We start from the raw sequence: 131,684 nt of genomic DNA, 5'->3' as shown, positions 1-131,684 counted from the left end.
TAGTAGTAGTTGTTGAATTAGTAGAAGCTGCAGTAGAAGCAGTTGCAACAGCAGCAGTAGCAGCAGTAGCAGCAGAAGTAGCAGCAGTAGTAGCAGTAGTAGAAGTAGTAGTAGTAGTAGTAGTAGTAGTAGTAGTAGTAGTAGTAGTAGTAGTAGAAGAAGAAGTAGTAGTAGTAGTAGTAGTAGTAGTAGTAGTAGTAGTAGTAGTAGTAGTAGTAGTAGTAGTAGTAGTAGTAGTAGTAGTAGTAGTAGCAATAGCAGTGTTGTAGCAGTACCAGCACCACCAGCAGTAGCGGTAGCGGTAGTTGTTGTATTATTATTATTATTAGTAGTAGTAGTATTAGTAGTAGTGATAGTAGAAGCGGTAGTGGTAGTGAGACTGGTAGTAGTGGTAGTGGTAGTGAGACTGGTAGTAGTGGAAGTGGGACTGGTAGTAGTGGTTATAGTATTTGGAATAGTAGTAATAGTAGAAGTAATAGTAGCAGTAGCAGTAGCAGCAGCAGTAGCAGCTATAGCAGCAGCAGTAGCAGCAGTAGCAGCAGTGGCAGCAGTAGCAGCTGTAGCAGCATCAGTAGCAGCAGTAGCCGCAGTAGAAGCAGTAGCAGCAGTAGAAGCAGTCAGTAGAAGAAGTAGTAGTAGTAGTAGCTGCAGTAGCATCAGTAGCAGTAGTAGCAGTGGTAGCAGCAGCAGCAGAAATCGGAGTAATAGCAGTAGTAGGAGCAGAAGCAGGAGTAGCAGCAGTAGCAGTAGTAGCAGTAGTAGCAGTAGAAGCAGCAGAAGTAGTAGTAGTAGCAGTAGTAGCAGTAGAAGTAGAAGTAGTAGTAGAAGTAGTAGTAGTAGTAGCAGTAGTAGTAATAGTAGTAGTAGTAGTAGTAATGGTAGTAGCGGTAGTGGTAGTGGGACTGGTTATAGTGGTAGTGGTAGTGGGACTGGTAGTAGTGGTAGTAGTATTTGTAGTAGTAGAAGTTGTAGAAGTAATAGTAGCAGTAGCATTGCAGTAGCAGCTCCAGCGCCACCAGCATTGACAGTAGACGTAGTTGTTGTAGTAGTAGTAGCTGCAGCAGTAATAATAGCACTACTAGAGTAGTAGTCAAAATTCAGTCATTGGTGCGTGATTGTTGCGAGTACGGTCGTTTGGGTTCACGCCAATTTACACCCACTTGTTAGTGTTCAAGTCACATTAAGATGTTTATTCGGCTGAAATTACATGCAATAAACACATGTTTTCTTCTGGTTCTAAGGTCAGGATGGAGGCCCATATTTTTGTTATTTTGTTATTTTTTATATGCTATTATCTATAATAGAGACAAGGAGTTTAATTTCGTTTGCCGTAAAACTATACCATATTTACTGTAAACTAGGGTCGACTACGATCGCTCATTTTAGTCTGGAAACGGAAGTTGTAATACGCATGTTTGGTAGGGTAAGTGATGGAATGCGCTTTAGTTTGGATGGGTTATTTAAGAATACAGTATACTAACTATTTTGAGTATACTCTCTCAAAACAAGAACATCATACAATACCAAATTACATGGAAATACAAGAAAATATCGACGATTTTCGTGCACACTATCGAGTAACAAGACATTTGTTTGATATATTGCTTGAAATGACAGTGCTGTTTAGTATAGCTTCTGTGGCTAGTGCTGCTACAGCTGCTACTGCTGCTGCTGTTGCTACTGCTGCTACTGCTGCTACTACTACTACTACTTCTACTACTACTACTACTACTACTACTGCTACTACTACTACTACTACTACTACTACTACTACTACTACTACTGCTACTACTGCTACTACTACTACTACTACTACTACTACTACTACTACTACTACTACTACTACTACTACTACTACTACTACTACTACTACTACTATTACTACTACTACTACTACTACTACTACTACTTTTACAACTACTACTACTACTACTCATAATAATAATAATTAAAATAATCATAATAATACCAATAATAATAATAATAATAATAATAATAATAATAATAATAATAATAATAATAATAATTATAATAATAATAATACTGCTACTGCTGCTTCTGATGCTGCTACTACTGCTGCTGCTACTGCTGCTACTGCTGCTGCCGCTACTGCTGCTACTGCTGCTGCTGCTACAGCTTCTACTGCTACTACTACTATTACAACAACTACAACTACTGCTACTGTTGGTGTTGCTGCAACTGCTACTACACTGCTACTGCTACTATTACTACTCCTGATTCTGCTACTACTATAACTACCACTACCACCAGTCCCACTACCACTACCACTTCTACCAATCTCACTAACACTACCGCTACTTCTACTACTACTTCTATAACTTTTACTACTACTTCTACTACTACTTCTATAACTTTTACTACTACTACTACTACTACTACTACTACTACTACTACTACTACTACTACTACTACTACTACTACTACTACTACTACTACTACTACTACTACTACTACTACTGCTTCTCCTAATACTGCTACTGCCGCTACTGCTGCTACTGCTACTGCTTGTACTTAAGCTACAACTACTACTGCAACAACTACTACTACTGCTACTGCTGCTGCCGCTACTGCTGCTACTGATGCTGCTGCTACTGATGCTGCTGCTACTGCTGCTTCTGCTTCTACTGCAGCTACTACTACTACTACTACGACTACTAATACTGCTACTGCTGCTGCTACTGCCGCTACTGCTGCTACTGCTACTGCTTGTACTGCAGCTACTTCTACAACAACTACTACTACTGCTACTGCTGCTGCTGCTACTGCTGCTTCTTATACTACTACTACTACTACAACTTCTAATACTGCTACCGCTGCTGCTACTGCCGCTTCTGCTGATACTGCTACTGCTGTTGCTGCTACTGCTGCTTCTGCAGCTACTACTACTACTACAACTACTACTACAGCTGCTGCGGGTGGTGCTGGTACTGCTACTACACTGCTACTGCTACTAGTACTACTCCTGATTCTGCTACTACTACAACTACTATCACAACAACACCAGTCCCACTACCACAACCACTACTACCAGTCTCACTACCACTACCGCTACTACTACTACTACTACAACTACTACTACTACTACTACTACTACTACTACTACTACTACTACTACTACTACTACTACTACTACTGCTGCTATTAGTACTACTACTTCTACTACTACTACTACTACTACTTCTACTACTACTACTACTACTACTACTACTACTACTTCTACTACTACTACTTCTACTACTACTACTACTACTACTACTACTACTACTACTACTACTACTACTACTTCTACTACTACTACTTCTACTACTTCTACTACTACTACTACTACTGCTACCACTGCTGCTGCTGCTTCTGCTACTGCTACTGCTAGTCCTGCTGCCGCTACTGCTGCTACTGCAACTACTACTACTACTATAACTACTACTACTACTACTACTACTACTACTACTACTACTTCTACTTCTACTACTCCTTCTACCACTGCTACTGCTACTACTGCTACTACTACTACTACTACTACTACTGCAGCTACTTTTGCTACTACTGCTACTGCTGCTACTCCTTCTTCTGCTGCTACTGCTGATACTTCTGCTACTACTGCTACTGCTACTACTGTTGCTACTGCTGCTATTGCTGTTGCTGCTACTGCTTCTGCTGCTACTGCTGCTACTGAAGCTGCTGCTACTGCTTCTACTACTACTATTACTACAACTACTAATTATGTTACTACTGCGACTGCTGCTACTGCTGCTAATACTGCTGCAGCTGCTGCTGCTACTGCTGCTGCTTCTGTTGCTGCTGCTGCTGTTATTGCTGCTACTAGATGCCGCAATTTAACTTTAGCTGAACAAGTTACTATAACACCTTGCTTGCAGATGAAAAAATTACTCCCACACCGGTCGACTTACGACACTTGCGCGATATTGGCTCGATATATCGTATTGAGCGTCGAGAGAATGTCGTGCGTCGAGAGAATGTCGTGTGTCGACCCAGTGAAATTTAGGTCGACAGGCGACATTTTTGCAATATATCATATTGATTGACGACTGATTTGTCGTGCGTCGAGAGAATGACGAGAGAATTTCGAGTGTCGCGCTCGAAGGTTGACACACGACATTCTCGCGACATTCAAGCGACATTCTCTCGACGCTCAATACGACGCGCAACAAATTAGTCGACAGTCAAGATTTTCTGCTAATATTTTTTTCTAAAACCCAGCGCGATATGCGACACTCAAATATTGATTGTCGCATGATTGTCGCGCGTCGTATTGAGCGTCGAGAGAATGTCGTGTGTCGACCCCTAGGGGTTTTTAGGTCGACAAGCGACACTTGCGCGATATTGGCTCGATATATCGTATTGAGCGTCGAGAGAATGTCGTGTAATTTTTAGGTCGACAGGCGACATTTTCGCGATATATCATATTGAATGTCGCGCGTCGTATCGTGCGTCGAGAGGATGTCGAGAGAATGTCGTGTGGCGCGCTCGAAGGTCGGCACACGACATTCTCGCTACATTCAAGCGACATTCTCTCGACGCTCAATACGACGCGCGACAATTCAGTCGACAGTCAAAATTTTCTGCGATTTTTTTTCTAAAACCCAGCGCGATATGCGACACTCAAATATTGATTGTCGCGCGTCGTATTGGGCGCCGAGAGAATGTCGCTTGAATGTCTTGTGTCGACCTCGAAGGTCGACACGCGACACTCAACTTGGCCCTATCCGGATTCCGTAGTTTTCGGAGTTTCTACCTTAACGCTTGCAGATATTGACCAGATTTTGTGTATGTGACACATTTATGTGACCTACATGACTTACAGATAAATTTCGAGTACCGTTCTCTTTCATCGATTTTTGACGAAGTCAAGGGCCTTGGACTTTACAATTTTTTTCTAAAATAACAAATTGCAGCGGGTTTCAAAAAGACATCTCTTGTTCGTATTTGTTATATATTTTTCAATATTATTATTTAATGAAAATGACCCCACACAGACATGCATTTCTGTTTTCAATTTGTGCTAAATTATACATCTGCTGTATATTATGTTACATGCTTTAACATAATTGTGCTATTCTTCTTTACCTCTCGTAACTCCCGTTTTATCGTTTGTGGCCAACAATATATTACAACTCGAATCAACCCCGTTATCATTCCAACTGCCTTACACTTATCAAGAACATTATTACAAAAAACAATCTGCTTATATGTTCTTTTCAGCGAGAATTATTTCAAAGTCACTTCACTAAATAATTAACATCTTTTCAAAGTCAGATGTCACAACTTATTTCACATCATAACACAAACATGCGCATAACTTGGGTGAGTTTTTCCAGTATATTTTTTTTGTTTTTGCACCTACAATCTCAAAAAATAATAATGCACGATTGAGATTGACAAACATCCGAACATTTTTTTTGTCATTGAGGCAGGGTTTCTTCACGGCGCGGCCCAAGTCAGATTTTTTGTTTACCATTATAAAGAATCTTGAATTCACGTTCCTCCTTTATGACCATATTTATAAATTTTCTGCAGCACATTATCTTATACCTTATTATTTAAGGTAGCGCACCCCTAATGGGCACATATCCAAATATATTCTAATTAATTATTTTCTTAATCAGCATCATTTCACTGAACTACATGCAAATTTGTAGGTAGGCTTTCCGTGCTTTTTAAAAAAAATATACCTTTTTTTTTCAAAACCACCCCCACGCTCGGCTTTAACCAGTTTATTTTCACCCCTGAGGTATATAAAAGTTCCATAATTCATTCAAATTTATGCATATATACCTTTTTTTTTCAAAACCACCCCCACGCTCGGCTTTTAGCCAGTTTATTTTCACCCCTGAGGTATATAAAAGTTCCATAATTCATTCAAACTTCCAAATATGGGCATGCCAGTTGGTGTGTACAGATGCAGTAAAGGTGTTTAAATTTTAAACAAGATGAAATAAGTATTCTTTTACAAACATTTATTGTTTACAAATGTTTATATGTGGAAGAGCGCCATGAAATGTAAGTGATTTCAGTCAAGTAATTAAAAATTGGGTCGGTTAAAAACAAAGTGTCATAAAATTCAAAATAGTATCATTTAAGTTATATTTTAAACTTATTTTTTTATGAACACTATATACAGCAAAAATACAAAGAAATAGACAGATTTACCGTTTACTTTTTTAAATAAAAATAAAAATGCAACATGCATCATTCGTTTTTTCAGCAGTAAATCACACAATTTAGCCATAACGTTGTTTTGATTTTAAAAATTGAAGGGTGTGCAAAAATATTTCAACATATTTAACAAAAAACTGGCTTATATGCTATATTAAATCAAATTACGTTAGAAAAGAAATAAAACGCGTCGCAAAAAGTATGTGACGTCGGCAGGATTCGAACCTACGCGGGAAGATCCCAAACAATTTCAAGCCCATCGCCTTAAACACTCGGCCACGACAACTTCACGTGTAAGCCTAAATTAGATATCAATATGTAAACAGGTAAAAAGGCTCTTCGATCTTTGAAGAAATCGCGAAATCGTACTTTTTAGATGATATTTGGATCAAAGTCAATATTTATTGTGAAAATAATGTATTCTAAACGAATTACGTAAACATATATCAAAATTCGAAGTTTGAAAAACAAAATTGCATCTCTAGGAAATAACCGATCATTGAAGATCGGCAATGATCGTAAAATAAATCGCGGGAAATCATTAGGGGTGCGCTACCTTAATTAAATGCGAAGAAGAAGACGTCGATACTATTCGTAGTATTGCCAATAAACTTGTCCACCAACTCTCTGGCGTGTACATAAAAGTGATGGAGTTGCCCATAAAAAGAAACAATTGACACTCAAAATTCGTGTGTAACGTTAGCCGCTTGTAACGTAAGCCGTTGAAAGCTGTTCTTGTTTTGTTTAAACTTGTTAATTTGTTAAGTACCAAGCACTGTATAAACCGAAAGTTTATTTGTTTTGTTTAGCAATAAAATACGTCAATAAAATCCTATTGTTTCTGTTCAGATTGTCTAGTTTACAATAGTGCCGACTTAACGAACACACTGACAATTTGGACCAGAGCGATGACGACCATAGGACGCAAGGGTCTGCCAGCCGTCACAGCGTACCTCTTGCATTGTCTCCCTTTATGTTTATTTTACTTCTTAGAATAACTATGCGACGTTTAATACGACTTATAAGTGATGTCCCTTTAGCTGAAAACATTTAGATTAACGACGACAATAGAACCGCGTACACCAATTTCTATATTCTGCCAAACGGCTATACATTTAGAAATTGAGCATTGCCTATTCAATTCGAGAAAACAGATATTCAAAACCTCGGTCTTGCAGTTATTTATGAGTGAAATTAATGGGCAAAGCAGACATCTTATTATAGATCTTATCTTATAGTGTTTTGTGCATTTTTATGTTCCCCAGTCTATACTTTTTTTTGTATTGTTTTACCCTGTTTGTTTGTTGGTTTGTTTGCATCAAACTTTAACATTGGCCATAACTTTTGCAATATTGAAGATAGCAACTTGATATTTGGCATGCATGTGTATCTCACGGAACTGCGTTTTTGAGTGGCAAAATGTCAAGGTCATCCTTCAAGGTAAAAGGTCAAAGATATAGGGGTGTGGGGGCATAGTGTTTCACAAACACATCTTGTTCAATGTGTTAATAACTAGTTATTTTATTAAAACATATGCCTACAAACCAAAACAGTGAAGAACATTAAATGAATTGAGAGATATGTCTGTCTTTCAAAGTGTTTATTTATCTCGAAAAAAGGAATATCTTTAAAAAAAGATTTACGCCGTTGTTTGTGGCAGGTGTAGGTGAACGATTAAAAGTAAAATCAATGAGATTAAATATAGCGAATGTTTTTGTCTGCCCAGTTCTTAGCTGCATCACACGCAAATCAATTGCGGGGTGTATTGCGCCAAATTTCGTGGCCTATTTCGCTTTATAAGATATTATTGATCAGATATCTATATTTGCAAAATAGAAAAACACAAGAGAATGAAAATAAATGAAAGCATGCGTTTACACTGACGTCAAAGTGGCATCTTATGACGTCAGTGGTACGACCATATGACGTCCTATAACGACGGGACCAACGTCATTCGGCGGGTCTCGGTGAGCTCTACAAACGTGTCATGTCGCTGGTCTTCCCAGTGACGACATTGACGTTACAGATGACGTCAAAGTTGCAGCTTCTGACGTCAGCGGTACGGCCATACGACGTCCTATAACGATCAAAACAGCGTCATTCGACGGGTCTCGGTGAGCGCTACAAACGTGCCAAATTTCGCGACTATATTCAAACGCGTTTGCGAGCGGCGCCCGTTAAACGCGTACGTGTAAATCTCCATAGTGACGTCATCGGCTGGCATTCCTTATAATGGGAGCCGTTCTGCCGTTGCTGGAGGCAAAGTAGTTGACCGATTGTCATGAAACTTCGCACACTTGTAGGGCTCAATGAGACGAGCATGTCGGAAGTGTCGCCGACCCTCCCAGTGACGTCATTGACGTTAAAATGGACGTCAAAGTGGCATCTTATGACGTCAGTGGCACGTCCATATGACGTCCTATAACGACGGGACCAACGTCATTCGGCGAATCTTGGTGAGCTCTACAAACGTGCCATGTCGCCGGTCTTCAAAGTGACGAAATTGACGTAACAGATGACGTCAAAGTTGCAGCTTCTGACGTCAGCGGCACGGCCATATGACGTCTTATAACGGTCAAAACAGCGTCATTCGACGGGTCTCGGTGAGCGCTACAAACGTGCCAAATTTCGCGACTATATTCAAACGCGTTTGCGAGCGGCGCCCGTTTTACGCGTACGTGTAAACCTCCATAGTGACGTCATCGGCTGGCATTCCTTATAATGGGAGCCGTTCTGCCGTTGCTGGAGGCAAAGTAGTTGACCGATTGTCATGAAACTTGGCACACTTGTAGGGCTCAATGAGACGAGCATGTCGAAAGTGTCGCCGACCCTCCCAGTGACGACATTGACGTTAACACTGACGTCAAAGTGGCATCTTATGACGTCAGTGGCACGTCCATATGACGTCCTATAACGACGGGACCAACGTCATTCGGCGGGTCTCGGTGAGCTCGACAAACGTGCCATGTCGCCGGTCTTCCCAGTGACGACATTGACGTAACAGATGACGTCAAAGTTGCAGCTTCTGACGTCAGCGGCACGGCCATATGACGTCCTATAACGGTCAAAACAGCGTCATTCGACGGGTCTCGGTGAGCGCTACAAACGTGCCAAATTTCGCGACTATATTCAAACGCGTTTGCGAGCGGCGCCAGTTAAACGCGTATGTGTAAACCTCCATAGTGACGTCATCGGCTGGCATTCCTTATAATGGGAGCCGTTCTGCCGTTGCTGGAGGCAAAGTAATTGACCAATTGTCATGAAACTTGGCACACTTGTAGGGCTCAATGAGTCGAGCATGTCGGAAGTGTCGACGACCCTCCCAGTGACGTCATTGATGTTTAAACGGACGTCAAAGTGGCATCTTATGACGTCAGTGACACGTCCATATGACGTCCTATAACGACGGGACCAACGTTTTTCGGCTAGTCTCGGTGAGCTCTACAAACGTGCCATGTCGCCGGTCTTCCCAGTGACGACATTGACGTAACAGATGACGTCAAAGTTGCAGCTTCTGACGTCAGCGGCACGGCCATATGACGTCCTATAACGGTCAAAACAGCGTCATTCGACGGGTCGCGGTGAGCGCTACAAACGTGCCAAATTTCGCGACTATATTCAAACGTGTTTGCGAGCGGCGCCCGTTAAACGCGTACGTGTAAACTTCCATAGTGACGTCATCGGCTGGCATTCCTTATAATGGGAGCCGTTCTGCCGTTGCTGGAGGCAAAGTAGTTGACCGATTGTCATGAAACTTGTCACACTTGTAGGGCTCAATGAGTCGAGCATGTCGGAAGTGTCGACGACCCTCCCAGGGACGTCATTGACGTTTAAACGGACGTCAAAGTGACATCTTATGACGTCAGTGGCACGTCCATATGACGTCCTATAAGGACGGGACCAACGTCATTCGGCGGGTCTCGGTGAGCTCTACAAACGTGCCATGCCGCCGGTCTTTCCATTGACGACATTGACGTAACAGATGACGTCAAAGTTGCAGCTTCTGACGTCAGCGGCACGGCCATATGACGTCCTATAACGGTCAAAACAGCGTCATTGGACGGGTCTCGGTGAGCGCTACAAACATGCCAAATTTCGCGACTATATTCAGACGCGTTTGCGAGCGGCGCCCGTTAGACGCGTACATGTAAACCTCCATAGTGTCGTCATCGGCTGGCATTCCTTATAATGGGAGCCGTTCTGCCGTTGCTGGAGGCAAAGTAGTTGACCGATTGTCATGAAACTTGGCAACTTGTAGGGCTCAATGAGACGAACATGTCGGAAGCGTCGCCGACCCTCCCAGTGACGTCATTGACGTTAACACTGACGTCAAAATGACGTCAGTGGCACGTCCATATGACGTCCTTTAACGACGGGACCAATGTCATTCGGCGGGTCTCGGTGAGCTCTTCAAACGTGCCATGTCGCCGGTCTTCCCAGTGACGACATTGACGTAACAGATGACTTCAAAGTTGCAGCTTCTGACGTCAGCGGCACGGCCATATGACGTCCTATAACGGTCAAAACAGCGTCATTCGACGGGTCTCGGTGAGCGCTATAAACGTGCCAAATTTCGCGACTATATTCAAACGCGTTTGCGAGCGGCGCCCGTTAAACGCATACATGTAAACCTCCATAGCGACGTCATCGGCTGGCATTCCTTATAATGGGAGCCGTTCTGCCGTTGCTGGAGGCAAAGTAGGTGACCGATTGTCATGAAACTTGGCACACTTGTAGGGCTCAATGAGACGAGCATGTCGGAAGTGTCGCCGACCCTCCCAGTGACGCCATTGACGTTTAAAAGGACGTCAACGTGGCATCTTATGACGTCAGTGGCACGCCCATATGACGTCCTATAACGACGGGACCAACGTCATTTGACGGGTCTCGGTGAGCTCTACAAACGTGCCATGTCGCCGGTCTTCCCAGTGACGACATTGACGTAACAGATCACGTCAAAGTTGCAGCTTCTGACGTAAGCGGCACGGCCATATGACGTCCTATAGCGGTCAAAACAGCGTCATTGGACGGGTCTCGGTGAGCGCTACAAACGTGCCAAATTTCGCAACTATATTCAAACGCGTTTGCGATCGGCGCCTGTTAAACGCGTACGTGTAAAACCTAAATAGTGACGTCATCGGCTGGAATTCCTTATGATGGGAACCGTTCTGCCGTTGCTGGAGGAAATATAGTTGACCGATTGTCAGGAAACTTGGCATACTTGTAGGGCTCAATGAGACGAGCATGTCGGAAGTGTCGCCGACCCTCCCAGTGACGTCATTGACGTTTACACTGACGTCAAAGTGGCATCTTATGACGTCAGTGGCACGTCCATATGACGTCTTATAACGACGGGACCAACGTCATTCGGCGGGTCTCGGTGAGCTCTACAAACGTGCCATGTCGCCGGTCTTCCCATTGACGACATTGACGTAACAGATGACGTCAAAGTTGCAGCTTCTGACGTCAGCGGCACGGGCATCTGACGTTCTATAACGGTCAAAACAGCGTCATTCGACGGGTCTCGGTGAGCGCTACAAACCTGCTAAATTTCGCGACTATATTCAAACGCGTTTACGAGCGGCCTCCGTTAAACGCGTACGTGTAAACCTCCAATGTGACGTCATCGGCTGGCATTCCTTATAATGGGAGCCGTTCTGCCGTTGCTGGAGGCAAAGTAGTTGACCGATTGTCATGAAACTTGGCACACTTGTAGGGCTAAATAAGACGAGCATGTCGGAAGTGTCGCCGACCCTCCCAGTGACGTCATTGACGTTTAAACAGACGTCAAAGTGGCATCTTATGACGTCAGTGGCACGTCCATATGACGTCCTATAACGACGGGACTAACGTCATTCGGCGGGTCTCGGTGAGCTCTACAAACGTGTCATGTCGCCGGTCTTCCCAGTGACGACATTGACGTAACAGATGACGTCAAAGTTGCAGCTTCTGACGTCAGCGGCACGGCCATATGACATCCTATAATGGTCAAAACAGCGTCATTCGACGGGTCTCGGTGAGCGCTACAAACGTGCCAAATTTCGCGACAATATTCAAACGCGTTCGCGAGCGGCGCCCGTTAAACGCGTACGTGTTAACCTCCATAGTGACGTCATCGGCTGGCATTCCTTATAATGGGAGCCGTTCTGCCGTAGATTGGTTACCTCCCCTTATCAATCGCTACTCTCTGTATAGGGATCGGTACAAGCTAATTTTACCGGTCCAAAATTGGACCGGTTATTTTTAGAAACATGTCAGGGGAAGTAATCCGTGTACCATTTCCGGTTTATTTTCCCGAACTTTTTGACAGCTGACAGGCAAGAATAAAAGTTTGTTCTAGTCAAATAAGATTCATAATACATATGAAACGTGAGTACTACCTGATACATAATATCCTCGCGTTACTTAAAAGTGGAAATTCTTAATTTGTGAGCATGTGAATCTTTTTATTTGATCTAGTTATCAATGGAATGATATTGAGTTTTAAAAAATAATCCGGGGAATGCTGCGAGCGAACCAATAACATTATAACGTCACGTCACGAACGGCACTACTGATTGGCCTTCGCGTTATCCAATTAAAATCGCAGATACATTAGCCTGTACCTGTTGTATATTATAGTCAACGGAGTCAACAGTTATATTCAACGGGGAACCAGTTAAGTTCTGCAGTTGCTGGAGGCCAAGTAGTTGACCGATTGTCATGAAACTTGGCACACTTGTAAGGTTCAATGAGACGAGCATGTCAGAAGTGTCACCGACCCTCCCAGTGACGTCATTGACGTTTAAACGGACGTCAAAGTGGCAACTTATGACGTCAGTGGCACGTCCATATGACGTCCTAAAACGACGAGACTAACGTCATTCGGCGGGTCTCGGTGAGCTCTACAAACGTGCCATGTCGCCGGTCTTCCCAGTGACGACATTGACGTAACAGATGACGTCAATGTTGCAGATTCTGACGTCAGCGGCACGGTCATATGACGTCCTAAAGCGGTCAAAACAGCGTCATTCAACGGGTCTCGGTGAGCGCTACAAACGTGCCAAATTTCGCGACTATATTAAAACGCGTTTAGGAGCGGCGCCCCGTTAAACGCGTACGTGTAAACCTCCATAGTGACGTCATCGGCTGGCATTCCTTATAATGGAAGCCGTTCTGCCGTTGCTGGAGGCAAAGTAGTTGACCGATTGTCATGAAACTTTGGCACACTTGTAGGGCTCAATAAGACGAGCATGTCGGAAGTGCCGCCGACCATCCAAGTGACGTCATTGACGTTAAAACGGACGTCAAAGTGGCAACTTATGACGTCAGTGGCACGTCCATATGACGTCCTATAACGACGGGACCAACGTCATTCGGCGGGTCTCGGTGAGCTCTACAAACGTGCCGTGTCGCCGGTCTTCCCAGTGACGACATTGACGTAACAGATGACGTCAAAGTTGCAGCTTCTGATGTCAGCGGCACGGCCATATGACGTCCTATAACGGTCAAAACAGCGTCATTGGACGGGTCTCGGTGAGCGTTAAAACGTGCCTAATTTCGCGACTATATTCAAACGCGGTTGCGAGCGGCGCCCGTTAAACGCGTACATGTAAACCTCCATAGTGTCGTCATCGGCTGGCATTCCTTATAATGGGAGCCGTTCTGCCGTTGCTGGAGGCAAAGTAGCTGACCGGTTGTCATGAAACTTGGCACACTTGTAGGGCTCAATGAGACGAGCATGTCGGAATTGTTGCCGACCCTCCCAGTGACGTCTTTGACGTTTAAATGGACGTCAAAATGGCAACTTATGACGTCAGTGGCTCGTCCATATGACGTCCTATACGACGGGACCAACGTCATTCGGCGGGCCTCGGTAAGCTCTACAAACGTGTCATGTCGCCGGTCTTCCCAGTGACGACATTGACGTACCAGATGACGTCAAAGTTGCAGCTTCTGACGTCAGCGACACGGCCATATGACGTCCAATAACGGTCAAAACAGCGTCATTCGACGGGTCTCGGTGAGCGCTACAAACGTGCCAAATTTCGCGACTATATTCAAACGCGTTTGCGAGCGGCGCCCGTTAAACGCGTACGTGTAAACCTCCATAGTGACGTCATCGGCTGGCATTCCTTATAATGGGAGCCGTTCTGCCGTTGCTGGAGGCAAAGTAGTTGACCGATTGTAATGAAACTTGGCACACTCTCAATGAGACGAGCATGTCGGAAGTGTCGCCGACCCTCCCAGTTGTCAAAGATTTTTGATAGTATAGTTGAGCGAACTAACTATAAACTTTGAATGTAAACAAAAGTCCACCAATGTCCCTCGGATAGAAGGAAAGGACTTGAATATTGGGGTCTATGCAAATCACAATACTGCAAAGATGATTACAATATTTATTTATTTATCTATTTAATTTTCATGCTCTAATTTCTATTCTAAAATCATGCACATTTAAAAACAGATAAGAAATTTCAGTTTAGATTATCCTTGATGATCGAATGTCAAATGTTAAAAACAAATGTTCTTGCTGTGCTCCGCTGTGTACGTCATAAATATATTCAGTTCTCAGGTCCAGTTCTTTCCAGTTACCCGATGGGAACTACACAGTACACATCACTGCTACACTTTTTGAGGTTAACTATAATATGAATGCTTCCTTCCTGTCAGTGTGTTTCTCTGTATAATTTATTTGTAGTTGTCTTTATGAAACTGATGGCCAATATTCAACTACATGTAGTTCTAGTAAGCATCATGCGTCTTATTAAACTTCTATCTTCTGTCCCATTATCCATCAACTTTCTTCATCGTAATTCTTACACCAACAAAAATGGGATCTACAAGGATATAAGAATATCCATTCAGATCATTATGCTTATGATTAATCCCTTATAACAGCTTTCAATTATACCACATTATACTAGTTATCAAAATCACATTACAATAACATAATATTTCCGTAACATCAAGCACTACACGTTTTACAAAAAAAATAAAAATACATATACAATAATGCATATGTTGGACGAGAAAGATTATTGTTAAATTACATACCCCATTTAGATTTTTTCTTATCCTTCTATATACACAACACTCTAGATGCCTCCACAATGTGGCCGACGATCAGAAATTCTGATGGCCCCTCCTTCCAAACAACAAACGCTCTGGTCTTAAGCCCAGATTCAACTGACTCAGAAACACACAGAAAACTCTCGAACTCTCCCATACACTAACCAGGCTTCCTTGAATAAACAAAAGTATCCCCATACCCCAGAACTGACACTAAATTTCCCATTAGATTTGACCGTATGATTTATGATTTCAGGACTTTCAGTATTCTTGGATGTGTATCCCGCAGCCGGTTTATAGTAACATTTATACTTGCTATTCTAATTAACTATATTAACATTTGCACACACAAAACAAAAAAGACAACCCTATTTCTTTTACACCATTGACGTCATTGACGTTTAAACGGACGTTAAAGTGGCAACTTATGACGTCAGTGGCACGTCCATATGACGTCCTATACGACGGGACCAACGTCATTCGGCGGGTCTCGGTGAGCTCTACAAACGTGCCATGTCGCCGGTCTTCCCAGTGACGACATTGATGTAACAGATGACGTCAAAGTTGAAGCTTCTGACGTCAGCGGCACGGCCATATGACGTTCTATAACGGTCAAAACAGCGTCATTCGACGTGTCTCGGTAAGCGCTACAAACGTGCCAAATTTCGCGACTATATTCAAACGCGTTTGCGAGCGGCGCCCGTTAAACGCGTACGTGTAAACCTCCATAGTGACGTCATCGGCTGGCATTCCTTATAATGGGAGCCGTTCTGCAGTTGCTGGAGGCAAAGTAGTTGACCGAATGTCATGAAACTTGGCACACGTGTAGAGCTCAATGAGACGAGCATGTCAAAAGTGTCGCCGACCCTCCCAGTGACGTCATTGACGTTTAAACGGACGTCAAAGTGGCAACTTATGATGTCAGTGGCACGTCCATATGACGTCCTATAACGACGGGACCAACGTCATTCGGCAGGTCTCAGTGAGCTCTACAAACGTGCCATGTCGCCGGTCTTGCCAGTGACGACATTGACGTAACAGATGACGTCAAAGTTGCAGCTTCTGACGTCAGCGGCACGGCCATATGACGTCCTATAACGGTCAAAACAGCGTCATTCGACGGGTCTCGGTGAGCGCCACAAACGTGCCAAATTTCGCGACTATATTCAAACGCGTTTGCGAGCGGCGCCCGTCAAACGCGTACGTGTAAACCTCCATAGTGACGTCATCGGCTGGCATTCCTTATAATGGGAGCCGTTCTGCCGTTGCTGGAGGCAAAGTAGTTGACCGATTGTCATGAAACTTGGCACACTTGTAGGGCTCAATGAGACGAGCATGTCGGAAGTGTCGCCGACCCTCCCAGTTGTCAAAGATTTTTGATAGTATAGTTGAGCGAACTAACTATAAACTTTGAATGTAAACAAAAGTCCACCAATGTCCCTCAGATAGAAGGAAAGGACTGGAAATTTTGGGGTCTATGCAATTCACAATACTGCAAAGAGGATTGCAAAGTTTATTTATTTATTTATCTATTTAATTTTCATGCTTTAATTTCTATTCTAAAATCATGCACAATTAAAAACAGATAAGAAATTTCAGTTTAGATTATCCTTAATGATCGAATGTCAAATGTTTAAAACAAATCTTATTGCTGTGCTCCGCTGTGTACGTCATAAATATATTCAGTTCTCAGGTCCAGTTCTTTCCAGTTACCCGATGGGAACTACACAGTACACATCACTGCTACACTTTTTGAGGTTTACTATGATATGAATGCTTCCTTCCTGTCAGTGTGTTTCTCTGTATATTTATTTGTAGTTGTCTTTATGAAACTGATGGCCAATATTCAACTACATGTAGTTCTAGTAAGCATCATACGTCTTATTAAACTTCTATCTTCTATCCCATTATCCATCAACTTTCTTCATCGTAATTCTTGCACCAACAAAAATGGGATCTGCAAGGATATAAGAATATCCATTCAGATCATTATGCTTATGATTAATCCCTTATAACAGCTTTCAATTATACAACATTATACTAGTTATCAAAATCACATTGCAATAACATAATATTTCCGTAACATCAAGCACTACAAGTTTTACAAGAAAAACAAAACAATACAGAATGATTACTACAATAATGCATATGTTGGACGAGAAAGATTATTGTTAAATAGCATACCCCATTTTGATTTTTTCTTATCCTTCTATATACACAACACTCTAGATGCCTCCACAATGTGGCCGACGATCAGAAATTCTGATGGCACCTCCTTCCAAACAACAAACGCTCTGGTCTTAAGCCCAAATTCAACTGACTCAGAAACACACAGAAAACTCTCGAACTCTCCCATACACTAACCAGGCTTCCTTGAATAAACAAAAGTATCCCCATACCCCAGAACTGACACTAAATTTCCCATTAGATTTGACCGTATGATTTATAATTTCAGGGCTTTCAGTACTCTTGGATGTGTATCCCGCAGCCGGTTTATAGTAACATGTATACTTGCTATTCTAATTAACTATATTAACATTTGCAAACACAAAACAAAAAAGACAACCCTATTTCTTTGACACCATTGACGACATTGACGTTTAAACGGACGTCAAAGTGGCAACTTATGACGTCAGTGGCACGTCCATATGACGTCCTATACGACGGGACCAACGTCATTCGGCGGGTCTCGGTGAGCTCTACAAACATGCCATGTCGCCGGTCTTCCCAGTGACGACATTGATGTAACAGATGAGGTCAAAGTTGCAGCTTCTGACTTCAGCGGCACGGCCATATGACGTCCTATAACAGCAAAAACAGCGTCATTCGACGTGTCTCGGTAAGCGCTACAAACGTGCAAATTTCGCGAATATATTCAAACGCGTTTGCGAGCGGCGCCCGTTAAACGCGTACGTGTAAACCTCCATAGTGACGTCATTTGCTGGCATTCCTTATAAAGGGAGCCGTTCTGCCGTTGCTGGAGGCAAAGTAGTATTACGACGGGACCAACGTCATTCGGCGGGTCTCGGTAAGGTCTACAAACGTGTTATGTCGCCGGTCTTCCCAATGACGACATTGACGTAACAGATGACGTCATATTTGCAGCTTCTGACGTCAGCGGCACGGCCATATGACGTCCTATAACGGTCAAAACAGCGTCATTAGACGGGTCTCGTTGAGCGCTACAAACGTGCCAAATTTCGCGACTATATTCAAAGGCGTTTGCGAGCGGCGCCCGTTAAACGCGTACGTGTAAACCTCCATAGTGACGTCATCGGCTGGCATTCCTTATAATGGGAGCCGTTCTGCCGTTGCTTGAGGCAAAGTAGTTGACCGATAGTCATGAAACTTGGCACATTTGTAGGGCTCAATGAGTCGAGCATGTCGGAAGTTTCGCCGACCATCCCAGTGACGACATTGACGTTTAAACGGACGCAAAAAGGCAACTTATGACGTCAGTGGCACGTCCATACTATGTGCTCGCAACTAGTTCCATATTGTGTTTCTGTTCATGCATGACTCAAACAATACAATTTAAAACTGATTTTATCTAGTGTCTTTTTCTCTGACCTCACAACAAACAGAATAAATCACACATGTTCAAATTCTCGTCTTGTAAATACATTCGAAAAATAAATTTACGTCTGAAATCATGAAAAATTACGTTATAATATATACCATTAATTGTGTCAATCATGAAGATCGTTCTCACATAATGCAGCCTCGGGATACACTTAATAAACGTAAAAGTTAAATTTCCTCAGAGATTGGCTACTACAAAAACAAAACAAAACAAATTAACCGTGTGTGTTATTGTTTTGTTTTTATCTCAGATACTATGAAATTTATTACAGATGCCAGTGATAATAATACATTTATAATACATAACGAAACAAACAATATTTCTTTTTAATGCAATTACAATTACAACATATTGTTTTTGTCTCACATGCATGTTAGTTAACATGAAAGATCGATTATAAACCAGTGAGCGCAAACCAAACAAAGAACACTCTCGGCAATAACAACTATCAATAGACACACAATCTATCACAGGCCTAAAGTCTCTTAAATCGTTTTGCGATTTTAACAGTTTCTGAAATTGTCGACTACCCTCATTAATGTTTTGTGATTTTTACAGTTTGCTAAATTTTCAACACCTTCATTCATTTCGCTTTTTAGGTCACAACATACCAAAAGATTTCCTGCACAAATTCAATTCAAAAGCAATAACTTTAACAAAAAATAAAGTCAAACTTTTGCGCGTAGACACCCCCATAACCATACATTTTCTTAAAGAGCATTCCAAGCCGCAATGATTTAAACAATAAAAAACATAGGTAATCCAATATGTAAGAAAGAACTCAATTCGAATCAGCGGTCACTGTTTTATGGCCATCTTTTTACCGGCATCTCTCCAGTTGATGATGGTTTCCCGCCAACTGTCAAAGTCTTATGTAGTCTCCAATCTAAAAGCAAAACAGGGAATTTGTAGTATACAACAATGTTTTCCCTACCACATGAACACAGAAATATTCAAAAACAAGAAATATCTTTAAAAAAGATATACGGCGTTGATTGTGGTTGCAGTTAATGAAAGGTAAAGACTTCAATGAATGAGATCAAAGATAGCGAATGTCTTTTTCTGTGCAGTTCTTAGCTGCAGCAAACGCAGTACGGGATGATACGCGGAGTTTTCGAGGCTTATTTTACATTTTTACATATTGCTGGTCATAAACGTATAGATACAAAACAGAAAACCAAAAGAAGAATGGAAGTGAAATTAAAACAAATGAGTCAACCGGTCACACGCGAAGTATCCGTATATATTTTAAATATTTATACGCGCGTTCTTCGAACAAACCTGTTTTAGTGGTTTGTCTGGCGTTGCTATTTGATTCGATTTTGAACAGTATCGAGAATCATTGCGCTCATGCTTAGTTCATTAGTCAATATGATGGCATAACTCTTGTTAAATTAATTAAAAATAATATTTATCATGGTATTGTTGTAAAACACATTAAGAATCTATTATTGACATACCATATGATATCGCTGGATATCTTCATTTAACATCTGTCTGGTCTAAAGAAAATTCCAGTTCACCTAGTTCACGCTATAGCGTCTTTATTATGTAACGATTATTTTCCTGGCCGCGAACTCCGATCAGCACATAGGGTAGAGACGCAGCGATGACCTGTATGTAAACTCTGACATTCACACACAGTGGCCGCAAATTGACCCGATATACCTCGCGAGTTGAAATGCAATGCATTAAAGTGAGTCTTCGCTTCCACTGCTCTCTATACTTTAACATGTTAACATGTTGACAGGAATATGGAAGTTAGTACTAAATATGAGAAAATAGCCTTTAAGTGCAAACGTTCTCGCGCTGAAAATCTTCTTAAAATAAAAGGTGGACGCACAAGCCTTATCTATTAAGCCTTTTTATTAGATATAAAATTGTTTCATGCTGAACACGCAGTAAAACAGTGTTACAAAGACGCGGACATGTTTCCAATGTTCTGGTCGTATTCTCAAATCAGCCAATGCAGTCAATGAAGTGTATTCATCTGTACTTGGCCGCGGGAAGTTTTATTTGAATTTTATTGGACGCTAACAAAGGTCAGGCTAAGGTTAAAAGCTGGCTTAATACAGCACGCCAAATAAAGTCATGGCAAGTGCCCGTACAGAGAATTGTGTCTTCAAATAAATGAAGATTTTGTTTTAAGAGGGTATAGCATTGAACACCAAAAGTATTTAGTGTATTGTAACCTATAAGAGAAATTTATTTTGACTGAAATGTATTTTTCTTTCAAATTATTATCTTCCCATCCATATTGCACCAATATATTAAGTTTGGCTGGATTAGCTGTCCATTTGGCCATTCTGTATCATATTTTCATACGCGGGTGTTTTCAGCCCGAAGAAGGCGATATTAGGCCAGTTAAAGCTTAACTGCCCCTTTAAGATTTAAAGCTGTTGTGTTCAATATCTGCAATAAAATACCAAAACAAACCAAATAGACATGCAAGTGGGGCTAATGTGTGGTGGGGAAAGAATGAATTAGTTAGATATTTTCACTCTAAGCAATTTTGATAATGTCTTTTTTGTGTGTGTTTTTTTAATCATCCCAAAAATGCCAATTTCAAAGCAAAAACAATCCAATTTCATCCAAGACAATAAACTAATTAGTCAAAATGAGAGATCAAAGATACTTTGAAGTGTAGAAATCAATAAGCTTCCAATAACTTGTTATTTCACACAAATAAAAGTGTAAAATCTTGAAAGCGCCTTGTCGATCGGTGCCCATTTATTTACCAGCCGCCAATGAAATATTCCAGCATATAATGTCATGGGTGCCTTTTAACTGCAGCAGATGGTCAATATGCATTGCCAGCTTTCATTTAGAGGTTCAAGACAATACAAATTTTCATATTTTGGACACAAAATAAGTACTTTAGGCTATTTTTATGGTGGCAATCTGGTCCAAATGAGAGTTTGTATCAAAGCGAAAGAATACAATGCTCATTTTCGGGAGGGGGGGGGGGTTTAAGCTGGAAGGAAAAGTTAAATTGAACAAAATACACACATGTAGGCAAGCATTATAAGCTTAGCAATGATGTTCCATGTAGTAACAGGGGTACAAAGGCAGTTCAGATCAAGGCAGTGTCCTGAAAGGGGTTTCTAGTACTTCTTTTGGGGACACAGCTTCCTGCAAAATTCTCAACACAACAAATATCAATGATTCATGTCACCTTTCTATGCAAAGAAAAACGAATAAGGACAATACTGTCATTAAATCACTGAATGAGAGAAGCATGTACCAAATAAAAAACAAAACAAGTTGCTGAAAGTGCCAAATTTTGTCAAAAAAATCCCTCTAAGGTAAATGATGAAGGGGACACTTGCTATAACAATCCTATGTTTAAGTAATGCGCGACACCCTTTTAAGCCGGAACCATGAATATAAGCATATTGTGAGAAAACAATACCAAAAACAAGCTAATTGTAGGGTTACAAGTAGGAAATCAACTCAGCTGTACTGCATACATGCTCAGGAACAAGGATAAATCTGTTAAGTGCCAACTTCAGCTGCCAACAAAGCACGAGCGTTACATGTCAGGACGCGGAACTATCAATACAAACTGCGAGGAGAATTACAAAACGGCAAGGGTGTGAGTGACCGCAAACCTGATTATGACAGTCTTTCACACCTAAAGCATCATACATATGCTTATTTGCTTGTGTACATGATAACAAAATGAAAATATTACCCGTTTTGCCATCAACAACCCTTATCCAGTGGCCCTTTACTTAGTCGCAGACATTCCTCTACCTGAAAAAGTCAAAATAACCAATAGAAAAAGATATAAAAAAATGAAACAAAAACATGCATTTATGTATTTTAAGTGTACTTTTATGAATAATATGAAGTGATAAAGCTTGCTAAATTCATGATTGTACTAAATATGAAGGCTGGCTCAGTTAAGCATCTGCTGCACTGTCCATACTGTAAAAATGCCTGCCATTCCATGTCGGTGAAATGGGGCTCTCTTTGAATGTTCATGCTTTTCGCAAAAGCTTTAGTTGCGTTACTCGATCACGGAGTCCCTGTTGCTGATTTCTAACTTCATGTAACACATTAACGCGACACGGTCAACCAATATGCGGTTGAATTTAAGTCGGAAAGCAATTTAGCCCTTATTCCACTATATAAGGGTGGGGGGTCAACTTGAAAAACAACTATTCCAGGTCAAATAATCTGAATTCATGCATTTAATGCACTTATTTTCTTCCCTTTTGCTAAGAAATGACCAAAAAACTGCTTTCCCAGTCATATTTTGCACTTGCAGATGATATTTCATTTTTTTCATAAGTTAGTTTAGGTCACAACATACCAAAATATTTCCTGCACAAATTCAATGCAAAAACAATAACTTTAACAAAAAATAAAGTCAAACTTTTGCGCGTAGACACCCCCATAACCATACCTTTTCTTAAAGAGCATTCCAAGCCGCAATGATTTAAACAATAAAAAACATAGGTCATCCAATATGTAAGAAAGAACTCAATGCGAATCAGCGGTCACTGTTTTATGGCCATCTTTTTACCGGCATCTCTCCAGTTGATGATGGTTTCCCGCCAACTGTCAAAGTCTTATGTAGTCTCCAACCGAAAAGCAAAACAGGGAATTTGTAGTATACAACAATGTTTTCCCTACCACTTAAACACAGAAATATTCAAAAATAAAGTCATGGCAAGTGCCCGTACAGAGAATTGTGTCTTCAAATAAATGAAGATTTTGTTTTAAGAGGGTATAGCATTGAACACCAAAAGTATTTAGTGTATTGTAACCTTTATCAAGAGAATATACATGTATGAAAATAAGGCTCTTTGTCATAAAAACACGTTTAATGCTTTAACAAATAAAGTTTGAGAATTTGTTATTTTCACAGTAGTATCATATTTTTCACAATTAATTTTTTTTTTTAATCGGCAAATAAGTTACATAATGCTCAAACATAATGCCTTAATAAAGAACAGAACAGAACAGAAAAACTTTACACATTTTTAATCACTGGTTAGCTTATTGCATTCTAGGCATATAAATGGAGTAGTGTTAAAATTGCACGAGTGAACACAGGAAAGCATTATTATATTGTAATGCATATCATGGTGGGAATGCATATATCAAGACAATAAACTCCTATCTTTCTTCTTATTTTGGCTTTGTTTTTTATACATGCTCTTTATATTGAAGATAAACAAGCAAAGGCAAGAATCGCCTTTAAAATACCCAAAACCTAGTTTCAATAGTTACATTCATGTAAGGGGCCGATAGTTAATCAAAAGAGAAAGCGATTTAAAAACCTGTCTTATATAAATCGTTTTATGGAATAGTATTAAGGCATCCGGCCATTACTAATGGAATCAGTTACCCTTTTTATGGGAACGTACGTCTGTATACATGCTCATATTCTGATACTCGCCCAGACAAGAATTGTTTCCGGCATTAAACTATTTTCAATGAGCTTTCGATGAGATGCTCCGCATGATGATACGTTGTCTCGCGCGTAAGAACGAGATTTCAGGACCCTAAGTCAAGGTCACATTTGATGCTCAATGGTTACATAAAGATAGATAAAGATAAAGATTGAAAGCCATAGATCCTGTCTGGAGCTTACTGTTGCCCTGCATTTCTCCAGAAATAACAGAATAAAAGGGTTTTACATGTAAGACGGTGTGTCGCGACAAAGACCCACGCTTTTGGCCTAGGGCGTAGCCCCAAGGCCACAGTAATAATACAAATTTCTGAGCCTATCCGAATTTGCTGGCTGCCAAAATCCAAATTCCCAAGTCTGATTTACCAAATGATTTGTTTTGGTTTGTTTTATTACAGATCACATATCATAAATACAGTTTAATGCTTTAACAAATAAAGTTTGAGAGTTTGTTATTTTCATAGCAATAACATATTTTTCACAATTAAATTTAAAAAAAACAACATAAGTTACATAATGCTCAAATATGAAGCCTTAATAAAGAACAGAACATAACAGAAAAACTTGTCAAATTTTTATCACTGGTTAGCTTATTGCATTCTAGGCATATAAATGGAGTAGTGTTAAAATTGCACGAGTGAACACAGAAAGGATTATTATATTGTAATGAATTGTTATTTTGGCTTTGTTTTTTATAATTTTTCGAAGAATTGTCTGTGAACAACGCTTGCCTAATAAAGTGTGCTGTAACTGTCGAATAATTGCATTTAGATCTTATAAGGTTAAATCTCGCTAATACTTTATGAATTTATGAAGTTAACCATTATCCGTAATTAAATCGCTGTCATCCCGCTCGATTATTAAAATGCGCGCGCAGGACGAGAACCTCGCTCTTTATCTACTTTCAGTTTCAACAGAAACATCCACAGACGATGTGATAAATCCCTGTAACTATTGTTTCACTCATTTAATGGGGTAATCCACAATATATGTTGTAAATTGCATACACATGAATCATTCCTTACCAATTGTTTAACCAGGAACCTCGTTCTCTTCAACAACAGCCAATACACACTATGGGCGCCAGATTTAATTATTGGTTTTTTTATTCTTGAAATCACCATGGTAGACGAAATCAAGTTAAACAATTGGTAAGGAATGATTCATCACATCGTCTGTGGATGTTTCTGTTAAAACTGAAAGTAGATAGCGAAAGAGCGAGGTTCCCGGCCTGCGCGCGCATTTCAATAAGCGAGCGGAGTGACAGCGATTTAATTATGGGTAATGACGCACTTCCGTTGTTATCAAATTTGCGAGTGCCCTACCTTGTCAATATCTATGTACACAGTAGAACTATCTTTTTTTTAAGAAGATTTTTCGGAAGATTTTTATTGATTTAGTATGTGTACGCATTATAATAAACAACAGGTAACTAAAAAAAATATTTAAAAAAAAAATAAATAAATAAAAATTGCCATCGAGCGCCTATGCTTCGTCCCCGCTTTCACAGTACTATGTATATACAGCTGAAATCTCATGCATGTCGTAAGGGTCTTTTTAATGTACATGGTCACTTAATTATGCCTTTATGATGCTTTTGATACATGCTCTTTTTATTGAAGTGAAATCTATGAATGTAAACGTTCATTTGCAAATACCGACCCTTGTAACTTTCATGATTGTTCTAATAATATTCGTTCGTTTCCGCTAGAAATATAACATCTCCGCGTATGATAACGTTTTTAAGAAAATGTTTATTTTGGATGAATTTTTCTGTATATGTGCCAAATTAATCGCATTACTGCTTTTTGCGCATATAAATTAACAACCAATGTGAACGACTTTTATCTATTACATACAGACAGGTACTGCTGTAAATTACGGTCAGTTTGGCTTATATCCGACATTGTAACTTGATTTTACAGTCGATTTGTCAAAACTGTCTGAGAAAAAAAGGCGATATTGTTTATCTCTTGTTCTTTAATCATATGAATGTTCCCGAAGTGTTGAACCTTGACGAAGTAAGCTTTCAATATCACGGGGAGATACAAAAAGGCTCGATAATTATAAATAACTATGTACAAAAACTACTGCAAAACTTTCCCAGGGAAAATCTCTCATAAGAGATTTTTCGTTGATGTTCGTGTATCCATATTAACCTCATACGCGTTACTCTAATAGCACTTGCAACCACGTTAAGCATTTTATTGCACGTGATAAGGCGTATCAGGGTACATACACAACTGTAGTTACCTGATTTTGAGAGTGAATGTCGTAATGTTCAAAGTGCTCTGGATGTAAATGTAAAGCCATTATACGAATCATCATCATTTTTAATAATGAAGATAAACCAGCAAAGGCAAGAATCGCTTTTTAAATACCCAAAACCTAGTTTCAATAGTTACATTCATGTAAGGGGCCGATAGTTAATCACAAGAGAAAGCGATTTAAAAACCTGTCTTATATAAATCGTTTTATGGAATAGTATTAAGGCATCCGGCCATTACTAATGGAATCAGTTACCCTTTTTATGGGAACGTACGTCTGTATACATGCTCATATTCTGATACTCGCCCAGACAAGAATTGTTTCCGGCATTAAACTATTTTCAATGAGCTTTCGATGAGATGCTCCGCATGATGATACGTTGTCTCGCGCGTAAGAACGAGATTTCAGGATCCTAAGTCAATGTCACATTTGATGCTCAATGGTTACATAAAGATAGATAAAGATAAAGATTGAAAACATAGACCCTGTCTGGAGCTTACTGTTGCCCTGCATTTCTTCAGAAATAACAGAATAAAACTGAAAATTTAATTAAGCATTACATGATGATGATACAATATAAACATTCGGAACATTCCACCAAGAAACATTCCAGAAGTCTAAACAGTTGGGACATTCCATCAACAAGAAGTCCAGTGATCATTTTGTTTTAGTAATATCTATATATTCATGTACTATATGTTTTCAAAGACTTCAACTGCATGTTTTAAGGTTTCTCTGTTATATTTAGGACTGTGAAGCCTACCTATAAACATAGAAATTATTAAAAAAAAGGGAGATGTCGTATATTTATATAGACGATGTTAACATTTATACGAATACCTCTATTCGATAGAGTTTTAGCCAGTCTGCCTTCTAAGTCGAGGTTTTTGAGAAGTTCATGTAAACTATGTACGTATTCAAGCGCCAAGTAACGCTGATTGATTAAAACGTCATCAACTGGAATCGAGCAGGTTCGTTGTGATAATATTACATTTACTACAGTGTACAAAGACGTTAGAGGACTACACGATACTGGTGGTGGGAACGATAACCTTTTGTTCAACTCTAAAGATCAAGTAGAGGTGTGTCTATATAGGCGGTGAAGATATACAACAACAACAACAACATGGCCGCAAAAAACTGTTATTGTTGGCGTCAAATCAATCACTTTCAATAGCCTAAAATAGCGTTTTAATACATAATTAACCGATCAGGAAAACAATCCTACTTCTTTTGTAATGTTGATACAAAAGAAAATCCACTTACATTGATAAAGAACGGTGTAGAGATTGTGTAATTTGTCTCACGTAGAACTTTTCGCGCTCGATTTGCGCGCTCGATCTGCGCAGTTAAGTACCATATCCGGTTTCTTCGTCTATTTCCGAAAATGATCTCGAATATTTGTTGTTGTTGTTTTTTCATTTTTTTTCTGGAATGTTTTGTTAACGCAAAATAAAATAACAATATTTTAAAATATGTTTATAAATACCAAATATAATGTCTTCAAAAAATGTTAGAAAAAAATTCTTCTTACTGTCTCTGTAAACACTCGTATCTGTTCGGCCTAGACCGTCAATTGAGAAACTTATTCACGCATGAATATGCAAACAATAAAAACTGTGTCGTAGCCAATGCTTAGCAACACTGTTATGTTATATAGTGATGTTCTGTATTTACAAGGCGGGTTATTGAGATCTGCGAAGAACTAATTTTATTGCGCATGAATTAAGTGGTAAATCAGACTTGGGAATTTCGATTTTGGCAGCCAGCCAATTCGGATAGGCTCAGATATTTGTATTATTACTGTTGCCTTGGGGCTACGCTCTAGGCCAAAAACGTGGGTCGTTTTCGCGACACACCGTCTTACATGTATAATTATAACATAGTACACTCTATTGAAATACGTTTGCTTGTTTAAAGTGTACATTTCCTACATGTTGAAAAAGACCAATATTCAGAAATTAATGGGGTATTGATAAAGACTGATTTCCTTAATAGTGTATAAGGAGTTCTTTATCAACTCAATTAATGAAAGTTGATAGTGACAAATGTTTTGTATAAATACTTCAAGATTTTGTATTAGAGAGAGTCGAGTTTGGTTAGCCGTCACGACTGGACGGAGGTGCTCGGCTCATAGATATTTTACAATGCGAACTATACGATCACAATAATAAAGAATGTTTTAACCATGAATTGGGTTGTCATTCTATCGACTATGTGATAGAAGTTAATTTGGTGCCGTGACCAGGATATTAAAAATTCGTAAAACAGGGATTTTACAGAGAACAGAAAAAATTGCAGAGAGAAAGAGTATAAAACAATATGGCGAATTGTGTGGAAGCGTTGTGTTTTGTTGTTTTCCTCGTGTTCATTAGTAGTTCTAATGGATTTTTGATAAGAGAAAATGTTGTGTATGATAAGACTAATGAAGTTAGTGTAAATAATGGACGCTGGCTAGTTGTTTTTGTGCATGACCTAAAGCCTTATCTATCATTTATTGATAAAGTGAAACAGGACATTACTTTCATAAACGGTATAATGCAAAGTGAACTTTCATTTTATCAACGGTCTAATTTAACAGGATATTGGGAAACAATGAAAAGCTTACAAATAGAATTCAACATGGTCAATGACACATTCAAGAGCATACAAGATAACTTAATCGACTATCGTTCGGTTAAAATATTGAGAGAATCTAGACATAGGCGTTCCTTAATTCCTATCATAGGGCAAGCTATGAGTTTTCTTTTTGGAACCGTATCTGAAGGTGACATAGAAAATATCAATCGTAATGTTGAAATAATAGCTAGTAATCATCAGAAAATAATGCATAATTTAGAAATTGGATTGTCCATTTTAAATCTAACTAGAACTGAAGTTGCACAAAATAGGAGAAACATATGGATTTGGTCAAATATATCATGGAGCTAGATAAGAAAATAGGTGAATTGTCACAGCAATTTGAACAACGATTTTATCGATTAGAACAGTTTTTACATTCATTTTTACAATTTCAGTTAATTGTTGATGAAATTAAGATGATGTGTACTGATGCTTCAATTTATTTAGAAAACTTAAACATCGAACTTAATAGTTTGTCAAAGCATCATTTGTCCATGAATACTTTTTCTCCACAAAACTTACGTGCTATGTTAATGGATGTGAAGTCAAAATTAAGTAATAATTTTCAGTTACCTGAAGATCCTCAGTGGAATATATGGTACTATTATCGATCTTTGGATTGTATTACTTATTTTCAAAATAATAGAATAGAGATAGTGTTAGATATACCGCTTTTAAATACAAAGGAAAGTTTTGACATTTTCAGAGTATATTCTTTTCCTCTTCCTTTAATCCCCATATTGGAAAGCAAAACTAAAGGTTCACAGTTTACTGCTAATTTTCGATTAGAGTCAGAAGCAATTATAGGACACAATATTCGTTGTTATCAGAACATGAATATCAATTGTGTACTAATCAGGAAATTAAACAGTGTTTGATAACAAGCGCCCGGTACAAAACAATTTGGAATAAACATTGCGTCGTGGCTATGTTTGTTAATGAGCAAGATAGAATGAAAGAAAGTTGTACGAAAGTTGTTTCTCAAAATCAAGGGTTACCGGTAGTTCAGTATTGAAATACGTTTGCTTGTTTAAAGTGTACATTTCCTACATGTTGAAAAAGACCAATATTCAGAAATTAATGGGGTATTGATAAAGACTGATTTCCTTAATAGTGTATAAGGAGTTCTTTATCAACTCAATTAATGAAAGTTGATAGTGACAAATGTTTTGTATAAATACTTCAAGATGTTGTATTAGAGAGAGTCGAGTTTGGTTAGCCGTCACGACTGGACGGAGGTGCTCGGCTCATAGATATTTTACAATGCGAACTATACGATCACAATAATAAAGAATGTTTTAACCATGAATTGGGTTGTCATTCTATCGACTATGTGATATAATCCTTTATTTCTTTAAAATGAAGAGAGAAAAAAACATAATAAAATGTATAACACTTGACTAGAGCAATGAAATGTTATGAGTACCTATTGTCTTAGCAACAAATTAAAATGAGAAGTTTCTTAATTATTTGTTATTTATGAAACTAACTATCTTGACAAGTGACTGCCAGGGTTTATTACGCCCATTCACACTACAGATCACTTTGTCATCACAAAATCACTGTATTTTGAGGGTTATTATGCCCAATAACACTACAGATCACTTTGTCATCACAAAATCACTGTATTTTGGTGGCATCTTAACGTTTCAATCGGACCGGGTTGTTGTTCCCTCTGTTGTTGGTACTGGTAATGGAATATCAGCTGGAGGTTGGTGGTTATTTTCTGAATGGCGGTTATCCTCCGGATGAAGATAAGGAACATCTTCTCGGTCGTCCCCATGTGGTGTAAAACACGCCTTTGTTGGACGAAGGTGTGTACGATTGCGGCGATATAATTCCCCATTCTTTTTGATAAGAACAATGTAAGGTATTGGAGATTCACGTTTTTTAACTACTGTCGCCGGTTCCCATTTTGAATTTTCTTTTCGTTTCATGATGATTTGTTGCCCAACTTGTAAATTAACCTGTTCTTTCGAACAGTGTTTATCAAATTGGCTTTTGTTCTTTTTTTGCAGAAAACGTTTTTTCTTTACTATGGTGTTGTTAGTCGTTTTCTGCAAAAGTGGCTTTGTTATTGGTAGTGTCGTTTTCAGTCGTCTACCGAGAAATAGTTGTGCTGACAATTTATCTATTCCTTCTATATTAGTGTCTCTATAGATCATGATGGATCATGATCTAGTACGGTTGTACTCTATAATCTAACAGTTTTTTACAGGTTGGCCAACCTGTCAATACAACATCTTTTAATGCTTTCATGGCGGAATCATTGTGTGTTTCTGTTTTAAATGTGTCAATTTTCTCTTTTACCACAGGCAAATATGATATTAGATTTAACGTTAACTCTTCAGAATTCAAGTCTTCTATTGTTTCATTCAAGAACGCCCTACTTTAGCAATCCGAAATGAACATTTCCGCCCCTGGTTTGTAGACAACCTCAATGTCATATCTTTGTAAAGCCAACAAAATTCTTTGTAAACGCGGTGGAGCTTGATGTAAGTAGTAGGAAAGTAGGGCTTTCGCGGCCATCTTGGACGCCATCTTGGACATCCCAACGTTCTGATTGGTTGAAATGGAGTGAGGTCGGTCTTCTGATTGGGTGATAGGTTTGGCGGCCTTCTTGGCGGTTTACAACCGTCGGTTTTTGGCGGTTTGATATATGATGAGTAAGAATGTTGGCGGTTTGACGCCATCTTGACGGTTTCACTTCCGTCGGTTTTTAGCGGTTTCGTATGAGTGAGAATGTTGGCGGTTTGGCGGCCATCTTGACGGTTTTCGTCGGTTTGAAATATAATACGTGAGCATTTTAGCGGGCGGTTCGAATAATTGCCGCTATATTGACGATTTCACTTGTGTCGGTTTTAAATATGATAAGTGAGCATTTTAGCTGTTTCACTACCATCGGTTTAACATTTCATGAGCGAGCATTTTGGCGGTTTGAATGATTGCCGCTATATTGACGATTTAAGTCGGTTTAAGGTAGGATGGATCCGCCATATTGATGCGTTATAATAAGATCGTTAAGGTACAAGTATGCACGGTTTAATAGTGTTGTTGGATTAAGTGGTTTATCTTTTCATCCATTTGTTTAATGTTTGTGGACGTTTGCGAGTACAAAATGTGCGTGAATTTTCGTATAGAATAATGGCACAGGCACAGTTACTGTTTTCTGAAAATACACTATCTTATTTTAAGCAATATGGTTTTGAAAACATAACCTGGTCCCCGGTGTGTTAAGAAATATGTTGTACACTTGACAATAACTTTACCCTAGTTTTGAAAAAGAGACGATCTCGAGTAAAACTGGTTTTTAAAAAAGGAAAAAACAAGTTAATTTTACCAACGACAATGTTTGAAACGATGTGTAGTTTAAAAGAAAGTGTTGAACTACTGATTTCATTTTTAGAGGGACAGTCACCATGAATGCATTTCAAGAACTCGAGTTCAAATTTGAACACCTCACATTTTATGAAGATAGACTTAAAACATTTGATCTATGGTCACCTCAAATTCAACCGAACAAGTTTCAGTTATCATCAGCTGGCTTTTATTACACAGGTTAAAACGATACAGTAGAATGTTTTTCGTGTGCAGTACGATTACACCAAGGGGGGAAAGAAGATGATCCGTTGGAAGAACACAAACAGCATTCACCAAAATGTTTATTTTTAAAAATAATTGGACGATTAAAAACCAACAAATCAATTGAATCTTCATGGAATCCATGGAAACCATCGGTTCACTCAGACGTGCTTCAAAATGGCGGCGTGCATTTTGGCGGTTGCGTGGTCTGAAAAATTTGAAAACAAAATTCGTAAGATATAAAGCTATATAAAGAAATCCTCAAGTAATGTGTTTCATTCCCACTTCAACAAGTGACAGAAGCACATAGTGAATATGGCCTGTTCATCATCTCAAGATTTTAAGCTAAGTTGTGAAGATGGACATAGTGTTTTATCATTAAACAATGACATGGGGAAAGAAGAGAATAACATGACTGAAGGGATGGAATTTTCATCACCCCCTAAATTAGACATCTCAACTTCAGCGAGTGTCATGATGATGCGTTCCTACTTTGACTTTTTATATGCAAAAGCTTTATGTGAAGTCAAAACAATGACTGTTCGAAAGAATTGCTATGGTTGTCAAATCAATCACCCTTCACAGAGAGAACATGACTGCCTCATGATATGTGATGGTGAGGAGTATCAACTTGAGTTTTATTTCGAGGATATGCTGAAAGAAGTCGATGAAAATGCCATAATACGTTCTTGGGAAGAAATGATGGCCATTTCGAATAATACCCCAGAGATGGTTTTCCTTCACAAACGAGTTATAGAGAGCAAAGACTTTCTAGCCATAATGAAAACGGATCAATGGAAAGCCAAGATGAAAAAAATGGTGCTTACAATTACACAGATAGAAGACAGATTGTTTCGCTGTAGCTGATTTAAAAACACAGTAATTCAACGTTATTATTTAGTCAAGGATTGATCTTCTAGTAGAAATGGAGTGTTCAGATAATATTGATGGGAATGTATCTTTTGTGTATGATGTAAACAATGTAAATATCCAGAACGAACTTTTACAAAAAGCAAAAAACGTGAAGTGTAGAACTGTCATGATGAAAAGGATAACTTTACTTACACTTGTTGCTGCTGGTATTATCCCCGGGTAGGTTCTTCTAGGCCATGATGTCGTTCAATGCACTCCACAGCAATGAAAGCCTTCTGAAATGAACACAACACCATTGGTTTTATTGTATTGAACGGAACAATTTTCGTTAGAAAATAATGTGTTTTTGTCATTTTGTAAAATAAGCAACCAAACATATATAGACATACGACATTTTGCAAACGGAAATGCTACAGATTTGGTGTAACCCTAAATATTTCTCAATGTAATACTTTGAAAAGCTTGTTACCTTAAATTGTTGACGTGTTTTGTAAATGTTTGATATTTTGTAATGTTATTATGTTTATAATATTAACTTTGTATAGTATAAGGGAACATACTATTTTATTTGATTGCTAATGTAAGGGGGAATACTCCTCCAGTCTTGTTGAATGTAGGGGGGACAATTGAGAGAGTTGAAAAGCACATGTTTGTAAACAAAGAAATATCAGAAAACTCATCAGTGTTTTATCACATTTAACAAATAAAATTATGTACTGAACATGTTTTGTAATGAGATCACTATGTGTATAAAATAAATATTTTATATGCATTGAAGTATTCATGTTGTTCATTTTTAAAGTTGTTTTCGAATAGTGCACACTGTCAATGTTTATAAATAAACAAGCAATATTGATTAACCATGGATAAATTACAAAAGGAGCGTATTCTTTCAGAATACTATTTTAATGCTAAGCAACCCGGCAGTTAAGTAGGTGCTGTGAAATTTCAACACATATTGAGAAAAAAAAATACCCAGGAGCGTTTACTTTGAATTTTATCAACAACTGGTTGAATAATCAAGATTCCTATGCGTTGCAAAAACAACCTGTTACTTTAAACCAATGACATCTGCTTGGGAAAGCCCTAAAGGCTTTATTTGGTTTACTTTACGAATGTCAGCAGTATTATTTGAAGCCGAAATAAGTTTGTTAAGTTGTTTTATTCTTTTGTTAAGTCTTTTTTTATGTTCTGCCTCTTAAATATTAGAGATGTAATAAATTGAAAAAATATCAAACGCACTTATTCAATGTTTGACGATCGGTGAGAATATGAATGAAAGAGACGTGATCAAACATATCATGAAGCAATAAAGACAAACAGATGATAGTGTCATTTCAATAAGCATAATTGGTAATTAGCGAGTTAATCCTAAAAATGTGTGACAAAAAAGAAAAAGCCATGTTGTTGATGTTTAGTTAATTTCGAATCAAAATTAATCTACAGCTTAGGCTTATATCTAGTCATCGAGAAGCTATAAAGTAAATGAATTTATGTGATATTCTATTTCAATGGTTTTCATTTTTTAATTGCAATCGGGTTAACTTTATATTTAAATGTGTGTATTGAGATAAATTCTGGGTTAAATGATCAGCATGTCTTTTTTCCATGTAAATTCCAGAACAGAACTTTATTTAACTCAAGTTACAATTGCAATACATGACTATACAGAACAATATAGTCATAGACGCATAATTTTCACATTACATGTTTGGTAAGATCTATTTGGGAAATAACTAACATACATTTTCCTAGGTAATAATTATTAAGGGCATTGGAGACGTGGTGTGTGTCTAGTTGATTATATGACCTGGTAACTGGTCTTTTACCTGGGCGTAATACATTTTAAATGATTAGTAACTTCAAATATTGGAACAGACTATAGGTTATTGACAAGTGCGTGGTAAAGTTAATAACGGGTGTAGTAGACTTGGTCACGTGATTACATCGGGTCAGAGTAACAGGCGTGAAAGTTTTGTTTACAGGTACGATTCACGCTGATTTAACTTTGATCATTTACAAAGCAAGTGAAATAATCTAGTGGTTTTCATCGGATATATCTTAACATCCAAATGCTTGGTAATTATCTCTCCAAAGCGATGTTCCTAGTTTTAATTGTTTACAGGTCCCATTACAATTTTAAAGTTGATTGATATGTTTGTATTAACTTATGAATAATGTTTTGAATTTATTAAATATGAATAATGTTCAGCTAATCGGTAATAAGAAAAATGCATGTACATACTGGATTAAAACATAATTGGTGCAGTATATAAACACGCAAGAGGGAAATGATTTTTGTTTAATGGTTAAAACCTATTTTTATTCAGATATTTACGTTCACATTCATAGTTATTGTTATTAATTTAAAGCTGTGATATCCGATTAGATTTTAAGGTTGTAAGGGAGATAAAATTTCATAAAGTAGAGATGTAACGTTTAAAAGATGTACTGTAATTATTCGACAGTTTCAGTAAGCGATGTTCACAAACAATTCTTTGAAAATTATTAAAACAAAACCAAAATAAGAATAGCGGGTATGAGTTTATTGTTTAGATATACATTCCCACCATGATATGCATTACAATATAAGAATGCTTTCCTGTGTTCAGTCGTGCAATGTTAACACTACTCCGTGTATATACCTAGAATGCAATAAGCTATTCAGTGATTAAAGTGTCAAAAGTTTTTTTCTCTTTATTAAGGCATTATGTTTGAGCATTATGTAACTTATGCGCCAATTATTTTTTTTAGTTTAATTGTGAAAAATATGATATTACTAAAAAATAACGAACGCTAAAACTTTATTTGTTAAAGCATAACACGTGTATTTTATTTATTTTTATTTTTTTTTTATTTTTTTTTTTTTTTTGCACAGTCAATTATTTTCAAACAAGTACATTCTCTTGATAAAAAGCAAAATGAATGAGGGTGATCGAAAATATTTGCAACTGTTAAAATCACAAAACAATTTAAGACACTTAAGGCATGTGTCTTTTGTTTGTTGTGAGGTCATAGAAAAAACTAGATAAAATCAGTTTTAAAATTGTATGAGTCATATACTCATGATATAAATATTACGCGTGAACAGAAACACAATATGAAACTAGTTGCAAGTACATAGTATTAAACTTATCACCAGAAGATGTCTCTGTTAATAAAGGTAGTGAGGAAAATGACAATGTATGCAAATATTCACCACTTAAAATATAACAAGAGAACTGTGAGCACATTATGTTTAGCAAAACATTTAGGAATTGATAAAAACACCATCACGATTAAACAGCAAATGGAACAAACACGTGTGAGATCATATTAAATTTGATAAACAATTATCACATAATTAATATCTAAACAAGTAATTGCTGGTTTTGATAGTTTATATCAAATTAAAATGAAACTATTTTAGATCATTGAAGAAAATAATTACACGAAATAATTACAAGACAAAATTGTATTTGAAATTACTTGAATGAAAAATGTTAAAGCAAAAAGTTTTAATTAAAATTATCAACATTGTTTAATTTAACTCATTAATGCAAAATGGTTTTATGAAAATAATTTTACTAATGAAAATAATTTAAAGAATTTGAATAAAAAACGTAGGTTTATGTATTTAAGAGAAAGTTTTTTAAAATAAGTTTAAGAAATTAATTTACGAGTGAATTTTTTCTAGAAAAGCAGTGTTTTATGAGAAAGTTTTTGAAAATAAGTTAAAGAACAATTTTTTAAGAATTAAGTTGTATAAAAATGTTATTAAAAAATCTTCGTATTAGCAAAACATTTAGGAATTGATATACACACCGCCTCGATAACATAACAAATGGAACAAACACGTGTGAGATAAATATTTGATCAACAATAATCACATGAAGATGAAACTATTTTAGAACATTGAAAAATGTTAAAAGTTAACAGTTTTAATTAAAATCTTCAAAATTTTAAATCATTAAAGCAAAATGGTCTTATAATTTTATGAATTTGGAAAGTTATACACATATGAACATAATTTTTTGAATCTGAGAAGTTATACACATGTTGTTGTTTTTTTTTAAATATAAGAAACTGTTTTTTGAAAATAAGCTTAAGAAATAAATTAGTATGAAAAGTTATTCGGACTTTTTTTTAAATTAGATTAAGAAAATTAAAATAAAATGAGAACACTATGCAATCTTTTTTTGAAAATTTGATTTTGGAAAGTAAAAAAAAGAAAAAAAGTTGAAAGCAAAATATTTTTTTAATGTGAATAATTTAGAAGAATGTTTTTCGAACTAAGTTTAAGAAATTTATTCAAGAGTGAACTTTTTTTTAATGTGAATAATTTAGAATGTTTTTCAAACTAAGTTTAAGAAATTTATTTACAGGTGAACTTTTTTACGTGAATAATTTAGAAGAATGTTTTAGAAACTTAGTTTAAGAAATTTATTTACGAGTGTTTTTATTTTTAGAAAAGCAATATTTTAGGACAAAGTTGAAGAACTTTTTTTAGAATGAAGTTTTATAAAAAACCAAAAAACAAAAAAAAACAAAAAAACTACGAAATAGTTTTAAGAAAAATATTTGTGAAGCAGTTGTTTAAAAAAATATATTTTTGAAGCAGTTGTTTAAAAAACGAAAGTTGTAGAAAATTATTTAGAACATATTGACACTAACAAAAGTTGAAAAGAAAATAGATCAACAATAATCACATGAAGATAAAACTATTTTAGGACATTGAAGAAAATAATTACAAGACAAAATTGTATTTGAAATTACTTGAATGAAAAATGTTAAAGCAAATAGTTTTAATTAAAATCTTCACACAAAAAATTAGCATTACTAATTTATGCAAAATGGTTTAATGAAAATAACTTTTAAATATGAAAATAATTTTAAAAAGTTGAAAGCTAAATAGAAAAAAAAAGTTAAATGGAAAATATTTTTAAGGTGAATGGTTTAGGAAACTTAGTTTAAGAAATTTATTTATGAGTGATTTTATTTATTTATTTTTTTAAGAAAAGCAATGTTTTAGGAAGAAGTTTTATCCAATAAAAAAAAGCCTAAGAAATAGTTTTAAGAAAAATATTTTTGAATCAGTAGTTTAAAAAAACGAAATTTGTAGAAAATTATTTAGAAAATATTTACTTCAACAAAAGTTCAAAAATAGACCTATAATAATCACAAAGATAAAACTATTTTAGGACATTTAAGAAAATAATTACAAGACAAAAGTGTATTTGAAATAACCTGAATGAAAAATGTTAAAGCAAAAAGTTTTATTTAAAAAGTAAGTATAACTTATTAATACAAAATGATTTTATTCTCTACATACTTATATGTCCCTTTGTAAGTGAACACAGAAAGAAGTTTATGAAAGGATACTGCTACTGAAGAACAAATACCCTAAAATTCAAAGAATTGTTGACTACAAGAACCTTAAAGGATTTAAAATCTTATACAAATTCATAAAAATATTATTTCAAACATAAACCCGTTGAATAGTTTAGCTTGGTGCATATGTTTATCGTCTTTTATTTATTTATTTATTATTTATTTTTTTACAATTAAATTTTATAGGACTAATCCACATCCATAAAAATATTACTTTAAACAGTAACACGATGATAAGCTTAATTATGTAGAGAACAAAATATTTTCTTATACAGTCAGTATATTTGGCATTTTGTTTTAATTAATCAATCAATATTTTATAAGATGAATGCATATCTTACATATTAATTGGTATTACTACATCGTAGTAAATGTTGAATCCCTTACTTCATTCACTACACATGTTTAAAATATTGTTTATGCATATTTTTTTCCAATCCGGCAACCATTATCAATACCACAAATTACTTATTTACTCTTAATTGTTGTTAACAAATTGCAATTTATATTTTAAACTTTTCACTAGCCAAATTGTATGCAATGTGCATGTTTGTACCTCAAGTTTAATGTTAACCTTACTTAAATACTCAATGATATATGTTTCTAATCAATGACACTTGAAACTCATCTATACCTTTCACCTTTACAGTTAATAAGACTTCATGTGCCATGTGTACACTTACAAAAATACATGCACAGTATTGTTTGTCATGCAATTTCACTACTGTAGGTCAAATTGACACATTTTTGTACATTATTATATTATACAGCTACTTGCTGAAACAATAACATAAAGTTTTACTTACGAATCACATGGTCACTGACACAAGTCAAACATGGACATGGTTATCTGGCCTGACAGTGACAATGTTGTGAATAAACATCGGTCATTGTAACGTGAACGTGTCATTTCACATTTGATCATCATTTCAATACTCCAATTAATCCCAAATAAAATTACCTTCAACAGACAAGTACAGTGCACACATTTTAAATCTCCACATTACTTAAGTTAATATGCAAACTACTAATGAATCACTCTCCGCGATTATTCCACAGATAAAAGAGTGAAAACACAAATAAAACGCACAGTTCTGACCTAATAACAGGGTTTACACATAGATCAGCGAAGCGCCATAGCTAAAAATAAATTAACCAATCAAATTCAATGGGCTTTAAATAGAGCCAAACGAAAAAAAACAACATAAATATAGTCTGTTTCAGTTACCCAGGTAAACAAACAGGTTATTGAGGCCGAAGGAAATAATGTTTATTTCTTAGGTCAACATCAGCATTCCCCCACTCAATTCAAATGTATTTCCCATATCTTATCTTCATTTCTCTTTCTCTCTTATAATTTCTTAATAATAGTTAACACCATGTCACAATTGTTAATAACTTTTTGTAAAAAATGCATTGCCACTGTATACTCATGTGTCACTGTATTTGTGATTTGAGTTTAATAAACGCCATGTTGTTGTTGTTGTTGTAATAAATTTGAATGCCCTGCAACTTTCATTATTGCCGGATCAAGTGGTAGCGGAAAGTCATTATTTCTTTTGAATGTGTTTAATAATGCGCAATTCATGTTAACGGGGATTCAAAAAAAATCATTTATTGCTATTCGACAGATCAACCCTTATTTGATAATATAAAAAAGCAAATAGAAACAATTGAATTTCATGAGGGTTTACCAAGCAAAGAAGACATGGATGTGTGGTCAATGGAATCTGACTTCAAAATTTTAGTCATTGGTGATTTAGCTCAAAAAGCATCTGAAAGTGTGGATATAGTCAACTTATTCAACATCTACAGTCACCATAGAAATTTTTCTGTATTTTTTCGTGGTTCAGAATCTTTTTACAGGTGGAAAATATTTTCACACTATAAATTTAAATAGCCACTATTTTGTCCTGTCCTAAAATTAGATAAACACGATGTTCATGTTAAATATATAACTTACCCCATGCCACATGGTATTATACGCCTGTATGTGGGGTACTAATTTACTTAATTTTTCTATTTCATCCATACTCAACGAAATAAAAAAAAAATTGTCCGCAATATGGAATACGTAACCCCCTAAAGGGAGATACCCAGATAAAAAAAAAACAAAAAAAAAACGTTTTTACTAAATTTACAGAGCATATTTTACAAATAAGTATGCGCTTAAAAGCTTTAGGTACGATAAGAACCGCAACTCACTCTGCTAGGAACAATTAACTCTGCCTGTCTGCAGCAGACGACAAATGATTCTACTCTAGCAGTGAGTGTATATACCAGTTTGTAAGACGACATTAGCCAGTCTAGTGTTTATCATTGAAATCTGTACATATTGGCTGCTTTCTGGGAAAACGGGGTTTAAAGCACGTCAAATAAGATAAGCCTGTGCACACTGATTAGCCTGTGCAATGCGCACAAGCTAATCAAGGACGATAACAGCAAACAACTTCAATGCTTTAAGCGCTTTGATTATTTGTGAGCGAAGCTCACAAATGATGCATGCCTTTGCTATAATAGGACCCGTAACCCATGACTGCCTGTGTGGATAACTTTAGCAGACAACAAATGCTTAAAGCGTTTGGTTTAACCACATAATCTGCCTGTTCTCACTGGTACACTACTTAGTGTATTTAACAGCTTGTAAGACAACGTTGGTCAGTCTAGTGTTTATCATTGAAATCTATACATATTGGCTGCTTTCAAGGAAAACGGGGCTTAATGTATGTCAAATAAGATTAGTCTGTACACACTGATTAGAAAAAAAACAACAACACACATCTCAACCTGCGTTTTAAGACACCCTCTTTATAAATTTAAATGGGTTGTGGTCTTTTCAACCTGTGATATGAAAAGCTATAACATAATTTTGAAAACTGAGTTGCGTCTAAGATTATACAACAGCGAACACATTCGGATGGGGTGTATAATACATAGTTAAAACCCCTCCCCAACGCCATTGTTTTAAACCACACACGATATTTTTCAACCACTCAACACATGATTTCTACAGGCGGGGATTTACAGTATAGGTTAATTTACATATGGTTGATTGTGCCATGTAATATGAATCACAAGTCTGAATGTAAAGTTAAAGTTCTTTATTTAAGATAAACAAATAATTTCAAAACCAATGTAAATAACACAAAACGAATATTTCCTAAGAGAAGCCAAGGGTAAAATCGTGTGTGTGTGTGTATTTGAGATTTATTTACAGGTCGTCCAGCGTCTTCTCGACTACAGATGTATCGACCTGCCCCTGTGACCCTTCAGGGGAGAAAATAAGGTCATATTATACATCATAACACGATGGCCAATGAGACCTTAATGTGACTAGATGCTTTTTTTTTTTTATTTTTTTAATGCATTATGTAGTGGTTTGCCTTTTATCAAAATGGTTTTTGCAGTATTCCTAGTATCTCTTGATTATCATTATCCTTATTGGCATTAATGTTAATTCCTTATAGTTTGTGTGTGGTTTTTGTGCTCTCCGCCCCAAGAGGTGTTAGTGGGGGTTCGAGCGGGAAACAGAGGGCGCCCCGATTCCAGAGGCGCCCTGGTTCTTTTAAGTGCCCGGTGTACAGCACCGATACACTGCACCCCCGTTTAACGTCCCTCGCGGAGGACTTAAGGGTAAAATCTTTCTGTTTGATTGTGTATTTATAGTACCCGTTCCGTACTCAATTACTTCGTAGTGACTCTCGCCTGTCAGGGCGGTTCGCCGCTCTTGGATAGATGACATATTACCCCGACGGATTTTATGCCTCCTTTACGCGCGGGTTTCCAATTGAATAGACATCCCCAATTTGTTATCTACACCTAGAATACATCTCGGGAAGCCGCCTCTCCCTGACTAATGTATGTTTAATTGTTTCTGTGCATTTAACGTGTCACGATACTTTTAGGTATTATGTAGAAGAGACCTAATTGTGTTATGACACGTTAATTACTTTGTTTTCGTTTGGTATCTTAATTACTTATCGGCTTTATTAAGTTATAGAGTTGTTATTTATGATTTTGTATATTTCTTGCTTCTGTATTCAGATTATAAAATTATTAATCCTAATATATTTTTCTAAAGTTACGTCACATACCTCATTTTCATCAAAGAAAGATTTTATATTTTATAATTTAAAATCTTTAGAAATATCAAACCCTGAATGACAAGGTATCAGTACAAAAAATTTATGTTATGATGGAAAAAATATTAGATTTTCGATGACAAAATCAATTTACAATAAAGAAATAATAGATGCCAGAGTATGACAAATTTAGTATGGTATGTAACAACATAATAAAAAGCATAATTAACAGCACCATGAGCAATGACACAATTTTCCATGGTAACGTATCAATTTTTAAAAAGTAAACGCTGGCGTCATGATGTAAAAGTGGGGTGACGGTAGGTATGGGACCCCTCGCCGGTGATGAATCGTCTGGTCGCGCGATCGCTTCCTGTGGGGTCGAAAGGTTCGTTTATCTGCAAAAGAAGAAAAAAGAATAAATGTAAAATAAAATGAAACAGTATTGACCTTAACTATGACAGAATATGAGAATTTCATATCATCTACTCAATGTAGGATCATCACAAAGATATTTTCCGTGTAAAATAGGATGAACAATATTGAGATTTTCATGACAAAATATGATACTTTTATATTATAAACACAACATCCAGCTATTTTCCCGCATATCGTCAATGCGATAATACAACGTAGACTACTTTTCATGACAAATATGATAATTTTATATTATATACATAACATCATGCTATTTTCTCTATGATAATTTTATATTATACACACATATATCATTCTATTTTCTCGCATATTGTCAATGTAATAATGTTACGTAGACTATAAATGTGCAGCCTATCATTTCCTTGTAGAGTAATCAATGCATTATCATAATCAAGGTTGTTTTTTTTTATTTTTATTTTTTTTATGGGATTTTTATTCATTTTATTAACTACAAGTTCAGATGAGGAGTTCATCTTCCCAGTTTTGAGGCTCACGTGGAGGACTTGCGGGTCGCGGTATCGGTCTGGGCTCCGTTTTTTGACAAAATTTACATGTTTGGGTGTTTTCTTTGAAAATATACGAATCACCACAACTGGCGTGACAACCAGATCGACAACAATCATTAAGATGATATGTGCCCCATAGCTTGTTCCAACAAATGTGACATGTAAAGAGATGACCACTGGGAAGATGTTCAAAATGTAACGACATAGATAAATCCAAAAAATCCAATGCTTTGTCATTCATACCTACGAATTCGGTGATTGGTAAACGTCGCCAAACTTGTGGGAAAGAATTTGAATGGGTCAAACGAAGATAAGCTGTTTGAGCTATGTATGAGTCGATGCCAAAAACGTCTATGATGGATAGACAAAGTTTATAATTTAGAATGTCATCATAGCGGATGAAATGGTCAAGCATTTGATCAACAAGTACGGGAATGTGGAAATAATCGATGCAAAAAAGTAGGTTAGTAAGGGAGATTTTGTTAGAGAATATCATATATGAGAATACAGAAATTTCCTCATTGTCGCGTACTTTGTCTAATTCATTGAAGGTTTCGAAGAAGAATGCAATTTCGCGTAGATCTTGTTTACTCGAAAGGGGTAATTTAATTTGTATGTCTTGGATTGCCGGGGGATGAAATCTAAAAAACCGTCGAAGAAAGAGGAATGTAGGGAAAGGAATCCAAAGTACACGACAATTTCGGCGAACATGCTTATACTTCTCTGCACTAAATATGAACGTTTCGTTGGTAAATTAAATTGGTATCCGGTTACGGTGGCGGTTGCGATGTCCGTTAAATTTTCTGTGGTGTAGTTGTACGTCTTTATGTCCACTGGGGGCTGACGAGGTCAAATCGTAGTCCGTTTCGCTACGACGTCGGGTATAGGTTTTACTACGAAAACATTGTGTAAATACACTACTAAATCAGGCGAGTTTCATCTTTTCTGGTGTTTATGGATTAGAGAACGGAACATCCAGTAATAGTAGGTACTTATTTTCAATCACAAACTAATAACAAATACGCGTAATTGCAACCTTTAAGTTTATTTTAAGCTAAAATCGAAATATTTTGATTTGAAGCAATGCATAAGGTGGTTATTCTGTTAAAATAGCTAATTACGGTTACTTAAATAAAATAAAACTACATGTTACTTTGATTTAGTGTACATTACACATTTTAAAGTGAAAAACAGGTTACGAACATATTTTTTAATTATTCAAATGCTTTTTTTCGAAGGAAATTACAAGTCACTTTATGTATAGGTTTCGCACAGAGTAGGTGTTGGTTGCGCAACGAAGTACAAATATAATGTATAGGTTGCTCAACGAAGTTTCTGTATCCATTTCAGGACAAATCACATGCATTTTGCAGTTACTGCAGACTGCCATTTCCCAGTGCAAAAGATGCCGTGCTTCACTGTGCGCATGAACATCCAAACGAAAAGGTTGAACCCGGTAAAAGCCGGCAGAGTCCCGGCAGAGTCCTGGTATAACGTCACTACGCCGGCACTCACCGGGACTATACCGGCATCAGACCCCGGCAGAGCTGCGGCAACGCCCCGGTTTAACCGGGGAAAACCGGGACTCCACCGGGAAAGTATTCAAATGTTTCATACCGGTTGTTCCCGGTACAGTCCCGGTTGTTCCCGGTGCCAAGCCGGTCGTTGCCGGTCCTACCCGGTGACTCCCGGTTCATCCCGGAGGTATTAAACATTTTAATACTTTCCCGGTGGAGCCCTGGTGGAGCCCCGGTCGTCCACGGTTCATCCCGGTGGAGCACCGGTTCATCCCGGGAGGGCCCCGGTTCAACCCGGTAGATGCCTGATCACGCACTGGGGCTCCGCCGGCATCATAGTGAGACTGGGCCTAAACCGCATTGTAACACGAGGTAAATTTACCGGCTGTCATGTACGCAGTAAACAATAACCTGTGACAGAACCCACTGCCACACCTTTACAACAATATATTGGTTATGCAATTGCGGATTTGTGCCATTGGGGTCCTACTTTCCACACCTTACGGCTGTTACAGGTGTGGATTTTACACGTAAAATCATGTATACGAACATGAAATTCATCTCAAAATTAGTTGACGATAACCGATTTTCAAGAAAATCGCTTTGATTTATACAATGTAAAAATCAAATTCCGTATGAGATAAATAATGATCGAAGTTGGGACATGGGATTTACTTTGACATAAGCAGAGTTTTGAGATAAGCGAGTTGGGGATAACGAGAATCGAATGTTATTTGATAAAGAGTACCGTATGCTGAAAACCTATCGTCGGTCTGTATCAAAATGAACGTATAAGGGATTGTCACGAGGTAAAGATGCGTCATTTTTATTGAGACCGACGACATTAGATTATCGACTCTCAACTGTCATCTTATATTATATGGATTTTCGAGTTTAATCGTTTCATTCGGCCTAGTCGTGAATTTAATTATATCATAATAATGTGCAATACAATGTCGACTGTGCGCTTCGAATCATGTTGTGCCGTTGTTACTACCTCTTCCTCAAAGGAAACATCCAGCCACTCCATGACTCTGTATTAACTTTTTTTTTCTTTATTTTGCCTTCGAGAGATAACCAATACGTCTTCTGTGAGAAACGCATACACGCTAAAGCGTTGTCGTAGCGAGGCTTATACGTATACTGTCAGAGACATGATCATGCCTAATAATAATATTTAGCCTTTTTTTCTGATAACTGAGTTACCCTACACATTTCTAGAACCACTTGTGGCTTAACGATACATAGATCAATATGGAAATTGTAAAATTGTGTCAATTAAACACTGTTATAAACCTTAATTGCATTTTTAAAAGTGAAACTTGACTTCGCTTTGAAAATCAGCGGTATATTTCATGTTTAACCGCATAAACCAGACACATCTTGGATTATAATTTGATGTAACAAACCTATAAAATGTCATTTTGCTTAAATTCAGAGTTTTGTTATTAGAAAAGCATGATCTTACATGTTTAAAACACAATTTTCGACTAATCCGTTCTCGATGTCATATGTTTTTAAACAATGTTTTCGTAGTAAAACATATACCCGACGTCGTAGCGAAACGGACTACGCTTTGACCTCGTCAGCCCCCAGTGATGTCTGGAAAAAATGAATTGTATTAAAGAAACTGTATGATATAGGTTTGAAATACGCATGCCGTTACATCTTGGTGTTATTATATACGTCAAAATTTTTATCATTTGCTGTCGAGAAGCGTATACAATTATAACCTTTATCAACTATGTACATGTTTGATCGCGAACATTGCGAAGTCTGTAAATGTGCAAATTTATTTAATTTCCGTCGTTACTACGGAATCTGTAACTGTTTTAATTATTATTTTATCTGAAGTATCGATAAATTTCTTGCGAGGATCTTTGTGAATTACCTATGCAGCTAATCATGGTCCATAACAGAACAGAACAAAACAGAAAATTTATTACGACTTGTACGTAGAACATCGTCAGCCTTTACCAGTCTTCTGTTCTGTTCTGTTCATTGTTAATTTCTTAATTCTGATGAAGAACAAAACAATGTAAACTTATTCAAGTATTCTGAAATCAATTTACTCAAGACAGTTACTACACATTTAACAAGACGTAGCATATATATGCACTAAAAACAATTGTACTGATAATGAATATATACCTACACCATATTTTATTTGTAAGGTTACTTTTTCTATTTTTATTTTGTCATTTCACTGTTTCTATCTTTATTGTGCCATTTTAATTTTACTATTTTTATGTGTGCGTCTCTAATTCTTTATTTATCTCTTACTTAAAAGTATGTAAACATCTGACACTTCCTACTTTATGTTTATGTTACTAATTTAACAATTTTCTTTAAATACCAATCCGTGCATAATTCTATATTCGTGTGATACATCATAAACAATATAAAACTCTTCAAAAATATTCTTTAAAAAATTCATTGTCATGATGTTGTTTTAATTTCTACTTCAATGTGCTCATGCCCATGTTGTATATCAGTCAGATAGCGATGAATGTAGTCACTGTCAAACCCTTAACTTACTTGGTACGCATTTGATTTTAATTTATTCTCCTCTAAATTCGTACGCGGTCCATAGTTTTTTACATTTTTAATCCAATGTTAAATTATTTTGGGTTCCCATCAAAAGATTGAACTATTTGCGATACGCTTTGTGTCCCTATAGCAGTCGTGACACCCCTTATTTGCTCACTTAAATTTTGGAAAAATTATGGAACGACTATTTTAGATAACAAAATGTAAGACATTAAATTATTCACTTGCTAGGTATTCTGCGTTTCCAGATTCAAAATCCTATAATCACATGCGCCAATTCAAGAGTGTGTCCCGTAATACGAACCACGAATAATACGAAAGTTAAAAGTCTTTATCCATAATAATAATTTCAATAATATGTCAAAATTTTGGAGGGAAAACGCTTTTTTCATTAGTTGTACCAGTAAATGGACTTGGACTATGTGTGTGGTGAATTCCTTTACTGTTGGAGTTAAGTTGAAGTCAAGCGTTGAATTCGCGTATTAACTAATTACTACTGACATTAAGCCAAGTAATGACTTTGGCAATTTAAGTATTTCCTGTGAAGTTATCTTTTTATTTCAACTGGTCTTGTGGCGATGTTATCAGAATATAAATCCTTCTTACTACTTCTAATTAAATTTGCTACCCTGAAATTAAAAACAAAAATAATAACTTAATGTATGACAAATCTAATCGGTCTTCCGGGCTTTTATCATAAAAAAACCCGCAACTATCTAAATTAAAGGTTATATTGACCTTTGTTTATAATTAAATAATTTTGTCGGAGCCTAGATATCCCTGTCAAATGTTATTTTGATAATCTCCACGCAATGTATGTTAGACAACTCGTCTCGTCTGCTTTAATGGATCGTTGTTTAGATAATATACTGTAATGAACTCCGCTTCGCTTCTCTTTTGTACTTGAAATGACAAAAATGCGCTCAGTGAAAAGGGGGTTAGTGTAATGATACTTCAAACGCTGACTAACAGATTTAAAAGTCTCTTGGTTAAATTAACTACAAATTACACCCCATGATTGTAACGCTTAAGTATGTAAACCACTAGTCGGGTACATTTTGAATGCTGTATTTATTTTAGAGTAAAATGCTTTCATGTTTAAACTGCTATTCACAATCGCCATTTCATTCATTACTAGTTTAATAAAACAACTCGTGAAGTTTATTGAGTAAAAGACGCGTGCTTGTTTATACTAGCGGACTGGCTCGAAAAGAATAACCACTCGAAAATGCTTCGTTAAATTGATGTATAAGCACTGAACGTGTTCGCTGTTGTAAAATGTCTTTGATAAGCTTCTACGCATTGCACAGGCTAATCAATATACACAGGCTTATCTCATTTGATATGCATTAAGCCCCGTTTTCACTGAAAGCAGTCAATATGTACAGATTTCAATGATAAACACCAGACTGGCCAATCTCATTTTACTGGCTGTTAAACACTAAGTCATATTTATAAACCTTTTGCAAAGTGTACCAATACACAGCGGTTCATCACGTTAGGTTGAGGCATCAACGACAACTCTGCTAGGAGAATGGAATTTATCGTCTGCTACAACAGGCTTACCATACATAGCCTTCTTGCCACATACTGATTTACAAAATATGGTCTGTAAAATTAGACTTATCATATTTCAAACCAACAAAAGTAAAATCGTCAATATAGCGGCAATCATTCAAACCGCCAAAATGCTCGCTCATGAAATGTTAAACCGATAGAAGTGAAACAGCTAAAATGCTCACTTATCATATTTAAAACCGACACAAGTGAAATCGTCAATATAGCGGCAATTATTCGAACCGCCCGCTAAAATGCTCACGTATTATATTTCAAACCGACGAAAACCGTCAAGATGGCCGCCAAACCGCCAACATTCTCACTCATACGAAACCGCTAAAAACCGACGGAAGTGAAACCGTCAAGATGGCGTCAAACCGCCAACATTTTAACTCATCATATATTAAACCGCCAAAAACCGACGGTTGTAAACCGCCAAGAAGGCCGCCAAACCTATCAACCAATCAGAAGACCGATCTCACTCCATTTCAACCAATCAGAACGTTGGGATGTCCAAGATGGCGTCCAAGATGGCCGCGAAAGCCCTACTTTCCTACTACTGATGTAGCGGTTTTTTGAAGATTGCCTGTAGTGGACTATGATCACTTTCAACTTTTATGTTTTGTCCAAATACATATTGGTGGAACTTGGTACAGCCATATGAAATCGCGAGAGCCTCTTTTTCAATTTGCGCGTAATATTGCTGTGCTGTAGTTAAAGCTCTGGATCCATATGCTATAGGCTGATTTTTCTGAAGAAGTACTGCACCAACTCCTTTTGATGACGCGTCTACAGATAATATGATTTCCTCTTGAGGATCAAAGTATCGAAGTACTCGCGTTGTACTCACAGCATATTGTAATGCTTCAAAAGACTCTTTTTGTTCTTTTTCCTATCACCAGAAGTAGTCGTAATGGAGCACTTATTTGAGATAAGCTTGGAATTAAATAATTTATAAAACCCAGAAATGTCATAAGCTCCTTTGTTTTTTGGGGTTCTACCATGTCTTTTCAGCTCTAATCTTCTCAGGATCGGGTGCGAGACCTTCTCCTGATAATATATGTTCAACATAACTTATTGATGATTTTCTTAAGTGGCATTTATCCTTATTCAGTTTCAAGTTATGTTCATCTATGCGCTGTAATACCAAGTTCAGCCGTTTGTCATTCTCTGGTAGATCTCTTCCAGAGAATGACAAACGGCTGATTAGTATGTCGTCAACTATAGCTTCAGCCTCGTCTATGTCCTGTATAATCTCGGCAACAAGTCTTTGGTAGACTTCTGGTGCTGACTTTATTCCATATGGAAGTCTTGTGAAGCTATAACGTCCATATGGTGTGTTGAATGTACAAAGTTTCTGACTGTCCGTATCTAAAGCACATTGCCAGAAACCAGACGTAGCATCTAGTTTCGTAAAAATCTTTGCGTGTGTAAACTGTTGCAACATCTCTTCGATTGTTTTAATGGATGGTGCTCCCTTTTAATGGCACGGTCTTTAAGTCTTTGGTATCCATACAAATTCGTAACTTTCCATTGGGTTTGATAGAATTTACCCAATCAGTTGGTTCTTTCTGCTGAACAACCACTCCTTATTTTTCCATGGATAGTAATTCTTGTTTAACTTTCTCTTTAATAGCTACCGGCACTTTTCTTGTGGGTGGACTTTTGGTTCAACACTAGGATCAACTGTTATGTGATGTTTTCCTGGCAAACATCCCAAACCTTCAAATATTTTTGGAAAATGATGTTCTATGTCCTTTGGTACCGATTTCTTCAGATTTATTGTATTGATCCGCTGCACGAGATTCAATTCAGAACATGTCTCTGCTCCAAGTATTGTTTCAGCATTTTTCATTTGTATCACTTTAAATTTAACATTGTGCTGCTCTTTTTTTACTTTTACCGGTAATGTTACCTGTCCGATAATTTTTTTAATGTGTCCACTGTAGGATTTCAGCACGATTTTGCTGACTTTCAAGTTGTACCCAAGGCCTACTTTGTTAAATGTTTCTTCTGACATAACATTACACTTGGCCCCTGTAATTAGTTGTAATTTATTGGTTTTGTGTTTATCTCTGCATCAACCAGCCAATCTGAATTCATGGAATTTATATTGTAAGTCTCTCCACTTAGCTCGAGTACCATACCGACATACATTGCATCTAAATCGGAATCGGATGATTGTGATGTATAATCTAGCTGATGAACACCTTTCCCGTATTTCTTCTTATATGGTTGTTCATGAATTGTAATTCTACATTTCCTAACATAATGATCCATCTTACAACATTTGTTGCATTTTTTACCGATTGCTGTGCAATTTTCAGTTGAATAATGACCCTGTGATTATCCACATCTAGTGCACTCTTTTTATATGTATCATGTTTTTCATATTTGTCATGTTTCTCATATTTGTCATGTTTTTCATATTTTGGTTTAAACTTCATCCTTTTTCCGAAATGGTATTCATGGATCCTGCTGCTTTTGACACACTTTGCATTTTCTATGATGCAATTTGCATTGTCTGTGATTGTGTCTTCGCTATTTCATAGGATCTGACAATATCAACCGTCTTAGTAAGAGTTAAATCTGAGCCAACACAAATTAACTTTTCTCTGGCTTTGTTGCTCTTGACCCTAAAAACGATGCGGTCCCTAACCATTTCCTCCTGATTAGGATATGCACAGTCCCCAACCAATGTATGCAAATCGGTCACAAACTGGTCGAATGTCTCGTCTGCTTGCACTCGACTGAAACTTGTATCTATTGAATACAATATTCGTTCGTGGTTTCACGTGTGTCTCGAATCTTTCAAAGTACGTTTTAAGTTTCTTCTTCTCATCGGCGGTCAGTGTCCAAGTTTCAAATATTGTTCTGCCCTTGTCCCCCACCCATATCATTAGGTAAGCAAATTTTTCCTCCTCTTCTTTAATCTTTAGAGGGCCTTCAAACACAAACCTCTTCCATGCCTTTTCAAGGTCGGAAGACTCCCAGTTCATAATGGGCGCAGAACAGCTCAATCCCTCCATTGTGGACTACGGATTCGTTTTATTTCTGACACTATGTAATATTATCACAACAAACATGACGTTTTAATCAATTAGCGTTACTTGACGCTTGAATACGTACATAGTTTACATTAGCTTCTCAAAGACCTCGACTTAGAAAGCAGACTAGCTAAAACTCTATCGAATAGAGGTATGCATATAAATGTTAACATCGTCTATATAAATATACGAGAGTATATACACATATATTTCTTTTCTTACAGTCTCTGAGCTTCTGCACTCAACCGCTTGGGTCATTCCGTATAAATTCGGACAAAGGGAGAAATTCGGACAAAACTTCTTCCCATGCACACTCAATGTAGCCCCAGGCCTTCAGCGCCTACAGCGCTTTGATTTGGTGAATGTCGGCTGCGGTATATGCATCATCTTCGGTTGAGTAATTCAAATAAAACTAATATAAAACTGCATACATAGTCGTAAGTACAGTAAACGACACTGCTACTTAACGTTGCTGAGATGTTCAGCATGATTATACTCAAGAATCATTTTTTTACCCTAAGTCAATGTCACATTTTATTCTCAAATGTTAAATAAAAAAGTTAAACATTCCGATTTTAATCCATAACTCCTGTCCAGAAATGCTTCCTTAAACAACAGAGTACAAGTGTACAACAATGTGAGGGGTGTGTCGCGCCCAGGAGCCTTGTTCCTAGGTAGTTGCCGACTGCGGCATATGCATATTAGTCGCTTACGTCATGAAAAATATAATAATTGTAACCGTATAATTTTAAATATCACGATGTTTTATTTTACTCGGGTTCTACTTTTCCATGTAACACATTTAAAAAAAAAATTGTCATAATATATTTCGACTTCTAAAGTACCTGTGCGATTGTGAAGTTATGAACATAAGTATCAGTAAAATAAATATTTCCAAAACGCTTTTTAAATTAAAGAACCAAAAACTAGCCATTAAGTAAGATCTCATAACTTATTATTATTAAATAATCATGCAATTATATACATTATAATTATGCAATGATGTGTGATTTCCCAGTTTCGCTGCATGTTCAACATTCAAATATGTGTGTTTTCTTGTTTTATTTGTTGTAAGATAATTCTCATGGGTTTTATTTTAGAGATATATAAAACATTCATTATTGAATAAAATAACTGTGATTAAAACAAATGTTTAATTTTGTTTTTGGACGTGAAGTCCTTGTTATGAACGGCAACTAATTATAACGTCGCGCTGTTTCCTTTAATGTTCAAACAAAAACAGATTTCTTACAGCAATAGTTGATAGGTCAGCGTGTTAATCTGTCCTAAATGTGAGTGAATAGAAAGTGCGATTATTTTGTGGTGGATCAACATTAGCCTCTGCATTTGTATTTGAAAATGGATTGAGTAATGCAGTGCGTTTGCTTTACTGCTTCAATTTATTATTGGGGTTAATTACTTTCCTGTTGCGCCGGTTCATTACTCATGGAAACTGTCATTTCATGGTAGTCGCTATGCTGCTTTTTAAAGTGCTTCAAATATGGCTCATATGGGACTATTATCTCCTATATTGGACACTCACTCTAAGCCTACCTTTAGCAATGCTATAACAGTTAAAGCCAACATAATTCAATCGAATACTCATTTTGTTCAACTCACTGCTTAAACCATTTCATAGTGAATTAATTTATTATTTTTCAAGACCTTGCAACTCGTATGAAATATCGTACAACAAAAAAGATTTCCTACTCGTATATTGAAGCATCTTGTGTAGACCTGCTAGTACTGTAATAATAAGTACATAATATTGAAAATATAATATATACAGAAGGCTTAACGGATGTCCGAATTTCCGTGACACATTCTTTTTATTTACTTTTTCTGATGTCCATCAATAAGTCATACAGGTTTGCACCTTATGTGACAGGAATTTCTTACGAGAAAGCATGGAGTATTACTGCTTCTAGTCATCGTTTCAATATTTTCGCAGTATTTATAGGGTCACTCGTCTGTCAAAATGTTTCAATAGCCACATCTGCTGCCATGATTTCCAACAAGAGAACCAAAGGAAAACACTGCCGACCCCATCTAAGAATAAATAATATAAGTCCTTTAAAGGGACTTTCACGTTTGGGTAAATTGACAAAATTTAAAAAAAAGTTGTTTCAGATTCGCAAATGTTCGTTTTAAATATGACATTTGTAAGGAAATAGTAAAACTGAATATTTATCATGCTCTTAAAATATCCATTATATGCATATTTTGACGATTTCAAACCCTGAAAATTATAAAACGTTGCAACGCAAAACGATTAAATAATTTGGAAAGTTTTGTTGTTCTCGTTATATTTTGTAAAACTACGAGGATTGCTTATATAAGGCAAAAAAAATACGTCAACTCAAAGCATGAGCACGGATGTCCGAGTGGTGTAAGAGGATGACTTTTTACTCCATGACTCCAGGGATCAGTGGTTCGAGCCCAGTTGAGGGTTACATTTTTTTTAATTGTATACTTGTTTTATTACTGGAGATTGTTAATTCCAATGTTTAAATTTATCAATATAAAGCATTTAATGACAACCTTCAATACATGCAAAAAATCTGTGAAAAGGCCCCATTAAAATGGCACGCAAATGTTTGTATTATATTATTTATTTTATTAGTAATGAACAATTTTACATTCACCTTGACCACCCGTTATTCGGATAAATTATATACGAATAGAACTAATATATGTTTGTTTAAATCCAAACGTTTGGTACAGTTAGTTTTTTTGACTCGATAAATTAGAATAATAAATGTAGCATCATGTGTATTTTGTCAAACATAAAAACAATTATATTTTTCTGCAAAATGTATAATATGTAGAGTGATATATAATCTATAATACAGTTATACAGAAAAAAACAGTGGGTTTCAAATGAATAATAAGTTTAAAAACACATAATTATAGTCAAAGCACCCAAAGCCACTTGACATAGATGCGTTCATCACATCCACGTTTACTTTATATACAGACACACTGGTAAACATATATAAGATTGTAAACGATGAAACATTATTTAATACAAAATAACAATTCACCGACAAAAATCACGTGACTTTACATTTAGCACATGGTGACCTCCAATTAGAAAAATATAACTCAGTTTTGTATCCAGTAGGGATAATTATAAATTTACACAGAACAAGGAAAAGGAACTGAATGAATTTGTTGAAAGTACACCTAGTTACATCAAAGACACAACAGATTTTCTAAATAAGCTACAAAAAATTCCAAATACGATACCACAAGGAGCGCTTCTATTTTGTTTTGATGTCGTCAAACTTTACCCGTCCATTCCTAGACAAAAAAGTTTCGAAGCTTTTAGAGAGGCATTGAATGCAAGAACAGATAAGACAATCCCGTCAAAAGCGGTGGAAGACATGATTACAACTGTAATAAACAACAATATTATAATGTTCAATGGTACGGAATATAAACAGATAAAGGGTGTTGCCATAGGATCAAAGCTAGAAAGAAATTATGCATGCAGCTACATGCGTCAATGGGATGAACAGCTGATGAAATATGAATGTCTACCAATCTTTTATAAGAGGTTTATTGATGATGGGTTTGGGCTTTGGACTCATGGAAGCAATCAGCTTGATAAATTCCTAGAACATGCCAATAAGATCGACGAAAACATACAGGTAGAAATGAGAGTGAATGCAAAACAGATAGAATTTTTGGATACAATTGTTTAACTCAAAGATACAAAGTTGACTACTTCATTATATACTAAACCCACCGACAAACACATGTATCTGAAAAGTCAAGCCATCCTACAAAAACAAAAGAATCCATTCCGTACAGCCAGGCCATACGACTCAAAAGAATATGCTCCAATGAAGATGATTATTAACACCAGAAACTAAAACTCAGACACCATCTTAGAAAGCGTGGATATAGTGGTCAGTTACTTGATAGACAGTTTCAACGTGCTGCTAAATTAAGCAGGGAAAATCTCTTAAAACCAAGCAAAAATAATAAGGAACACAAAAAAAGAGTACCTCTTGTTCTGACATATTCAAGAAAACTACCGAATATCCACAGTATTGTACAAAAACACCTACCCTTGCTTCATCAGTCGGAAAAGATGAAAGAGGTGTTCACTACAACACCGCTTATCGCATGTAGAAGGGATAGAAATATCTCTGATGTTCTCGTTCATGGGAAAACAAATCGTATTGTCAGTAGCGGTTTGAACCTACAAGATGTACAGGTAAATGTGTTGTTTGTGACATATTAGGAAGAGGTCAACACAATAATGGCGGCATAGAAGGAGTTTCCTTATCAAAAAGGCAAAGTTGTGAGACATGGAACATTATTTATGGCATTAACTGCCTCAAATGTCAAAGGATTGTGTATGTGGGTGAAACCAAGAGGTCATTGAAACAAAGACTGAAAGAACACGAAGCGGATGTCAGACTACAAAGGGAAAAACCAGTTGCCGAACATTTCAACTCCCTCGAGCATGGTATGGACGACATGGGTGTCAGCATACTCCAGTGTATTCGGGATGATTCGGGATCGTATCGAAAACTAAAAGAATTGCCATGGATCCAAAAACTCAAAACAGATGTTCCCAATGGACTGAATACGAAATCAACTTCCAAAATATTATGGCAACAATATAGACAGTGAAATTAAATGTCAGAGGTTGATGCATGTATTTTATCACAAAAACAATATTCAATTAATAAAAATAATTCAATTGTTAATAATATGATTATGATAGCTATTTTAGGGTCTTAATAATTATAATTAATGTGATAATATAGTTAGATTACGATGATGATAATAGTGATGATGATGATGATGATGATGATGATGATGATGATGATGATGATGATGATTATGATGATGATGATGATGATGATGATGATGATGATGATGATGATGATGATGATGATGATGATGATGATGATGATGATGATGATGCTGATACTGATGCTGATGCTGATGCTGATGATGATGATGATGATGATGATGATGATGATGATGATGATGATGATGATGATGATGATGATGATGATAAGTTTAATGATAATGAGGTTTTGGTAATATTGTTATTATTGCTAGTAAAATAATTTTTATTATAATTATTATTGATAAAATAGTTATTATAATTAGTATTATAACACAAACATGTATTATCATTTTAAGCAGTAGTATAATTATTTTTTTGATAATTGATTTATTATTAAAATAAATTCCGTTTTATTAATTTAATTACTTTAATCATTTGTTGTATTTTTTGCAAATAGTAAAATATATGTTTTTTATAATAATGATACTTGTCATTATACTATATTAATGACATTTTTAATACAATTAATGATCACATTTTTATTATTTATATTTATTATTTGTATTAGTATTATGATGATTATTATTATTATTATTATTATTACTATCTATGTTTTAATAATTAGTGTATAATTAATTATCTCAGTATAGGAATATTTATTTTTTCATTATCATTATTACTGTGACAGTGAATTTTACATGCATGTGTTTCAGGCGCTAAATAGCGTCACTGCCGTTTTAACGTCATGACGTCATTTCCTATTTGTTTGTTTTTGACGTCATTATATACTTGTTTGTGTTGAGAAATAGAAAGAAAATGTAGTTTATTTGTTAAAACAAACTTTGAAAAAGCCTATTTAGGCGAAATATATCAGAGAAGAGTGGAACTTGTTCTGTGTAGAAAAATATAAACAGCGTGTTTTTAAGAAATCCACAATTCACGTTCTCTTCCCAAATAGCCTGATACAATAAACTGTTTGAAGCGCCATAACGATCCTCTTGATTTACATTGACACTAACATGTTTACAAAAACAAAATATATTGATTAACTATAAACATTTAAAACTTCTACGAGTAAAAAGTTCGCGAACTTCATTCATGTGCGATTCTTTAAAGGTCTTCACAAAATCCAAGACCTCTGTCACACACTGCTTCTCCAAATGGCGCACAGTTGCGTGTATTTTATCACCAACCGGCGTTTTGGACTCCGGTTGGTGATAAAATACACGCAACTGTGCGCCATTTGGAGAAGCAGTGTATGACAGAGGTCTTGGATTTTGTTTATTGTTTTACCTTATTTAATAATTGTTTAATTCCAACAGCAAAAACACCCACTCAAACTCAAGATATTGAATAGAAACTGTGTTTTTTGTTACCTTTACATAAACCAAACTTTCCCAAATTACCAACCTATTATAGCTCGATTGGTCATTGTCGGCTCGGGTACTACTAAAATGTACCCCGGGTAGTCTTAATTATACTTATATGTTCCCCGGGACCGGTAAATATACTTAAACGCTAAATTGGTCGTTGTCGGCTTTATTCCCCCAAACAATTATGGTCATATTTATGTAAAAATTGTGTACCATGACCTCTATATTATCAAAACTCCTACTACAAAGAGGATGTTGAGGCACTTTTTTTCGAAGTGAAATATTTCGACAGTGCGTGACCTAAAATGAAAATAAAATGTTGCATTATAACGTGGTAATGCTTATAATAAAATCATTTAAACCCGAGTGATTAACTTCGCGTGTATTACCGGTGTCTTAATTCACTTGCGATTTGATAATGAGATTAACACGACCCCTGAATTTAAAGGAACGTGATCACGGATATAATCGTATGGCAGAAAAAAAGTAGTAGCTACTCAGCCTGCACAAAATAGAGTGTTGTAACAATATACTTATAAATAAGTATAACGTATTAAGAAGTACAGTTGATTAAAAACAAAAGCATTAATTGGCATTTGAACCCGTGACCTGGTTGCAAAAGGTAACACGCTTGCCACTAGGCTATTCTGACTGTCTCACTGTGTTTAACGTAACCTTTGATGAGAATCGTATTTTCCCAATCAAAGATGAACACCTTGATGACGCGTAATTACTAATTCCATAACGATAATAGTTATCAATAAGAAAACAGGATATATGATATTTCACAATAATAAGTTTACGTTTTCGTAATTTACAGAAGATAATGTCTGTATGAAACTAATGGCATAAATGTGAAAACTGTCATTTTACAAATCTGTGTACAAAATGTTCCACCTACCGTACAAAGTCGCATCCAATCAATTTTTCCTCGTGATCCCCAGGATGACAGAATTTGGTCCAGACGGCGGTGCAGCCTACACAGACACCTCTTTCATTAGCTCCCATTTCGGCGCCCCAACACCAGACGGGCTTACTTAAGATAACAGCATATGTATGGGGGACTTGGTCTATTTCAATAAAGGTGCACTGAAAAAAGCAATAAAAGTTTTACATTAAGATACTCTGCAACACTTAGTAATATAAGCAAACGCAAAGATTACTTAAATTATTCTTGCCGACCCGATTTGACGGAGGTATTATTGTTCGTTTGGCATTCTTTATTGCATATTTAGATTTTTAGCAATACAATTAACAAATTAAAGAAATGTTCAATACTGAATCCGTCAGGTCTGCAACACAAATAGCATACCTTCCCCATTTTGAGATGAGTACACTAACAGTTGACCATATTGTCTTACATCATCACACAATTTGTCTGTAAAGATGTCATGGATATACAATGTTCTTGTGGCAAAATTGAAATATTACAAATACCAGACATAATTTGTTGCAGTAATGCACATTCGAGAATTTACCCAGATTAACAAAATTTCACATGATATATCGCTAAATAAGGATAGTGTTAATGGGGTCCTATTAATAGTTGTAAAATTAAAATATAGTAAAAATAAAAACAAATATAATGTGCTTTTGTTGCCCATATATTTTATTCCAAATTAAATTATCATATTTTCCCTATAAATGCATTTGATTTTAACAAATGGGATGAACACTATTGGTGTGGGGACAGGTTCATTTTCAAGTGCAATTCAACGGTGCAAAGGGTAAGGCATTTATCGTAAGTTATCAAAGAAAACAGTTTACTTGTTAAAGTTGTGAATAAAATGACCAAATAAATATTATGTGTCATTTTTAGCGAAACCGAAAACCCTTAAACATCTGAAGCGTTTGTAAACCTGGCATTACCAAAGAATCGAAACAATTCACCGGAGCAGGCAGTGTATAAGACCTAAACTACACGCTTAAACAGTACAATAATGATGAGCAATTTCCTGTTCCCAAACAAATGTATTGTACTTAAATTCTTAAGCTTCAAAGACATATTTATAGACACTAGTATTCATTCTGTTAGATAAGTCAGTCGACCTTATTTCTTTCGAACATCAGTGCACAATTAACATGATATTTTATCAAAGGAACTTGAAAATCAGATGGTGTAATGCTTTTAAAAGATAACGCTTATGGTATACCAAAAATAACACAACTATATTGCAAATGTCTTCATGAAATTAAGTAAAGCGTTCTGATCGCAAATATCTTAATAAGTATAACTAATTACTAAAAAATATAATGAACAGACAGTAACACAAAGTTTATTCATATAACTTGAACATTTCCAGTTCATCGTTACATATCCAAAACTAACAATATATAAGAAACAAGCAAATTCGTTGAATTGATATCCTCCGCCAAATAAATTGTGTTTGTGGATAGATGTAGAACTAAAAGAAATGTACAAGTGAAGGGTTTTGCCTTTTTGCATTTTTTAAAACTCATTTGTACCTTTGATGGGTTAGCAGACAATAACATGCAGATAGTGTTTTTTTCATGAATCAATAAACATTGATAGTATAGTAGTGCTTTTTATGAGCATTTTCTTAAATAGAATTCTTACATACTGAGTTATTGCTACGAAAAGTAACAACATACAAAAATAACAAAGGACAATAGCTCAATACTTATACAGAGGAGGGTTCTTGAGCTTTCAATACTTATTTAGGTGAATTAAAAAGTCTAGCCTTTTCCACGAAAACATTCAATCTTAATATACACTAAATTTTCAGTGTTGCAGAGTGAAAACAACATCCGCCATGACATACGTGGAAATAACATAAATAAGTTTTTAAGGTTAATCATCCATCATTTAGTACGACCGTACATGAAGCATTTGTGTAACCTTGACCCTTGATGTTAATCGTATGACCTTGCATGCAGTGTATTGTGTGACGTTGACCTTAACCTTGGACATTAACCTTGACCTCAACCCTAGACATGAATCTTACATATGACACACGGCAAGGTTATTACAGAATCCACCGATGCATAGTAAAATAATTGCTAAATAATAAATATTTCTACAAATGTGTGACCTTCACTTTAGTCAAAAACACATAGATCTTGCACTGCCTGATAATTGAGAACAATTACATCAGGACATTTTGAGAATCCATTTAAGTACGGTAGAATCCTTACCATATAAGGCATATTTAATCAAAATGTGTGATTTTGACCTTTGTGTGTGACTTTGACCATGACCCTGGCAACCTCGATCTTATATTTGACACTCAGCTAGATAATGGAAAACAACTGTGGACAGTTATTACAGAATCCCTTGATGCATAGTAAAGGAATGACTAAATAATGAATAATTCATCAAATTTGTGACCTCTGTCCCTCAGTGTGTGACCTAGGATTATGGGTGTTGAATGTGAAGCACCCCAAAAGATTGAGAACAACTGTGGCAAGTTTCAAGGCTCTGGCTCACGTGTTAATGGAGATAAAGCTCTAATCTTATATTAAAAAGCATTTTGTCAAGATACAAAGGGCCATAACTAGGTTATTAACAGATGGTGTACAAATAAGCTTGTACCATAGTCCGTTTCGATAGATTGAATCATTACATTTCATATAAAGCAACAGTATAGAGTCTCTTTTCACTACTAAATTGTTAATATATAAAATCCACATACAATTTTGAGTAAAATAATGCCAATCAATTTAAGACCCTTAATTGTGTATATTTACGTTTTAAAGACACTAAAAATCGAGTTTATTGAACAAATTAGCTGTGAAACGAAAATACACGTACAAAAATTCCAACCACTTCAATGTATTTCTCAATATAAGTATTCCAATTACTGACGGCCTTTTCATACAAAGTTTCTGGGCCCTGAATACTGAATACTTTATGGACTTTTGTCCTCGACGGATAGTCGGTCGGAGGGTAGTACACGACCTCCTGCACTTCCGTCGGCGGTCTGTCGGCGTTCTTTGCAAAAATCACTTTCGCCGTCGGCCGTAAGTGGGGAGAAACAGACATAATGTTTATGAACTTATTTAACGAGCTTCTGTTATAGAGTTTTGTTTCAAATTAAAATGTTGTCCTCGAAGGCATTCCATAACAAGCTGGTTATGAGGTGATATATTGCAAGACACACGTGTTTTTTTTTACAGAAAACATTTTTATTTATATCGTGCAACACACGTTTAATGTAAAACAAAGGCATGTAACCATTGCTACATAAAGCAAAAATGTATACCTTTCATTTGCATACATAAGTGTATGTTTACTAAAAAATATACATCCTTAAAAAGTGAGCGATTGTTCCCGTACCATTACATTTATCAGAGGTTCCTGCATGCATTACTAGTCATGCAAATTTTGAATAGCCGCGCATGTGGCATGGTTGCACAAAGAAATATTTTGCTGTAAAACTAATTAAAGGGCTGATATTCTGACGAGAGGTTGTTTTTTGTGGAAATTTATCTTCACTGTTAAATTAAAAGAGAAAATGGAATTCAAAATAAATCACCAACGCACGAAACAATTGTCTTCCGGGAATATATTGTAAACCATTATCTGATTAGTTTGACAGTTTATCGCCAAAAGCTAACACGTTGATGAAACTTGATATCAGCAACACAGCGTGAGCAATATCTCTGATTAAAGCACATGTTCAACTGAAGCGTCAATAAAGCATTTTGATGATACACAGCACCAATATTTACATGCAATCCTTATGACGAAAAATGCAATTAGTAACGTTTTAAACTCAACAGGACTATGATTGTCATTAAGAACTCACCATTTGTTAACACATAACCAGGCTCCGTGTTCACAATACAAATTTTGCAATCGCAAATCGATTTTGCTTGTCATTTAAAATGGATTTCCATTGTAGTTGATATGCAAAATTGAAAATCAATGCCAGTTTGCAAAAGCGTTTTGTAAACACGGGATCTGGTTACATATTGGTATTGTCTAACATAATATTATGATAAAGTTTCGTGTAGATTGAGTCATAAATGTGGCATCATTAGTAGCTTGATATGGCTTACAGAGAGCTGACTATGGTTTTCTATGATTTTACCTAGTAAGCTAGTTTTTTACGCATTATCCGATACGAATTCGGCTTAGATATTGTCAAGATAACATTCTGACAAAGTTTCATCGATTGAGTCATAAATGTTTCATATAAAGTGGAGATTTTTTCACATATATTAGATGATGATCAAGTTTTAAGATACATGCGAACCAGATTCAAACTTATTTAAGATGTTATCATTAAGAAAACTATCCCGACCAAGTTTCATCACGATTGAATTCACAACCATTTTATCATTTGCGTTCGAAATGAAGACAAAAGGTGCAAGCATAGAATAACAAGTAAATGTTGAACACAGATAAGTTTATTTAATCGACACGTGACTTCGGTTACATTAGCCTCGCTAAACATGAATTCAGCGTCAATCTAGCATTTATTATATCGTTTTTTATCTTAATGTTTAAATTTAACTAAAGAAATTATATGAAACCAAAATTAAAACATGCACTTTAATTATGCAAATAAAAAAAAAGACGTCAATGCACTGAATGTGGTTTGTGTATTTCAATAATGTTGAAAAACACAACAAATATTCGGATGCCGTGTTATTCCAATTATGCGTCAGTATTATTTCAATAATGCGTTCATGGAGATGGTATACAAATAATTGCATGAAATTTGCGTTATTACTTCAGAAACAAGCAAATACTTCCATTTTTTTCGTTCGATCGTTCATATTAATACGTTACAACGACACTTTTTTCACAGTAGATGCCTTGAGTATATACCAGTACGCTCTTTCTAACATGCCAAACAATCAGCGAAGATTGCCATATTATTTTATTTTGATACGCGGCTTACTGAAATTTTGACGATGCTGCTTCAGCGAAGCAGCTGGTCTAAGTTATCATACCAAGACATTTTTTCACAATTGCGACCTATGTAAAAGACCGAGCCAGTCCGATTGAGTTAGCTAAATTTTCTCATCGGTATACCTCGCTGGTTATCATTGATGAAGGTAATGGCAGCTTGGTTCCCGTCCTCTTTCAAATTTATTGAGAGGTTCGGGATAGGAACCAGACACGAAACTTCCAGGTGTCACTTCAAACGCTGTGACGCTGGAAAACCCCAAATGTAGTAATTTAAGATTTGATCGAGAATGTAACCCGCCTACCAGTTTCGCCGAATGAGTCAAGTTCCCCACGGGTACTACTTTCCCGTACCCCCACTTCTTTTCGTACCCAATTTTTCTCGTACCCAAGTATGTTTTCGTAACCAATTGTTTGCATACTTTTTTCTTACCCAAAATTTTCGAACACATTTTTGTCGTACCCAAAATGTTCGACCCACATACCACTTGTGGTGATGTAGATACCCTTAAATTGATGCTTTTATATCCATCCTCTACAAACATTGTCACACTAGTACTGTCAGTACTTTGATTAACTATATTGTTACGCTCAGTTGATAAGCAAAAATATATGCCGTTATAGTCGTATGCAGTTGTGACAATTGTTTAATCGAGCGGCGTTTTGCATTAATCACATGCCTGGTGAACGGGTCTTAAGACAGCGACTACATATAATCAAAAGCATAACGCAAAAAGCATGCATACTGAATGATTTCAATGTTGAACGTTTTCTATTGCATTTATGACAAAGGTTTATTAGGCCATTTTTGCGATCATTCTAAAGTTAATAACTTTGCGAGGGCAAACGTTTGGTCTCATATTCTACCCGTTCTCACGTTGAACATAATCAGTGTATTGTCCCCTTAAATTTTATTTAACATGTGATGGCAAGCTTCAAGTAATAACATTTAATATTGTGCTGATATGATATGAATGACGAACAATCATACCAACATGCCCTGTTTCACTCACAGTAAAAGACTCCATGCACGGGTTTCACCTAATAACAATACCAAAACTACAAGAAACACGACATTGCATCATTTGTGAACAGGTTGTTAATACAAATACCATACATAGAACTACAGAATATTTATTTCGAAACCAGCCTTTCACGAATTTATGATAGATTTTTTTAATCAAAGGTGTTCAGAGCGCATTGAGAAACAAGTGATTATAATATATTAAAAATAAAGTTAAGTTAAGACGGCATGGCCGATGCAAATCATATATATATTGTAAAGGTTTGGCTGTATGCTAGAACAGCAATATACACAATGTTTAAATATATCTGAACAGGTTATACTTGCTGTTAGAATAGGACACCACAGAAACTAGCATTTATAAGGATAAACATAAGACTCAACATACCCCCAAAACGTCCGTATTATTCCAAAAATCAGTATTTTTCCCAGTAAATAGACACACGCGGACTCAACTGCCGGTACTTACTATTAATTCCGATTTCTATAACAACATATTATCTGTGACTATTTCACCACTTAAGTGCACCATCATAATAATCAAAAATATTTTTTTTTAAACAAATGAAAATAATAAATGATTAAACAACGCAGTTCGAGAAGTAATCAAACATTCTTCTTGATGATATCATTATCACCGCATTGCACTCCTTCCGTCTTTAATTACCCCAAATGCAGGAAAGCATGTGGTTAAATCATAACAAATAGCGCGGAAGAGTATTGCGAAACCGTCACAGATAACAAGGTATCAAGGAAAATAGGAGTATCTGTTTAAGTTGCTGGTTGAACTGATAAAGCACTCTGCGAAAAATTTAGAAGAGGCACATTATTTATTATATGGAGGAAACATTAAGCAATGTTAACGATATCTGGTTAAAAATCGAAGCACACACATTTAAAATACAGCAAGCTTCATTTCAGCACATGACTTTTTTGGTTACAAACAGCGTATCAATGGTCATTAAAGTAAATATTACAAAGGTGATTAAATGTTTAGTAAGAAAAAACAATCGAAGCAAATAAAGAAAATTAATTATATTGTAAAAATAACAACACATAAAATTAACAGTTACTATTTCAGCATGAAGATTTTAAAATGACTCGTTTTAATAGCATACCAAATTTAAGTTAAAAAGAATTGTCTTAAACCTATGGAGTTTTTTTCAAATAAACCGACGCGCGACAGCTGAAGTCAAACAAGTTTAAACACAATTTTCAAAACAAATAAGAGCAGCAAATAATGTAAGTTGCCAGTTAATTCGTGCACTGCTATAAAAGTAAGTTGGTATGGTATTGCCGAAAGAGACAAAGCCATTGCCAGCATGCAAATATAATGTGTGCCATCATTTCATTAATGAAAACAAAATATGATGTGAGCATTCATGAAATGCCATCGGAAATCGGTTGACTATTAGTTAGGGATGTACATTTGTCCAGTGTTTGCAATCCATCTTTAATGTTAATACAGAATACAGGTATAGAAACTCTTGAATAACGTCGGCAAAGTTTCAACTGGAACAGTATCGTAACATTACTACAAGTTCTCAATCATGTTTGCAGTAAAAACGCAACTAATATATGAACGTTGTTCCAAAGAGGCATGCTTTATTTTTGACATCGTTTGAACCAGACCATGACAAAATGTATGATTACTTCTAGAGCATCATATTGTTTCACTTAGTGTGCTATTTTAAACAGCATTTCAATTGTAATAATATTATTATAACAACCACATGCACGAAAGTACAAATGCATTACTGTATTATTCTGAATATATTGTTGATTGCTACACTGATACAACGTCTACATGTTTGAAACTTAAACACGGTATAAACATATGTGTAATGTTACAGATAATAAATTAACGTTAATCCATTTCATTTTAGAGGGGTAATAAACATGGTTTTAGTTTATAGGAATAGGATAAATGAAAGCCATCTCTTCAATTAAGAAACTTTGTGTGGCGCCTCTGCAAAAAATATTATAATAAATATCAGATTCATAAATTATTTCTACAATAATTAATAATATATTATGGTTATAAAAATGAGAACACGTTTAGCATAAATGCTTACATTCTGACAATTAATTTGTCAATAGACATATGAATAGTTGCCTCAAAGTAAAACAATGTTTGTTTAATTTCGTCCTAAAGAATCTTGATACTTGAAATCATTGTAATTAAGTGGAAAAGGGACAGTGGGTATATTTAAACAGGGAATACTTATTTCAAATGATTCGTATGATGCATCTCATCGTCTGGAGGTTGAATTATTGATGTCTCGCTAAATATTATATTAGTTGAAGGTCAGACCAGACAAATCGCAGTTCATGTTTTATGCATACATATTTCCTCATGGCTTTGTTTTGTAAGATTAAAATCAATAGTTCCGTATAAAGAACAAGACACAAAAAGAAGATTTATTGTTATTTTAACGGCCTTAAAGCGCAGCTTGCAGCTGAGCATACCATGCTAAACATAAGCATGTTAAGTATATATTTTGATATATAATTGTATTGTGTCTGTAACAAATTACAAGACTTGACGATTTATGTATATTTTTACGTAGTGAAGTATTATTATCAAATTAAAAAATAACTAACATGTGTTAGGACATAAATAGAAATGTATGAGTTACGAGTTAAAATTAACGACCAAGTTCTGAAATTGAACGTACGAACAATAAAAACTCGTCTATTTATGTTGAAAAATCAATACATCTGTTTTTTATGGGATTGTCCTGGTCTTAACTCGATTGAAAGATCGAAAATGGACTTTTGGGCTTGTTTGTATTTAACGATTTCCTTTCCAGCTTATTAGTGTGGAAAAATGAGAAAGCAACCATAAGAAGACAACTCGAAGACTTGAGAAATGTGGATTGAGGTCATTTCTGAGTGTGCAAATCATTACAAATAAAGCACTACGGCTTAACAATAAATAGACGCCATGCAAGTGGAAAGCGTTTGCTCACAATACCATTCTAGAAAGCATAACCATTTACATTACGCGACAATGGGTATATTTATTCGTTAGATTTCGTTAATTAAGCTCTCGATTAGACTATTTGTGTCGGGAAGCATTAAACAGGCATACATTTCCGACTTACTTAACCGACATAAAATAAAATGGACAATTGATCTACCTGCAGCAATTGTCTTATGTTACAGATTAAACGAAAAATGACGTCAAACGCATTTGGAATAAGTAGGAATTTATATTAAGATCAATTCCAGAACTGTGCCTAAAATATTCATATTTAAAACACGTGTTTCTGAAATTCTCAGCACATATTTCTTGCACATTATCAACGAATTTCCATTAATGATTTTTGTGCGGCTTCAAGCAATTGCGATGACGTACGATTTATACAGAAAATTGCATAAGCATCAAAACAAATTTGTGTTTTTGACAAGGCAAACATTATTAATTGCTGCAAAAACAACCATGTGTGTAGTATGCAGGTATAGAGTCTTGTATTAGTATACCTGAGAATTCGCTTTAATGGATCTTTCAATTTTGGAATTGAATGTACACGTATACTGGTCGCTTATTTGTTCTGCAATAAAAAATAATTATTCGGTTGCGAGTATTTCAGGACAATAAAGCAAATGTTGGGATAAAACTTCTCATTATCAGCACAGCTGGTGCTTTTACTCGTGTTTTACTAAACTGAAGCCCCAGCACTCCTGCTTGTTCTTTGCCATAACAGCATAGTTAACGTGCAGTGTTTATGATGAACAATTTCTGTTGCAGCTCTCTTGAGTTCTCTTTTATAACTTATTACGTCATTGATCATAGTTACTCAATAATTTATTTGACGACGAAAAACTTGTTATCTCTAATGAAATAAATTACCACTGACAAGCTTTTCTCTGTGTGATCGTTTTCATTGCTATAGCAAAACGAGGCCAGGAACTCTGTTCACATTCGTGACTTGTGACTGACTTTGTGTATGAAGTAAATTTAGCATACATCTTGCTGAAAGTACACAACCAACGACAGCTTAACCTTCAAATTATAACATATCGATGATGCGTAACTTTACTCTGCTCCCTTTGCATACAGCTGTCATATATATTATAGATATGATGATTCAAATATGCTGATTGCTGCAAAATAATGTTTATATTGAATTAAACGTCTGATACAATAACTAGTCGAGCTGCTACTGATAAAAATGCGCAAAAACTCTTTTAATAGTAACAAATCAAGCAATGTAAGTGCCAGTGTCACAGTCAAATTACAACCAATCGCAATCGTGACGCATGTAGCCTCTCTGAAAATAGATAATACACAATGGTACTTAATTACTTTGTCGAACTCGCAACAAACAAGAAACACAGCAATTCAAGATTTGTAAACATTGTATAATAACACTAGGAACAGACTGTGTGCACACGATGAAACCAGGCATACATTCAAGAACTATTGGTTAATAGACAATAGCCTTAGGTGCTTGCATCGCCGTGTGTTGTTCCTGGTAGTAAATTAAGGCAGGTTGTCTTGTAGTGGTTTAATTAAAGTTTTTTACGAATTATTCTTCCGAAATATGTGATATATTACAATGCAGCAAACACCAACATTATTTAGTAAATCATAAATTTAGATTACGATATTAATAATTTATAAAATAAAATATTTATTGGAAATAATCAGGTATTAAACCTAAGAAGCTCAATATGAGAATTAAGCCCCGCGTATAATTATGTTGACCACATCGCGAATTTTTTTTACCGAATATACTGAAAATATGAACTTTTTCAAGTAATGTAATTACCAGTCGTGATATTTTAATGAAAATAAACTTATAAGTGTAAAAAATTCGGTATTATGCAACTTTTATTGTCTTCGTCGTCATGGTTGACCGTACCTTTTACAGTTTCCTACACGTGTATGAAGTATTGCTTGCTCGTCTACTGATAAAATACGCGACTAATGGTTTTACTCTGAAACCGGAAGAATTCATGCTGTCAACTTTGTAGTTCGAGCTCATTGGCAATAACATTTGAGCAAACATTAACCTTCAATTAATTATGAAACATTCACAAATCGGACACTCCTGAAAAAATAATTAAATACTGTCAATGTTTTACGGTGTATTTCCCGTTTCTAATAAATTGACAGCATGGTCTCTTGGTTTCAGAGTGATTCCATTAGTGACGTATTCAACAGTTGTTTAAGCTAATATGAGTGGGCAATGAAGAAAGTTACACATAACAAGGAAAGGCAAGGTCTTGTGAGCGGACATAATGTCTTAGTGCGTTGTTCAGCACAAAACAAACACTACGAGTATGTGAAGTGGTTTCTGAAAGCTTAATGGATTGAAAGATGTCATGCAAGTCAGGGGTCTTCCGTTGGCTAATGACATCTAAGGAAACGTAAACGTTAACAGTTCGAAAAACGTGCAATGCACCACATAATACGGTTAATACAGTGCTGAATGGTTAAGATTTATTATTAAGCTTCGCAAACAATTTCAATAAACAAGTATTTTTTTATTTGTATTTCCCTATTGAAGATTGAATGGAAAGACTTTGATTAAACAATTTTACGCGCACCGATCACAAAATCATTCCGTTTAAGTTATTGTTTTGTAAAATTGTTGATATCACTTTAGCATATTCTGTCGTTAAATGACTAACATAAATTTTATATTTTTTTTATTTATTGCTATATGCGTGTATTAATTTATTTATATGTAAGCCTTTTCAGTCAACGTTTGTTCATGAATAGATCTTTGTAATTATTAAAAGGTACCAGCTCCTAAACACATTTACTACACAATTAGAAAAAAAAGCGAATGAATGTGTGTTAATATCAGGGACAGAACGAATAACCGAAATGGACACCTATTAAATTTGTACACGCAATACGTTGTCGTACATGAAATGCTTACCGCTTGTATTTATTTTACACTATTATTCTTAAAATTAGCTGATACTTTTATAGTAGCTTATCCATGACGTTAACGCAATAGCTCTCTTACTGAAAGCGCGAAAAAAATGCTTGGATTTATTCCAATTATATTATTATTTGTACACTAAACGCTGCATGAAATAAATAACTGTAATATCCAATATACCCAATAGATAACAAAATACCGATAATACGATACACTTTGAGAATGTTAATGGAAACGACATGCATTTTATTGTTAGTGATGATATAAATAGATCATTTTTAAAATGAAAACATATTTGTTTGCGATAGTTTTTATAATGGATACGTTTTTATGTTATTTTACTCAGAACTAGCTAGGACAAATGCATTAATGAATATGACAAAACCTTATGCGATTTTTGTTTATGAACTAGCTATTGAATGGAGTATGTGGTGCTAATACAAATATTGATACATTGGCATTTGTTAGTACTCAAGGATGTAGTGTTGTTGACTGTGTATATATGTAAAAGAAAATAAAGTATTTTAAGTATTATATCCCACTATTAAGCCTGACCATCGTGCAAAATTGTGTGGCATAAATGCTACAGATAACAAGAGTCCCGCGGTCGGAGACATATGCCACCATCCGTCTATACAGGGCTTTGAATTAGTGACCCCAATTTTAATAGCGATTATCTACTGCCCAAGACCAATGCACATGTGAAGTATCAAACCAATCGTACTTCGTCAATTTTGTGGCATTGCAAACTACTGATTTTTAAAATGTTATATTTAAAAAAAATCGCCTGTAAATATATTTGATCGAGTACAGATGAATGCCAGGCGTGTTGATATAATGAGTATACTAGGATAGATCATTTACAGCGCAACTAGAAAAGTTCAATAATAAAACAAGTCTCTAGTGTAGTAAAAGCCATCCACATTTAAGAAACAGTCGTTCACTATCCGTGAAGCAAATTAAGTTTAATGGATTTGTAAATAAAATGTATTTTATTCTCGAGTTTACTCAACAAATGAAGAGTTGTAATAAACAGCTTTAACGATGTTTGGCTATAAAACTAAGCACGATTCTTATACACTTCATCACAAAAATAAAAAAATATGTAGTAAACATATGTAAAAATACGGTCACATTGAGATGTATGTCGCTTCTTAAACGTTATACATTACTTCTTTGTTCCAAAACTTCTGCTTCTCAAATTATAATATATTCCTTGGAGGATTGCTCGTTAAGTCTTATAAAAGACTACGAGACGGACAGCAAGGGGATACTAAATGAGTGTAACGGTATATGATTATAGCAAGGTCCTAAATCGCAGTGATTGATATGAACACTCGTCTCAACAGACGCGCACATAATCCAGCAGGGACGTTTTGTCACGCCAGAGAATGTACACCGATATTGCTATCGACAAAAACAGTGTAATTGACGATATTTAACTTAATGGCGTATTTGATACTTTCTAGTAAAACGATTCTGATAATAAAGTCAGTCATTAAAGATGTATGCCGCTTCCGAACTACTATACGGTTTTATTACCCCCGCCCCATCCTAAGCGGAAATAGCTGTTGTTAACAAACCTGATAACTGATTATTGTTTTAATTTCAAGCTATCTTTGTATGACAAATCTGCACGTACATTTATATTCATGTATATGTTAGCAACATAGGACAAACAAGTCTTAATTTTGTTATTTTGCCCACACGCCGAGACATGTATGTTGTTCACTAACCAAATGATTCATATTCTTTCTTGTAAATTAAGCTTTTAATGGCGACAAATTATTGCGCAAACACAGCAGAACAGATGTCAATGTTTGCACTGTCAATGGATACCGTCTGTCTCGGGATATGGAATGTATTTCTTAGTCTTGGACGATAGAAATATGCGCGTGAAATATTAGAAAAATGAATTTGAAAGCAATGTCTAAAAGCGAAAATGAGCTTATTACGGTTTGAGCTTGTAAAATGCTCATATACACATGACGTTGCAACTTATCAAAAACTGATTTAACTTCTGTTTAAGAAATTTTAAACATGTAATTGCATTCAAATTTTATGTTTGTCATCGATCATGCGCATGAAAATGTATTGTCCTTAAAACAATCAAGACTTGATTGTACACAATCAACTTAACATAGTTTTACCGCAAGTTTCATTGGTTTAACATTCGTACATATTACAAAGTCCCAATAGGTTTCTTCGTGTATAGTGCCAAAGCGACAACATTTTATTCGCAAATCGATATGGCATGAGTGCTGCGAGGAAATTGCACACAGTGTTGTATTGCACAAAATGAAGCTTGTAAATTTCTGATCCTAAATATAAAAAAAAACATACGTTGTAGTTTGATTGGTTGCAAAACATACATACATGGGGAGTTTCTCTCAATATTATAATACATGTACTATGAAACTATGCGTTTTGAAGACATGTCATTCAAATTTCCAGGAGAAAGCACACACGCCATAAATTTCCCATATTTTCACGGCGATAAATGGCTGACGCTGTCAAATTGGGTTCATAATATATAGGTCCACACGAAAGTTGCTAAATTGATATTCAATAGTACATGCACTACTTCAATAACGCAATAGAATATAGAGTAAAGAAACTGGCGATGATGTCTTTTCAGCACGTACATTTTGCTGTTTTCCACCGCATTATGTTTGGTTAAAAAAACACTAGACACGAATTATTAATGAGTTTCATCACATGCTGCAAAATGACAATATGATATATAAGAATTTGCTGTAGAGTAGAAACTCTGTCTAAGATGTTTATGGGTATCGGTTAGTATAGATTTGTATGTAGTATTTTAATCAAATTCCTTCGTGTTGTTGTATAGTTCTACTTTATTTCATACATATACATCATTACGCAATAATTATGCTCGAGAGACATTTTATTTAGATAAATGCATATTACCATTTGCTGGTGTGTTTTTGTTTGAAGCAAATAACTAATTGCCTGTAAAATACAGTGCTTTATCAAGTACACAACATTAAAACTTTATTTTCAAATAACAGATGAATTGTGGCTCACTTTAGGCCATCGTTATATTACATTTATTGTCGTTTTCAAAGACAAAGATAGTTGGTAAAATATCGCTTAGACAGTTAGTGTCTGTAACAAACAAACAGTTCATGAAACTGTTACATCGTTACTGAAGCTATGCAATTGAACTGTCTTGAGTTATTTTCATAAACAATCAAGGACGGAATATCAGGCACATTGCTGCAGAGAGACGTAGCCATTTAAATGATTCAGGAATGGATGGTAGTGAGTAAACTGAATGAAGCAAATAAGTGAGACATTTAAACATCGACATATCATTTGCGAAATAAAAAATATACTAAAATAAGGCCATTTAAATAAATATTCTTGAAATTCTAATTCTAATCATCTGACAAAAAATGAAATAAGTTAAATTTATATGTAAGACAAAGGTAGAATGACATGATTATTAATTAAGATTTTTGGTAACAGATGCGTTTTGCTATCTGTACAACAGTATATCAAATTCATGTATATCAATACATTTGAACCAACACAACATTTGCTTTTTATATACCGATTGGATTATTTTGACTTCACTTATTCACAAAATGTGTTAGCGATTAGTTGCATGTTTTCTAAGAACGCGCTCTTTTATTTCGATAATCTTGTAACATGCACTGCCAAAGGAATGTTAACGATTTCAAGTTTTCTACCTTTATCTCGCATCGATTTTCACAAGAGAAAACACAAACAAAAAAGGAAAAATATATAGGAATCTATATCCACCATTCAAATACATAACATACATATTTACACGCTAGAATGTCCTTAAATAAGAAATAATAAAGTAACTTATGCCGTTTGTTGTACAAACATTATATATTATGAATGATTTTGAGATAATAGAGTTGTAAAGCTATAAATATTTGTTATCGCAATTAAAATTCAGTTATAGCATATATGGGCTTTCATTGGCATTTCGGGCCTGACGTTCCCTATTTGAGTATAATTAAATGGAACTTTATTATTTATGCTTTCCTAAGTTCCTTGATAATCAAATAGACGATTTCACGACATATTCATCTTAGTGTTAGCTGCAGAGAACACACGAAATAAGTGGGTTTGTCACAGTACTTAGAACTTATACGTGCACAAAGCAACAAGTATTTAACAAACACGCTAGTGGAAAATCAAATCAATTGTCGTCGAAATAAAGCATTTGTGTAATAACTATAAAAAATGCAAGCCACTTTTATCTATAAGTAAATTGAGAGTAATTTAATCCATAAGTGGAAACAGGTATAACTATTTCATTTGTCAGAGGTCCTCGGACAGCACTAAGGCAATGACTTGGAATTATCATGTGCATGAATCAAACTACGAAAACGGCAAAACCAGAAGAACAAACCACTGTGTTAAGAGCGTACACACTTTATCAAGTAAAATATTTGATTAAAAAATATAATATTGCTAGAATTTTCTACATGTTTATTGGACAGTTTTGCATCGGCAATAGTAAAATGATCAACGATATGCCAGTTAGAATTACACTTACAATAGTTTGGCTCAACTCTTTCAACAAAAACATTTGCGATAGTGATAAACGATTAAAAAAAGTATTTGTCTCCTTAAATACAATCTGTACAAAATAAAAATGAAGCAAGATTAACTAACAACCAATGTTAAATAACTGGTTTTAGCTGTTCAGAAAATAATGTTTATTATATACGTATGTTAAAATTAACCGTGGTTACCATGGTTATTACTCGTAATTACGGTAGAATGACGTTTGGCAACTAATGCACAGAAGTCGTTGTACGGCAATGAAAGAAATTCGTATATTCTTTTAAGAAGACATGGAAAAATGTTCTTAAACTTTAAGAACAATTATTGATTAAACATTCTATAAATTTGTTGTTGCATATGTGAACAAAGTGTGTGCGCGCATACTAGTGTCGGGTTAAACACCGTATAAAATTATGTTTCATTATCGAAATGTTCTATGGAATAAAGGGGACACGTGCCATATTGGTTGACGCTGTGTAATACATCTACATCACAATACGAGTGCGCAGAAACACCATTGACTATCGATCTTCAACTTAATACAAAGTGAATGACAATTTATTCTGAACAATTTATGGCACGTTCTCTCTTTATTCCCTCGCAGAGCTGCTTTCATGTTGAGGAACGCGAAGTTCAATTAAGGCTAATTGTATGCAGAGGATTTAGAGGACGCGAATCGGAATATCACGGTAAATGCCTATTTTGTGTGTTTAAACTTCGAAAAAATATAAGTTTAATAAAATCATGTATATTATATTATACCCGGACACTGCTTTGAATTTATCAAGACATTGTCTAGATTATGAAAGAGGTACTGTATTTAATAAAATGTGTAGAGTTCTGGGAAAAATCAAACTTAATTGAAAGGATATACAGTGTAGTATGTTAGATGATCGTTTTGTACATGAATAATTGTGTCGTTACGTGCATGTTTTTTCTCTAATTTTAAAGAAAAGAATTGTCAGCAAAGACATGCTCTCGCAACTTTTATTGTTCTCTCTAATTTAATTTTCTTAACTACTTGGCGTTGCGACTTTCTATTAAATACTTAGCTTTTCAACCGTTAAAATTTCAAATTTTAAATATCAAAATTTCAATACCCTAGCTGGATTGTTAACTGTTGTTGTTTATAAAATCAGCATTATATTATTTTGTAATAAATGTACATTTATTTACCAATTGCAAATGAGAGAAGCAAATGGATTTTACCAGCTTTGAATGTTTCTTTCTATTTTGAACCGCTTTGAAGGATCATACCTTCGTGGTCTGTGCTAAGGTGTCAACACCATTCTAGAGTAATTACGACTTATAAAGACGGTAACTATGGTGAATGTAATTGACATTTGGATTAAATATTATTTTTTTGGACTGTCAAACCAATTGTTTTACATTCGTTGTCAGTTAATCAATATGTTTGTATTATTTATTTACATAATTATATTGCATTTTAAGAGACACGTACCTCTGTTTTTTTGTAAAACGTGAAAGATAATTGCTGCAAACTGGAAACCATTCACATTCCTTTCGCAGTGCGGGATTCATAATTATATAATTAGAAGTGCGTTTTCATAGAAAACCTGTATCTTAAAGGGGTCTTTTCACGGTTTGGTAAATTGACAAAATTGAAAAAAGTTGTTTCAGATTCGCAAATTTACGTTTTAGTTATGATATTTGTGAGGAAACAGTATTACTGAACATTTACCATAGTCCAATATAGCCATTATATGTATCTTTTGACGATTTGAAAACCTAAAAATTATAAAGCGTTGTAAAGCGAAACGATTAGGGCTAATGCGTTTTTACTTCAGACTAACTCCAGGACTCCGGGGGTACCTGGTTCGAGCACTGGTACCGGCTACTTTTTTTCCTTTTTTTAATTTTATTCTTGATTTTTTACTGGAGCTTTTAAGATCCAATGTTTACATTTATCAATATAAAGCATTTAATGACAAACTTCAAAATATGCCAAAATCTGTGAAAAGGCCCCATAAAAACATACTACATTCAAATGCTTACACAATAAATGAATAAGTGCAGAAACAATAATCTAAACGCTACTGAAAACGCGCGAATTTAACAACCAGGTATCTCATTGATGCATACGGTACACCATAAAATCCATTCTTAGGTGATTTTTTGTGTTATGCGTAAATTCATGAGGTATAATTGCTGAGCCCCTATTCCGCATCAGTTTCCGAAAAGTTTCACCTAATTTAGGACGTGCTATTTCTTCTCGATACGTCTACACTTTGTCGTCTTGATAGTTAATACGAATAATGTTATCCGAATTTACGTGATAATTAAAGCGAATTCTTTAAAATTAAGTTAGGTTAATTATGTTATGGCCAAATTCATCAAGTACGTTTACATACTCTTAACGTGTTTATTTTTTTCGCGATAAAGTAAACGAAATGACGATTTATTTGATTAGGTGTATTAAAGTTCGCTTCGTTGTATAGGTAACATCAATTATTATTAAAAGATAGCATGAAGACGAAACAGGAAACATTTATCTGAGTTGTTAACAACTGAAATATCCGGTGTTGTTGTTATTGGTGGGATAATACAATCGAATAGTAGTTCGAAAGGTGCATACATATATGCAGGTATCATTATATATGACCAAGTCACGTGTACTTTATTAAAGCGAGACTATACGATTTTTATATGTGTTAAATTGTAATATATTGATAAAAATATGTCATAATAAAACAAAATAGGAAAGAAAAAATATACATTGAAGAGGAATTTCATTTACGCAGCAAAGACAAATTAGCGCCCCGAGCTGATTGTGACGAAGATACTTCGTACATATTTTCCTACAATAACCGAAGCATTCGTCTGTTTAGTCAGAGTTCGTGTGTCGTATGAATTGATATGTTTTGCAGGAATTGAAAATTAACCGCTAAACTAAATTTAGATGCACATCATACATGCATGATTCACATGCTGGAGAATTCGATTGTACAGACATTTTCGATTTCAGAATTAAACATCTGGCTATTTCGCATTTGTCGTTACAGGTTATTCTTAACTTTAATTTGAATTTATATTGAAATATATGTATAATAAGATGTTACAGATCTTATATAAATTCATAACTATTTGACAACAGCGTATAGTCTCGCTTTAAGTTGATATCCAACACGGTGCACAATATCAGTGCAAATATGTTCATCTGACAGAACATACCCGCGTCTAATCCTTCCAGTATTCAGTCATATTCACAGTGATATTGGACTCGTTATAATAATGTAACACTGATTAAATGACTACGCGTGATGTTGCATTCCGTCTTGCAGCCTTTTGTTACACTTGCAGACAAGAAATATCAGATTATTCGAGAAACAGAAGTTTTCAACAGTATATACCTTTTGTAGGTGGTATGATTATTTCCTACTGTAGAATCCATGCTTCCGATATATATGATGCAGAATACGAGGTTTTATTCCGTTCAAGTATTATTGGCAATTATCATTATAAAGACTACATACATAAACGGTTTAATGACACATTATTTACCTTCAATCAGAACAAAGTACGTAAAACAGAACATGCAAACGGCAGGAAATTACTGTTTAGTGCTGTCTGGTGTCTAAGCCTAGATTGTAATAATATATATCGCACCAAAATACCTCTAAAACGTATATATACCGAGGACCTCTGGCAAAAGGAAATAGTAATGCCAGTTTCCACTTATGAATTAAATTAATCTCAATTCACGAATAGATAAACAAGAGGCTTGCATACTTTATAGATATTACACAAATGATTTATTTGGACGACAATTGATTTCCTTTTCCATTAGGGCTTTGTTAAATACTTGTTGCTGTGTGTCTATTACTTTCATTTTGTGTTGCACTTTTTTACATTATGTTTCTTGCCAAACATGCAGGGTCACATGCTAAAATAAGGCTGCTCTCCGACTGACGATTCTGAATTTTCAATGAGTATATCTTTGAGATAATTAACACGCAGACTACATAACTTGAAAATACGTAGATGCGTATGTATAAGTTTAAAGTGTTGTGAAAAAAAAACACAAACTTATTTCTGTTCGTTGCAGCTAATACTCAGATGAATATGTCGTGAAATCGTCTATTTGATTATTAAGGAACTAAAGGGAATATATAAATAATAAAGTTCCATTTAGTTATAATAAAATAGGGAACGTACGATCCGAAATTCCAATCAAACCATTTATGCTATTAACGAATTTTAATTGCGATTAAAATACTAAAATAGTTAGAAGTCTATTTGCTCCAAATCATTCACAATATATAATTTTCGTACAACAAACAGCATCAGTTGCTTTATTTCTTATTTAAGAACTTATTAGAATTGTATGCACACGTGCATACGTGTAAATATGAATGTTACGTTTTTAAATGGTGGATATGGATTCCTATATATTTTCCTTTTTTGTTTGTGTTTTCTCTTGTGAAAATCGCTGAGAGATAAAGGCAGAAAACTTGAAATAATTAACATTCCTTTGGCAGTGCATGTTTAAAGAATATCGAAATAAAAGAGCGCGTTCTTAGAAAACATGCAACTAATCGCTAACACATTTTGTGAATACGTCAAGTCGAAATAATCTAATCGGTATATAAAAAGCGTTAATTTAATTACCTGCTTAAGCGAAGCATTACGACTAGGAAGAGATTCTTTGGTTGTGTTGCTTTTTGAGTTACGCGCCACCAAAGTGAACACTGCTTACATAATCACCATTCTTGAAATCTCAGACGATAAGTTATATTATCATTATTGATAATCTCAGCTATTTCCTTCTCCAGACTTTAAGTGTATAGGTTATAAAAATGTATAAGATATTTATTTGGAGGCAAAACAGCCGAGTAATAAAGTATTTCAGTATAATGTTTTGACCGGCCTCGTTTAAATGGGCGTAAAGGAAACCGGATTTCCCTTTTAGTGAACAACAAGCGGATCCGTGGTTACATTCGACAAATGGTAAACAACCCTCCTTCGTTGGCAAGTGTTAATTGTGTGTATGAAAAACATGTTATGGTAAGAACTGACGGTTCCTGTGCCGTTTCTTTACTCTATATTTCATTACGTTATTGAAGGAGCGCATATATTATTGAATATCAATTTAACAACTTCCGTGTGGAACTAGATATCAAGAACCCAATTTAACGGCGTCAGACATTTGTCACCTCGGAAAAATGGGAAATTAATGGCGTGTGTGCTTTCTCAGAAAATTTCAATGACGTTTCTTCAAAACGCTTAGTTTCATAGTACATGTATTTATAATATTGTGAGAAACTACCCATTGGTGCATGTTTTGCAACCAATCAAACTACAACGTATGTTTATTTTTGAATTGAGAATCAGAAATAACAAGCTTAATTTTGTGCAATTAAACGATGTGTGCAATTTCCTCGAAGCACTGATGCTATATCGATATGCAGATCAAATGTTGTCGCTTTGGCACTATACATGAAGAAACCTATTCGGGCTTTGTAATATGTACGAATGTTAAACCAACGAAAATTTCTGCAAACTATATTTAGTTGATTGTTTACAGTCAAGTATTGATGGTTTTAAGGATATTACATTTTCATGCACATGATCGATGACAAACATTTAATTTTAATGCAATTACATATTTCAAAATTCTTAAACAGAAGTTTAATGAGTTTTTGGTAAGTTGCAACGTCATGTGTATAAGCATTTTACAAGCTCTAACCGTTATTAGCGCTCATTTTCGCTTTTAAAGTTTAAATCCATTTGTTCAACATGCAAAATAACAAAATACGACTTGTTTGTCCATTGTTGCTTACATATACATGTATATACTAGTACTTGCAGATTTGTCATAAAAAGATAGTTTAAAGACAAAACAGGAAACAGTTATCAATTTTTGTTAACAACAGCTATTTCCGCTGTGGATTGGGCGGGGGTAATAAAACCGTATAGTAGTTCGGAAGCGGCATACATCTTTAATGACTGACTTTATTATCAGAATCTTTTTTAATAGTAAAAGTATGAAATACGCCATTTAGTGTAATATCGTTAATTACACTGTTTTTTGTCGATATCAATATCGGTGTACATTCTCTGAAATGAAAAAACTTCCCTGCTGGATTATGTCCGCGTCTGTTGAGACGAGTGTTCATATCAATCACTGCGATTTAGGCCTTGCTATAATCATGTTACACTCATTTAGTAACCCCTTGCGGCCCGTCTCGTAGTATTTTCATATCCATCACTGCGATTTAGGCATAACTATAATCATGTAACACTCATTAAGTAACCCATTGGTGCCTGTCTCGTAGTCTTTTATAAGACTAAACGAGCAGTCCTCCAAGGAATATCATTGATTTGAGAATCAGAAGTTTTAGAACAAAGAAGTTATGAATAACGTTTTAGATGTTACATACATCTCAATGTGACCGTATATTTACATATGTTTACTACATATTTTTTATGTCCCCACCACTATAGTGGGGGACATATTGTTTTTGCCCTCTCTGTTGGTTTGTTTGTGTCTTTGTTTGCCCCAACATTAACATTTGCCATAACTTTTGCAATAGTGACGATAGCAACTTGATATTTGGCATGCATGTGTATCTCATGGAGCTGCACATTTTGAGTGGTAAAAGGTCAAGGTCATCCTTCAAGGTCAAAGGTCAAATATTCAGCTTCAAAGCGGCGCAAAAGGGAACACAGTGTTTCTGACAAACACATATCTTGTTTATTTGTGATCACGTTTATACGAATCGTGCTTAGTCGTATAGCCATACATCGTACAAGCTGTTTATTACAACTCAACATTTTGTTGAGTAAACTCGAGAATAAAATACATGTTATTTACAAATCCTATAAAACTAATTTGCTTCACGGATCGTTAACGACTTTTTCTTAAATGGGGATGGTTTTTACTACACTGGAAACTTGTGGTTTTTTTTTAAGTTTTCTAGTTGCTCTATAATTTTGCCCCTAGTATACTGATTATATAAACACGCTTGGCATTCATCCGAACTCGATCAAATATATTTACAGTCGATTGTTTTAATTTAACATTTTAAAAATCATAACGACAGTTTGCAATCCCACAAAATTCACGAAGTACGATTGGCTTGATACTTCACACGTGCAATTAGCCTCTGACAGTAGATGACCGCTATTGATATTGGGGTCACTTATTCAAAGCCCTGTATAGACGGATGTGGGCATATGTCTCCGACCGCGGGACTATTGATATCTGCAGCGAGTATGCCACACAATATTGCACGATGGTCAGACTTAATATTGGTATCTTATATTTCACATACATAAGTACTTTATAATATATTAATTGGCACCACATATTCCATTTAATAGCTAGTTGACAAACAAAAATCGCATATGGGTTTGTCACATTCATTAATGCATTTGTCATAGCTAGTTCTGAGTAAAGTAACATCAAAACGTATCCATTATAAAAACTATCGAATACGAATGAGTTTTCATTTAAAAAATGATCTTCCCTTGCAATTTTATCATCAATAACATTAAAATGTATGTCAGTTCCATTCACATTCTCAAAGTGTATCGTATTATCGGCATGTTTTATCAATTTGATTATGTTGGATACAAAAGTTAGTTATTTCATGCAGAGCTTAGTATACACATAATAATATAATTGGAATAAACCCAAGCATGTTTTCGCGCTTTCAGTAAGAAAGATATTGCGTTAACGTCACGGATTATTTATTATAAAGTATCAGCTAATTTTAAGAATAATAGTGTTATAAAAATACAAACGGTAAGTATTTCATGTACGAAAACCTACGCCGTGTACAAATTTAAGTGTCCATTTCGGTTATTTGTTCTAACCCTGATATTAACACAACACAGACACACGAGCGGGAATACATATTGGCTTCATTCGCTTTTTATGATTATTTTGTAGTAAATGGTTTTGGGAGCTGGTACCTATTAACAATGACATAGATCTTTTCATGAAAAAACGTTTACTAAAAAGGTTTACATATAAATCAATTAATACACGCATATACAAATAAATTAAAATAATTAAACATAAAATATATGTTAGTCATTTAACGACAAAATATGCTTAAGTGATATCAACAATTTAAGAAAAATATAACTTAAACGCCATTATGTTGTGGCCGGCGCGTAAAAGTGTTTCATCAAAATTTATCTATTCAACTTTTAATATGGAAATACAAATAAAAATACTTGTTTATTGACATTATTCGCGAAGCTTATGCAGATACCATTTTTATCTTTAGATGGCATTAGCCAACGGAAGACCCCTGACTTGCATGACATCTTTCAATCCATTAAGCTTTCACAAACCACTTCGGATGTTCGTAGTGTTTGTTTTGTGGTGAACAATGCACTAAGACATGATGTCCGCTCACATCACCTTGTCTTATCTTGTTATGTATATATTTTTTTCATTGTCCACTCCTATTAGCTTGAAAAACTGTTGAAAACGTAATTAATTGGTAGTTAAGGTTTGCTCAAATCTACTTACCAATAACCTCGAACTAGAGACTTGACAGCATGAATTCTTCCGGTTTCAGAGTGAAACCATTAGTCGCGTATTTCATCAGCTTTCCAACACGCTGATTGGAGAGGTCAATGGAGACATTACAGTTAACAAGGTCAGACAAAGCATTGTATACGGACATTATTCTTTAAATGCGTGTTGTATTTCATTTATACAAAACTTGTTCCCGGTAGATTCTGAAGGAAATAGCTTTCCATGATGTTTTTCTAACGAGTCAATAACTTTACATATCTTCTTTTTTCAAGATTATACTTCGATCATTTCCTTTTTAATTGCATGAATTATATAAAGGCAAATGATGTGTGTGTTTTAATTGAAGTAAAAAACACACGTTATTTTGTTGAAAGTATTAATTATTTTCCAGACTAAATCCCTGTTTAGTTTCAATGAAGCATTCTAAACTGTCGGCCAAATTTGCTGACGTTATACTATTAGTCACATTTACTAAGTAACTCGTGTTGTTGATGCGCATGATATTATTTAAATGCATATTTCATTTATAAATAATCAATGTTAATGCCTATCTAAAAGTAATATTCACAACATGACGTTTACTAAAACTCAACAAAAAATGTTTGCATACACCGTTAAAAGTAAGAATCCCTTGTTAGTTTACGTGTTTAAAATATAAAAATAAAAATATAACGGCATTTTAACAACCACCATGCGTGTATGCCCTTGCCCTCTTATTGCCCTTCTTGTTTGTTGTGTTGAGGGATAATTCGATAACCGTTTACCTTTAAGAGCATTGCTAATACGTATCCACCCACGGATCATTAGGTTTGTGCTTGTGTGGCTCATTTGAAATGTGCAAACATTTCTGTCAAATAAACATCCGTATTTTATTAATAGGTGTAGTTTGTATTTTAACCTGAATACCTTTCATTTACTTTAAATTAAGCGACTTACGTCATTTGCTGTTTCACAAACATATAAATAACAGTGCACTGCAAATCGGTTAAATACACGTGTATTGTGTTGTGTGTTAAATTTTCAAATACTATTTCTTGCTTTTGTTGTTCATGTCAGATTCTTTATAAGCATCATTTGGTATTTCTCATACAAAGTATGTTTTATGCTGAATTATGTATGTATTAAGTTTATTTAATGTTCTCTTATTTCGCACCTATTTAACTTAAAACTTGAAACCATTTTGCGAAGAGCATCAAAACTAGTAAACCTAGAACGCGCGTGCTCTTTGATTTGCTTCTACAATACAATGCACGTTATCGGGATCGCATCAATGCATAGCTGCCTCTCTGGTGGCGAAAGTAGGGGGGACTTGGCTAATAATTCAATGCGTTTCTTTTCGTTACATGTACTACATTATTTGAGATGGACTGGGACATAAATCAAAATTTTTGCAAGCAATTTAGCATTTGTATGTGATATTTTTTATTCATTTCGAGTAACAAGCTATATGTAAGTGGCATTTACTGGATTTACGTACGCACGAGCGTGGTGAGTGCATTCACTGGATTTACGTACGCACGAACGTTGTGAGCGCAATTACTAGATTTACTCACCTATTCGATTAATAAACAAGGTTTGTATCCTTATTGTTTAGTCGATTTTAATGCGTTTGTTTAGTAATTTGGTATGGAAGATTTCCATTTAAACCCTGTTTGGTGTAAAGTATTTTAAAAGACATATAGCAATTGAAAAAAATGCATTACTCATTAGCCGAGCAAGCAACACTTCATACACGAGAAGGAAACTGTTAAATTCTTATATCGTAAAATATTCGCAAAAAGTGCTCATTGAAGACAATATTCTTTAAAATATATGTTTTCCATTTGCTCGAGTCTCCTTTTTCGATTCAGGTTTGAAGACCCCAATAAAGAAGGTTAACATAATTTTACGCTGGGCTTAATTCTCATATTGAGCTTCTTAGGTTTAATACATGATTATTTCCAATAAATATTTTATTTTATAAATTATTAATATCGTAATCTAAATTGATGATTTACTGAATTTTGTTTGAGTTGGTAGCATTGTAATATATCACATATTTCGGGAGAATAATTCGTAATAAACTTAAGTAAACCACTACAAGACAATCAGCCTTAATTCACTACCAGGGACAAAACACGCCGATTCAAGAACCTAGGGCTAATGTCTATTAACAAAAAGTTCTTGAATGCCTGGTTTCATCGTGTGCACAGAGACTGTGCCTAGTGTTATTATACAATTTTTACAAATCTTGCATTGTTGTGTTTCTTGTTTCTTGCTAGTTCGACATATTAATTAAGTACCATTGTGTGTAATCTTTTTTCAGAGAGGCTAGATGCGTCGCGATTGCGATTGGTTGTGATTTGGCTCTAACACTGACACTTACATTGCTTAATTGGATTGAATAATTGGCCAGAAAACTTGATTTGTTACCATTAAAAGAGTTTATGCGTATTTTTATCAGTAATAGCTCGACTAGTTATTTATCAGACGTTTGATTCGATATAAACATTATTAAGCAGCAATCTGCATTTTAATCATCATATTTATAATATATAATGGGAACTGTATGCAAAGGGAGCAGAGCAAAGTTACTCATCATCGATTCGTTATAACTTGAAAGGTTTAGACATTAAAATAGCCAATCGGTATGCTAGTTACTGAACGTATAAGATGAACTCAGAAACTAATTCACTGTCGATGCAAAGTTTAAGGTCATACATGTGCACATGCACATAAATTACTATTTATATCGTTGGTTTTGTACTTTCAGCAAGATGTTTGATACATTTACTTGATACACAAAGTCAGGCACAAGTAACGAATGTGAACAGAGTTCCTGGCCTCGTTTTGCTATAGCAATAAAAACGATCACACAGAGAAAAGGTTGTCAGTGGTAATTCATTGCATTAGAAATAACAAGTTTTTAGTCAAATAAATTATGGAGTAACTATGATCAATGACGTAATAAGTTATAAAAGAGAACTCAAGAGAGCTGCAACAGAAGTTGTTCATCATAAACACTGCACTTTAACTATGCTGTAATGACAAAAAACAACATGAGTGCTGGGGCTTCAATTTAGTAAAACACGAATTGAAGCACAAGCTGTGCTGCTTATGAGAAGTTTTATCCCAAAATTTGCTTTATTGTCTTTAACAATCGCAACCCGATAATTATTTTTTATTGCAGCACAAATCAGCGACCATTCTGCGTGTACATTCAATTCAAAATGTTATAGATCCATTAGAGCGAACTCTTGGTGATACTAATACAAGACTCTATACCTGTATACTATACACATGGATGTTTTTGCAGCAATCAATAATGTCTGCTTTGTCAAACACAAATTTGTTTCGATGTTTATGCAATTTTCTGTATAAATCGTACGTCATCGCAATTGCTTGGAGCCGCACATAGGCATTAATGGAAATTCGTTGATAATATGCAGGAAATATGTGCTGAGAATTTCAGAAACATGTGTTTTGAATATGGAGATTTTAGGCACAATTCTGGAATGAATCTTAGTACAAATGCCCATTGATCCCAAATGCGTTTGACGTCATTTTTCGTTCCTTATGTAACATGAGATAATTGGTGCAGGTTGATCGATTGTCCATTATATATTAATTAGTAAGTCGGAAATGTATGCCTGTTTAATGTATCCAGACACAAATAGCCTAATTGAAAGATTAATTTAACGACATCTTACGAATATACATACACATTGACGCGTAATGTAAATGTTAATGCTTTCCAGAATGCCATTGTGAGCAAAAGCTATCGACTTGCATGACATCTATAATGTTTCATGTTTAATGATCCAGCCGTAGTGCTTTATTTGTTATTATTTGCATACTCGAAAATGACCTCAAACCACATTTCTCAAGTCTTCGAGTTGTCTTCTTATGGTTGTTTTCTCCTTTGTCCACACTAATAAGCTGGAAAGGAAATCGTTAAATTCAAATTTACCAAAAAATCCATTTTTCAACCTTTTTATCGAGTTAAAACCAGGACACGCCCATACATGTAACAGACAGACGTATTAATTTTTCTACATAAATAGACGAGTTTTAATTGTTCATACGTTCAATTTCAGAAATTTGTCGTTAATTTTAACTCGTTACTCACACATTTCTATTTATGTCACATGTTAGTGATTTTTTTCATTTGATAATTACATTATACTACGTAAAATGTATACATAAATCGTCAAATCTTGTAATTTATGACAGACACAATATCATTCTATAAGAAAATATATACTTAACATGCTTATGTTTAACATGGTATGCTCACCTGCAAGTTGCGCTTTACGGCCGTTAAAATGACAATTAATCTTATTTTTTGCCTTGTTCTTTATGCGGAACTTTTGACTTCAATCTAACAAAACAAAGCCATAAGGAAGTTCGTATGCATAAAACATGAACTGTGATTTGTCTGTTCTGACCTTTAACTAACATAATATTTAGCGAGACATCAATAGTTCAACTTCCAGACGATGAGATGCATCATACGAATCATTTGAAATAAGTATTCCCTGTTTATATATAAGCACTGTCCATTGTCCACTTCAAATGAATTCAAGTACCAATAATCTTTAAGACGAAATTAAACAAGCATTGTTTTACTTTGTAGCAACTATACATAAGTCTTATGACAAATAAATTGTTAAAAGTGTAAGCTTTTATGCTAAGCATACTGTTGTCATTTTTATAACCATAATCTATTTTTAAATAATTGCCTGGTGTAGAAATAATTTATGAATCTGATATTAATGATAATATCGTTTGCAGAAGCGCCTCACAAAGTTTTTTAATTGAAGAGAGGGCTCTTATTTCATCCAAGTCTCATAAACGAAATCCATGTTTAGAACCCCTCTTAAATGAAAGGGAAATGGACTAGCGATAATTTATGTTCTCTAACATTACACATATGTTTATACCGTGTTAAAGTTTCAAACATGCAGACGTTGTATCAGTGTATCAATCTACAGTGTATTTAGGATAATGCAATGATGCATTTGTACTTTCGTGCATGTGGTTCATATAATAATATATTAATTATTGATATGCTGTTTAAAATAGCACACACAGTGAAATAATATGATGCTTTTTTTTCAACTTTTGTGTTTATGTTGGTTTGTATTGTGCTGTATTGTGCTGTTTTGTACTGTTTTGGCAATCGGTCACTTGCCTTAAATAAAGGACCAACTAATTGTTTTTAATGAAAATTCAATACTGCTCCAGCAGCTGGAGTTTCACTTCTTTATATTGCTCTAGTAGTACTTATACATCTTGTCATGGTCTGGTTCATACGATGTAAACGATGTAAAAAAATAAAGCATCACTCTTTGAAACAACGTTCATATATTAATTGCGTTTTAACTGCAAATATGTATTGAGAACTGTGATAATGTTTCGATGTTGTTCCAGATGAAACTTTTGCCGACGTTATTTAAGAGTTTTATACATGTATTCTGTATAAACATTGAAGATGCATTGCAAACACTGGTCAAATTTACAATCCCAACTAATAGTTAACCGATTTACGATGGCATTTCATGAATGTTCACATCATATTTCGTTTTCATTAATAAAATGATGGCATACATTATATTTGCATGCTGGCAATACCATACCAACTGACTTTTATAACAGTGCAAAAAGTAACATGCAAATTACATTATTTTTTGTTCTTATTTGTTTTGATAATTTTGTTTGAACCTGTTTGAATTCAGCTGTCGCGCGTCGGTGTATTTGGAAAAAAACTCCATACGTTGAAGTTAATTCTTTTTATCTTAAACTTGGTATGTTATTTAAACGGGTTGATTGAAAATCTAAATGCTGAAATAGTTTATGTTTTTGTTATGTGTTGTTAATTTTAAAATATGATTAATTTTCTTTATTTGCATCGATTGATCTTGATAACTAAACATTTATTTACTGTTTTAACTAAAGTCATGTGCTGAAATGAAAGCTTGCTGTTTTTGAAATGTGTGTTTTAAATGGGTGTGCTTCAATTTTCAACCTGCTATCGTTAATATTTCTAAAGGTTTCCTCCCATAGAGAACATAATGTTCTTCTTTGAATCTTTTCGCAGAGTGCTTTATCAGTTCAACCAGCAACTTAAACAGATACTCGTATTTTCTTTGATACCTTGTTATCCGTGACGGTTTCGCAAAACACTTCCGCGCTATTTGTTATGATTCAACCACATGCTTTCCTGCATTTCGGGTAATAAAAGACGGAAGGGGTGATGTGCTGTGATAATGATATCATAAAGAATGCTTGGTTGTTTCTCGAAATGCGTTATTTGATCATTAATTATTTTGATTAGTTTTAAAATTATTTTTGATTATTATTTTTGTGCACTTAAGTGGCGAAATAGTCATAGGTGATTTGTTGATATAGGAATGGCAATTAATAATAAGCCCAGTAGTTGAGTCCGAGTGTGTCTATTTACTGGGAAAAATACTGATTTTGGAATAATACGGACGTTATTGAGGGTATGTTGAGTCTTATGTTTATCTTTATGAATGTTAGTTGTCTCTGTGATGTTCTATTCTAACAGCAGGTATAACCTGTTCGGATATATTTAAACATTGTGTATATTGCTTATCTAGTAAACGACTTATCCGTTAAAATATATATGATTGACCTTACCGTCTTCACTTTAATTAATTAATAATATAAGGTATTTCTTATTTTTTAGTGCGTTTCTGAACACCTTTGATAAAAAAATATTTATCATAAGTTTGTGAAAGGCTGGTTTTGAAAGAAGTGTTCTTCAGTTCTAGTTATGCTATTTGTATGTACAACCTGTTTACAAATAACGCAATTTCATGTGTTTTGTTGTTTTGGTATTGTAATAAGGTGAAACCAATGCGTGGAGTATTTTTCTGTCAAACACGGCGTGTTGATGTGATTCGAATCGTAACAGCGCGATATTGAATGTTAGTTCTTGTAGTTAGCCATCACTTGTTAAACGAACAATAAGGGGACAATACATTGTTTATGTCCCATATGAAAACGGTTAGAATATACAAACCTAACTTTTGCCCTTGCAAATTTATCAGCTTTAGAATGATTGTTAAAATAGCCTAATTAACCCTTGTCATAAATGCAATAGAATAATTTCGACATTGATATTATTTAGTATGCATGCTTTTTGAGTTATGCTTTGTATTGTATGTAGTCGCTGTCTTTTGACCCGTTCACCTTGCATATGATAAAGGCATAACACCGCTCGATTAAATAAAGTCACAAATTCATAAACCATTAACGGCATATAGTTTTGCTCTATCAACTAAGCGTAACAATAAAGTAAAAATTTCAGTAAACCGCGTATCAAAATAAATGAATATCGCAATTGTCGCTGATTGTATCGCATTATAGCAAGATCGTACTGGTATATACTCAAGGCATCTACTGGAAAACATATCGTTGTAACGTATTCATATGAACGATCGAACAAAGAAAATGGAAGTATTTGCTTGTTTCAGAAGTGATAAGGCAAATTTCATGCACTTTTTTCCCATCTTCATGAACGCATAATTGAAATAACACGGGCGCAAAATTGGGATCACACGGCATCTGTTTTTTTTTTGCGTTTTCAACATTATTGAAAAACACATTACGCATAAAGTGCAGTGACGTCTTTTTGTTTATTTACATTTATTAATGTCATGTTTTAATTTTGATTTCAGCTACTTTCTGTAGTTAAATTTAAACATTTAGATAGAAAAACCCGATGTATAAAATGCTAGATTAACGTTGAATAAATGTTTAGCGAGGCTTAGGCAATCGAGACCACTTGCCGACTAATTAAACATATCTGTGTTCAACATTTACCTGGTATTCTATTTATCCCCTCATTTAAGCACATTTTTGTGTTCATTTCGAAAGGAAATAAAATAATGGTTGTAAATTTAATAGTGATGAAACTTGTTCGAAATAATTTTCTTAATGATAACCTATAAGCCGAGTTTCATTCGTCGCATGTATCTAAAAACTGGATCATCATGTAATATCGTTGAAAGAAGTATCACCACTTTAGATGACACATTTATGACGTAATCGATGAAACTTCGTCAGGATGTTATCTTGACAATATCTAAGCCGAATTCGTATCCGGATCATATGCGTAAAAACTAGCTCGACAGGTCAAATCATAAAAAACCGTAGTCAGCCACATCTGTAAGCCACATCAAGCTACTAGTATTTCCATATTTATGATTAAATCTACACAAAACTTTATCAGGGTATTATGTTTGATATTACCAATATGTAACCCTGTTCCGTTTCAACAAATGGTGAGTGCTTTATGGCAATCATAGTTCTCTTGAGTTTAAAACGTTACTTCATGCATTTTTCGTCATAATGATTGCGTGTAAACATTGGTGCTTTGTATCATCAAAATGCTTTATTGACGCTCCAGTTGAACATGTGCTTAAATCAGAGAAATTACTCACGCTGTGTTCCTGATGTCAAGTTTCATCAACGCGTTGGCTTTTGGCGATAAACGGCTAAACTAATCAGATAACGGTTTACAATCTATTCTCGGAAGACAATTGCTTCGTGCGTTGGTGATTTATTTTAAATTCCGTTATCTCTTTTAATTGAACAGCTAAGGTCGATTTCCACTAAAAAAAAACTCCTGTCCGAATATCATATCTTTAACTAGTTTTACAGCAAATGTTTTCTTTGTGCAACCATGCCACATGCGCAGTTATTCAAAATATGCATGACTAGTAGTAATGCATGCAGTAACTTTTGTTAAATGTAATGGTACGGGAAAATCGCTCACTTTTTTAGAATGTATATTTGGGAGTAAACACACACTTAAATATGCAAATGAAAAGTACACATTATTATTTTTTGTAGCAATGTTAACATGTCTTTGTTTTACATTAAACGTGTGTTGTATGATATAAATAAGAATGTTTTCTGTAAAAAAACACAGGTGTCTTAAAATATAGAACCTCATAACCAGCTTGTTATGGAATTCCTTCGAGGATAACACTTTAATTTTTAACTCTATAACAGAAGCTCGTTTAATAGGTTCATAAACATTATGTCTGTGGCAGGAACCATGTCTGACATTCTGGTCGTGTTTCCCCCACTTACTGCCGACGGCGAAGTGATTTTTGCAAAGAACGCCGACAGACCGCCGACGGAAGTGCAGGAGGTCGTGTACTACCCTCCGGCAGACTATCCATCGGGGACAAAAGTCCATGTAAGTATTTAGTGTTCAGGGCCCAGAAACTTTCTATATTTTCATTCCACAGCTAATTTGTTAAATAAACTCGAGTCTTCGAGTCTTTAAAACGTTAATATACATAATTTAGGTTCTTAAATTGATTGGCATTATTTTACTCAAAATTGTATGTATTTCAGTAATTAATTTTACTGATTAAAATCTTTACGATCAAAACGCTTGACTTAATTTACTGAAGACATTTGCAATTAATTTGTGTTATTTTCGGTATGCCACAAGCGTTATCTTTTAAAAGCATTACACCATCGGATTTTCAAGTTCTTGGATAAAAATATCATATTAATTGTGCGCAAAGGTTCGAAAGAAATAAGGTCGACTGAACTATTAAAGAGAATGAATACTTGTGTGTGTGCTAAAAAAATGTCTTTGAAGCTAAAGAATTTTAGTACAATACAGTTTTGGGAACAGGAAATTGCTCATCATTATTGTATTGTTTAAGCATGTGGTTTTGGTCTTATACGCTGTATGCTCCGATTAATGGTTATAACCCTTCGGCGGTGCCAGGTAAACAAAAGCTTCAGATGTTTAAGGGTTTTCTGTTTCACTATAGAAGTTCGGGAAAGCGTAATTAAGCACATGATCGAGGTAACAAAGGTTAACATTTTCTCCACTGTTTTTGTTTTTATAACTAGAAACGTGATATAAAACAATAGTCCATATGTAGTTTGAAGATAAGAAGGGAAACTTTAAATATAATTCATGTATTTATTATCAGTAGTCTGAAAATTATAATGTTCCAGGAAAGAAAAATTGTGCAGCGCTAGATGTATATAGTATGATAATTTACAGGAAAGATATTTAATTTAGACCAGTCATGTTTTAGTATAAAACCACAATTCACGATTTAAAAAATACACAGTATATATCTTTAGTCATTTTATTCACAACTTGAACAAATTAACTTTTTTTCATTGATAACTTTCTATAAATGCCGTATCCTTTGAGCCGTTAAATTGTATTAACTTACAGATATGCATTATTTGATAAATTAATGTGTTTAATTTGAAAATGAACTTGTCCCCACACCAATATCGTTTATCCCATTTGTTAAAAAACTTAGAATCAAATGAATTTATAGGCAAAGTTTGATTACTTAAGTTTGAATAAAATATATGGGCAACAAAAGCACGTCCGGTTAACATCAACAACGTTTTTATTCTTTTAAAATAAAATAAATAATTCATATTTTCAAATGTAAAATACACATTTTTGGATTCAGACGGGATAAAAATACAGCAAATTCACCAAATTATACATGTATTAAATTTGAATTGGACAACTACCTGGATTATATGCGCGAATGTGATTTATATTGGACTCTATGCTGGAATATAATGAAGCGCAACGTCAAAATCACAAAATAACAATATAAAAGAAAGAAACAGCAAAGAAAGTGATTCTAACGTGAGCAAAATACATCAACAGAGGGACCCGACCGATACCGGTGATTTGGCATCTACAGGTACTATCTTTATACACGAGGATTCCGTGCTGCATACCTCGGCGTTATCGACAAATAAATCTACATAAGCGCATAAGTGTCAAAACCTTAATGAATGTCATCAATATATTAGCTGTTGCATTCGCACAGTTCGTCATCGTCAATAGCGGACTAGAAAGGCTTTCAAAAACATTTTACCTAGTTTAACGGCGGATGCAGGATCGTTTGTTATAAATGGCAGTCAACGCAACGAGTTCATTTCTATATGTGGTCTTCTTATTACAAAATCACAGACTATAAACATTGACATCCATCATTTTGATCCAAAAGCTCGATCAGTGATCATAGTTTCTGTATTTAGACCATATACAGCAAACATCGCCATTCTTTGTCTAATGATATCAGGCGACGTTGAACCCAATCCAGGACCTTCTACAGGTGTTTCGACACTTCGTAAGCAGCGGAAGCCCAAGTTCCCGTGTCCAGTATGTTTGAAGGGTGTCATTGCAACAAGCAAGTTTGTTACTTGTGCCACTTGTCATTCAAAAACTCATATCAAATGGTCTGTACTCGATGCATTATCGACCTCAACTAAAACCGTCTTTTATTGCACCGAGTGTTGTCTGAAACTTCTTCCTGGAGAATGCTCATCGACGGATTCAAATGAAATCCCTACCGGTACCATTTACTTCGAAAAAGATCAACCGAGAACTGAGTCTTTCGATCAATTCGACGCTTTCAGACAGAAAGGGATGCATTTTGTTCATTTCAACACATGCTCTTTACTTTCAAAAATCGATCAATTGAGACTATTTGCTGCACAGTGCAAAGTAAGTGTGATTGCAGTATCTGAGATCTGGTTGGATGGCTCAGTCACCAACAATGAGGTGGCTATTCCTGGATTTAATATTGTTCGCCGCGATAGAAACAGATCTGGAGGCGGAGTGTGTCTATATATACGTGAAGATATTGCTTTTTCGGAAAAACCTGAACTCCAAAGCGACACAATTGAAGCTGTATGGGTAGAACTATACCTTGCGAAAACCAAACCACTTTTAATTAGTTCATGTTTTAGACCACCAGATCAAAATAACTTTATTGAAAAATTTGAAAATGTTTTAGCCAAACTTAGAAGTTATATAGAATGGTTCATTTTGGGTGATTTTAACATCTGTCAGTTGAAGAAAAAGAACAGTCTTCTTTCTAAGTATAGTCGATTGCTTAACTTATTCACTCTTACACAACTGATTACTGATCCTACAAGAGTAACAGACACCACTCAGTCTTTATTAGACCATGTTCTAGTTAGTCATACAGATAAGATATCTCAGTCTGGCGTACTTCCTTTGAATTTAAGCGATCACTTTCCGATCTTTTGTACTAGGAAAGTGACGAAAGGGAAATTTTTTAAACATAACACTGTCAATGTTAGATGCACGAAGAACTATAATGCCGACGATTTTACCACAAAGTTAAAACAAAAGTATTGGGATAAAATGTTTACTTCCGAATCTACACAAGAGTCTTGGATAATATTTAGAGACACTTTTTTATCAGTTTTGAATGAGGTTGCACCAATTAAAGAAGTGCGCTTAAAACAACGAACAGAACCATGGATTGACTCACACATTTTAGATCTAATAAAAAATAGAGATCAATATATGTTTAAATTCAAGAAATATGGGGAAAAAGAATTTTATATACAATTCTGTTTTTATCGAAATAAAGTCCAAAAGGCAGTTAAAAAGGCAAACGCAACCTATATCCACGAGCAGCTAGAAGAAAGTAAACACAATCCAAAATCAATCTGGGCTCATTTAAAATCATTAGGATATAGTGACACAAGTAAATCTTCACCAAATGTTGTCCTTAAAATAAAAGACCGTCTTTGTTTTGAAGCTTTAAATATAGCTGATTATTTTAATCATTTCTTTACCACGGTAGCCGCCGTCTTGGTAGACAAACTTCCAGCTGCTCCAAATTGTTTTCATGTAGCCTCTGATGCTTTTAAAGCTTTTTACATAAAAGAAATCCTGAAGCTAAGTCGTTTTAACTCCGTACAATCTCCGATGTGTATATGCATATATATATATATATATATATATATATATATATATATATATATATATATATATATATATATATATATATATGTGTATTATTATCTATGATGGTGACTATCTGTGATATTTCTGAATTGTTAATAACTGATCATATGGATTGTAGTATTATGTTATGTGCACAAATAAAATTATTTTATTATTATTTTATTTTATTTTATTATATTTGTGTTTTTTTTACTATAGTTTGATTTCTTAAATATTAATAGGACGCCATTAACGGTATCATTTTTAGCGAAATATCTTGCGAAATTTTGTTTATTATGGTCATTTCTCGAATGTGCATTAAATTGTGTCTAGTATTTGTCATATTTAAAAATTAGCACAGCAAAATAGTATATCCATCACATCTTTAAAAACATATTGTTTGATGATATTTGACAATGTGGTCAACTGTTAGTGTGCTCATCTCAAAATGGGGAATGTATGCTATTTGTGTTGCAGACAAGACGGATTCAGTATTGAACATTTCTTTAATTTGTAAATTGTATTGCTACGAATATAAATATGCCATAAAGAATGCCATAACGCGAACAATAATACCTCAGTCAAATCGGGTATGCAATCATAGTGTAAGCAATGTATGCGTTTGCTGATATAACTAAGAGTTGCAGATAATCTTAATGTAAAACTTTAATTTCTTTTTCAGTGCACCTTTATTGAAATAGACCAAGTCCCCCATACATATGCTGTTATCTTAAGTAAGCCCGTTTGGTGTTGGGGCGCCGAAATGGGAGCTAATGAACGAGGTGTCTGTGTAGGCTGCACCGCCGTCTGGACCAAATTCTGTCATCCTGGGGATCACGAGGAAAAATTGATTGGATGCGACTTTGTACGGTAAGTGGAACATCTAACGGGTGTGAACACAGATTGATAAAATGACAGTGTTCACATTTATACCATTAGTTGCATACCGACATTACTTTACATTACGAAAACGGAAAGAAAAACTGATTATTATGAAATATCATAGGCATAGGCATATTGTTTATATTATCGTTATGGAATAAGTTAGAACGCGTCGTAAATGTGTTCATCTTTAATTTGGAAAATACGCATCTCACAAAAGGTGACGGTAAACACAGTTAGACAGTCAGAATGGCCTAGTGGTCAGCGTGTAATCTTTTGAAACCAGAGGTCATGGGTCGAATGCCGACAAATGTTTTTGTTTTTAATCAACTGTTTTTCTTAATATTTATTTATTTTATAAGTGTATTATTACAAATACTTTATTCTGTGCTGTGCAGGTACTACTTTTTTCTACAATACGATTATCCATTATCACGTTTCTCTCAAAAAAAGGGGCCGTGTTTATTACATAATCAAATCAGAAGCGAAATAAGCCCCCTGTAAAAATACACACGAAGTTAATAACTCGGGTTTAGATGAATTTTTTATAAACATTACCACGTGATAAGGCAACATTTTATTTTTATTTGATGTCACGCACTGTCGAAATATTGACAATTCATAGTTTTTGAGAATCTTTATATAAATTGTTATCGGTAAAATATATAGTTTATATACTGACCTATTGTGTCATCAAAGACTAGCGCTGGAGCGGAGCTCTACAGCACGGGAGGTAGTCGATGTTGTGACCAGTCTACTAGCCGCACATGGGCAGGGTGGGATATGCTGCGAGGATCACAACTTCGGTCAATGGACCTACCACAGGTCTAAATGAGTTTGCTTGAATATGGTTAAATCAAAGCGCTAAAGGCATTACATTAAATAATACTCGTTTTTCGAAAATAAATATTTTAAATATAGTATAAATAAAAGTAAATGTCGAAATGGATATGAAATGTTTTGGTGTCATTGAGTTTACAGCGGCCTTTCTATGTATTTAATTAATAATTGCTTTTATATAAGGTTGCCCATTTGGTCTGAAAACCTTTGTCTGTTGTTTAAAAGAATGTTAACATATTAAAATTGCACCGAAACAAAACGTGAAAACAACCGGATAATGGTGTTAAAGCTTAATGCTGTTGATCATTGTATTGTATATAACTTTGTTTCTAACTGAATTCAGCGTCTATATTTATGCAATGCATACATGTTTGCATCACAGTGCGTTTGTAGCAGCCGATGTACATGAAGCATGGATTGTGGAAACTGCGGGAAAACTGTGGGCTGCGCGTAAAGTTAACGGTGAGTGTTCGTGAAAACAACAAACTAAACTACTTAAGTATAGTTTAGTTTAAATCTTTCGAGTGTGATTAGATCTGATCTATCTTTCATATACATGTGTACATGTGCACATTTATTATAGATTGGTTTGTTTTTTCAGGTTCATTTCATTAGTGATATCTGATTACAATTAATTGTCATTCTTTAAATATAAATACCTTGCTGTTGAAAGTTATACTTTGTGCATTGCGATTATAAATGTTCTGATTATATTTGGTATCACCGTTACTTATTCAGCTGGCGTGCTTGCAACAACAAGCAAATTAACTATTGGAACAAATGCGGATATAACATCACCTGACATTTCTGCTTATGCCATAAATGGCGGCTTTTGGAAAGCGGAAGACGGTCCTATCGACTTTGCAAAGGCGTTTTCTTCTGAATACGGTGGTATATCGTTATCAGAGAAACAGACGCCAGAACACAGACTTAACTACATTGTCAACTGTTTGAATAGCACAAATAACGGTAAATTATTCTGAAATCTTTTCCCCCAATATTTTTTTTTTTTAGAACAACTCTATGGCATTGTAGTTAGGGTTTCATAAGTAATTTTGCCAAAAATAATTCATAATTAAACATTCTAGTTCATGAAGTAATTGTTATGAAATCGCATATTTGCTTAAAAAATCCTACATTTTGGTAATTTAGTGGTATTAAATTATCTGTATACTATGCAATAAATGAACAAAAGCTATGTTGCAGGAAAGGTCGATATAAATAAAGTGTTTGAAATTCTTCGCAACGAAGAAAGTAGCATTAACTTCGTAGGCGAGCTACTCACCGTCGGCAGTCAGGTGTCAATTCTCCCTCGGCCCACGTCCGGTGCCCCAGTCTGCCACTGGTTTACGGCAACCCCAAACACGAAATTCTCCATATTTAAACCTTTTATGTTCTGCGAGAACCCCGACATCGGTAAATGGACCGTCTCGTCCAACTCCGCCGACAAGCCGAGATCCACGTTCCAAACTTCCGTCGATCGCCGTCACGCGCTTTTTCGCGCCCACGAGAAAGCAAGAGAAATCATGGAGTCCAAAACGCCGGTTGGTGAAAAAATACACGCAACTGTGCGCCTTTTGGAGAAGCAGTGTGTGACAGAGGTCTTGGATTTTGTGAAGACCTTCAAAGAATCGAACATGAATGAAGTTCGCGAACTTTTTAACGACATTGTTGAATCTGAAATAAAATTTTACTCGTAGAAGTTTTAAATGTTCATAGTTTAAGAATATATTTTGTTTTTCTAAACAGGTCAGTGTCAATATAAGTCAAGAGCATCGCTATGGCGATTCAAACATTTTTTTTTCAGTCTATGTGGGAATAGTAAGTGAATTGTTGATTTCTTACAAATACGTTGTTTGTACTTCGCTATTTGAAGGTCATCAAGTGCTAAATGAAGAGTCACGTGATTTTCGTCTGTGAACTGTTATTTTGCGTTAAATAATGTTGCATCGTTTGCAATCTTACTAATAGTTACCTGTTTTTATGTATATAAAGAATAAGAGGATGTGATGAACGCATCTATGTCATGTGGCTTCGAGGGCTTTTACTATATGTGTTTATAAAAACTTATTATTAATTTGAAACACATTGTTTTTCTTGTATTACTGGATAACCGATTATATATCACTCTACAAATCATACATTTTCAGCAAAGTAGAATTGTTTTTATGTTTTACAAAAACAACAGATGATGTTGCTTTTAGTGTGCTCATTTATCGTGTCAAATAAACCCACTGTACCAAACGTGTGTTTATAAACATAAATACATTATTTCTATACGTATATAATTTACCCAAATATCGGGTGGTCAAAGCTTATTTATACTTGTTCATTACTAATAAAATAATTTATAAAAAAATCCTTTGCGTCTCATTTTAATAGTTTGACCAGACAAGAAACAATGAAATCATGAGATTTTTTAAATTAAAAGTTTGTTCCCGGAATAGTAAAATTCGTTGTGTATATTTAAAGCGATATAAAATAACATACTAGATCGAATACATCCTTGCATAAATCGCAAGTTTAATAACATAGACACACCCCATTTACATTTAATGAGAGTGTTACCAAACTCAAATGTCGTGATGTGTGTGCACTTTTTCGCATCCAGAACATGTTATAGGGAAAGTTTAGACAAAATAACAAGAACAGTACCCTTTTTAAACTTTCTGAAAGTAAAGCAAATTTTATGGCAATTGCATAATGAGAACCAATTGATATAAAATATACTATTTGCAATCATCATTTAATGAATATGGCGTTTGAATACCGATAACCTATAACAAAACGAATGTAATGTCCTGATGGAAAAATACCTTTTCAAAACATGTGTTTTCAATTCCAGATAAACACCACAGAGACAACTCACGTTTATAAAGGCAAACATAAGACGCAATATACCAATAAGAACGTCCGTTTTATTCCAAAATCGGAGTCAAAGTATATATTTGCTCCCGTAAATAGACACGTGAAGACACTTCGAGGGGCTTATTTCAAATTTCCATTTCCCTAACACCACGTAATCTGGGACTATTTCACCACTTAAGAGAACATCTATAATAAAACCTAAGTTAAAAACACAAAAATATAATTAATGATTATATAACGCATTCAGTTGTTATGATATTATTATCACCCTTGCCGTCTTTCACTGCCGCAGATGCAGGCATGTTTGTTAGGAAATCAAAACGGATAGCGCGGAAGAATATCGCGAGATGGTCACAGATAAAGAAGAATCAAAGAAACGCGAGTATCTGTTTAAGTTCCTATCTGAACCGATAAATCGCTTTGCGAAAAGGTTCAAAGATGTAAAACACGTAACATATACGGGAAAAAAATAGAAAATGTGATATTATAAGGTATAACAAAAAGGACCACACACATTTCAGACAAATAACATCCTATAACTGTTATCAGATTACAAGCAGCGTGCGGATGGTAAGTTAGATATCAGGTTTCAACAGCAAATACATGTAAAGCTAGCAAGGGCTATCAAAGCAAATAACAAAATGTAATCATATTTATAATAAAAAAAAACAAATGGCATACGCAGTTACCATCGAAGCAACTTAACTATTTGCAGATTTTAAAATGATCCCTTTATACAACATAGAGAGTTTAAGATCAAGAAAATTGAATTTAACGCACGACATTTTAATGAATTTAAAATAAAAACTCGAGATGCTTAAACTGAGTTCAAATAGTTATAAACAAAATAGTCAAAACAAATAAGAAATTCAAACAACAAATTATGTAAGATGCGAATAAATTATTTTATTACCATTTAAGTAAACTGCAACCTTATTGCTGAAAGAAACAAGACATATCAGAACGCACATATACATATGATTATAGTCATCATTTTATTACCACAAACAAAATGATTATGTGCACATTGATGCAAAGATATGGTATAGCGGTAAACTGCTTCGGCGGAAATCGGTAGTTCGTAGTTGTATAACTTCCTGTTGAAAATACTAAAACTAAATAGGCAATACTGCTAAAAGTATTTACAAATTTTGATTATAAAATGAAGCTCTATCATATGAAATAACTAAACAAATAAACTAACCTAATTTGCGGACGTAAATTATGCCCGAGTTTCCAATACCTCTTTATAAAGGATAATTATAAAAAATACTTGTTCAGAAACTCTTAAATAACATCGGCACATTTTGTCTGAACCAACTCGCAAAATTATGACATTTTTTATAATTATTAATGATGTCGGAAAGCAAGCAATGTACAAACGTTGTTATAAACAATACTGATTATTTTTTGACATATTTTTAAGAAGGCCATGATAAACTGTACAAAGAGCTTACAGGTCATCATATTATTGTCAATAAGTATTATTTGACTATTATTTACATCATATTAATTATATTATTATTTTTATATTAACTGCATGCATAATTGCAACATTTGAATACATTTTGATTGGTATACTGATTAAACGTTTGCATGTTTGAAACTTTAAAAGAACGTTATTAATTTGTAAACATATTTTGTAATGAAAACCATCATCAGTATTAGCTTAACTCTTAAATTCCATTTTACTAAATAAAATTATCACCAAACATAGTTTTGATAGGAAAAAATGTGCAAATATGTGCCAACAATAAAATACAGAAATCTTTTGCGACGCTTCTACAAACGCAGTTATAATTAACATCAGATTCATACATTATTTCTGTAGCAAAACATGAACACATTACGAACATATATTATTGTTTCGAAAATAGAAAGGGTATGCTTTTAATAAATTTTAAGATAACAAATTGTGACTATATATTTGTTCACTGATGCAGCACAAGCTACTCACAATTGAGTCCAACCAATAAACATGTGATTCCAAGATCAGAATTACTGCTTTTATTCTACAAGCACGCGCCTTGAATGCAATTGTGAGAAGAAGCTTTTTACTTCCAAGACATCTTATATAACAATGTTTAATGTTTGCTAGTTTTCAAGCGTAGTGCTTCATTTGTGATCATTTGATCATTAATTACACCCAATATTGTCGCACATAAACTAAAAAAGTATATTTTGTCGACCATTTAAATCAAGTTGAACCCAGGGCATATTCATGAACACAAAGACGTATTAATAGTTTTACATAAATAGACGAGTTGTTTTAAATTGAGTTTATCTTCAATTTCAGTAATTCATTGTGAATTTTAATTTGTTACAGACAAATTTCTTTTTTTAGGCATAACAAATGTTGAGGGTTTATTTGTTCATTTTTATTGTGATCACGAGGAAATATTTTACGTAAAAAAGTGTACACAAATGTATATTGTCAAGTCTGGTAATTTATTACAGAAACAATACAAATATTTTACACAATATAGTTAAAATTCGTTATCTTAATATAAATTGGATGCTCAGCTTTAAGTTGCGCATATTAGCCCTTACAATGACAATAACTAATGTTTAATATCTTGTTCTTTTTGTGGTAACAATCGACTGCAATCTACCATCGTATGCATAAGACATGAACAGCGGTTTGTCTGGTCCGACCTTCAACTAATAGAATTTTTATCGGCACATCAATAATGCTACTTCCAGACGATAACTTTCAAGCTGCACCATACATCAGGAATTATTTCAAAGAAATATTGCATGTTTACGTAGAAATGGTGCTCGTCGGCCGCTTTGAATGAATTACATTGCCAAGATTCTTTGAAATAAAATTAAAGCAGAATTGTTTTGCTTTTTAGCAAGTGTATGTGTTTATCACATGCTATACCCTGTTTCCCATGTAATACAACCATTACAATTTTTTTTATTACACATGTGTAATACAACATTTTTCAGCGTTTTCATTGGCTTAGTTTTCGTTTATTGACCAATCGCATTTTGTTATTTTGCTGAAATGACGTTACAACGTCAAATGACGTCCCGAAATGTAAACAACATTTGGGATTTATCATTATGTTTGCGTAAATATTTATTTAATTTGTTCATTTAAAAGCATGTGATAAAAAAAGATCTGACAATCGTTGTCATATCATTCCATATTTTATTAAATTCGTCAAGGAAATTCGTTAGTGAGCTCGCCAAAGGCTCGTTTACTAACAACATTCCAGAACTCGTTTAATAAAATATGGTATGATATGACAACTCGTGCCAGATCCTATATGTATCATGTCAAATATTTTTCGGCGGAGCTGACTACGCCAAATTTTCACCTTACGTGACCTTTGTTAGCGTCCAATAGAATTCAAATAAAACTTCCCGCGGCCAAGTACAGATGAATACACTTCATTGACTGCATTGGCTGATTTGATAATACCACTAGAACATTGGAAACATGTCCGCGTCTTTGTAACACTGTTTCACTGCGTGTTCAGCATGAAACAGTTTTATCTCGAATAAAAAGGCTTAATAGATAGAACAGTTTTACACTCAATCTCGACATCAATACAGTTTGTGCGTGAAACTTTTATTTTCAAAGGATTTCCAGCGCGAGAACGTTGTGTACTTAAAATGTTCTCATATTTAGTACTGACTTCCAAATTCCTGTCAACATGCTATATGTAAAAGTATAAAAAGCAGTTGAAGCTATGCCACACTTTAATGCATTGCATTTCAACCCGCGAGGTATAAGGGGTCAGTTCGCGGTTAGTGTGTTTGAATGTTAGAGTTTATATACAGATCAGACCTTATGTGCTGATCGGAGTTCGCGGTCAGTAAAATGATAAAGACGCTATAGCGTGAACTAGGTGAACTGGAATTTTCTTTACCAGAAAGATGTCAAATGAACATATCCAGCGATATTATTATGGCATGTCAATAATATATTCTTAATGTGTTTTCAACAATACCATGATAAATATTATTTTTCATTAATTAACAAGAATTATTCCATCATATTTACTAAAGTATTATTGCATCTTATTGACTAATGTATTAAGTATGAGCGCGATGATTCTCGATACTGTTAAATAATCGAATCAAATACACGTAGCAATGCCCGATAAAACACTATAACAGGTTTGTTCGAAGAACGCGCGTATACATATTTAAAATATGTACGGAGACTTCGCGTGTGGCCGATTGACTTTGGTTTTCTGTTTTGTACTATCGGTTTATGACCAGCAATATGTAATGATGTAAAATAAGCCGCGAAAACTCCGCGTAACATCCCGTACTGCGTTTGATGCAGCTAAAAACTGCACAGAAAAAGATATTAGCTATCCTTGATCTCGTTCATTTAAATCTTTACCTTCCATAAACTCAAACCACACTCAGCGCCGTATATCTTTTTTAAAGATATTTCCTGTTGGTAATTTACCAATAAGAACGTCGGTAAGAACTTTACATGCATTTGCTGTTAACACTGTTCATCTACATTACCATCTATACGCTTCTTGTAATCTGATAACAGTTATACTTTGTTATGTGTTTGAATGTGTGTGGTCCGTTTGTATTCCTTATAACATTACATTTGCTTTTTCCCTCATATATTACGTGTTTTACATCTTTGAACACTTTGGCAGAGATTTATCGGTTCAACTAGGAACTTAAACAGATACTCGCGTTTCTTTGATTCTTCTTTATTTGTGACCGTTTCGCAATATACTTCCGCGCTATCTGTTTGATTTACTTACACGCATGCCTGCATCTGCGGTAGTGAAAGACGGCTGGGTTGATAATAATAACATAACAACTGAATGCGTTATATAATCTTTAATAGTAATTCTGTGTTTTGAACTTATTTATTATTATAAGTGTTCACTTAAGTGGTGAAATAGTCCTAGATTACTTGGTGATAGGGAAATGGAAATTGGAAATGAGGCCCTTGAGTCTTCACGTGTCTTTTTACGGGGGAAAATATATACATTGACTCCGATTTTTGAATAAAACGGACGTTCTTATTGGTATATTGCGTCTTATGTTTGCCTTTGTAAATGTAAATTGTCTTTGTGGTGTTCAATATTAACAGCAGCTTTAATCTGTTAGGGCATAAATTAGTACAAAAAAGTTTTTGTATGCTGTACCAGTATACAATCAATTTGTTAACTATGTTCGATGATGCAGTAACCTTGTTGTCTGCATTCAATTAATGAATTAAATGCAATATGTTACTCGTTTCGCTATTCACCTTTTTCTGAAAATATCTAACTTAAGTTCATGAAAGCATAGATTCGAAGCTAGTGCCCAACAGTTCACTTCATCTTCTTTTATTAACAACCTGTATAAGAAAAATGACGCAATATCTTGTTTCTTGCTATTTTGGCATTGTAATTACATTATGCCAGTGAGAGTAGTTTGTTTCTCTTGGCGTGTTGGTGTGATTGGTTGTAATTTGAATCGGCTCGATATTAAGTAGGCGTAGTAAAAAAGTAGTATTAAACGAAATATTAGGGAACAATACATGTTTGTGTCCGACATGAGACCGGTTAGAATATGAAACCTGAAAATGTAAGCCGCGTATCAAAATCAAAGCGCCGTAGGCGCTGAAGGCCTGGGGCTAGATTTAGGGTGCTTGGAAAGAAGTGTAGTGACTAAACTGAAGTAAATGTAAACGGATCCACGCTATTTTGCTGCCAGATACAGTGTATATGTATGCTGATGTTATGAAGTTGAAGGTTTAATATGTTACTCGTGTTTAATATGTCTATCTAGTTTTAAACACTTCGATCTTTAAGCTAAAATAGGTCAGTGGGAAGGTCTTGTCCAAAGGGGAGTTATGGACAAAAATAAAGTAAATCCAATCATGAACCACAAAATTATGGTGAATGTTAAGTTATTGGGTGCTTTGACTTTTGAGTTCAAGGGACAAGGTCATCAAGAAATATGCCGTGGGAAGGTGTTGATCAACGAAGAGTTGTGTACAAATATCAAGTGAAAAAATTATTCTGTAGTATGGAAGTTATGGCAAAAGTATAATTTTTCGGACAGACAGTTCAGAAACCATATGCCTGCCTTCGGGGCATAAAAACAATTTATGTATGAACAAGTTTAAATTAAATATTAGATTTATGGTCGTATTTTACAGACAAAGATTTTCAAGAGATGAAGAGGAAGATTCATAAGTAAGGCTAGGTTTCTTTAACTGAAGTGTTAATCGGATGTCAAGCTTCTCATTTATACTCTGGACAAGCAGTATCAAGTGTTGACAAGAGCACTGCCAACGGGTGCAGGACGCTGGAATACAAGTGCTTGACACAGACTAAGTTTCAAATCCAAAAAGAGGAATAGTTTCCTGATGTCAATAGAAGTAGGTCATCACATAATCATTCTACAAGAGTGTTGAATTTCAAGTTGAAAGCTTTTAATGATTGAGAAATTGAGAAATTGAAGTCGGAAAAGGGGAATAACTCTTACAAAATGGTGAATAGTTGTCTTCTGTTGTCAGTAGATGAAGGTGATGATATTCTACAAGTGCATAGACTTCGAAGTTGAAAGCTTCGATAGTGTTTGAGAAATTGTAAGTCGGTAATAACTAGTAAAATATGAAGGATAAAGTTATGTGCTTTTGTCAGAAGTTGCATGTCATCATATTATATAAGTATGCAGACTGTCAAGTTGAAAGGTTGGACAATTTTAGAGAAAATTAAGTTTTTTGTTGAGAATTTGACAATATTTCTATGTACTAAGTCAAAACAAGGGCAGATAATTCCATAAATATAGGTCACATGGTAACCAGCCTTGTCAGTATGGACTTAACAGGCGAAATTGAGCAAGTATTGTAAGTTTGAAGAGGATATCTTTGATAGTCTTTGCGGAAATTGACATTTACAGACAACTAAACAAACGCGAACGCCGACTACTTGGCTATGACAATAGCTCTTGTTTTGTTCTAAAAGTCGAGGTAAAAAGGCAGATATTAATTAAGTTATGTGTGACTGGTAGACTATTTTCAGTCAATATAATGACAATTATGGCATTTTGAAAGGAAAGTGCTAATGATAATGAAATGTTTGAAAATGGTTTTGAGATCAATCTGAAGGCAGGGCAAAGTTACCAATACCATCGTAATAAATGAACAAGTACTTAGTGCTGAGATCAATTTAATGAACACAATGTATCAACAACCTGTAGAACATTGAAGGTAATTGTTTTTAACATCAAAGCTTAATATAACTTGACATAATGAACTATTAACTAATAATCTAGCTCTACAAAATGATTTTAAAATGTTTGGAACAAGAATGGTATCATGCAATTCTCGTCCTTTTGTGTGAGTATTAACATATGTACTGTAAATGTACAAGGGCTAAATAACAAAGACAAATGTACTAAAAGTTTCAAATGGTTAGACAAAAAAAGTAATATATGTCTTTTTTATACAGGAAAGTCACCTAAAACATACCTTAGCAAAAACATTAAAAGTGGTTGGGACGGAGATATTTATCTTAGCGGACAACATACAAATAAACAAGGCATCGCTTGTCTGAGTAAAAGTCATACAGGAATAACAGTGGATTACTTGAACGAAATAATGATTGGCAGACAAGCAAGTATAGATATAAAAATACACGAAACACAATTAACATTAATGAACGTTTACATTCCGAACATAGATGAATACAAATGTTATAATAAATAACCAAGATAAGAACATTATAGTCGGAGAGGATTTCAATAATGTTCTTAACCCATTATTAGAGATAAAAGAAATGGAAATCTTTATACTCACTCCAAAAAAAGGAACATTTTGAATAACATAATTGAAAACTACAATTTGATAGACATATGGTATACAGTTAATCATAATGAAAGAAAATTCACCTGGCACTCAAACACAAAACCAGCAATATTTTGGAAATAAGATTTTTTTAAATATGCGAGTCTATTTGCAACATTATCGACACATGCAACATAAAACCAGGATTTATGAGATCACTCGATAGTTGAACTTTAACTGCATGAAATACAACCTGAAAGAGGCCCAAGGTACTTTAAAAGTAAATAATAGCTTCTAAAAAGATACACAATATCAAACACAAATATAACAGGTAATAACCAATACAGTTTAAGATAACAAAGATGCAAATCCAAACAACTTATGGGAAATAATTAAAGGCAAGATACTTAACACAACAATAAGATGCACGTCATTTAAAACAAGAGGGCCGTTAGGCCCTAAGGCGCTCACCTGAGAGCAAAAGGAACTAGACTATTCTGGACAAATGCAAGCTGATTCATGAAGATTAGACCAAAAAAGTGACTTTCAACATGTTTTTTTTTTATATTTGACCAAGTGACCTAGTTTTTAAGCTCTTTAACCAAGTTTTATGTAGATTGGCCAATAAATGAGGCTAATATAGCGTCAACAAGTTTTCACTAAAGCCATATAAGGACAACTGCCCCCCCCCCCCCCGCCCCCCCCCCCCCCCCCGGCGGCAATATTTTTCAACGAATCATGACCATTTTCAAACTCAGCTGAGCAATTGTTAGAACAAATGTTCAGATCAAGTTTCATAAAGATTGGATAATTAGTGTGACTTCTAGTGTTAACATTACTAAATAGCCATATAAGAAAAAATACCACGCCCCCTTGCGGCCATGTTTTTAAACGGACCTCAACCATTTTCGATCTGAGCCCAAATATCATTAGTACAAATATTCTGACCAAGTTTCATAGGCATTGGACCACAAATGTGACTTCTAGCGTTATAACAAGGTTTTACTATAGCCATGTAAGGAAAACTAGCCCGCCCCCTGGCAGCCATGTTTTTTAACAGACCAGAACCATTTTCAAACTCATCCGAGATATGGTCTGACGAAATGTTCTGACTAAGTTTCATGAAGATTGGACAATAAATGTGACTTCTAGAGTGTTAAAAAGGTTTTACTATACACTAAAGCTATATAAGGAAAACTGCCACGACCACTGGCGGCCATTTTTTCATTCAACTGGAAACATTTTCGAACTCGTTTAAGATTTTATTAGGAAACATGTTCTGACGGACTAAAAATTTGACTTCTAGAGTGTTCACAAGGTTTTACTGTAGCCATTTAAGGAAAAACTGCCACGCCACCTGGCAGCCATGTTTTTTTTAACCAACCGGAACCATATTCGAACTTGTCCAAGATATCATTAGAACAAATGTTCTGACTAAGTTTCATGAAGATTGGACAGTAAATTTGACTTCTACAGTGTGAACTAGTTTTACTATAGCCATAATAGGACAACTGCCCCGCCCCCTGGCGGCCATGTTTTTCTTCCAACCGGAACCATTTTTGAACTTGTCAAAGATTTTATTGGGACACATGTTCCGACCAAGTTTCATGATGATTGGACAAAAAATGTAACTTCTAGAGTCTTAACAAGGTTTTACAATAGCCATATTAGGAAAACTGCCACGCCCCCTGGCACCCAGGTTTTTCAACAGCAAGAAGCATTTTCGAACTCGTCCAAGATATTAATGGGACACATGTTCTGACCAAGTTTCATGAAGATTGGACAGACGACACACAAAAGGCGATCACAAAAGCTCACCATGAGCACGTTGTGCTCAGGTAAGCTAAAAAAAGAGAAACACACAAACTTGAAAATGAAGCCATAAAAGTCATTGAAGCATTGAAAAACAGATGCATAAAAGAAACACAAATTATACCACCTTCATTGAAGAAGGAAATTCTTACCAAAAAAAAATATAATAGAAGGAATTTATCACACACACCTCAATGGCATAATACTTCGAGCCAGGCATATCATGTTGAACACAATGAAAACAATACAAAATACTGTTCAAACATTTTAAAACGTAGAAGCAAACACCAAACTATACACAGACTAGTAGTTAATGGCAAAGACATAACAAATAAAAGTCAAATAATAGAAAAAGCCTATTTTTCGAAACACTATAAACGAAAGAATGTCGAAAATAACAACCTTTGTAAAATAACACATCATGCTTTAAAGGAAGAGGAATAACAAATATGTGAAGGATTACAAACTGAATATGAATATTGTGCAAATAATAGAACAAGCCTATTTTTTGAAAAACTATAAACGAAAGAATGTCGAAAATAACACCCTCTGTAAAAAAACACATCATGCTTTAAATGAAGAGGAAAAAGAAGTATGTGACGGATTACTAACTGAATATGAATGTGGACTAGCTCTTAAAGAAATGCAATATAACAAACGTTCGGGATCTGATAGCATCACTAACAAGTGTTATAAAATATTTTGGAACGATATTCAAACACATTTAACTAATTCACTAAATTATTCATTTATTTAACAATGGTGGTCTTACCACGTGGAAAGCAAAGTGTTAATGATAATGAAATGTTTAAAAAAGGGTTTCGAGATCAATTTAAATGAAGGCAGGGCATAGTTACCAATACCATTGTAATGAATGAACAAGTACGTAGATCAATTTAATGAACAGAATGTATCAACAACCTGTAGGACATGGAAGGTTATTGTTTTTAACGTCAAAGCGTAATATAATTTTGCATAAATTAGTATCAACAAATAATCTAGCTCTACAATATGATTTTAAAATGTTAGAAACAAGAAAAGTGGCATGTATTTCTCCTCCTTTTGTATGAATATTAACATATGTACTCTAAATGTAAAAGGGCTAAATAACAAAGACAAACACACTTAAATTTTCAAATGGTTAGACGAAAAAAAGTCTTTTACAGGAAAATCACATCACACGTACCTGCGCACAAACATTGAAAAGTGCATGGGACGAAGATATTAATTTTAGCGGACAACATACAAATAAACAAGGCATCACTTTACTGATCAAAAGTAATACAGGAATAACAGTGGATAACTTGAAAGAAATAATAATTGGCAGACAAGCAAGTATAGATATAACAAGCAAATTCGTTGAATTGATATCCCCCGCCAATATGCTGCTGGACACAAAAGTGTTATATTCGACACTCCAAAAAGCATTTTTTTCAAGATAAAAAGGGCCATAACTCCATTATTAACAGATAATGTAAAATGCCATTTGGCGTGCATTATTATCTTATCAATATATATACTCATTCCAAGTTTCAATGAAATCCGCCAAAGCACTTCAAAGATATGGCTGCCGACACGCAAACAAATGCTTTTTTTTTTAAGATACAAAGGGCCATAAATCCGTTATGAACAGATGGTGTACAATGCTATTAGGTGTGCATCATCCTCTTATCCATATATATACTCATACCAAGTTTAAATGAAAACCGCCAAAGCACTTCCAAGATATGGCTCCGGACACAAAAGTACCTATAGTAAAAAGCATTTTTTCAAGATACAAAGGGCCATAACTCTGTTTTTAACAGATAAATGGTATACAATGCCATTTGGCGTGCATCATCCTCTTATGCATATATATACTCATACCAAGTTTCAATGAAATCCGCCGAAGCACTTCCAAGATATGGCTCCGGACACAAAAGTGCCTATAGTAAAAAGCATTTTTTCAAGATACAAAGGGCCATAACTCTGTTTTTAACATGTGGTGTACGATTCCATTTGGCGTGCATCATCCTGTTATGCATATATATATACACATACCAAGTTTCAATGAAATCCGCCAAAGCACTTCCAAGATATGGCTCTGGACACAAAAGTGCCTATAGTAAAAAGCATTTTTTCAAGATACAAAGGGCCATAACTCTGTTTTTAACAGATGGTGTACAATGCCATTTGGCGTGCATCATCCTCTTATGCATATATATATATACTCATACCAAGTTTCAATGAAATCCGCCAAAGCACTTCCAAGATATGGCTCCGGACACAAAAGTGCCGGACGGACGGACAGCTGGACGGCGGACAACGCCAAAACAATATCCCTCCTCCTCTTGCGGGAGATAATAATACACGAAACACATTTAACATTAATAAACGTTTACGGCCTGAATATAGATAAATCCAAATTTTATGAAACATTACATTCCAATAAAATAAATAACAAAGATAAAAACATTTTAGTTGGTGGTGATTTCAATATTGTTCTTAACGCATAATTAGAGATAAAAATAATGGACATCTTTATACTCACTCCAAAAATAGGAACATTTTGAATAACATAGTTGAAAACTACAATTTGATGGCATAATACTTCGTGCACGGGCACAGCATGTTGAGCACAATGAAAACAATACAAAATACTTTGCAAACAATAAAAAAAACTTACAAACGAACTAAAAACTATACAGAAATTAGTAGGTGATGGCAAAGACATTGCCTTATAATAATAAGCTAAAAATGGAGGTCACCAGAGAAAACGAAAAGTTCCCGCTTTACAATCAAGGTTACCCCCCTTTTCCAGAAACGCCATATTGAATTTGAGATTTTTATATGTGAGCATTAAGATGAGCTAAATGTTCAAAAATTATTATAAAAAGATATTTAAAAAAAAGAGGAAAAGCCTATAATAAACCCATAAACAAATAAACATACATACATCTCATATATCATGTGTGTGATGGAACCTTCTCAGTGCAGTAAGATTTGCTAACCTTGTTTGAAATTGCACGTGAAATGCTTTCTTCTATAAATAAGAATTGAAAATTTTACAGGGAAATAAGAACATTAATAATTAAGTAACAAGGCACATATAATCATTCAATCAAACACGTTTAAAGGAAAATAGATTCATCAATGTATCAATGACTAGTGATACTAGTGATATTAAACATTAAACTTATTATGACAAACAAAACAAATACACGATTGTCATGATAGTTCTTTGAAGATCCTCGACAGGTTGGAATAAGTGTCTCCAAAAGACGCTTTGCATTGGTGACCCTGGGCTGACCGTCAAAGTTATTCATTATAAAAATGTTCTTGAGACCATCGCGTTCAAAGATCATTTTAAGATGCATAAGGTCGAGTCCAGAGCCAGCTATAATATTTATGTTGTGGCAGCATTGAACAATTGACTGTAAACAAGAACACTCAGTGACTGCAAGTTCCTAGCTTTTTTACGGGTTGAATGTGAGTCCATAATCTGTCTGGTTTCATTTTCCTCACGCACAGGTAATCAGCATACAATGTATCACTGAAATGTTGAAGTTGATATTTGACTAGTATATGTAGTTATATTCAGACGGGTTCATAAGATCATCAATAAGTTTCAGTCGAACAAAATTATGAACAATTGCAAATTGTGTATGAATAATTTTAACCATTTGTATTTTTTTAAATAAAAATATTTGAACTTTTCTTATTAATTTTGATTCAATAAGCCTTCTCAAAGTTGTTTCTATAAATTGACAACATTTTCTTCAAGTTATTAAACAAAATAATTATATACAGGTGTCAAATACACAAGCACTTGTATAGGAGTAAGAACTGATATTAGTGTTTCATGAGAAGTGTGAAATGATCCATTATGATATGCGTCATCGTTTTTATTTATTCAGACATTCACGACATAGCATGTCATTACTAGTATTTTATATGATAAACCCCTTTAAACTGGATTAATAAGTAAGTGTAAACACCACATATCCAGTAGGGATAATACATGTATTTGGTATTAACATTTGGATGAAGAATGTATATATATAGATGATCACACAAAAAGTATATCATTTTCAGAATAGTCATTTTTGTATTTGGGACATAATATACTTTTTTGTTGTTTGTTTGAGGAAAACATCAATACTCGGTCATAAAATTCAAATATGTTGTCCTTGATTTTCATGCATTTACAACACAACTTTTTCGGCGAGATTGAACTTTACCGGTACGCAGTTGTTTACCACTATCGACAAAGCGGGGGTTTGGGGGCGGTAGCCCCCTATACTTAGGAAATATATAGGATAAATAGGATTATAAGGTGCTGCGTTAGTTGTTATGTGTTAGGTGTTAAGGGTTAGGGTACGCTGTTTGATGTTAAGTGTTGCGTACCGGTAAAGTTCAATCGTCCCACTTTTTCCTTACATGGCACGTTTTCTTTTTCAAAATGAAAGCAAATATGAGCCTGATTATGTGGTAAAAATCACTGACAGGGTGCACTTTTCCTACAAAATCTACTTTACTCCAATTATGAGTAATGAAACTGTTATACTTGAAAAAAAATCTATGTACCTTCCTGTTCCGAGCTTTGTGTTGATAGCAAAACAAGGCATTCCTTTCTTGAAAAGTTGAAGACTCTTCTTTACGTGATGGGTTTTGCCGTACGATAACCCGTTCACATTGCTACAGTCATCACACAAGCATAAATCCACTTTATCCCCTTTTACTTCTCACCAACAATATAAAATGTTGTAAGTGACACGGGTTCTAAACGTTATTCTTCACAGGTGTCAAAATTTTCAACCGTTTGACATCGCATTTCCAGGAATCGTTTTTTTTTCATAAATATCAACACTGCCATGCATTAGTTGACGTTTATCATTAACTCCAGTCACATTAATATGAACAATAATGACACTTTTATTAATCGTTCTCTTTCAATATAGCAAATTGCTTTTTCTTTAAACGACCAATCGGTCAGGTACAATGTCGCCCATATTTGTTGTCTTTGTATTACATACATACATATACATATCCGGTTAGGGCCGCAGGCTGGCTCAGCCTCTAATAGCCCCCTCATGGTCAGGGACCCAGGTTCTATCCGGTATTACTGTGTAAAATTGGTCTTTCATAAATTTGTCCAATCGGTTTTTAAAAGTATTCAGTGACGGTGCAGTGACGATTTCATCTGTTAAAAGGTTCCATGGTGTGATTACCCTCTGAGAAAAGAAGTGTTTCCTGACATCTTTCTTAAAAGACTTTTTCTTAAGTTTAAGTGAGTGTCCTCTTGTTGTATTAGGATTTAGCTAAAAAAACTTAGTGTATTAAATATCTTCTTTGCCATGTAACAGCTTATACACCTCAATCATGTCCCCTTTTTAGCGGATCCTACATTTAGTATTTCATAGCGTATTTATAGAATATTCGTAGTTTTCTGCACATTCCCGGATAACGTTCGGATTGACGGATATGTACAAAAGAAGGAGATATTGCACGAAGTTCATTAGAGTGCTAATACCTTTACAAAATGTATCAGAAAAAATTCTTCTTACTGTCTCCGTAGACACTCGTATATTTTCGGCCTAGACCGTCAAGTGTGGAACTTATTTTCGCATGAATATGCAAACAATAATAAAAACTATGGCGTACCCAATGCTTAGGAATTTTGCTTCAATAATATTTTTTTACACGTTTTATGACACTGTCATGTTATAGTGTGATGTTCTGTATTCACATTGCGGGTTATTGAGAACTTCTTTGCAGGGACCTATTTGTTTGTATAGGTCCCTCTTCTTTGATTGCGCATGAATGACCGCCAAGTGGTAAATCGGACTTTTCCAAATTCATTCATTCGTGGTTGTTTTGGCAGCCAGCCAAGTCAGCTCATCTCAAAAAACGGTTATGAGTACTATGGACTAGGGGCTTCGCCCCAGGCCAATTAATTGATAGCTTCGCTATCGCTGATGTATGGAATTTATACAAAAGTGTATTGGTGGAAAGTTAGGGTATCTTCTGGAATACTTTTCTCGCTGTAACTTGTTCACATGAAGATCGAGAAAAGAAAACGGATATAAATGCTTGTTTATTAAGTGATAGGACCAATGATATGTACTTATTATCATCCAATCGTCATGAATGCAGTATTGAAATATCTAATCTGATTAAAATCTGATCAACTGTGTGTTTTTCCAACGCTATTGAATTTGCACATTACACGCGTTGTGCAATGACGTCTTTATGTTTATTTAAATGATGTCATTTCATGTTTTAATGGTGCGTTCATCCATTTTTTTTAATTCCACATTAAGAAAAAAAGAGAAGAAAATAACAGGTTAACGTTGAAACCATATGTTTAGCGAGTCCTAGTCACGCACCGAATAAATATATGTTGTACTTACATGTGTTAAACACGTCCCTGGTATTCTATTAATCCCATCATGTTGGAATTTTTCTGTTTCAATTTCGAACGGAAACAAAATAAAATGGTTGTAAACGGTTTCTATGCCTCGCTTGATAAACTACTGTGTATTCAACACTTACCTAGTATTACCTTGAATCTACCGGGACTTGTCGTCACGCATAAACGTACGAAATTATTATCAGTAACGTTGTATTCAATGCTATTATTGGTGTTTTTATAGCTCGATAATACTTTCTCAGAGTTTTGATCTTGAAAATATTTAAGCTGAGTGCAAATCGGGTAAAAACTAATTAATCTTAAAAAAACATTATCTTGAAATGTTATAGCCGAATTCGAGACCGGATCATATGCGTCCAAAAACTTGGTCACCATTTCAAATTAATAAAAAAAACTCGCCATCTCCCTGTAAGCCATATATATGACTGCATTTCGTCGACACTTGTTCAGAATGTCGATCTTTACAATATTTAAAGATGTCGTGTTTAAATCTGGGTCTAAACTTATGTAACCTGATTAAACTTTGTCGGATTGTTATTTTTTTAAATATCTTGGCAGTCACATGGGTCCAAAAACTATATCACTTGATCAAATCTTTAGAAACCTTGTAACAAAATGCCACATTTTGACTCGATCTAGATGAAACTATGTCAGAGTATGTATCAAAAAGCTAGGCCCCATGGTCAAGTTTCGACCATTGGTTTACCCCGAACTTATATGACGGCTTCATGATCATCATGGCCCCCTTGTGTCAAGAACGCTGTTGTATGCATTGTTCGTCATAACAACCGCAGGTATATATTGATGCTGCCATTCATCAAATTGCTTTATTGACGTTTAAGCTTCAGTTGAAAATGTGCTAAAAGCAGAGACCTTTCTCACGCTGTGTAACTGCTGTCAAGTTTCACCACCACGTTGGCTTACGACGATAAACGGCAAAACTAATCAGATATCGGTTTGCTATCTTTTCCCTGAAGACAATTACTTCTTGCGTTGTGATTTATTTTGAATTCCATTTTATTTTTATAATTGAAAAGTTCAGATTTATTTCCTATAAAAAATATCACCAGAACAGCAGCCCGTTAATTAGTTTCACAGCGAGATGCGGTTCAGCCATGGCACATGCGCGGCAATTCAAAATATGCATGATTATTCATAAGGCATGTGGTAAACTGTTGTAAATGGTGTATTACTTGAAGAGTTGCAGACGGTTTTGATGATTTTTAAGCTGGGTAAACAGACCTATGTATGCAAATGCAGCAAATATACACTATTGTTTTATGAAGCCATTGGTATATGTAATTGTTGAACATAAAACGTTTGTATATAATATAAATAATTATGTATTCTGTTACGATCCTCGTGCGTTTAATTATCACGAAAAAAACATCACTATCCAGTTCCAGCTTGCTATTGAATACCACAAAAAAATACAAGTATTACAGAAGCTGGTTTAATAAGGTCATAAACATTGTTTCTGTGGCAGCAACCATTTCTGACATTCTGGTCGTATTCCCTAACTCATTTCCGACGGCGAAGTAATTTTTGTAAAGAACGCCGTCAGACCGCCGACGGAGGTGCAGGAGGTCGTTTAGGAACCGCCGGCAGACTATCCGTCGGGGACAAAAGTCCTTTTAATTTTTAAGTCATTTAAGGGCCCAGACACTTTCAATATAATGGTCAATAATGTTTACGATTACTGAAATTGATATATATATTGAAGTGTTTGTACTTTGTGGGAGTGGATTGTCCTTTTATAGCTAGTTTAAAAACAAACAAATGATTCTTCGTGTCTTAAAAACGTAAATATACATAATTTAGAACAAAAATCGACAATATTTTTACTGCAAATGTTATGTTTGTCCGGTATGAGTTTCTTTTCTGCGATCGAAACGCTTTACTTGATTTCATGAATGCATACGTCATATATTTTTGTTATTTTCTGTATACTACAATCGGTATCTCAGAAAGACATGACATCATTGGATTTTTAAGTTGCTTTGATAAAAATCTCACATTAACTTTGCACTGACGCTCAAAAGATCTTAATATAAAAGAAAATGGTTTGATCACTTACAAACAATAAATACATTTGTGGGCTATTTAAATGTCTTAGAAGCTAAAGAATCTAAGTACAATTCAACTTTAAGAAAAGGAAATTGCTCATTATAGTTGTACCCTCAAGGCTTTCAATCATATATATTCCGGTTTATCGTTTCAACACTTCAGTGATGCCAGGTATACAGACCATACAGATGTGTAAGGGTTTTTCTCTTTCACTATAGAAGTATCGGCAGAGTGAAAGCACATAATCGTGGTCTTGGAAAATAAGTATCGTGCCGGCCATATGGCACATTTTACCTAGTCATTGTTTCCCATATTTTTGACGATGCTACCAAGCATCGTCTAAGTTATCATATCATGAAAAATTCTTCACAATGGCAACCTATGTAAAAGACCGAGCCAGCCCGATTGGGATAGCTCGATTTTTCTAATCGGCAAACCTCGCTGCTTATCGTTGATAAAGGTATAGGAAGCTCAGCTATAAATAGGACAGCATATTCTGGGAAAAGATTTAATAATAGTTTGAAAACGTTAATTTTAAATCAGTTATATTCAATCCATTATATGTTTATAGATCAATGAAACAACTTTGCATTTTCTGTATTGTATTTGACATTTGTCATGATTCAGTAAATAAATTGCGAATTCGATGAAACAACTATGCATTTTCTGTATTGTATTTGACATTTGTCGTGATTCAGTAAATAAATTGCGAATTCAAAAGTGTATAATTAACTTTCAACGCGATCATGAGTGTAAAGAAAACGAATTGTTTCGAACCTGTCATTTGTAAACGTTGTAGCGACTATGGTATATAAACAGCATAATAGCCGTGTTATACCTGTGTTTCTCGCTCTTCTGCGTGCTTTCTTATTTTGCATATTTTATAAACTTTTCAAACATAAATTACAGAGCCACATCAGTGCACATACTATGTTTGACAATTCAGTCGTTTGTTGGATATTGTTTGCTGTTTTAAACACATATTAGGTCATATCGCGGATATTTAGTTAACCTTACCATGTGTTCATGGGCGAACTCACGTATTCAAGTGCTCTTACGACTATATGCTTATATCCACTTTCGATCGGGAATCATCATGAAATTATTGCCGTACTTAACGAACAAACATGCCTAAGCTTATTGAATTAGAGAAAAGGAACAATAATCAAAAGAAAAAGGTATATGTTCATGCACATGGGATTGTGAAATCACGTCCGTACACATAGCATCGTTAACTTAGGAAAGGAAACAACGAAATATAAAGTTTGGTATGATATACATGTGAAATTAAAGAGCATGGTGTTTTGAATTTATATGCTGAAACGTAATGTTATAACCCACAAACGTTTTACTGTAACAGACAGTTTTTTAAGATAAGTAGTACATAAAATTCACGTCGAATACCTTTTTAAAGATATTTCTTGTTATATTTGATCGAGAATGTAACCCGCCTCCCAGTTTCGCCGAAAGGATCAAGTTCCCCACGGGTACTACTTCCCCGTACCCCCATTTTTTTCGTACCCTACATTTTTCGTACCCATTTTTTTCGTACCCAATTGTTTTTCGTACCCAAATTTTTGCTCGTAACCAAATTTTTTTTCGTACTTTTTCGTACCCAATTTTTGTCTTACCCAAATTGTTTTCGTAACCAAATCTTTTTACGTCCTTTTTTTTGTCATAATTGTTGTACCCAAAATTATCGTACCCATTTTTTTCCTACCCAAATTTTCGTACCCACATACACAATTGTGGTGATGTAGATAAACTTAAATAGATGCTTTTATATCAATCCTGTTCAAAAGCATCGTCACATCATTACTGTCAGTACTTTGATTTTTACTAGAAACGTGATGTATAGAAATATAGTATATGTAGTTGAAAGTAAGGAAGAAAAAATTAAATTAAATTTATGTCCCGGTATTAATAATTAGATGGTATTATCAGGAAAAAAATCGTGTATTATTAGTGCTGCGCTCAATGTGTTAAGTATATGCTTATAAATGACGGAAAAGATATATCAATAAGACTTTAGATGACGTGTTTTATTATAAAGCCACAATTTACTTAACTTTGTTTCCTAGTTGTACTATTAGAAATTCTGCTGGTTTCTAAACGAAATTTTAAAAAAATAATGTCAGAGAATATTTGTTAAGTTATTTTAGTCACAACTTTAATAAGAATACTTTTCCTTCGTTGATATCTACTTTCAAATATCTCATTCTTTGAACCGTTAAAAAGCCTTTTACCACACATAAGAGTAATTTTCTATAGAATGTGTTTAAGCCATTTATAACAATAATCCAGGAAATTGCCCATGTGACCATGAACTCAAATGTCCTTCCCCTTGTTTTATTTGTTATTAAGTCCACTATCTTCAAATAAATAAGACAACGTTAACAATGTCATTATTAAGCACGAAAATTTTGTAAATTTTGGTAACCAATTAATGCACCATTCAACATTTCATGTGATGGATAAGCGACTTTTATGTGGAAAAAAATAAAAAAAACATACTTGAACCTTTGTTTTTTTATTTAATAACTTAGAGAAGTATTTAAACCTTGATTTCAAAGTCATGATAAACGCTTTATATATTTTTTACATATAGTTCTTGTTATTAATGAGAAAGACGACAATATCAAGTGTGTAGGCCTAAGCTGTGCGGTTGGCTCAATGGTTGCATGGCACGCGCGATTTTCATCTAAGCGATCCGAGGTTAATATCCGCACTCGATGCATATGTGAGTACTGTTGTTACTCATTACTAAGTTCGGATCTCTTTCAGTAAACACAAATTGTTGGAGATAGAAGCGATTGTCCTAACTTTCGTGAGTCTAGTAAGATTTATAATAGGGCGAGTTGTTAAATAACGAACAAGCTTCTATGAGAACCTACGCTCTTATGTTTCTGTTAACGCCGTTCGGGAAATTTAATCATAACGTTGGCGCGAAATATATATATATATATATATATATATATATATATATATATATATATATATATATATATACGCATCCGACGTCATACGTTGGCGCGAAATATATATATATATACGCATCCGACGTCATTTATCCATTGTTATTCTACGTAAATATCTGTTAAGTTTAAATTGTTTTAAGAATGTGGCATTTTGTGTATGGAAGAATTAATATCGGTAAATATATTGTTGGTACTTATATTGTATATGTATTTCTGTATGTATTATCATTATTATTACATACGCGCAATCGTTTGAATTATTTATTTAAAAACTATGTTAATAATTTGGTATGTTTGACTGTATATATTATAAATGTATTGTATTTATTTTAGAGAATCGTCAGCAAATAAAAATAATGACGCATATCTCGTGCCTTCGTATTGAAATGGCCAACTCTTAACAATTCTCGATAATTGTCCGTGCAACATGGAAGAAACAGAAACCACAATGGACTTTGTAGACAGCAAAAGGAAACGGTCGACGCAAAAGGCGTTGATGACGAAATTATACAATGAACTTGAGAAAAACATGATGTCGCGTGATAACATATATCAAGTGAAAGTTTTATTCCAGAAACTTTACGAGAGATTTGAACAGTTCAAAAATGCTCATCTCCAATGTTTAGATTTGTGCTCAGTGCCGGATGTGGCTGAAAATTTGGAACTGACGTATGAATATTGCCTACAGAACTTTGTTGAATTCCGGGAGCGGTTTTCCCAGTGGACAGCAATTGACAAGAAAACACCGGAAGAGGATGACGCGTGTTCCGTGGCAAGCCGGATAAGTTCGGCGTCGTCAGGGTCAGCCATATCGGAACTCCGGAACGCGAAGGCTAAACGCTTAGTACTCGAGCATAAGCTCAAGAAAATGAAGGAGGGGCATGAATTTGAGTTAGCAAGCAAGGAGCTCAAATTGAAGAAACAGATGTTTGACACGCAGTGCGAGCTGGAGGAAGCGGTCCTAGAGGAATCCGTGTGGAGGGAGGCAGACTGCGACAAGTCCGGGACTAAGACCGATGATGAGGACCGTGCCGCGATTAACGTTTCCAATCTGGCACCGAGATCTGCAACCGAGTATCCGGGGCCTGATGTGCACGTGGACGGTGGACGGGCGGGCGTTTCATCGACCGGAAGTGTAGGTGTTTCGGACTTATTTGCGCGCACGAGTGTTACGCACACGAGTGTGACGAACCCGAATGCAAAAGCGTCTACATCCGAGGACCATGGCCAGCGTGACTTACGGTCGACACAGCAGTCTACGCACAACAACTCAGCACTAGCGGTAAATTCTACTAGCGACATCAGCGTATCGCACGTGGACGACAGAACAGTAACGTCGGCGCCGTCTAAAGAGCAACCACCGACGGAAGTGCCTCTACCCAAAGTGAACAATCTCATAAGTAAGGAGGACGCACCGGGAGCCAGCGACCGAAAGCCGACTCCTGAGCGCCAAAAGCCGAACCCGACACCGGCGCCTACTATGCGGCCTAAAGAACATAAGGTGGAGCGTACGTTGCCACCGGCCGTAGAAACATCGAAACCGATGGGTCGTGGCGCAGAGAGGCATGGGGAGCGGGTAGTCGTCAAGCCGGCACAGGCCACCGGCGCCGACAACACTAAAACGTTGGAGGAAAGGGATAGAAAACAAGGTCAACTTCAAGGTGTGGCGGGTCGTAGTACGCAAGAGGAGGACCGAAAACGTAGAGAGAAATTCACCGGTTCCGAATTTAGCGACGGGACCAACGCGTCAACCAACAAGTACAGACCGACGCGGACCCACTTGCCATCAGACGACCATGGACCTTCCGGTGTGCACACCTTGCCGGCGGTCTCTATCGACCCAGAGCCACGCCGGATATCGCCTGAGCCGGATATTCGGCAGAAAGTCGCGATGGATCTGAAACGAAAGAAGGCATTAATGACCATAGAAAAGACCATGGATAGCAAACACAAAGCCAGGGACAGTCGCAGTAGGAGCAGATCAACTAAAAGAAAAAAGAAGAAAAAGTCCCTCAGTAGAAGTCGTTCAAGGTCAATGTCAATGGCACGCGAAAGAAAGAAGAAGAAAAGAAAAGATCGCTTATACAGTAGGAGTAAAAGCAGAAGTGTGGAGAGAAAAGATAGATACAGGGAGGAGAAGTACAGCGCCGAAGACAACGTACGGAGGGGACACTTGTCTCTGGGACGGGTTGTCAAGGTCATTCCTGGAAGGGATGGGCACGTGCGTAGCTGTGTAGTTCGGACTCGGGGTTCCCAATCAGTGAAACCTATTACTAAACTGTGCTTGTTAGAGACTGCGATCTAGGGCTCCATAGAATTTTACAATCCTGAACTAGGGTTCTTATGAATGTATTATTTGAATGACGTATGACTCGCGGTTATTGAACCCTGACTAATTTTTAGTTTAAAGGTTATGTATTTCATGTAATTTATGTAAATTGTATAACAATTTTAACATTATCACATTAAATTGATAATACTTGTATAAGTCACTTTAAAATTGAGTGAATCGTTATATACAATTAAAGACTTTTTTTATTTTATCATCTGATATAGAGTGTCGATGTAATTTCTTTCAACGATGATGGAATTGTTTGTCACAGTTATGTTTGTTATGCATTTGTTACAATTGACATAAAATATGCATTAATGAGTCAATGTGTATCATTAATAATAACTTTAAGTATATAATACTCACCTGTCCAGTTTTTAATGATGCGGTATGAATGTTATATGTGCATATGTGATGATTTCATACATGATAATTATAGTTAATGATGTAACATATAACTATGTTCTTTATTCAGATTATTAATGGTGAAAAGAAAGGAGAGAATGCTAGCAAACTTATTTCGTTGTGAATGAAATTACCTATTATTGCATATGTTTGTACTTATTCTTATCACATATTATGATTTTTTTTAATGATAAGTATATTAACTTACTGAAATTATTTTCAGACTTAAGTTTAATTGACTTATCGTACGCATGACTGTTTTGGGTTTCCCCTGGTAAAATATTGTTTACCTTGTCAGTGTCATAGTGAGTAATGCTTATCTGCTTTATGCAGAATGTATATATATGTGTTTCAATTAGTATGGCTAATTGAATATTTAATTGACATTAAGATGTCTCTTGTTTAAAAGATTACAGTTCACTATGCATGATATGTGATGAAATACTGAGATAGTTCATTGGGAAGGCGGAAAACTACAACGGGCGAGGCATGGTATGGTATTGCGCAAGGGGGGGGGGGGGGGGTAGAGGGTTAGGGTTAGGGTTTGGGTTAGTGTTAGGGGTCGGGTTAGGGTTTGGGTTAGCCTAAACCCAACCCTAACCCTAACCCGACCCCTAATCCTAACCCTTACCCTAATCCTTTTTTGGGGTCATCACCCCTGACCATGCCTCGCCCGTTGTAGTTTTCCGCCTCCCATTTCATTGTGGGGAGTATAAGAACCTACGCTCTTATGTTTCTGTTAACGCCGTTCGGGAAATTTAATCATAACGTTGGCGCGTAAATCTGTTACGTTTAAATTGTTTTAAGAGTGTGGCATTTTGTGTATGGAAGAATTAATATCGGTAAATATATTGTTGGTACTTATATTGTATATGTATTTCTGTATGTATTATCATTATTATTACATACGCGCAATCGTTTGAATTATTTATTTAAATACTATGTTAATAATTTGGTATGTTTGACTGTATATATTATAAATGTATTGTATTTATTTTAGAGAATCGTCAGCAAATAAAAATAATGACGCATATCGCGTGCCTTCGTATTGAAATGGCCAACTCTTAACAGCTTCTCTTAACTAGCTGATATAATTGTGTATATGACATTATGTTACTTGTAAAATTATGAATCGTTATAAATGAAGGCACACGAAGAAACAATTCTGACAAATACAAATCATAAAAACCCGAAAGAGTAAATCGAGGTGCGACTTCAGCGTTCGCGAGATCGTTAAAAATATCGACAATGGCCCACTTTGATAATCATTAATATTGAAAATTTCGCAAGTGAAAACGGTATTCTTAGAAAGCATATCGTACGGAAATAAACATTCACTTTTTTCTTAATATTATTCAACTACAGTAGAATCGTTTCAAAATGATTATAAATATGTTTTCTTCAAAATCTCGCTCTCGCGTTATCTCCATCGGAATGTTACAAAATGGCGACCTCCATGTAATTTTTTTGAGAACTGCGAATTATTTCACTTTGTCAGTGTTGCAGCATGACAAACGAGATTGCAGAAAGCATTACGGCTTCCCTTGTTAGGGAATACCTAAGCCGAAAGGTAAGCTGTCATTATATATGTATGCTGACTTAAAACATTGTGGAAACAATGTTTGAAGCCTTGATTGCCTTACAAGTTAACGAATTGAGCTCCAAGTTTTGGATTCGGAACGAATTGAGCTCCAAGTTCTGGATCCGGATAGATACGTTGCAGGGCCTTTGGGCATAGGCGCAACGGTAGAGAGGGTGTTTAGTCCCACTGTAGAATAGTTGACCTGAAACTGTCAACTGTGTCTGTGAGCACTACACTTGCTTTCAGATGATATGTCTTAGGGAAAACAGATTTCTTATAATTATATACGTTATATGGTGGAGTTATGCACTGGGTTGGTATGAAACATTTAGAGTTTCAAATCAAGTATTTGTCAGCAATGTTATATGTGTCATAGTCTGAAAAATTCTTAAAGGTAACTCTAATGTTTAAATTGCTGACAAAGGGCGGCAAGTCTTTTCTAGGCAGGGCTGGCACAAGCCCCTCAACCAACTTATAAAAGAAGATCAGTCTATTAATTGGCCTTTCTTCTTTCCTGTTGAGGTGGTATCTTCATACGTTACAGCATATTGTCACTAAGCCTTGTGTTTTGGTGGTGAATCTTGCCAATTGTTTTTGGATCTTTTCAACTTTGTCTATGTCTTTTTGAAGGTATAGATCCTAGACAATATAGCTATATTCTAGAGTTGACCTTATTTAGGCAAAGTAGGTTGTTTTAGTTAAAAGAACAGAACTTCCTTAAACTGAATCAGGTAGGGACTATGACTATGTATATTATAAAAGTATTATTTAAACCAGACATTCCTTGTTTTTAAGGGTCTGAAAACAACACTACAAGTGTTGGATGAAGAGCTGCCACGTGATGCTGACAGTATCAGCAACCGGCAACAGCTGGTTAAAGAGCTTCACATTGAAAAAATAATGAAGAAAAACAAGGTGATTTCTGACCTCCATCTATATTTGACATGGTTACTTTAAATTGCATAGCAGTTCAATACTTGAATTCAACACATGTTGACAATGTGCAATGTCGAAAAATATAATCTAGTAATTATAGCACATAGGTTTACATTTGAACTATTTTTACGTACTTGTCCAATTTCAAAATATGTAAAGGTATGCTATTGTATTTTAAGTATTTTTAAAGTAATCAGATTTAAAGAACAGCAATAAGTACATATATATGGAATTTAATAGTGCTTGAGTAAAATAGATATTAACAATATATTTCAAATATACATTGTCAAATCCTACATTTTGATTTACTAGCGCAAATTGATGAAAAAGTACATAATATAAAGGTAGATATATTTAAACAATTTTTCATTTGTAACGAATTTTGCTACAAGAATTTCGTACTTTTCAAATACAGCAAATTATATTTTTTGTAACTTATTGTTGGGAAAAAGAAGTAATAAACATACATGCCATACGTCCCGGATTGTCCGGGACAGTCCCGGAAATGAAGAACTTGTCCAGCTATCCCGGAAATCTGTCAAATGTCCCGGAATTTACAAAATCCATATATACATGTACCTTATCTTAGGCTTAACTGCACCTCGAATCTGTGTATATCTGCAGCGTCTCCATGACAATGCCTACCCGAATAGGCAGACTAAGCTACGTGTCAAAATCGATCAATTAACAGGGGTCGTGTTATCATATCGATGGTCTCACGTTCGCGGTCAAACCGAAAAGGCGGCATTGTTTAATGTGGTTGTTAATTGACTTTAATCTACTACGTCATTATTTCCCGCTGCGTAAGGGCAAAGGATAATTGTTCACACATCTGAAGTCCAACATCGCTGAGTTAAAATTTAAAAGCAGTTTGTTTGCACGTTTAACCGACAAAGACGTTACTGTTTTGTTGTATTTGTTTTATTGTGATTGGTTGAATGTATTGTGAATTGATTTGAGTTGACGATCTATCGGTACTGTATTGTTGTATTTTTTATTATATACATGTTATAAATGAATAAAGGCGTATCAACAACTACGCGTTACACACCGGTCTTAATAACAATAACGCAGTGACGTCACCATCTATGTTTAGAACGCTTACACTGAAAACACGTGGCTTGTATCTAGTAACGGAAGTAGAAATGTTTAATTTGACGTTAATAGATCAAGTGTATTTCGGATAGGCTTTCGAACTTTTGCAATCAACGATGCGAAACAAAAAAAAACGTACCAAAAATGCATATGTCTATAAATATCGCTACATTTTTATACATGTCCCGGAAAATCGGCAAAAGTCCCGGACAATTTAACTAAATGTCCCGGAATTGGTCTGAAAAATTATGGCATGTATGTAATAAAACTTACTTATAACATATATCAGTTCCTTTCAAAGTTGTTTCAAATGTACATAATTTACATTTAATCATGTACGTCATAACCACTTTGCACTTACGTTACCAGAAAAAAATTTGGAACGAAAAAACTTGTTTGATTTAAAAACATTTGCCACCATTTAAATTAATAAATTGGTGACATTAATTTTAAATGAAGAACATCAGGCTTTTTCCGCCCTATGCCAGGGGCCGAAATTCGTCCCCATTCCCAATGCAAATCTGGTTGTTTTTTTCCCAATTGAAAAAAAAAATTCCCAATTCCCAAAAAAAAACAATTTATTTTTTATTTTTTTTACCTTAAAATATATAAGTTAACCTGATCCGGTGTAGAAAATAGAAAGTGTTGCATAATTACATTATCTGTTGCCTTGAATTTTCTTTAAAAACTGTAAAATATATTAATGATTATTTAAGGCTTTCCTTATTTTCCTCAAAATCCGGCACTTCGCACGATTTTTTTCACGTCAAGAAAGGCCAGGCCTTTTCCCCAAATTCAGATTAAAAAACCTGCACTTATCTCACATGTTCATAATACTTTGTACAATTTTAATAATAAGTTATCAAAATAGTCGTTATTTACCAGTTAACAGCTTCTTTGAAATATAAGAAACACTATTTATATGCAATAATTTTTTCCAATTGAGCCAATTTTGCGAATATTTTTTTCCCCAAAATGGGGCTTTTCATGACACAATATTCCCAAAATTCCAGTGTGGCGTATTCCCAAAATGGAGCGGAAAAAGCCTGAACATTATTAATGTAACAACTCTAAATATGTTCATATGTTAGTATATGTGAACCTTACAGCCCTGTCTTGACCTTGATAAACATTAGTGGTTCACTTGACTTGAGTTTACTAAAGGATATAAGAGAGCATCTCATACTGCATCAAATGAAACATACCTAAATCCAGTGATAATTTAGGAGCTATTCAATCGCATAATTTATGCATATGTAATACATTTCACTACAGGAACAATCACAGCCCCTAAAGGCAATGCTGGAAGTGATCACTCAGCACTTGTTGATGAGTAGGCCAAGTTCCAGCATGAAGAATGGGGACCTAGGACAGGTTGTTACCAAACAGGGGCCATCTGTTACCATGGAAACAAACTACCCCAGATCAGGGCTGAAGTCTGCATACTCATCTAAGTCACAGTACCCAACTGTGGTAAATTACTTTTTGGGGTTTTTAAAGCTTTCAATGTACTTATAGTTTTTATTTAATTGTCTATTTATTAGCTCGGCTGTTTTTGAAGAATACCAGAATTATTGTCATAGCCAGCTCTTCCGCTGTCCGCATCGTGCTAAAACCTTAACATTGGCTCTAAAATCAAAGTGCTTCCACCTACAACTTTTAAACTTCATATGTAGATGCACCTTGATGAGTTCTACACGCCACACCAATTTTTGGGTCACTAGGTCAAAGGTCAAGGTCACTGTGACCTCTAATATAAAACTTAAAAATAGGCTCTAAAATCAAAGTGCTTCCACCTACAACTTTGAAACTTCATATGTAGATGCACATTGATGAGTTCTACACGCCACACAAATTTTTGGGTCACTAGGTTAAAGGTCAAGGTCACTGCAGGGTTCGACAAATCCACTCGCCCGCTCGTTATTACGAGTAGAAATCGGCTCTGGACGAGTGAATATTTTGGCAGCGCTCGTCATGCAGCGTAGAGTGGCATTTCTGTTCGAAAAGATTAAAATTTCAAGTTTTACTTCATGATTTATACTTGCCTGACTGAAATATACATAAGGATATTATTCCCGTATTAATATCAACAATCTGCTAAAAATAGAACCCATGTGATCTAAACCATTATCACGTGGTTAAAAACCTCCTTTATATACCATGTGTAAACCCCATTTGTCAG

General features: G+C 35.0%; 4 protein-coding genes and 1 long non-coding RNA gene across 8 annotated transcripts in view; 4 read left to right on the top strand and 1 right to left on the bottom strand.

Moving 5' to 3' along the window:
• Positions 1 to 32,756: 32,756 nt before the first annotated feature.
• On the bottom strand, positions 32,757 to 66,357 carry LOC127854421 (uncharacterized). 2 transcript variants are annotated; one of them, XR_008037042.1, is made up of 4 exons: positions 66,140 to 66,357; positions 59,751 to 59,938; positions 33,789 to 33,871; positions 32,757 to 32,931 (listed from the first exon to the last, which is right to left on the bottom strand). It is a non-coding gene; the product is annotated as an uncharacterized LOC127854421 (long non-coding RNA). The 2 variants fall into 2 exon arrangements; XR_008037041.1 differs by lacking the exons at positions 59,751 to 59,938; positions 66,140 to 66,357 and adding an exon at positions 39,773 to 40,078.
• A 19,647-nt stretch (positions 66,358 to 86,004) lies between these two features.
• LOC127854418 (secernin-3-like) lies at positions 86,005 to 101,595 on the top strand. Of its 2 annotated transcripts, none has more exons than XM_052389443.1 (7): positions 86,005 to 86,311; positions 93,804 to 93,952; positions 98,205 to 98,392; positions 99,104 to 99,229; positions 99,627 to 99,706; positions 99,983 to 100,213; positions 100,451 to 101,595. In XM_052389443.1, the coding sequence occupies exons 2-7, from the start codon at positions 93,809 to 93,811 to the stop codon at positions 100,942 to 100,944; spliced, it is 1,263 nt and encodes a 420-aa protein (XP_052245403.1). In that variant the 5' UTR covers positions 86,005 to 86,311; positions 93,804 to 93,808; the 3' UTR covers positions 100,945 to 101,595. The 2 variants fall into 2 exon arrangements, with proteins under 2 accessions (XP_052245403.1, XP_052245404.1); XM_052389444.1 differs by lacking the exon at positions 86,005 to 86,311 and adding an exon at positions 90,975 to 91,223.
• Positions 101,596 to 123,259: 21,664 nt separating this feature from the next.
• Positions 123,260 to 126,939, top strand: LOC127854417 (serine/arginine repetitive matrix protein 2-like). Its single transcript, XM_052389442.1, has 2 exons — positions 123,260 to 123,327; positions 123,486 to 126,939. Exon 2 carries the CDS (start codon positions 123,580 to 123,582, stop codon positions 125,455 to 125,457), a length of 1,878 nt encoding a protein of 625 aa, XP_052245402.1. The 5' UTR covers positions 123,260 to 123,327; positions 123,486 to 123,579; the 3' UTR covers positions 125,458 to 126,939.
• A 361-nt stretch (positions 126,940 to 127,300) lies between these two features.
• The window catches only part of LOC127854416 (probable ubiquitin carboxyl-terminal hydrolase MINDY-4), a 44,616-nt gene continuing 40,232 nt past the window's right edge, over positions 127,301 to 131,684 (top strand). For both annotated transcript variants that reach the window (XM_052389440.1, XM_052389439.1), the window contains exons 1-3: positions 127,301 to 127,459; positions 128,267 to 128,386; positions 130,778 to 130,975. In XM_052389440.1, coding sequence (XP_052245400.1) covers positions 127,397 to 127,459; positions 128,267 to 128,386; positions 130,778 to 130,975 — 381 coding nt within the window. In that variant the 5' untranslated portion in view covers positions 127,301 to 127,396. The remainder of the gene's footprint in view (positions 127,460 to 128,266; positions 128,387 to 130,777; positions 130,976 to 131,684) is intronic.
• The window catches only part of LOC127854419 (uncharacterized), a 5,254-nt gene continuing 4,567 nt past the window's right edge, over positions 130,998 to 131,684 (top strand). The window contains exon 1 of the mRNA XM_052389445.1: positions 130,998 to 131,684. This exon is cut by the window's right edge and continues 1,276 nt beyond it. The gene's annotated coding sequence lies outside the window, so the exon portion shown is untranslated.

Source organism: Dreissena polymorpha, chromosome 13 (assembly GCF_020536995.1).
Source record: "Dreissena polymorpha isolate Duluth1 chromosome 13, UMN_Dpol_1.0, whole genome shotgun sequence".
NCBI lineage: Eukaryota > Metazoa > Mollusca > Bivalvia > Myida > Dreissenidae > Dreissena > Dreissena polymorpha.
The sequence above is the reverse complement of the archived record's forward strand: the minus strand, read 5'-3'. Positions and strand labels throughout refer to the sequence as shown.

Bases quoted from the DNA above. Each gene is read 5' to 3' on its own strand.
- LOC127854418 (XM_052389443.1), top strand. From the start codon at position 93,809: ATGTCTGACATTCTGGTCGTGTTTCCCCCACTTACTGCCGACGGCGAA. The intron at 99,230-99,626 runs GTCTAAATGAGT...TTTGCATCACAG, and splicing joins GGTCAATGGACCTACCACAG to TGCGTTTGTAGCAGCCGATG. The intron at 99,707-99,982 runs GTGAGTGTTCGT...TTACTTATTCAG, and splicing joins GGCTGCGCGTAAAGTTAACG to CTGGCGTGCTTGCAACAACA.
- LOC127854417 (XM_052389442.1), top strand. From the start codon at position 123,580: ATGGAAGAAACAGAAACCACAATGGACTTTGTAGACAGCAAAAGGAAA.